At 43.9% G+C, this 113948-nt stretch overlaps 8 protein-coding genes across 8 annotated transcripts; 6 read left to right on the top strand and 2 right to left on the bottom strand.

Moving 5' to 3' along the window:
• Nucleotides 1-7090: 7090 nt before the first annotated feature.
• Nucleotides 7091-13421, top strand: tbx22 (T-box transcription factor 22; the record flags this gene model as incomplete). The annotated part of the gene is made up of 8 exons (XM_084550534.1): nt 7091-7466; nt 7875-8121; nt 9484-9585; nt 9670-9844; nt 11389-11553; nt 12399-12463; nt 12713-12798; nt 12880-13421. Exons 1-8 carry the CDS (start codon nt 7328-7330, stop codon nt 13419-13421), a joined length of 1521 nt encoding a protein of 506 aa, XP_084406660.1. The 5' UTR covers nt 7091-7327.
• A 9371-nt stretch (nt 13422-22792) lies between these two features.
• On the bottom strand, nt 22793-28166 carry LOC311492340 (charged multivesicular body protein 1B2-like). Its single transcript, XM_084550596.1, has 8 exons — nt 28080-28166; nt 27762-27859; nt 27515-27661; nt 25611-25679; nt 25418-25525; nt 25251-25294; nt 24882-24954; nt 22793-23528 (listed from the first exon to the last, which is right to left on the bottom strand). Exons 1-8 carry the CDS (start codon nt 28093-28095, stop codon nt 23481-23483), a joined length of 603 nt encoding a protein of 200 aa, XP_084406722.1. The 5' UTR covers nt 28096-28166; the 3' UTR covers nt 22793-23480.
• A 1930-nt stretch (nt 28167-30096) lies between these two features.
• Nucleotides 30097-37817, top strand: LOC311491842 (uncharacterized protein; the record flags this gene model as incomplete). Its single annotated transcript, XM_084549881.1, has 3 exons — nt 30097-30111; nt 32415-32732; nt 33057-37817. 3 exons carry the CDS (start codon nt 30097-30099, stop codon nt 36468-36470), a joined length of 3747 nt encoding a protein of 1248 aa, XP_084406007.1. The 3' UTR covers nt 36471-37817.
• Nucleotides 37818-45477: 7660 nt separating this feature from the next.
• On the bottom strand, nt 45478-49169 carry hmgn7 (high mobility group nucleosomal binding domain 7). The gene is made up of 6 exons (XM_084549561.1): nt 48593-49169; nt 47613-47645; nt 47392-47421; nt 46709-46756; nt 46508-46627; nt 45478-46395 (listed from the first exon to the last, which is right to left on the bottom strand). Exons 1-6 carry the CDS (start codon nt 48605-48607, stop codon nt 46348-46350), a joined length of 294 nt encoding a protein of 97 aa, XP_084405687.1. The 5' UTR covers nt 48608-49169; the 3' UTR covers nt 45478-46347.
• A 45-nt stretch (nt 49170-49214) lies between these two features.
• LOC311491590 (uncharacterized protein) lies at nt 49215-60748 on the top strand. The gene is made up of 4 exons (XM_084549560.1): nt 49215-50007; nt 56771-56956; nt 59263-59343; nt 59743-60748. Exons 1-4 carry the CDS (start codon nt 49432-49434, stop codon nt 59776-59778), a joined length of 879 nt encoding a protein of 292 aa, XP_084405686.1. The 5' UTR covers nt 49215-49431; the 3' UTR covers nt 59779-60748.
• Nucleotides 60749-63217: 2469 nt separating this feature from the next.
• Nucleotides 63218-65208, top strand: LOC311492339 (uncharacterized protein). The gene is made up of 2 exons (XM_084550595.1): nt 63218-63547; nt 64185-65208. The coding sequence occupies exons 1-2, from the start codon at nt 63382-63384 to the stop codon at nt 64868-64870; spliced, it is 852 nt and encodes a 283-aa protein (XP_084406721.1). The 5' UTR covers nt 63218-63381; the 3' UTR covers nt 64871-65208.
• Nucleotides 65209-70015: 4807 nt separating this feature from the next.
• On the top strand, nt 70016-76923 carry LOC311492175 (sodium/hydrogen exchanger 2-like; the record flags this gene model as incomplete). Its single annotated transcript, XM_084550373.1, has 13 exons — nt 70016-70265; nt 72155-72377; nt 72476-72716; nt 72799-73049; nt 73140-73357; nt 73440-73636; nt 73723-73812; nt 74426-74496; nt 74690-74824; nt 75007-75103; nt 75258-75386; nt 75641-75698; nt 76371-76923. 13 exons carry the CDS (start codon nt 70016-70018, stop codon nt 76553-76555), a joined length of 2145 nt encoding a protein of 714 aa, XP_084406499.1. The 3' UTR covers nt 76556-76923.
• Nucleotides 76924-77285: 362 nt separating this feature from the next.
• LOC311491767 (transmembrane protein 182-like) lies at nt 77286-80774 on the top strand (the record flags this gene model as incomplete). Its single annotated transcript, XM_084549789.1, has 5 exons — nt 77286-77450; nt 78540-78663; nt 78980-79078; nt 80093-80230; nt 80529-80774. The coding sequence occupies 5 exons, from the start codon at nt 77286-77288 to the stop codon at nt 80747-80749; spliced, it is 747 nt and encodes a 248-aa protein (XP_084405915.1). The 3' UTR covers nt 80750-80774.
• Between the last annotated feature and the right edge of the window lie 33174 nt (nt 80775-113948).

Below are 113948 nucleotides of genomic sequence, written 5' to 3'. Positions count from 1 at the left end.
CTGTTATTTGTTTCCACTAGTGCACCTATTGAAATGGCATTGGCGCAGTATGGTCGAGTGCTGCATTTCGAAATTGCGGCCGACTTCACCGTCAGAGAGTCACTGTTGAAGTCTTGCTCAAGCACCCATTGACGTTGTTGGTGACTCATCCGTTTCGAAACTGGTGAAAACAAATGCATATGATAGGTTGATGCATTTCAGGAAATAAAGAAAATGAAGCCAGCTCAACTTTGATACGTAGCGTGTCACATCTGTCTGCTTTCCACCTCTGGCTCTTATGCCGCTAGTGTGAACGCAGCCTAATTTTAATGACAGATAATCTCTACCTATGTGTGATTACGCAACTTCAAACGCACGCTGTAAAGGTGAGCAGTTCAGTAAGAATATGAAGAGCATGACCTGGAGGAGGTCGCAGAGTTTCTTTGGAGAAAAAACAAACAAAACACTGGAATAATAAAAACATTACACAAACATCCTCTTCCTTTTTGAATCACACTGCATACATAAACTATTCATGTACAGTAAGACCCACTGTTCTCCAGCCTAAACAGGCATATTCATCTTTGTGACTTTTGGCTTAAAAAAGGTAGAATTCTTGCTGGATTAACAGTATTTCCTCTGTTCTCATTCTTTGTTCAATCTATCCTGTCTAACTCGAGCCAGGCCAGACCGGCCAAACTCTGACAGTATAACCTTCCTCAGAGGTCACTACAGCTCAGGCCAGCCCTGTAGAACCAATCATAGCCCTATCCAGGCTAATTCTGCTGAGATGTGGGAATGAAAGGTCCGATTAGGGCCTGCTGGAAGTATTCAGCGTACAATCTCCACCCCAGACGGCCCATCACCCCAGTCGGTGGCCCCTTCTAACCAACCCCTCTCCCCTCGGCCCTGCGCTGCTAAGGACTGTGATTGGCATGTGAATTACAGTGTGTGGTGATGATAATAAGAGTGCTAACCGGGGCCAGGCCTGCGTCTTCCAGCCAGCAGCCAATCCCAGCTGGCACGGCCTGAAAGACAACCGCTGCCACCATCTGAAGAGGCAAATAAAAATGACAAGCTAACTGTTAAAGAACTGCTGATTTTTCACATGTTGTTTTAAAAGCTTTTGTGGCTCTGCCAGGATATTTTTTTTCAGCTCTCCCTTCTCTCTTCTCTCCTAACTTTTCACTCTTCTCTTCCCCCCAACCGCATCCAGATATATGAAACCCGCCATTTATCAGGGAGATCTAAAAATAATCCCGCTCCACGGCGGGGCGGCTTTGATAAAAAATATTTGTGTTCAGAGCGATTGTGCTCAATGGGACAAAAACAGATAAGACGTGTGAGGTTGCGGTGTTCCTTGACAACCTTCCACCACAGACACACAAAACAAAGGTTTTCCCCAAGAAAATTACCACTGCCCCTCACCGTACATGTTAACAACACCGAGCGGAGCACTCAACACATTTCAAACTCCTGCTTAAGTCGGCTAACAATCTGAAAACGTGTTTAAGTTGGAGCATTGTTCACTTTTGCACATTATGTTATCCAAATAGTCCAAAATCATGTACTGGTTTCACATTATTGTATTAGGAAATTACATCCTAACACCCCGTGGATTAGTTTTCCACCCCATTTACATCCATCTGGGAAGACGAATTCTCATTCCCAGAGATCTGTTCCCAAATCCCAGCTCCCCAAAGCCCCGTGGATCCATGTGCCCCGTTCAATCAGAGTCCTGCTTGGCAGAGCTGCCCGTCTGGGCCGTCAGAGACGAAGAAAAGACGCTCCTCACATGCACAGTCTGACTCTCATTATCAATTACGGCTGTTTTTGTTTCTTTTTACCGCAACCATTAACCACACGGTTACTGGCAGTCTGAGAGAGAGTGAGAGAGAGAGAGGGACAGAGATGAAGAGAAAGACAGAGAGCGAGGGAGAAAAGACAATTTTCATCAAAAAGAATTAGCTATCCAAACAAGTGAGATGAACGCGCCGTGGAGTCAGATTCACCGTCGGCCACGCAAAAGCGTTGTAGACAGATGAAGATCTATATGTATTTAATGGGAAGAGGGTGAGTAGCAAGGGATAACTAAAGGCTTAGGAAGAGAAAAGAGGGAGGGAGAGGCTGAAGATAATTCACAACACACTTGTGGTGAGAGGAGGAGGCAGCATCTTGGCAGAGATGTTACTCTCCTCTCCCGTTTTTCTCTTGTCCTCATTCCTTATTACCCGTCCGAGCAGGCGGTGGAGGCACACGGAGCCAATAAAGGCTGGATGCCGTGGCACATGAGCCATTAAATCTTCCTACACTGTGGGCAGGGGGAAGGCGGTAGCACCAGGCCTCGTGCCCAGGGAGCAGCCCAGAGAGCAGAGTGCAGAAAAGGCGCAGAGGGAGGAAGAAAAGAGGCATATCTCAACTATGACCATTATAAGAGTCTCTTACCTGAATCACAAGACCATATATGATTCAGAAAATGTGCTGCCTAAGTGTTAAGCAGGAGCAGAAAATGAGCAGATTTCATCCAATTTCATTTCATTTCTTCTACTAATTTGCACTGACAACTGTATTTTAGTACGGATATAATGCTTTTTAAGCAAAATCATGTAATGTTGATAACAGGGGTTGAAAGAATTTGGTCGTGTGTAAATTTTGAAAAGGTCAACCCACCTTACATCATATTTGTAGTGCGTCAATACATAATTTGTAGACATTTGAGACATTTGTTATCCAATAAAATGTCTCATGTAGTAACTTCTGGAGCAAAAAATTTAAGCTAACACTTTAGTTCTAACAGCTGCAGTTCCGCTAATGACCACTTGAGGGTGGTGCCAGAAGTCAATCTCCAAAGACCTCCATGTTAAGCTGGCCAACTTTACAACAGATAAAAACATATTTACAGCCTGGGGAAGAAAAAAAAAAGTTTTGTTTTTTACCCTTTTATATGATATCATAAGGCTTAAAGGGGGCACAGTGTTGTGGTGGTTAGCACTGATGCCTCACAGCAAGAAGGTTCCGGGTTCGAATCCATGGGCCGACTGGGCCTTTCTGTGTGGAGTTTGCATGTTCTCCCTGCGTCTGCGTGGGTTCTCTCCGGGTACTCCGGCTTCCTCCCACCGTCCAAAGACATGCTCATTAGGTTAATTGGTGATTCTAAATTGGCCGTAGGTGTGAATGTGAGTATGAATGGTTGTCTGTCTCTCTGTGTTAACCCTGTGATAGACTGGCAACCTGTCCAGGGTGTACCCCGATGACAGCTGGGATAGGCTCCAGCCCCAACCCCGCGACCCTTCACAGGACAAGCGGTTACGGAAGATGAATGAATGAATGAACAAGGCTTAAAGCTATCAATAATTAAGGCCGTGGCCGCTTTGAACGACAATTGGTTGCACTTACAGGTAACTAGCTGTCTGCCGAGGCATCACTCGCCTCAGCTCGTATCACGCTCCAACTCTTTGATAATTTTTAAATTAGCTTGGATTTAGGCGGAGTTAGGTTCGGCCATAATGGCGACGGCCGGAGCCACCACACTGAGCTTCAAAAAACCCGCTTGAAAATCCTGGAGAGTTCGTCCATTTTTATAAACAGTCTGAAAAGGTTGGCTGCTCCACTAACCACAGTGCAAACATGTCCACTCTTGAAAAATGCACGTCTTTCTTCTTTCATTTTTGAGGAACTCTTCAAATCGAATTTCATTGCACTGAAAAGCTTCTGAGACCAAGGGTGGCAATGTTTTGTATTTTTCATGCTGTCAAAAACAACTCACAACTCTTCATCACAGCTTTTGGCGTTTGTCCTAAAATATCACATAAACTGGCCAACGATGCCATGCGAAAATGTGTTTACTATCATTGTTAACATGTGTTTTGAAACAAACTTTTGCTTCGTGGTTGCTGGCAATCTGTAAAGCACTTTGATTTACACTAACCTGATGAAAGACGTCGGACAAATTACCAAATCAGGACTTTTGCCAGTTCACGCTCTTCCTTTTTCTCAATCAGAAATCAAGGCGGCAGCAAAATTAGACTAAGCACAACATTCCTCTCACCGATAGCCGACTGGAGGAGAGCAACTGGATAACTTTCAAATTAAGGGGCAAGATGCAACAGTGTTGGCGGACACAGTCAATTAAAACTCCTGCAGGCAGAGAAGGAGGCGATCGGCGTCTCACACATCCCCGCGGTACTGCTGCGAAAGAAAGAGCAGTGAGGAGATTTCATCCCTGTTGCAGGGACTCAAGGTGTCCGACAGCCGTGCCCCCTGAGAGAGAGCGACGGGATGGAGGTTATGAGTAGCAGATGTTGCACATACACACATCACGGAGCTGATGACATGTCAGGGTCAAAGGAATTTGTCACTCTATAATCAGTCATGTTGGGAAAAGATTTGACTGGTTCCCTTGGTTCTGCTCCTGCTCCCTCTCCTTCTTATTCCTCTTCTTCATCATCATCTTTCTTCACTTACTCCAGAAGGACAAATGAAGCCCAAAATCCTTCACATCCAAACCAAATGAAACCTGCATTGGAAACAATGAGGCTAGCACATCAGACTCTCAGCAAGAGAGTGTGTACTCCAGGTGGGCCTTTATTTAAATCCAATACATGCAACTCACTTCCCATTAGTGCCATGGTACACTAAGTGTGCACAGCGTTCTACACTCAAACACTCTACAAATGTCACAGCAGACGGGAGGTGGAAGTTTGACGTTTGGCAGCGAGCGGGCATCCGCTCCAGCAGCCCATGCTCAGAATAAACCTCTCACACACACACACACTAACTGCTCAGCATCAGGATCCAACTTAAAACAAACCATCAGGGGGCCCCGTCACATCCATTCAGCGCTGAGCTACAGACAGACAGGCCTGTTTATAAACACACACATGCATTTCAAGTTGCGAGCGTGTGCATTTGTACAGTACAGACAGGCTCCTGCCATGAGTGTGCGGCTGGTCGTGATTACTCTCTGGGCACCGGCCTGCAGCTCCAAACACTTCAGCCTCACCAAGTCACAGGGAAAAACAAATGGCTCAGAATAAACAAAGAATTTGTACCGAAATAGAGAAAAACAGCAGTTTAATCCGGATTCTATAAACAGCTGCAGTTAACTTCCGCCTTTGCTAGCGCCTTGGGTTTGTGGTGGTGCATTTAAGGCTTCAATAGCAAACCAATTATTTGCAAATGATTATTAATCAGGCCGTGGGTTCAAATCAACAGCATGCCAGCGAGCCTGAAGGCGTAAAATGATGGGGAAGCCTAATTGCAGCTGGCCATCAAACTTCCGCATTAATGGAAACCTGAGGCCCCGGCTAAATTGGATTTGAGTCTCTTGTTTCCGCCCAGCGTGTGTATTGTGCCTAATAAGAGGAAACATGTGTGCCAAATATCCCCGAATGGGACGAACTCGGATTTTCACTGGATCGCGAATCAGAAAGCAACGAGAGCTGCTTCCTGTTGTGCTTAGCAAACCCAGGCGAGGCGATCGCTTGCCTGCACGCCCGTCATCACTCCGCTGACATCCCATAATCCCATGAGGAAGATTTATGAGCTGACTGCCGAAGACAGCATGGAAAAGCAATCCCTCAAACCCGTGTGGAAGGAAACTACACAGGCTATTTCTATCAGTTTTGCGCGTCTTGTTTCACTGTGAGAGGCGGCGGCGGGCCCGTGCGCGCACAGCCAGCTTTTTTTTTCTTCCGCGGCTTAAACATTGGCGGGTGTTTGAGAGCTCTAAAAGAAAACGACAAGTTGGGAAAGAATAAACACGGGTCCGGGCCGTGGTTTAAAAACAGGTTATGATGACAGAGAACATGTGATTCCGGTTGGTCATAGTTCTCCATTTCCCGGCTGTTGTCAGAGATTTCCATCACCAACCAAACCGAGCGTGCCGTAAACACAGCGCTCATTTGTTTTCTCCTCACAGCAATTACACCATGTGATTAAAAAACATTTTAAATAGAGCCTTCGCTGACTTTTATTTGTGTAAAGCGGATCTATTTCATGTCGGGCAGTAATGTAATAATCCCGAGCTGTCATTACAGCCCAGTCTTCCCCCCTGTGCGCCAAACTCCATCTGATCTCCGCATTTATGAGAACCAGACTGGCGCACACCCTCACCGGGTACCACAACAGAAAAAAAAAAAAGAAAGAAAAAACCCACTTCTGTACCGGAGAAACGGGAGACAGGAGAGCGCTTTAAGCAAAGCTTTCAAATTAATATAGGAAATGTTAGCTTCAACAGAAATGCAGCGAGTTTCACGGAGATATTTTACCTTCCAGATGGTCTGAATTAACAGACTTAAATATTTGTGCCTCGACTCCGCTTCCAATACCTTCTCTGAAAATGCAATATTTATCCGTTTCTACAAGAAGGGAAGCAACAATTGAAAGGTTTGTTTCAGCTCAAGAATATTGCTTCAAGAAAAGGTTCCCTTAACATAATTCACATTAAACACTTTCTAGACATGACTCCAGGCCACCAAATTACTTTTTCGTTACAATGTGGGGCCTAATTCCCCTATATTATATTTTAGTAATTGATTGGACTTGCAAAAGATTAGCCAATAAATGGTAGAAACCTATAAATTAACCTAATACTCTTGAAGTTGTGGAGTTCAACCACCAAAGTCATGCGTAAAGACGCTCCTGCCTGCTGGTTCTCCTGGAAAGACCACTGAGAACAAGGAATATCAAGAAAATGTTTTAATTTTATTTAACTTAAGTCAATTGTGTATTAAATCAGGAATCCCCTGTTGATACAACTGATTGTGATTCATTTTTTTTGAGAAAGTTGCGTATTTAAAATAAATAAATAAATTAAAAAAAATCTAGGCAAAAATTATTATTTTACTTTAACAGTGTTTCTCGTTCATGTCAATAAATTTGATTTTAATGTGGGGATTAAAGCTTTGATTAATCTTTTTTCTTTTTTTTTTTCCTGTCTACGCAGGCCCATGTGAAGGAATGCACGCTTCACTCTCCCCTCCCTCTCTGTGACGCGCAGAGGAGAACCAGAGGAACAAGCCCTCTCTGGGACAGAAAGGGAATGGGAGAAGCCGAAACGGATAAAGTGGGAGACAGGGAAATATTGTAGTGACGAGAAGAGGCGTGCCAATAATCAAGGATTTTGGATGAGGGCGCGCGTCTCGGAGAACACATGGGAAGGCACCGGATTAATCACGCAGCGTCACGGAGCCGCTGTTAGAGAAGAGGGGCTCCCTGAGGTGCTGCCGCTGGTGTTTCTTCTGCCCCCGTTCCGTTCTGACAGAGCTGGGACGCTGAAACTTGTGCGGGACGAATTCGAAAGTTCAGACGGATTTAGGAGTCGTGCAGTCGGGTGTCGTTCGCCAGGATGCAGGGCCTGAGCTCCCGTGCTCATGCGTTTTCGGTGGAGGCGCTGGTGGGGAAACCCTGCAAAAGGATGAAGGTGTCGGAGGGACACGAGTCAAGTTCAGCTGGAGACACCGGCAGCGATAGGGGCATGTTTACCGGTGAGAGAGAAGGACACTTGTTCAAGTTTCAAGAATATCTTCCTGCTTTTTAGTTACAGCCATTTTACGCACAATTTGGAACACTGAAACAAAAGCTCCTAAATGCACGTATTTACTGTTTCTCATCACTGGGACATATACTTTTTTTCCCACTTTTCACAATTTAGTAAATAATTAATCACCTAAAACCCAGATGATGATCATATAAAAGCATTTTAGAGGTTTGCACACATTTCTACATGCACACGTGAGTAACGTTATACCGTCCATAATAAACAGGACATATTCACGTCTTTATGCAACAAAATAAATTGCAAAAGTTGTTACAATCCGCTTGTGGAGACTTTTAAACAGCACGAACTTCCAGGCTCATTTTCTCAACACACTTTATTTCTTTCCACTTTTCAGGTCCGCACGAACATAACGCCACTCAGTTAAAGAAAGCAGCGAGGAGGCCCGAGGACACCCCGTGTGACCCGCAGAGAGAGGCTGTCAGATCGGGGGCTGAAGACTCCGCGCCGGGCAGCGAGGAGAACAAGCCGAAGGAGAGCGACTGCCGGCCGGACCGAGAGGTCCGAGTGGAGCTGCAGGGCTCCGAGCTGTGGAAGAGATTCTACGAAATTGGGACCGAGATGATCATCACTAAGGCTGGCAGGTATAACATTTGGATAAGAAATTAATCTGTAGCAATTACTGTCACCCTGCAGGCCTTGTGTAGTGCCATTCACCGACTTTGTGCATTGCTTCTGCCTGGCAAAAAAAAAAAACGCAAAATAACTTGGACTATATTAAAGAAAGATAAGAGTAGCTAATAACCATCTGCAGGCATATATAGGGATATTATTACTCTGCATGTGTTTGAATAGATTTCAGTGTTAGTTTATCTACAGTTATTATACAACACAATCTGATGAGACTGGAGTTATGGGCAGCGGTTAGAGCAATAAAAAGAATAATAAAAAGGTATATTGGCATGATTTAAAAGAAAGACAAAACTCAGCTTAAACACATAGTCATAAACGAAAGCTTCATACTCTGCAGCCCGGGGCTTATCGTTAAACGGATATTACGTCTGCTATAACTTTTTAGCCTCCAATACACTGTTAGATTCTGCGATTAAGGAAAAAGGCGGTTATAAATAAAAACCCAAAGTGGAATACCCATAATCACTGACATGATAGGCGATATGATATTTACATTAACTGCTCTGCGGTCACAGGTGTGCGTCTGTCAGGTGTAAAAAGGCTCTGAGCGCGCTGCAGCCAATCAGAGGGAAGAAAGAAGAACTGTCAGTTTCCCCAACAACACTTTAAACAAATGAGATAATCGGGGGGGGGGGGGGGGGGGGGGTTATGTGTTGTTTGTTAAATTACAGGCCTCACCGCAGAGACGGAACGAGTTTGTCGTGAGGGTTTACCATGTAAATAAATGATTCCATGGCCCCTGGGTTCTTGTATGCTTGGCTCGTACTTTGGAGCAGAAAAAGAAAAAAGCCACGATCCTTGAAAAATGTTTCCAATTCCCAAATATTTTAAAGGAGTCCTATTTTATATGACCCACGGGCTACCAACCGCAAAAACGAAACCTTGTGACACTGAGGTATTCTCGGGTATGGGTGGATTAAATTAAATTTATCTTTCCGTTTCAAGAATTAATTTGGTTGTCTGATAAGTAGCCACGTGCGTCCCCTTCTGTTTCGTCCAGAAGTGAGTTATTGAGACGAAACTACTTGCTGAAATCTAAGTTCCGTTTATTCAATTACCGAGAACACACGCTATAAATCTCGGCAGTGAAGATGCCCTCGTCGTGGCCCCTCGAGGTCCCTGAACCTTCCTCTGAACTTGGCCGACGCAGACAGAAAAGTCTTCGCCTGAACTTTTCCGCCTGATCTATTTTTGTGTTATTTTATAATGTGATATCCACGGTGACCAAATGCACCATTATCAGTTTAAAATTGGATTTATTCAGATTTAATTACGGAGATAAAACGGTACTCTTCCTTTCTCGCTTTTCTTAGGAGGATGTTTCCTTCTGTGCGCGTAAAAGTGCGTAATTTGGACCCTTGCCAGCAGTACTACATAGCAATGGACGTTATGCCCGTGGACTCCAAACGCTACAGGTGTGTGTAGACTCAGTTATTCTAGCTCGGTATATACCCGTTTGTCAATTTTCTTATCGACTTAACGCACGTACGCTCCGCCAGGTACGTGTACCACAGCTCGCAGTGGATGGTGGCTGGAAACACGGACCACTCCTGCATCTCTCCCCGGCTCTACGTGCACCCGGACTCGCCGTGCGCAGGAGAGACGTGGATGCGTCAGGTCATCAGCTTTGACCGGGTCAAACTCACCAACAACGAAATGGACGATAAGGGACATGTAGGTAACCCACCAGCCGCTTTCCTCTTTCTTTGTGCATTGGATAATGGATCGAGGCTAAATACAGTTCATGCAGTGGGGTCTCTTTAGTGAAACCGACGTGACATTGATGAATAGTTTATTACCGTTCTCTCCTGTTGGTGTATTTTAATGTCTTGATTTAGAACAACATTTTAAGAGTATATGTATATTTAAATATTTCTAAGTGTTGTATCAATTGGCAGTATAATGTCTAATTGCTTTGACAGCTTTAGTCCCCCTTAACTCTCTGTTAATGTTAAACTGTTCTAATACTGAGGAAGGGCCTCCAGATAGAGAGAGAGAGAGAGAGAGCAAATTTGAAAGGTTTCAGTGATGAAAGTAAGAGGTGGTTTTTGACCTGATCCACCTGGAATTTGTGTGAATGAGAGATTCATTAATCTGGGCTGACTTTTCTAAACCAGCCTCATCCCTGATATTCTTGTGGCCAGTTGATATGGCCTCTGTGGAGCCAAGTTATATATTTAACTCGTTTTGGTTTCAAACTAAAGCGTTTTATTTATTTTTAAGCAGGCTGCTTTTTGAGAACAAATTCAGCAGGGTAGCTTCTTTGTGTGTTTTAGAAAATAATCTCTTACCTCTACGGTGAAACCTCTACATTTTGATCTTTATTTGGCTTCTCTTAATTCTCAACCCTACACTTGTGGACTGAAGAATCCCAAATTAGCTGAACGGTGCATTTATATATTCTATTTTACGCCGTGAATTTAATATCCAGTTGTATAAATTGTAACATTTTACTATTTAAAATTGTACTATTTATTTTCCCAAATAAATTTATCAAATACACAAATTAGGAATAATAGTAAGGTGGCAAATAAACTGCGCAACAAACTGCAAATCAGTTCAGCCGATTACGTTTTTTTCAGTTAGATTATTTTTTTTTTTGGCGGTGATGGCAAATTTAAATAATTTCTACGTGTATCAAAATTGTTCAATATTTACTAGTAAAACTGTACATTACCTGAGTGACATTAGCGTCTCCAACAGTCTGTGTAATATTGTGCTATATATGCCATGATGCAATATATTATTATATGCAATATAGAGAGAAAATTTTGTTCCATTATGATCTGACTTTCATTTATTACCTACTAGAGTTAATCTGTTTAATAGTAAATGTGAAGACTTACACCTAGAATAACACAAAGCCAATTTTCCTTTGTATAAGTAATGTGTTTAGAAAGACACAAACTAATGGATTACTGCTGCAAAGTTAGGGCAATTAATCAACATGTCAAATGCTTCAGTGACAAAAAAAAAAAAAAATATTGGCAGTTGTGTGGATAATTACAGTTCTAAAGTTAAAATTTAAAATCTTAGTTTAGACTGCCTTTATGATAAAACAAGCAATTTGTCGACTCTTTCAAATGTTATTTCTACGACCAAAAACTAACTGGAAAAAAAAAAAAAATCTATTATTCATTCATCAGGTGCAGCCCGATGTATCGTGTGTACGCCAAAAATGAAAAATGTTTGACGATCATCTTCATGTCTTGATCCAGATTATTCTTCAGTCGATGCATAAATACAAGCCACGTGTGCACATCATCCGCCACAATCCTCGGATGGACTTGTCTCAGATCCAGTCGCTGCCTGCTGAAGGAGTGCACAGCTTCTCCTTCCCAGAAACTGAGTTCACCACGGTGACGGCCTACCAGAATCAACAGGTAACGCTCGCTGAAACCAAACTGGATCATCCTATAGAATGGTAAAATGCTTTGTGTACTATTGATCAAGTAATATAACCACAAATGAGTTTAGAAACTATTTGCACTAAAGATACTATATATTCAAAATGTTCCTTATTTTCTTTATTAAACAACAAAAATAATCACGTTTGACCAAAACTTAAATATTTAATAGAAATCAGCCGCAGACTTGATATTATTAATTTACTCTGTGTGCAAGAAACAGGCCTATTCAAAAAGCAGATGTTTAGTCAGATGTGGTCATGAGGATCCAGTCAACAGCTCAGGCTGTTTGACCTCACATAAAAAAAAAAAGTCTGAATCTCCTCATTGTGAAGCTGATGAGACTCACTTCCATATGGTCTCCGCAAAAATCATAAATTTGCTGCGTCTTGATTTTTTGGGCCAGTTGCTCAGACAGGGTGTGTGTGTGTGTTCCAGTGCAGGGGACCTGACCCCGCTGCTGGCTCCCATTCCTCCAGTAACGGAGCCGTCCGCAGGGACTGCCAGCTCTTTTCATCAGAGCTCATTTTACTATCAGCAAACGTATTATTACAGAAACTCAGTAACGAGCTGTGACCGTGCCGACTGCTGGAGTCCACAGCCTATTAAAGCACTGAATAAAACTGTTCGACCCCGAACCTCTTCTCCAAGAACCCTGTTTGACATGGCTGTTTGCCCTGGGTGCTGCTGGGAGATGCAGTCCCAGAGGGGGACCTCTGCCACTCTCCGTGCTGCTGTAAAGCTGAGCTCATTGTTAGCTTAACACGTCAGCGTCTGACACGTCCGCTCTAACCTATATCTGTTCCTCTCTCCTGGGCAAGATCACAAAACTGAAGATCGACAGGAACCCCTTCGCCAAGGGCTTCAGAGATCCAGGAAGGAATAGGTAAAAACCTCGCTGAACACAGAACAACAACACCTTTTTTTTTTTTAGCCCAGAAAGTACTCCACTGAAGGACCCAAGAGGCATTTTAAGTTCAACCACTGAAATCTGAATCCACATAAAACCTTCAAATAAAGCTGAACTGTGTAGTGCAGAATTTCACACCTATCAGAAGCAATATTTAAATACCTGGAATAACGTTTTTCACTGTTTTTACAGTATGCCTATATGTGTGTGTGTGTTTGTGTGTAGGGGAGTGTTAGATGGCTTATTGGAGTCATATCCCTGGAGAGGTCCTCTCAGCTTGGACTTCAAGCCTTTCACCATACAGTTCCAAGGTATAGTGCTGCAGCTCTTTCCTCAAGCTCATATTCTAGTTTTATAACGTTGTGATCTGAGTGTCTGACATCTGTCAACAGGGAGCTCAGGGTCGCCGACCAGCAGCATGAAGAGTCTCCTCCCTCTCTCCTCATCTTCATCCCTTCACCCCTTCTCCGTCTCCTCACTCAGCTGTCAGGACGCCGCTCTACACACCCTCACTCTCCCCCTCTTTGCCAAGACGTCCACCACCTCCACCTTTTCCCCGATGCCCAGCAGAGCCTTCTCCTCCCTGGGGGTAGACAGACTGAGAGGACTTCCCCCGCTGCCTCCACTGACAGACCTCCCGCTCCTCTCTGCGCTGCACGGGAAGAAACCTCCCCACTCTAGGGACCCGTGTCCTCACGGGTCTCCGGGGAGCTCCCCCTGCCTGCTCCCCCTCCACAGCCCCCTCGGCCCCCAGGGGTCTCCCCTGCTCCCTCATCTCTCCGACACCGCCGGCCCTTACTGTCTTTACCGCTACAGCTTCCCTCTGAGCCCCCAACTCACAGCTATTTCCCGGCACGTCAAACTAGCCGAAGACTCCACAGACTGTCTGCTGCGCCAGTCTCCGTGGCACCCGACCACCAACCACTGCCTCTGACAGCTGGACCGCACTTGCGGGCTCCGGCCCATTGAGAGTAACAAGCCAAAGCTTATTGCAACAAAACAGAGAGGGCATATTCTCTTTTCGAGTGAGGAAAAATGTGACTGCGGGGGACATTTTTGTATTTTAAAACTACATTGTGTTGGAATTACCAGCACAAAAACTGATCCCAAAGGAGCTCTTCTACAGTATATGCACATTCATCAAGACCCCCCCAAAAAAACACAGAAAACATATACATTTCTGTTCAAGCAGGATGTAGATTTTAGTTTGGGACAGAAAGCACAGTTTTATTTGCCTTCTCAGAATCTCTCTTGGACAATTCATCCCCCAGTTTATGTTCTTCGAGGACTTTAACAGTGTTACCAAAGAGATCAGCTATAGGACCTGAGGTATGTAACGTAACTATTACTGAACATGACAGTGACTGTTAAATGGACCATAAGTGCCTATTAAAGTATTTTTCATGTGTTTTGTAAAGATCAAACTAGTTCAAGATGTTGTTTTTCCATCCCAAGGAGGAATTACCCTACAGTTTCCCTATAATTTCCAGTTCTATTAATATGAATATACATGCATTTCAAAGTAAAAACACAAACAAACGATGTGCCATTCTGCAACATGAAGTGACTCTGAATTAGAAGTAATGGATTGGACGGACAATATGTTAGCAAATATTGACTGGTATTCCATGAGACAGAACAAGAGTGTGTTTTGTTTTAAAGTCTGAATCTCAGTGGCAGGCTTGACCCCTGACTAATAACATGAGCTCATCAGGTCTCTGTGATTTTAGGGGAAGAGCAACAGCTGCCAGAATTCAGGCAGCCAGTTTCCATTCCCCACTTTATTACCAATAATCAGACTAATCAGAGACGCATGGAAGTGAAAAGGTTATTCTGTGGAGATCTGTATCAGCCAGAGTCTGAAACGGGACTACAACAAGGCTCCTGTATAAGGTCTGTGAAGGTCCTCAGTCATGCAGGTCATGGTGTAAAAAAAAGCTAAAACGAAGTTGAACTTGTTGGGTTTACCTGAAGTCGTTTCGGCCCTCATCCAAGTAGCTTCTTCAGTTCTAAATGACTGGTGGGGAGTTTTTATTTGGAAAATCTTTGGGTGCTGTTTACATGAAGCTCACATGACTAGGGTGTGATACAGGTGAGTATCTGGTAGTTAACAGACCCTGGTTATAACGTTTTTCGGACACTCCTCTAAAACACTCTAAAGCAGCCGTGCCATTATTGTTGTCTCATAACATTATCTCGGGATCAGCAGCGAATCAATACTGCTTTGTGAAGGATTGACTTTTTGACTCATGTGGAAGCTTTCAGAAAAATGAATTCATGAAGAAAGTCAAATGAAAACATTTCACTGCTGTGGGCCAACATGTTGCTGTGTTTTTTTGTCCGTACCAAAGGAGGCACGCCCGTTCAGCCGCTGATGTGATAATTCCTGCCTTCAGCTCAGACTCAAAACCCAGCAGCCATCCTTCCCTCCCTTCCCTCCCTCGGCACAGCCAGGATCAGCGGTTTAGGCAAAGCGGGGGGAAATGGCCTGTTTCCCGACAAACGGTCATAACCAAACAGCAATTTACTTGTCACAGCCGAGCACGGCTCTGAGCTAATGTGCGCTGGATGTGGAAATAGCAGGAAAGAGTTAATTGAGGAACTCAGTTCAGGGGATGGCCCAAGCTTCGTCGAGTAGTCAGGTGCACCGCTATCAAACAGCCCAGCCTTTGTCTGCAGACAGACATAATCTGTGCCTGTTATTTGATACTGTCTGTCATTTCCATGTTTGCCAACATGGGACAATCATTTTAAACTCCCCGCTAATTCCTGATCTTTAAATTAGACAAATTGCTTTCATACCAGGAGAGCTGAACTCTGCACCTGTCACTCTCCAGACACACAGAAATGCTACAAGGAAAATAAAATTACGCACCTGTCATTATGTCTACTACGCTACACTGGAAGCAGTAACAATGGGTTTGGAAGACAGAGTGTGTGTGTACATGCATGCAATTTGCAACTGAATATGAATGGTGCTTGATGAAACAATAGGTACATTTACAGAAAGTCTACTCAAACTGTTCCCCCTGAAACCGACTGAAACTTTAACCAGTGGTTTAAACCTTTTTATACACAGATTAACAGAAAAACTCCACAATTTAACCTGATTACTGCTATGTTGTGTTGTTAGTGTTGCTTCTGCGCTCGTCCTCTATACTGACATAGACGGTTTCCAAGCTAAAGCAGTCATCTGTGGAGAGATTGCTTTGAATTCATGCTCTTGAAGAACTGAAAATTATTGGACACCAGAGAGTAGGGAAATAGACGTGCCAAAGAAAAAAAAAATACAACTTTTGAAGATGAATGGACTGCTATTTATCACTTTAGCGTATGTCACTCTGCCATTGTAAAAGCGCTGCCACATGTAAAGAGTAGGGTTTTTTTATTTAAGTTGACTATGACGCCGACTAGTCGCCGATGGCGTCACTAACAGACACACGGTAGAAAGTAATGCTTTGCAGCAATTCAATCCATATTCTTGACCTGCACGAATAATGTAACAGAAGCTACTCAGTCTTTTCTTCAAGTTTACTGACACTACTGGTGTATATATGTCTATGCTACTGGCTACACGGGCTACTGTCGGTCGGAGCAAACTCAACTTCCGTGTATCGGATCATGGTGCATTCACTGACATCAATGACAAAAAAAGCACGCTCTACTACAACAGCAACAGTGTCAACTAATACAACACAACAGAACTGAAGAAAAGCTTATAAATACCGATATATTATGCAGATATATTTCTCCGTGTACTGCAGCTAAAAGTCTAATAACTGCAGACAAATTCTCCAGCAAATTGTTAATTGGCTGCCACCGTGAAGTCTTAAAGTGACTACTATGGAGAAGATTTGGACCGTTCCTCTGCTAGCGTTAGCCAAAACTTTTTCAAGATGAGTGTGTATTGCAGTGTTTCAGGACTGACTTACACATTTTGGAGGTCACTGTAGTATGGGCTTCATCCTTGGAGAAGTATTTCCACACACTCGATGAACCGCTGCTAGTTTGCTGCAACCACCCACGATAAGCTCCTCACCTGTCTTCTCGGTGTCGTCCATGTTGTTATCGTCACGTGATCAATGACATAGTGGGCAAGATACTTCAAGTGTCATGGCAGAGCAGTGAAGTTGAATAATCCACTGGTCTGTACAACCCCTAGTAGACACCACAGAAAACACAATCATGTCAGCTAGCGTGTAAGCAAGAATTAAACATTGTTCTCACACCAACCTTTTTAGTAAAATAAATAGTTAGAGATTTAAGGAAATATGCACTTTCTTTCCAAGAGTTAGGTGGGACGTTTGTCTCATGTCTAGATATTATGCTAGTTGCTTGCTAATTTAGGAGCCAAAGCAGTTGGAGCGCCCCCTGGTGGCTGGCTGGAGTATAGGTGATAAGCTCCACTCGTACGTGTTAGTGGATGAGTTTTGTGCCAAAATAAAACACAAAAGTACACATCAAATAATTTTCTTTAAATATTAACCTCACCACTAACCACTAATGTTAACCTAATGCCAAATAGAAGGAAGTGGAGATGTAATATCCATTTTGTACAGTTATGGGGCGGGGCATTTCCTTTGCTAGGGGTACCAACTCTTGTAATTTTTACATGTCAAATTTTCTATGAATTAAACTAACAAGATACAATATGATACTTTAATGACATAATACCATTACAAGATTTTATTTGTAAAGTTTTTAGTATTTTGTTGTTTGTTTAGTAGAGATCATTCTAATTTGTATGCTAGGCTTGTTAGCTAACGCAAACTCTGTTGAGTTAACTTTTTAACAGCCTGTTGATGAACATCCATGTCTGCTCATTCATCTACATTGTGAGTTTGCTTTACAACGTGTCAACGCGGCCCTCTTGTAGGTGGTGGCTGAAATAACATGGAAACTGTGCCGATTCAAGTTTGCAACAACACGAGGAGGGAAACTTTTGGGACCGCTCCGCAGTGATTGACAGGTAGTAAAGGGAGAGAAATCTGACCCCGAAGTCATTTGTTTCCAATCATGTGAAATGGCATCCCGAAACGGGGGAAGAAGTTCCACAGAGAGTCTGGACGTGCAAATATACTCTGCCTTCATTAGATTAACATACATGACACACACACACACACAGGTCGCACAAACACACGCACGTCAGTTATCTCCTAATAATAGTTACCATACACTCGCTGACAGGCACTCAGTTGTACACACACGCACAGAATCCTTTGCCCATTCAGCTTCATGCCCTGCAGCCTCACTCGTACTTGGCTTTGTAAGTATCTTGTGAAGGTTTATACTGGATGCTATTTTCTCTGCAAACTCAATAAAAGCCGGTTATTTATCAGGTAGGATTATGGGACATGACTGAGCTCAGCTGTAAAGTTGAAAGTGAAACCAGCTGTGGCTGAAATTGAATTACAGTTAGTGAGTAATGTGAAAAGCAAGAGCAGTTTAACAGTTATTAAGCGCTCCTCTACTGCCTTACCAAGCAGCCATACGCTGCATAGTTACAGTCAAGGAGTTCCATTCAAGATTATTGCAGTTCTACGTAGAACACAGCTCCTGTTGTAAATATAGACCTTGAGATCCCAATCTCTTGAGATCACAAGTCTCTCATCATTAGCTGGAACGATAAAATCAGGAGTATCCATGGGTTTGCTGTGTTAAATGTCCTTGCAGTATGGCCACACGTGTGCACAGGCAAGGGTCACTGGGGCATTGTATAGGCATGTGCTCCCTGACAAGCCCCTGTCTTTGAGGAGCAGAGGTTAGATGAGCAGAGGACAAACAGTTTTAACATGTGGCCTGGCAGCTGGCCTGCATGCTTGTGCTTGTTTTGAGGTTTTCCTCTGAGCGTTTCATCTGGGCCTCAAACTCACGCCATTCATCAGAGAACGTGTTAATCACCCAAACAGCTCTTGCACTCTCCATCACGCCTCACCTCCTTATTTTTCACCTAGTCTCCTTTATGTTAGTGACTCGAACACCTTTACTCGATCGGTGTACATACGGTGCTGTGCTGCCACATTTCAGTGGGACATATTGCACCTCAATCCGTTACATTTATATCAATACAACACAGAGGGCATTGAACATAATGAGTATACTTGTGACAGTGCATTAAGAGATTTTTAAATGGTGCTTTTAGCTTCACAATAAGTGAATTTTTTTTAACGTTCTGCAGCGAATGCCTACTTATACACTTTTATATTGTCACTATCATGTTAAATTAGCATGAAAGATCCTGTTTTACCGTGGTAAATTCACTTTACTCCTTCTGTACACTCTTTTCTGTTGTAAGTGGAGTTGTGTGTTGTAGTGCAGGGTGGCTGGAAGAGGGCTGTCAGCACTTAGCTTATGACCAACAAACACAACGCACACTCTGACCTGGGCTGTCCATCATGAGGAGACGTCCCTCCCCCTCAGAGGAAGTGTGTGCGCTAATTCCTCCCGATGTCTGATGGGCCAAAGGGGGAATCTACAGGCTTGTGTGTGTATGTGTGTGTGTGAGATATAGAGAGGAAGAGACTCGGGCATTAGTTTTATTTAATACAAACCTATAAATCAACCCTTCTGGAACAAGAGATGTGAGATACTCTTTTTCTCTTTGCCCCTATCTCTGACAGAGGGATATATCGCTCGTACCTCTTTTTGCTTCCTGTGTATGACAGGTTATCACTCCTGGGACAGATACAGAGAGAGGGGAGAAAAAGAAAAGAGTTTGGGGAGTGATGGAGTGAGAATGATGCTCTGTGGCTGATGTATCAGATGGCAGACGTGGGGCTGGGGTTGAGGGTACGGGCTGGAGAGAACAGAGTGATTTAACGCCGGCCTGCACTCTCCTCTTCTCTTATGCCTGCCTCGCTTCTTTCATGTCTCAACCCAGGGTCGACCTGCCTGCTGCCCCAGATGGTGCTGTCTGTCTGGGCTGCCCTCTACAGGATGTGCACCTCTCACCCCCACAACTACAGACCTATACTCGCTTAATTGATTTCAGGGGGAAGGCCCTCTTTCTCTTGGGTTTCACACACACACAGAGACAGCTTGCCAACAGCTAGTGCCCCCAGTGCACACACACATACACGCGGCTGGCGCTGTGTGCTGTCAGCGCTAATTCAATTTGAGACGCGGGAGTGTGACTAACAGCAGACCTGCAGAGTGTTTTACCATATGCACCACACACTCTAACAGATCACTCCTCACCCACACTGCCCTGTCATATGCATTGGTATAATAATAGTGTAATTCCAGAAGTATAAATCCTATTAGTGGATCTCCTCGATTCCCATTTCCCTCGTTGTCATTAGATGGCCATCTTTTCCGCAACTACAGGGTAAAACCTTAATAAGCCCTTCATCTTCACTGCCTCAGCGAGGATTAATTTACCAGCGAACTGAGCCGCGCTTTAGTCACAGCATGTTAACTCTACGATAACTTTGTGGAAGTTTGTAGATTACAATAATGAGAGACGTGATTATTTTCCATTTGAATAGCGTTTTAGAGTACTGAATACTGTTGTTTTCAGGAAAAATATCACATAGTTAATATATATTAATTAAGGCACTTCGCCTTTACTCGGTCACTGTAAGTACAATGCTATGCTACTTCCTGTTCCTGCTCTGCCACACTTCATAAGGAAACATAGCATGTTAGCCTGCTAACATTTGCTAAAGAGCTAAGCACAAACTGCAGATGGTGCTGATGGGAATGATGACTTTAGCAGCTATCCGCAAAAGTGTTGGAAAATTAAACATTTTGACTGATTATCTTCTCAGACTAAAAGTCAGTGGAACACAAATATATCTGAGATAGTCCTGTGTCAAATTTCAAGACAATCTATTGTTGAGATGTTGAGATTTTAGCTGCTAGCTTGGCTAAATTTGTCACAGTGCAGCAGCAACGTGGGCTCAGTGCGTTTGAGGCGACTGCTCCCTTTATGAGCTGGTAATTATAAGGTGAAATACAGATAAAGGAAACGTGCTACACAACCCACACTGCATTCACATGTGTAGACACAAAGCCCTGCAGACAGCTTCAATAAAGAGTAAAAGACGAGGCTTCATGTTCCACGTTCACAGGTTGTTTCGCTGTAAGGGATATCAGGGAGGGTGAGGTGAGGGTTAAGTTGAGGGGGGTTAACAGGGTGAGGAGAGGGGTGGTAGGATCAGGTGTGTGTGACAGAGGTTGTGAGGGTGTGAGCAGGAGATTGGTTAAATCTTAATGAAGCGTGCTCTGGAGAGCAGGGATGGACGGGGCCAGCTGTATGTGTGTGTGTGCATGAGACAGTAAAACTGATTAAAAGCAGCGTTAACACATCTGACAGGATACAATGGTCAAGAGGTGAGTGGAAACTGGGGGAAGCCTTGATCTGGAACGATTAGACACACACACAACAGCAGCAGATGGAGACTGTGGGGAAAGCCCTGGGCAGCAGCGATTGGTCACACATGCCCATCGATATCCGAGTAGAACCAATCAGCTCAGCTTCCTGTGTTTGACCTGACCCTTCACGGCTAGTAATTGAATATTTCAAATGGGAAGCTGAAGGGTGGATGGAAGACAAGAAGGGGAGAGGAGGAAAAAGGGGCTGGTGCTGCCTCGCTGCATGAAACTTTGCAAAACCTTCTGCATTGTAAAAAAGTCACACCAGAAAAACAGTATATACAGCAGTATGAAACAGAACATACTATATATAAAACTCATTTAATTGTCTTTTTCAGAAGACCTATATCACTTTGATCTACTGTTGTGTGTAGTATACACAGATTTTAATTAACTTTTAATTCACCCTAGGATGTTAGGTGACAGTATTTTGTAGACCGGTGACTTAATTCTTTCAAAGAAGCATTTAATTTGAGACTAATTATGTAGAAAATCTGCTCAACACAACAACTACAAAATCAGGGCTGCACCACAGAGTTATTTTTTCTTACTGACTGAATTTCCAATTATTCTTTTGATTCGTAACATCATAGTGAGAAACGAAACAAGATATTCAGTGTGCAGTCAGCTCTGATCTTTCGTCTTTAAATGGAAATAAATACACATCAGTCATGTATTTTTCATGAATACTGCTAGGCAACTATGGTCCCTTTTCCACTCTGTCTCATTTTCTCTACAACAGGTTCCGTATTTACCAGAAACCTATTGGAAATTTTTATTTAATTTCTTTTAAAAGATATAGACCCATGTACAGTATGTTTTCCTGCTGAATCCAAGCTCATGACTGACTGTCTGAACATAGCGCTTCATTTCCTGTGTATGAATCACCCAGACATCCAGCCAATCCCCCTTGCTGCAATTAGGGCCTTTATGGCGAGCCAGCGTGTGCGGCTCTGAGCAGCTCGCTCCCGGTCGGCCACGGGGATGGGACCACCAGCCCTCCGGATCCCCGCCTGTCAGCAAGTACAACTCCTCCAGGAACCAGGTCGAGAAGGTGTTGACGGCGCTGGCGGAGTTGGGGGGGTTAGGGGGTCACTTGGTATCAACACCTGACACATATACAAACACAGGTTCCCCCCCCTCAGCATTGCTCATACAGGAGCCGAACTCCTCCACATCTGGTGGACGCATCTCCTCACATATGTTGGGATGCGCACGGCGGAGAGACAAATAGACCCTGGCAGACTCTCCAAGCTTTAATCATGTCGAAAGAGGAGAGACGGCCGCTGAGAGGGTTATAAATAGAAGAAAATGTATCAGATAGATTTTTGCGGCCCTCGCTGCAAAGGAGACGTGGAATTTTAATTTCAGATGATTTAACCCAACGCAGAAATGACTGACAGCTGTTGGATCACCGGGGTCAGCGGCAAATGGGAACAACTGAGGGGCGCGTGCGTGCTCAAGCGCACCGCAGCCACCGAACTCATCAAAGTGTCTGGTAATACGCAAGAATAGAGAGCCGTGTCAGTCTGGGGCCACTGATGATGATTGTGGATGTAGTTAAGTGTGTGCTGATGATGATTAGGAAGGACACAAAAAGGGTCAGAGGTGGCTGAGTGTCACTCTGGAGAGCTCCCATCAGCTACAGGGCTCATGTATGGATATGTGTTCATGCACAGATATGTGTGTGTGTGTGCTCGGACAGCACCTGTAATGGCTCCCAGCTGAGACATGCCCCCCTCCCCATGCTCCCACCCGGGATACGGTGAGCGGAGTGTGTGCGTGTGTGTAATGAGGCGCTGGCATGCGAGCGGCAGAAGACCGCTTCCTCTACAGGTGACACCTTTGACCTCTCATCTGTTCCCTGTTGGAGGAGAGAGAGAGTGGAGGGCGGGTGCATATTACAATCAAAACACAAATACAAAATTACACAAAAAAAAAAAAGATATGACAACCACAACGGGTTGAGAACTATTTTAATGACTTTCCGTTTAAGCGTGTTAAACTAGATGAGGACAATCAATAATATCATAGCCACAAGCCCAGTAAAAAAAAATATAGAAAACAAATTTAGTATAGTTTACAACAGTGCAGCCAAAACTGGATGCAAAACAGAGCCGGGCAAGGGAACAATATCAGAAGTCTCCACATCCTCAGTCATGCAGGAGAAACAATACATTTACAGTAAAAGCCTGCTCTTGTCTGTCAGTCAGTGAACAAATAAAATATTACACAAATACATACATAAATAAATAGCTCTTTGCATTTCATACACACTGCATAACCAGTTCTGAATGAGGTATTATCTGTCCGCAATACAAGTACAATTTGCAAAACAAACTGTGAACATTTAAAAAGAAACGTATTAGCTGCGTCCTATTGCTGAGCTACTAAATAATAATAGAGTGCAAACGTTACGGAGCGATGCAGTCAGTAGCAGGACTGTAAAAAATCCTTTCTCACAACAGGCCGCTTCGAGGCATCCCTCGTATTTCTCTCAAGAGAAAGAAAGAAAAAAAAAACTTGGAACGCAGAAGCGTAAAGCTCGCAGACACATCGCATCCATTTCTCTTTTAACTCCCTGTGTCTGCTTCCTTCTCCGCTCTTCTCTGCGTCATTATGAGACCTGGTCTCGCAGCCTGGACAGCCTCTGGGAGAGTTCATCCTGGTGACAACACAAGAAACAAACGAAAAAAAAGAAGGGGCCAAATCAGGAAACGGAAGATCTAGCTAAAAATAAAACTCAGATGCGTGGACAGTCCAAACAGTGTGCTTTTACGTATTTTTTTTTTTATCTTATGAAAACAAAAATAATGAAAACTATGATAGGAGGAGAAGGATACGTGAGGTTTTGTGTGATTACGGAATTACCGGGTTTAAAGCTTCACAGACGTTTGACTTTCATTATAGGATTAACTGACTATTAACTGTGGAAAATCACAGGAAATCCTTCTAGTAGTTTTAGTAAATGTGTCAAGTCTGGTCAAGAAAAACCTGCACTTGTTGGTTAAGGACGCAAAAACCTATATAGTGGTTAGGGCGACACTAATCAATAACAATTTAAGCAATTACCTACATATGAACATGTAAAGTCTCTTGGCAAAATTTTTGTTCTATTTTTTTTTCGTTTCCTACACCAAGTAGTATTAAACACCACTTTTGAGCGTGCGCTTTAGATGCATGCAGGTGAACAGTCCATGCGGAGAGCAGCAGAGGCAGAACGATCTGTCATGACCTGTCAGCCACCAAGCAAGCATGTCACATTTGTCAATCAAATACTTTTAACGACCTTGTAGTGGTTTTAAACTGATGACTGTATGTAAACTGTGTCGTAGACGTTGTCTCTCAGCTCCAACTTCATTCACGGCAGACTGTGAAGAATGGCTATGTTTATATATGGACACTAGTAGTCCACAAATGATCACAATGACAGCCAAATAAGAAAATGCCTCATGTAACCACCTTATCTAGAACAGATTGGCTCCATTTGTTCCGATGTGAAGGAATATTCAACTGGATTGGGAGAGCTGATGATAATCTCTTCAATAGGAAAATACAAGCTCATAATAACTATGTAAAAATGCTTGATTTGTTCATTTTCTTCTGCGCATGTTTGCCCCACAGGTGGGTAAGCATCAGGTGATGTGACGAGTTTCCAGGAGGGACAGAAACACGGAAGTAGCTCTTATTCAAACAAGTGTAAAAATTGGTCCATATCAAGACCAAAGTCTGAATCTCAGCTTGAAGAAATATTGTCCATATAAAGGTAGCTAATAACCACCTCATTGAACAGAAAGTTTCGGCTGAACTCTACACTGGCTTCACCGGAAACCTCGAAATATTGGCTGTCAAGTCATCAGACAATACCTGAGGTCTTAAAAATCCCAGATTAGGGCGACAGTAGCTCATGTGTACCAATGAGACTACCTAAGATGCTAAAAATAACGTGCCAATTTTATTCAGAGACGTAAAATCACACAAAACAATGACGGCAGAAAGATCAGAGTGTATGTGTTACCTGCTCTGTTGATGCCACAGATGAAGCCAGTGCGGAAGTCTGGCCTGCAGGAAGCTCTAGGTTTAGATCCAACCTAAAAAAAATAAAATGAACAAACACGGGAGCATGTTCACGGCTTCATTTCTTAAAGTACATCAACTAAATAGAGGAAATAAACGATGTTCAACCTCACGACACAGCTCCTTTAAAATTACAGTGTTAATCTTAATGGGCGTTGATTATTACATGGAAGCTTTGTGAACAGTTCCGGGATTTTAAATGGTAATTTTGATCCAATTTTACGTGCAATTTATTTTCAGTGCCTGATTTCTTATTTGCTTTCCTGTCTACTAATGCTATTAATGCTCTCTGACGCTTTGAACTTCTTACCCCGCTTCATCCGCCATCTCATGCAGCAGCATGTCCACTTCATTCTAGGGACACAACAAAGCAAATCAGGGAAATCAAGAGGAAAAAAAAAATGGAGCAAAAGTTTGCATTTACAAACAGCAACAAGGAGGAGAACAGCGGTTGTGTCTGCTCGCAGTGGCCGTTACCTGAGGTGTTGTCAGAGTAGTGGTGCTGCTCATTGTGTCTTCCATCTGAGCCGTCTGCACGTCAAGAGTCTCAAACTGGTTTTCAAACTTGTCCATCAGTGCAGAGATCTGCGCAGAAAGAAGGAGACAGGAGTGTGTTTAAGTGTGTTTTTGTTTGTACGTGCCAGGTGACGTATGTGGATTTGCTTTTTACCTTCTCCAAGTTCATGCTTTTCAGTGTAGCATCCATGGACTTCACCACTCCAGACATCGATTTAGATACCTTGGAGAAAATGGATTAAATTAATTGCTAGTAATTGCTTTTACTATCTAATTAGTTATGATTAAAGATATTTGTGATCAGAAAATGAGAAGGCAAAGCTTAAAGTGCTATATCCTGATATTGCCACTAGGTGTCGCCTTAAGCTTTTTAACGAGATACTTTGTCACGACTGCCTCTCATCCTAGAAGCATCCTAATAGTTTCAAGGATGACACTGCTTAAGGACTAATCTTCTCAAAACCAACCTACCATTAGTTGAACAAGCTACGCCCTCCTGGTTTATTAGTAATGGCGAGGTGCTAATATTTTACAGACAGGGAGACAGAGCCAGACATATAAAAGTACTAAGAGGTGTTTTTCAGCTCTGCGAACTCACACTCTCCTCTCATTTACCCAGATATCATTAAGTTCTGTTCCATGAAATGATGTCTCTCCTATAGCGAACCTGAATTAAAGCAATTTAAAAGAAGCCGTCACTCTCATAAGAGCGGGAAGCTAATAGCTAAAGGTCTGAAGTACATCTAATGACATTATGTAATTGGGGTCTTTTTGTATGCCTGTCTCCTGGCACTTTTTGTTGACTCTGAAGTGACTGCTCTCGGCAGCGTTTCGGCTTTTGAAATAAGATGTCGTTTTCGGAGTAAATTGTGGGGTAAATAAGCATGCAAGCCTGTCCTTAACATATGATAAGATAAGATAAGATAAGATAAGATAACTTGTTGGGTTTCTTGAAGACGTTTTGGGGAGTTTAGGATTTTATTAGGAACATGTGTGACAACTGTCTGTAACAAACCTTTACGTTTGTATTTTGTGATATACCACGGCCTAAATGACTGAAGACCCTCTCAGACATGGCCACTGTAAGTGCCACAACGTTTTTTTGTTTGGGTCACCTCAAGTAATGTAATTGGCTAGCTTACTGGGCCTGTTGCTTTCCCTAAATTACAGTGTTGGACAGTGGACATGAAGGACAGTAACCCCACAAAGGACACCTCCTGTCTTCTCTTACCCTAATTTCCTTTCATCATTTTGCTATTGCAGTCTAATAGAGGAAGAATGCGCCCACACAAAATGATCATCAGCGAAACCACCTCCTTATCAACGCGGAGAAAACCAAGGAGATGGTGGTGAATTTTCGTAGACGCCGTTCTGCCCTCCCCTCACCAGTGAACATCCAGGGAATGGACATTGAGCAAGTGGACTCTTATAAGTACCTGGGTGTTCACCTCAGCACCAAATTGGACTGGTCTCACCACACTGATTTACTCTATAGGAAGGGACAGAGCAGGCTCTACCTTCTGAGGAAACTGAGGTCTTTTGGAGTGAAAGGGGCACTCCTGAAGACCTTCTATGACTCTGTAGTGGCATCAGCCATCCTGTACGGAGTGGTCTGCTGGAGCAGTGGCATCACAGAGAGGGAGAGGAAGAAGCTGGATAAGATTATCAGGAAGTCCAGCTCTGTCCTGGGCTGCCCCTTGGACTCAGTGAGGGAGGTGGGTGACAGGAGAGTTCTGGCTAAACTGTCCACCCCCTGCACGGTGACCTGACGGGACTGAGGAGCAGCTTCAGTAACAGACTGCTTCACCCTCGATGTGTGAAGGAAAGATACAGAAGGTCTTTCCTTCCTGCTGCTGTTAGGCTCCACAACGAGCACTCCTAATATGTGCAATATATCTATTATTTATTATATCTGTGTCATTTCTGCATGCTGTTGCAAACTGCACTTTCCCCATCGTGGGACGAATAAAGGTTTTTCTTATCTTATCTTATCTTACCCGCCTCATACAACGTAAAGCAAAACAATTCGAGTACAAACCATTGACCTGCCACCCTGACCTGGTTCATAGTGACAGCAGTCTGGACCCTAGAAGCCACAGCATCCACGCGGGCACTCATCCTCAAGAAGTTAATGGACTGGTGCTTCTGACGGATGGCATTCTCTGAATGGATCCTGGCTGCCTCCATATTACCCTTCTGGATTGCCTGAGAAACAGAGATGCACATGCACACATAGTACAGGCAGCAGAAGCACTGTCGTCAAGCTCAGCTGGCCTTTAACAAATCCACAATTCAAGCAGCCAACCTGCTTCACTTTATTCTTTTCAGCCTTTTCCTCTTTGTCACATTTCTTAGAGTTGCGCTGTAGCTCCTTGGCAGCAAACTTGAGGTTGAACAAGTGTTCTGTAAAAGCTAGTCAAGGGATGGTTCGTGTTAGTGATGGTAATACATTCATATTAAGATATAATGAATGAATGAATGAATGCACTGACGCACCTAAAAGAGAGTTAGCTATTTCAACCCGAGTGCATGCATAAATTGCAGGGTTAGCTAGTTACCACAGACAGCTTATGGCTGTTAGCTACGGATGCAGCTAGGCAACGGACTACACACGAAAGGATACTCTCCATTTTCGACATGATGATGGTCTCTTTCTGAGACAAATATTCAGTTTGTTCAAGCAAGTAGCATCCAGACACTCGCTTATTTCCCAGAGTTGTTTGTTTAGATTTTTTTTGAGGAGGCTGTATTCCTCAATGCAACGAGACAAGAGGCTTCACTTGTGCGCACTTCCGCATTTGCTTGTCTCCAGTTGGAGACGCAGCTTCGCATTTGTCTTTTCTAAAAACGTGTCTTCATTTTTAGCATTTTTTATTTTTTTTTAAATCTTTTTAAAAAAAATATTCAGGTAGGGAAAAAAGTAAAGCACCCATAAGGTATTGAATATTAGGCGTTTTTACAGTACGCATGCGCAAAATAATGACGTTGAGGTTGTGCTATTCCCGAATTTTCCTGCGTATTTTAGATGATTTGGGATTATAGACTATTCCCTGTTATGTGTAATAACAAAACATTATACGGAATGGTTCATGTAAAATAATATATTTTGTTCTTACTGGTTTATCTTTATTAAAACGCAAAAAAACGTGACTGCACATTGAAACTGCGTCTGTAAAACGACGGGAGGACTATCTTAATTCATCCTTAACTTTGAATACAATCTCGCTTGATACTTGTGGCCACCTCGCACCGTCGTCACACACGATCACGATCTGGCACGGCGTGCTCGCGCCTTCTACGTCACGACCGTTCGAGAAGTGGACGGGCGCGCGTGTCCTAAGCAGACAAGTTCCATCCAGGCTAAAAATAGTTTGTACCCGGTATCGGTAGGTTTGTGGTACACGTCAAGTGACGTCATGTGTGCTTTTTTTTTTTTATGAGGGGGGTAAACTGACCTTTTCTACGAAGCGACTCGTTATTTGCCTCAATGCTTTTCCTCGTGTGTTTTCACTTTATTTCTGGTGAGTTAACGAGTTAATATGAAACATCTGTGTCCGTTTTTTTATGGTTTTTCTTTTTGTACAGAGTGAGTCTGGAGCTGACACACACATAAAGAGATTTTAGCAAGGTGGTGTTGAAGAGATGAACAGGAAATTGCAGCATGAGGGTGGAGGGGATCATCGGCTGTCCAGATAGAAAAACCTCTGTGTGCGTAAAGCAGCCAGCCGAAGAGGGAAGGGGTTGAAGGGGGGGATTAACGGCTGGGTCAGGGGGAGGGTGGGGGGGAGGGTGGGAGCAGCATGGATGACTCATACTGTATCTGCTGACACTTTGTATGGACTCGCCGTTAGATATAATGGTGTTTGTGTGAGGGGCAGTGATCCCTCAAACTAGTTTACTAGTATAACTTACCAAGTTTGCCTCTAACCGAGAAGTCCTGGCCCCAACTCATGCACAGGTCATGGGGTTAACATTTAAAGGTGACATGGTTGTGGATACACTCAAGTTGTACCCCAGACAGTCCAGACTATAGGCACACAATGTACAATAACCCTGAGACTCATCGTGCCAGTCACTGACCTGCCACCCAGCGCTGTGGACAGGTTCTGAATTTAGCTCGCGTTTCAAACTTTTATTCCTGGAGCTGGCACACATGCTCAAATTATCCCTGACACTTGTTAACGCCCTCTCTTCCACCGCCACAAACTCACAACCACATATCATTGTTGTGAGCAAAGGTTCCTGCACACAAACACACACACACCCTCGTTTACACACATACGCGCACGCACGAGCGCACACACTCCCCAGTCATAACTGAATGACGGCAGGTCGCTATGGAAACTGCGTTACGCTCCGGGCGGCCGAAGGAGAAAACAAGAGCGCGAGGACTCGTTTCACTCTTCATTTCAGCACCACGCGCCTCCTGGACAGCGCCCGAATGAACTCGCGCGCAAGATTCCAGCATCGCATTCCTCGCAAGGGACAGAGCCGCATCAGCACCGAGCCCAGCCGGAGTGGGTAGGGACCTCAGAGCAAACCCCACGCACACGACACGCCACTGACTGAACCGTCCGGACCTGTAGCTCGGTGGATACACACACGATTCAGTTCAAGCCAGGAGCCAGTCGCTCCCTCGAATGCCACAGCAACAGGTAAGAACCGTCACCTCTCTGAAGTTTCTAATCCTGCTATTCAGGAACACTCCTGCCCTTTAGCCTGCCAGGCACTTAATTGCGGTAAATTGCTTCCACCTGGCATCTCAGGTGTAACTAAGTACGTTATTAGGTGATTAGAGTGAAAAGCAGCGGGGCACATCGAAACCTGGAAGGGCTCCGGGTCATTCTCCAATAAATTCTAGTGTAATTCTAAACTGTACCAGAGGTAAAGTATAACACCCAGCTTATTCATTAAACAATGGAACTATTTCTGTAATATTTTAAAATAAAATGTACTAATAAACTTTAAGAGTAGCATTTGAAAGACTCTATATTTCATACACATTGCTGCTCAGCGGATATTGCTGCTGTATATTTTGTGTGAACAACGATTCATAGATGGGATAAGGACAGATTGCATAATTTAAACAAAGTCAGGGACACAAAGTGCTAATCTGGTCATAGATTTTTTTTTTTTTCCATACACGGGGCAGATTTGTTTGTTTTCCTGTGTGCTTTATGACCAATACGGCAGCCTAAGTTTACAGAGCATCACTGTTTGTTTTACACCATGAGAGATTTGCTGGGTTTTCAGTGGCCATAGATTATGTGCGTGCTGAGCCGATACGCCTGGATGAGTCACTCAGGCTGCAAGTTTGCAGAAGAGTGCGAAAGGGGAGGAGGGGGGGGAGAGAAGAAACAGGGGGCCAGCTGGAAAACAGTCGTCCCGCAATGCCTCGCAGCCTCCACAACACATTGTTTCACTTCTTTGTGTATATGACCAGTGTCAACACTCTGAGCTTTATTTATTGCCTGTGGATGTGTGATTTACTTTGCAACTTGGAGTTAACCTTGTTAAAGTTAGACACAGGCAGGTGTCTCGTCTGTGGCAGTGCCTTCTTCTTTGTTTCCTGGTAAGCACACTCAGTTCTTTTTTTTTTTTTAAAGAATAAGTAAGGCTGCCTTTTGTAGCTTCACATGCAGCATATGCTATGAAGTAAAGAGCTGCTTTATCGTTTGTTGAAATGCATGCAGCATAGATTGGAAGATAAACACTCCTTGTAGCAGATTCTTTGTGGCTGATACAGACTGCAGCCCTCTGAGATCTGACTAACTGATACCAGAAAGCTTCCCATTACTGCTCATTAGTATCCCATTGTTTAGCCAGCTAGTATTGACAAATCATAGCATTCAGCAGCATTCAGCTGTACCACTGAGTGACAACTATTGATTAAAGCGAACAACGGATCATAATGGGCTGCTATGAACCACAGTTGCACACTCAAACACAAGCACTCATTCCCTAAAACACTTTGACAGACGCGCCACAATCACGCACTCAGTCACATAACAGAGACTCTTTGGACTCACTTGGTTAGGTACATATTGTGTGGCTTAGTGGAAAGAAAAAATAAAAAGTGTCTAGTTTGGAGCGATTGATTGATTGAGTCTGGATGCAGAGCGTGCCAGGAGGATTACACGTGTGCGAGGCAAACAATAAATAATTGGCTGATATTAAATTCCACTTTGTTCCAATTTGTGTAAGAATCTTCAGGGGTGTTACATAAAAGCTTGTGTGCGCTCCCATGATTGTGCGAAAGAGTCCGTGTTTGTAATGTACACACATCATGTGCTGCACTCACGGACACAAAAACAGATGTGTGTCTTTAATTAGTGACGTTGGTGTGATTAATGCAGTCTGCCGGTGATGACTCATTCAGCTTAACCCTTGCCTCTCTTTTGGAAACAATCAATAAACAAAGATTTAGCCTGCTTTTTTACATTCATTACGGTGACTATTGTTATTATCTTACACATTTGTTTAGTAGAAGATTTTTTTTGTTGTTCTGTGCAACGTTTTAAAAAGGAACTGAGGTGCATCCTGATCCAGCCATTGTATCCGACTGAGACTGAATGTAATTAAAGTGATTCATTACTGTGTTATAAGTCATGGCTAGTAAACACTCTAATGTGTTTGAGACCTCTCTTGTAACCCCGACACTCACACCTTATAATTTGTTGCGAACTGTGGAAGAATGTTTATGCTGAGCATATCTACATGGTTTGCTCCATGTGTCAGTTTGTCAACACAGCAGTTACATTAGCATTGTGGGAAAGCTGTCAGCCAAGCTGTGACTTGCAGACAGCAGACTGGCAGGGAGAGTGCATATGAGTGTGACTGAGTGCTAAGTGTGTGAGAGAGAAAACGGGGAGAGCACGGGAGTTAAATGCATAGCACATTAGATCGGGTTGAATTGAGTTGTAATAAACAAATTTTCATCCTCGTTCCCTCCCTTCAGGGCAGCAGCAGCATGTCTGAAAGAAAATCCAGTCAGCGGTTTCACAGCCTGAACACAGAGCAGGTGGAGGTTCTCCACCAGGTTCTTTCGGAGGTGGTTCCAATCCACGGCCGCGGGAACTTTCCCACGCTGGAGCTGCGTCCTCGCGACATCATCATAGCTGTGCGGGCTAGGCTGCAGAAGCAGGGAATCACAGTCAGAGATGTTCGTCTGAACGGCTCCACAGCCAGCCACGTCCTTGTGCGAGACAACGGGACGAGCTACAAGGACCTGGACATCATCTTTGGAGTGGAGTTGCCCACTCAGGAGGAGTTCCAGGTACGATTCCTGTTCTGTTTAATTAGAAAAAGGGTGATTATTATAAAAGATAGCATTCATTCTGGTATATTTAGTCTGTCTCTGGGGTATTGGAGTATTGGTTTTTCTGATGCTATATTGATAATTATATTTTTTGTAATCCTAACCTTAATTTAATTATAGAATATTAAACCATACTGGTGGTTTTAATATTTTTAACTGCATTATGGAGAAAATGAAACCACAATAATGTCACAATACTCAATTCAATAATGCGAGCAGAATTGCGCTCAAATTGCAGTCATTAGTTATAGCTGTCATGTTGTTGACTTCTTGTTCTCCCAGGTGATCAAAGAGTCAGTGCTGGGCTGCTTGCTGGACTGCCTGCCTGCTGGGGTCAACAGGGAGCGGATCAGCAGCGCCACAATGAAGGAGGCGTATGTCCAGAAAATGGTCAAGGTCTTCAATGAGCACGACCGCTGGAGCCTCATCTCCCTCTCAAACAACAGTGGCAAAAACCTGGAGCTCAAATTTGTGAGTGCCCTGAGGCGGCAGTTTGAGTTCAGCGTAGACTCCTTCCAGATCATTCTGGACCGCCTCTTAGAGTCCTACATGCAGCAGGATTCACAGCACAAGATGAATACAGTTGATCTTATGGACCAGCCTGCAGAGAGTAACTCTCTGCACAGTCAGACCAGTGCTGCAGAAACAGAGAAGTCCACAGGTAGAGACTTATTGAGTAAGGAAGAGGCTCAGATCAGCCGGACACAGAGAGATGAGGTGTGTGAAAAGGAGTCTCAGACAGAATTCTCACAACAAACTAAACATTTAAGCCCGATAAAAGACTCCACACAAGAAAAAAACAACAAAGAGAAAACACCTCCCGATCTAAAAGAGGTGTCAGAACACATAGCGAACTTAAACGAGACAGACCAGGCATCTTTAAACCTCTTGTCAGAAGAGAAACAAACCTCTGAGAGCGCAGAACCACCAGCTCAGACTGAACTCAAACATGAGCCAGAGCTCTTGGACAAAACTAAAAGCTCAACGGAGGTGGAACAGTCAGAGCAGTCAAAGCCCTGTGATGGCCAACAAGCAGAACACTTAAATCACAGGGAACTCTCTGTCCAGGAAGAGCTGGCTATTCACACAAAACCTCCTGATGAACAGAAAGAACTCACAGAGCAGATGGGACAGTCTGAGACGCCAAAAACTTCAGACAAAACCCAAGGAGAGTGTCTAATCCACGCAGAAGAACCTCACAGCGTAGAGCAAGCTGATAAGACAGATTTATCTGAGTGTTTCACAGATGATCAGAAGAGCAATGAGGAAGATAAATCTCAACACGTGTCTGCTCCAGACTCTAGCACATCTTCAAATGAGACACAGTTAGTAGATGAAAGGGACGACGGAGCCAAGACCAGTGAGGAGATACAAGAACAGAGTAAAAATGAGACAGATAAAAGTGAAACCACGGAAGAGATTCTGGCATTAGAGGCAGAACATGTAGAAGACACACAGGGTACCGATTGTTCCTGCTCCACCTCTTCCATTCATACACTTTGCAACACACATCCTGCTACACAGGACACATTAGAGATTCACAGCACACAACAGACAGGCAACTCAGAAAAAACACCTGACACACTTGACGAAGTCAGCGCTTCAGATACTCAGGATATTTTACCTGCATCACCCAGCCTTGTTTCTGACAAAAAGACCTCCTCCTCTCCCTCCTGTAAGGCCTCAGAGAGGCTATCTCACATGGTGGTGCTCAAACACTCCTCTCCCAAACCCCCTCGGAGGATGTGTAGAAAAGTTACCCCTAATCTGAACCCCGGCCCAGTCTCTGACAGTGAACTTGCCGTTGCGTCCTGTCTTGATCCACACCCTTGCCCCGCCCTTGAATATGGGAAAGACTTTAACCTAAAGCCACACCCTACAGCTGACCCAGCAACCAGTGTCTCAGATAAAACTGATTCTGGGTCTGAATCCAATCCTTTAAGCGACCTATCTTCAAACCTTGATCTTGACCTTACCTCAGACCCTGATCCAGCCCCTTCTATAATCTCCACTGTAGCTGCGGATACCACGTCTTCTTTTCCTCAAGAGTCATCCACTCTTCCTTTACCATCCTCTCAGCTAAACGCAGATGATTCATATAAAACAAGTGGTCAGAGCCTAAAAGAGACGCCAACTACACATGATTTTGATGAGCAAAATCTGTCCTCCCCTAGAGAAATTGTCTCTGCTCTCAAACAATTGGAGCCCCTTGACTCAGTGGACACATTAGTTTCACAAACTGATACATCCAACTCCGACCCCCAAGAACCCATGTATACCTCAGAGGCTGAGCTCAGTGATGAAGCTGAAAACACAACCCAACAACAGACCAAAAAGGTAGACGTGGACCAGCCAGAGACCACACTTAGCTCACCGTCCTCTTCCCATTGTGTCACCCGTCCTGTTTCCTGTGTCACTCCTCCTGTTTCCTGCCTCACCCCTCCCATACTTAGTCTCTCCCCCCCTTGCTTCACTCCCTCGCCCCCCAGCCTCAGCCCTCCCCCATGTCTGACCCCTCCATCTCACTGCCTCTCATCTCCGATGCTGAACACGGTCAGCCCCGCTACCAGTTTTAGCTCTCCACCCCTAAGTTTCAGTCCTACGTCATCCTGCCTCAGCTCGCCTCCTTACCTCACCCCTCCTATGCTCAGCCTGAGCCCTCCTCCACTCTGTCTCACCCCCCCATCCCCCTGTCTCAGCCCACCTCTCCTCTGCCTCACTCCACCTGTGGATTCAGAGGACCTTGTACCTCAGGTATCTCCAGACATGGAGCCTTTGATACTGAACACAGACACAGATGAACAGATTAAAGGGTCCTCTCCTCAGGCAGTAGTTCCTCTCTTACAGGTGGAGGATAAAAAGGAACAGGATTATATCTCATCATTGCCTGAGGTTGCTGAACCTGTCTCTTTTCCAATCACAATCCCAAACTCCACCTCACATGTGCTGCCTAACTCTCAATCTGGAGGCCCAGGGGACTCTGTCCCTTTAGAAACCGTCGAGGCATCCATCTCTGCATCTGTGATCAAAGAGGCCCCTAAGGTAACCACAGACAAGTCTGAACAGTGTGACGCCCCTCAGGCATCAGGCTCAGTCCCCGCTGTCGAAGTCCTGGCAGAAAGCATGTATGGTGACTTTGAGGCAGCCATGGACCACCTGCGCTACCGCCTGATCGCCACCAGGAACCCAGAGGAGATTCGAGGTGGTGGCTTGTTGAAATACAGCAACCTGTTGGTCAGAGACTACCGACCAGCCAGCGAGACTCAGATAAAGACACTGGAGCGCTACATGTGCTCCCGCTTTTTCATTGACTTCCCTGACGTGCAGGAGCAGCAGAGGAAGATCCTGTCCTACTTGAAGAACCACTTCATCGGTGAGGAGAGAAGCAAGTACCAATACCTGATGACGCTGCGCCGTGTGGTGGATGACAGCACGGTGTGTCTGATGGGACACGAGAGGCGCCAAACGCTGAACATGATCACAGTGCTGGCGCTGAAGGTTCTAGGAGAGCAGAACATTATACCTAACACAGACCATGTGACATGCTTCTACCAGCCTGCCCCGTACCTTGCTGAGCACAGTGCCCCCTATCTAGCAGAACCCAGCTACTGCAGCTACTACATACCCCAAGGGGGATCAACTCTTCTGTACCAACCTTACCCCTTGCATCTGCACCCGCAGACTGGACTAGTCTAAAACACACATACATTTACTTACACAAAACACACAGTTGATCAAGGGGATGGTGCTTGCCATTAAGAAAGAAACGGAGAATGGAAATGAAATCCAGGGATAAACTGTTTGGTCTATAATAGACCTATGGGGGCAGGACTGAGTGTGTTTTTACAGTAAACTCCCTGAGTACTCTGTAAGGTTCTAACATGATTATATGTAATTATCTGGGCTTTGTGGGAAAATAATAATTCTTCCGATATTGTTAAAAAATTCCAGAAAATGCTGTATGCACTGCATGAGTCATAGGCCTTTGGTCTCCCTGGGAAACCAACTGTGCTGTTGACACACACACAAAAACACACACATGCACACACACACACATATACATGCAAACACACTTCCAGGTTATTACATTCTTGTACACTCTTTTCATGTTCTTACTGTGTTGTTCTCAATGGGTTCGTTCAGAATGTGGACTTTGCCTGTGGTTGATATTGTGCATGGATACATTAGGACTGTTCTCTCACTGCCAAATACTGTGTGACTACTATGCTTCTTAAACAGTTTAATGTAACGTTGTTATTCGTTTACCGACGGGGGGTGTATTCTGAAAAATTATAGAGGGACAAGTGTACCAATGTGGAGAGTACTTTCATCAAAACACATGAAACGCATGCACTACACGTACACACACACACATACACACACACACACACACATAAACGTGTAATACTGTATGCACACAAAGTCAGACAATGCATGACTAGCTAAATTAATTACATCCTAAAGTCAAAGCAAAGGCTTTTAATTTATTAAAGATTGATCTATTTTTGCAAGACTTTCCAAGATAATACTTAGTGGTAAACATAATACTGGTTTGTTCTTACAGAAAAAAAAAATGCCAACATCAATGCCTTTGGAATAGACTGTACAGCATATTGATTACAGATCATTGTGTGCAAATACAGAGCATTGTTTTCAGGTAAATTGTGTTAAGATGTACCGCTTGATTCCTTTCCCTTGTGCAGTCCTTTCTGTAATCATGTGAAGTATTGTATCAATTAGTGTTAATAATTTATTTAATGCAAACGTTTACTCTATGGCGATGGTCAGGTTATAACCATCTTTGGGTCATCTCTAAACGTGCCAGATCCAGATCTGCCTAGATGGAAAATTACACCTGAGCTCACGATTCCTCTCTGTGTGAAACAGCGTCTTCTGATTCACACCAGAACCGACGTGAAACAATTTCAGATCCACCTCAAACATGTTTGAATCTACGTTTGACGCCGTGCAACAGTGACTATGACCAAAGATGGTTCGGTAGGGAAAATCAAGTGCCTAAATGTGAGACATCATTGGCATGTCTTTATCTCACTGCACTGGGGGTGTTAATGGGGTGGGCCTGGGGCTGGGTTGGGTGTGTGTTCAGTTGTTGACCCCTGTTACTGCTGCCCATTTTGATGTCTTCTTTAATGTAGTCCTTTGTTGTAGTTTATTCATGTACATTTTGATAAAATAAAGGGGAAACTCAAAAAAAAAACTTCAGTTCTTTGTCCCAAAATCCAAAGTAGCTGCATTATGCCTTGACTTTAAAAAATCCGATATCACTTTTTTCCTATGTATTTGCGCCAAATGCATTCTCATCCCCCCGCAGCACTTTTTTCCCCAAAATGACACGCTGTACAGCTTACGTACCCTCCCTATGATTGCGTTCTGCGATGATCCACTTAAGCGTGACCGTCAAATCACGATGGTGCCCAGGAGAGCGACCCAAAGCTGTGAAATTCAGTCTGTGTGATGCCTCTTATCGCAAATCACCTGTCCTTCAGATGTGTTTGGGCCCAGATGACGCACGGGCTACGCAACACAGCGGGCTCAACAATGTGCAAATGTGAGGAGAATATGGTTTCTGAGGAGTGAGAATGAAAGAGGAGGAAGGAGGGGGACAGAGAGTGTGTTTGTGTGTGTGTGTGTGCTTCAGATGGGAATATACGTGCAGAGGCGGCATCAGGTGGTGCCTTTCTCCACCTTGTAATTGAGGAGACCTACAGTATAATGAAACAATCGCGCTCCCTCCTTACGCCCTCATTGCCTCCATCCTTTCCTCCTACTTCACACCACTGATAGGTCATGGGCACAAGAGGAGAAGTGGGGGCGAGGGGGTCCCTTTCGAGGGAGGGGGGGTTGCATTGATGGTCACGCACCATCTATGGGCTTGCACTGATGTATGCTCGGTTTAATGCACGCTGCTCCGGGAGAGGAAGGCATGTGATCTATAGGGTCTGTATCAGTGTCTCGCAGACCTCCGAGCCACTCTTGTCCTCTCAGGGTTTCCATAGAGACACGGGCAGGGAGCACTGTGGGCGCAGAGAGAGCACGATGGAAAACAGGGAAGACCCACACACCGAATGAGGGGGAGAGAGATGAAAACAAGCAAAAGGGAAGTGGGTGAAATGAAAAGATAGTGGATAGAGTGATGGATGAATAAGAAAACAGAGTTGAGCAGGAGACAGAAAGCAGAGGATGGAGTGGGTATGTGTGTGTGGGGGGTGTGTGTGTGTGTGTGTGGAGGGGCTTATAGATAAAGCCAGGGGAGAGGAGCTGGGGAGTTGATGAGGAGAGCGTGGGAGGTTGTCAGGCCTTCAGTCACAAGGGAGTCACTGTGAGGTGGCTGCAGTGACGGCAGCAGTGATGTCAGAGCAGGAGCACACACACACACACACACATGCGCGCGCACACACACACACAGCTGCATGCGCATCAATTTTCCTAATGGCCTGCCCACCCGTCCACCCTCAACAAACACTTTCAAACTCCCCGAGACAAAAAGAGAACATCACCCACACATCTGCCTCCCTCTCTCTTTCTGTCTCTGGAACGCTCCGGCCGATACATTTGATTTGTCTTATAGCTTTTGCTTCTTCACATTCTCCCACTTTGTCCACACCTCACGGTCAGAGGAGGAACAGCATCAAGTCGGTGGCTGTGGCAGAGGCAGGAGGGGATGAAACGTGTTGCTCTGTGAAGTGTGAACTGAGATAATCGAGGCTGCCAGCCACGACTACTCCCTTGATCACGTTCCCCAAATTAATTTCTGCGTAATTTCTGTTGATTATCATCCCCGTTTAAGTCTCCTGTGAGATCCACGTTTATTGCATGTCATTAAAATTTTGACGGTACACATTAAGCATTATTATAAAACACTTAGCGGAGCACAAGCACAAGCAGCAACAGAAACCATTTGTTTTATGTTCCCTTTTCAGACCAAATTCCTGTTTCAGTGAGTGGGGAGCACCTGGCAATAAAATGGATGCATAGTATTCACCATTCATGTTTTATTTTCATTCACTACAGCCTCCCTCTCATCCCCCCGTAGCCCTCACTACCCACACCCTCCACCCTTCTCCTACACGCCCCCCCCCAGCCCTCCACACACCCACTGTGTGCCTCCCACCCACCTGCTTCCCTGACTGCTATGACTCAGTCCTCTTCCAGCTGAGGATACATGAGGATAAAAACCTTGATGAGAAACAGCCAAGAAAACCATTTTACTCAAAGAAAGAGAGCAATTGGCAAGACAAGTGGCTGCTGCCTCCTTAGTGCTAATGCTACCCACCGCACCCACACACCAAACCCCCCTATGAGAAATACATGCACAAGCCGTACCCCCCCCCCCCCCCCCCCCCATATTGAAAATGATGCGCTCTTATTTTACCCACTAATTCATCCTTAAAAGCAAAATTGGGAAGGCGGCGCAGGGTGTTTCAAAAATAGTTTTTCATTTCTCTAGATAGAAGTCTGTGTCATGGATGGATGATTTCTTAAAGGCGAACTTGCCAAATATGTGCCGTACATGGGGCCTGAATCAGAAAGCCTCGAGGAATCAAAGCTGTCGATCACAGTACTTTGTTATTCTACTTACAGCGTCAACCCATCTGTGCTCAAATTGCACCACCGCCGCCACTTTTACTCATCTTACATCAAACCAAATTGTGCACTGAAGCAGAACATAGTGGGAGACAATTATGCTTCCTGAATGGTGTCTGCTCCTGCTGCCTGTCTGATGGTCTCTTAGGTATCAAATCTATTCAGGAAACCTGTGGGTCACTGAGACCTTACTTTGTTAATTATACAAACCGAATGCAGCATAATGGATCATAATGTTAGCCATGTGACAAAGACGGGAGCTTACATAACAGCTGATCAATCGAGCGGACAGAAAGGCAAATTTATGGCAGAGCGAGGGGTAGAATTCACTGAGAAAGGCAGCACAGCTGTACACGCAGCTGTGCTGGTAAGTTTACCAATTATTTAACTTCACACAGCGGCGCCCATGCGCCACCGTGTAAGTGGTAATGCGGGTTTTCTGCTTCATTTGGCCTTAAAATAAGTGAAAGACATTGCTTTAAAGGGGAAGTCGGACAGATTTGCACATAAAGGTCAGTTTGTACGTCACAGAAAATACTACGAAAAGCATTAGTTTAATTTATTCTTAGGATATTTCAAAGAAAACAGGTTATGTCACAGTGGCGTCATCAGGGTTATCTAAGTGGAGGTGAAAAGTTTTATATCGTGAACACATGTGGGTGATGTTTTAGTAAGGATCCAGTAAGGTGGATCCCGGGCGGTGTCAGGTAGTGTAATACTGATGCCGACTGGGGCCATTCTGTGTCTGCGTGGGTCATGTCCAAAGACATGCTCGTTAGGTTAATTGATGATCCTAAATTGGCCATAGGTGTCCAGGGTGTCCAGGGTGTACCCCGCCTCTCACCCATTGACAGCTGGGATAGGCTCCAGGCCCCCTGTGACCCTCCAGAGGACAAGAGGTTACAGAAAATGAATGAATGAATGGTTTTGTAACTGAATCTTTTGCATGTACCCTTGATTTACCCATGTCTTATCCTTGTTCCCTTACATCCTTGTCAGTGATCTTGCGTGTTTATGCTTTTATGTGCATTTCAAGCCATTCTCCGCTATGTTGGAAAGTAAGTAAATACTATTTTTGGAGTGCTTGAACTGAAGTGTTTCTACTTTTTGCCATTTCTTTTAGCTACTGGCTCCAATGTTGATTTTACATAGAAAATAATAGTTTCAGAGGTCTTTCAGTTTTTTAGCAGTTCTAACTTTTCTCATTATTTCATTTAAATGATCACAAACTAATGTCCTATATGAACTTTAGCCTACAAGAAAGTACACTGGAATGGGATATGGGCAATTGAATGTATATTAAGTACATTACAATATCCAATAAGAATTAGTTAACCCTGTAAAATTTAACGCGCTGTTTCAAGTTAAAATATGAGTGAAAGGGCTGCCATTAAAAAATTGTAAAGCACAAAAATAGAGTTCATTCTTCCAGCACGACCCAGTGCCATCCCAATTAAAGATTACAGGTGGTGTGAACTCGTCATTTAACAGCGGAACCCAGCTGCTCTAGTCTCAGAGACATTTTATGTAAAAAGATGAACTCCGTCCCAATCTTTATCACTGTCTTTACTGTCTTGAAGCGAAACCAGCGTGTTTTGCCATCTAACTAAAGAAATGACAAGAAATAAGAGTCCCTGCAAGGTTTTCATTCTTTTACAATAATCAACGGGGGAGAGATTAGTCGATTTCTCTAAATTTGTGTTTGATGTTCATGCACTAGGTAAGGTCCCAGCACTTCACTGTCTACGGTATAAAAATATCCTTTCTCTGTGTATGAATGACAGAGATGAGAGGCTGACATCATGAGCGGGGTCAGAGATGAAGCCCAGATCTGCATGTCTGAGTGTGTCTGTGTTTGTGGTCGGTGGAGGGCTGTTTGTGTGTGCTGATGTTTGTGCCCGTGATCCGTGGCACTGCTGCTGTTTGCACTCAGGCATGTATTAGCATGGGACTGGAAGAGGAGGGGAGTCTCTCTCTCTCCCTTTCTCTGTGTGTGTGAGTGTGTGTGTCTGTCTGTGTGCACTGATTGACGTCACAGACGCCCACTCATTTCCATCTTGTCTGCGCGCACGGAGAGAATAGATCCCCATCTGCATCCAGCCCTTCTCCCCCTGTACACTTCCTCTCCTCTCCTTGCACCCCACCTCCTCCCTCACCTCCTGGTACTTTCTCCTCCTTTCTGTCTCATCCTGCCTCTTCCCATTCACTCTTGCACATCCCACCCCCGTAAGTGCAGCCAGTCAGTCTAGTAGATAAACAAGACAGTCGAACAAAAACAGTTTAAGACGCCCAGACGGCAAACATCCTCTCAGAGAACCCTGGCACTAGACATCTGCTCACTTCAAGCATCACTAAGGTCCAGGGGTCTGGAGGACTCAGACTCTTTATTCACACAAAACGCAAACGTGTACCTGTTGGCAACGTGTGTGTGCGTGTGAATATTGTATAAAAGTGTGACGTCCTTCCTTTCCCCAACAATTGCTCATCCACATTCACACACTGATATCCCTGCTGACGACAGGACATAATTTAAATCACTTCCTCGTAAAAGGTCATCCTCATTCTTTACTCACAGAATACCCCCATCCCCCCTCCTACTGCACACACAAACACACACACAGCACACACACACACTGAAGGATAGTCGGTGTGCGCAAATACGCGCAGTCCTTGACCAGAATGATGCGGACAGTGGCTGTGAATGGATGTGAGGGGTGGGGAGACGACAGGGGCTGCAAATGCGTGGGATGACAGAATCGGATGTGCACATGTTTAAAAAGGGAAATTAAAAAAAAAAAAAAAAAAAAGGGGGCTATTTTAGTCGACATACCATCGGAGAGTCAGAAGGGACAGAATGAGAGCGAACACCGGGGGTTCATGCACGGCTGGGGCGCAGCTCCCTTGCGATTACTCAGACTAGACAGTGAAAAGACAAAGCTGAGGATGTGCAGCAGGCGGACTGGCAGATGGTCAGACAGACAGATAAGCGCACAGGCAAACATTCAGTTCAGTTCAGGCGGCGAGCACATATACAGAGGGGAGATAAAAATCATATTGGAGTAGTGTAATTAGCCCTCGTGTGCCTCAGGGGTGGACTGCGCGTCTGCGTCTGCATCACAGTATCAAAGCCGTTAACGAGTCAGAGGGCTGATCACAGGAGACGGGGTGAATGCACGGATCAATGAAGGTGTAGGAGCTGAGGATTAACACAAAGACCGCACAGATGAAAGAAGATGTAGCAGAAAAGACCCGAGATCTGAAACTTTCTGTCTGATCAATAATGTATTTCCTTTGGTTTCCCTTCACATCACTGCACTTTATCGGTAGATCTAACACAAAGACCGCTGGATTCACACCAGCCCTGATCACCTGTTCTGAATTAAAAGGTAAATGTTAAATTTAAAAGTAAAAAAAAAAAAAAAAAAAAAAAGGTGCATGGCTGACATAGAGTGAAGGGAAGTCTGAATCTTCTTAAAAAGCCCTTGAGGTGTTCTCTCTCTTATATACTGCTATCAGCAACATGTCTCAGGAAAGAATATTAATTACACATTTAAAGTAAGAGTTAGTAAACTGATAGGTTAATCGAAGCTCCACTGGAGGCCACTGGCAGAGCGCCTATGTAGTGGCAGGAACAAATATAGAACAATGCTGCCATCTAGTGTCAGAGCGGCGCAACAACGCTCTGCACAGAAACAAAATATCGACAAAATGGAGCCCGGTTCTCGGCCATGACAATGCAGGTCAGAGGGGCCGAAACTGCTGCACACGGCAGCGGAAGAAAAGTCAAAAACAAACAGCGAGTCGCATTCTGCGGAAGCTGCAGAAAGCGATTCATAGCTAAATGCATAACTGCAGCTGCTGTGGGGTGGAAAGCAGAGGGCCTGCTGCTGCAGTCAGGTCAACCTTATGAAATCCTTTAAAATATTTTTACAACGGGCAGATCACAAATCATTACCAGCACACAATCACACCAGAGTCTCCTTGTGCTGTTTAACTCACAGCAAAAGTGGGGTTTGGCCGTGGAAGAATACAGCACACATGCACATTCGCCGTCGGTGCTGGGGGCAAATGGACACATTCAAAGGAGATTGAGTTAAGTCGTCTATTCATGCTGCCTTTGCATTATTGACTCCATGCATTTTCTCTTTCCCCTCTCCTTCCAGGCTTTTGCCACGAAGTAATGCGTCCAGGTTTGTGTGTATAAACTGAACGCTGAGCGGAAGTAGCTGAGTGAACCGTCTGAGGGGTTGAGGTGAATGTGGGCCGAAGGACTCAACGCGTGAGTTCACGTGGAGTTTAATAGGAGTATCGGAAGCCTGAAGGGAAAGGAGGAAGAAGAGGTATTGAAAGTGTCAGCAGCTTGAGTGGATATAGGCCTCGATGGGAGTTAATACACAGGCTGTTTTACCTTCTGTCTTGTGATGGGGGCAGGAGGATGAAAGGCCTGGGACTTACTGAAGGCCTTCTTTTTGTTGTTGTCGAGCACAACCATCTCAGCTTTTTAGTGACTCACAACAAGAACCAGAGGGACGGAAAATGAAGACGCAAACATCCTCCCGGTGTGATTCACTCCTTGTCAGGGAGATTAGCGCCCAAGCGGTGGCTGACCTTTATCTGCCTGACCCTCCTTTTGCAACAGATACGTGCAATAAATTACTTTGGTTTGCATAATCATTTGACAAACACAGCTCCACGGTAAGTTTACAGGACCAGCAAACTTTTACTGTGTAATAAAACAAAGCTGGTGGCCTGAATTATCCCCATCCTGCACTACTGCAGTGAAACTGCAAGGATATTTTGTTCTAGTCAAAGCAGCAGTTCCAGTCCCATTCCTACAAAAACTATCAATCATGTTTGAATGCACTGGAAATCTCTGACATGTGGCTAATGACGGAGGCGGCACAGGAGCTAGGTTAAACCCAGGTTTGCAGGATATGATGGAGCTACCAATTTGAATTTTAAGGTAGTCACATTCACTTGCAAAATAATTCCTGGAAACAAAGCCTATGCACTATAAGTGACTCCTGAAGTTGAGTTTCATACACTACTATGTGAGTGGCTTGTTTGCAACTCAAAAGAAATAAACTAGAGACGCCGATTCGAGGAAAATTCCCAGGACTTCTTTTTATTAAGAGAATTTCAGAACATAAGAGAGGGACCAGACACCTGCATTTGTCAGAGAAGGTTTCCAAATTCAATCATTTTAAAAAAACCAGAGTGTTTAGAAAAGCTGACACGACAGCGTGGATGGAGCAGGAGCTGTTGTACACGCAGGGTCGTCTAGGAGACAGGTCGGAGGCAATCGCTGTTCCCGGAATGTTTCACATGTTCGTCTTCCTCTTTCTTATGGACAACACGCTTTTTTTTTTTTAAAACACAATTTCAATGAAAAAAAAAAAAAAAACAGACCATGAGACAGAAGCAAAGGGGGGAGGGGGGGACTCACTGCACATTTAGAGGTCTAAAAGAATCACCCACATTAACATGGTTGAACCGTTAATAAAACATGGATAAAGGCTGAGCTGTCGAGGGGGAGGAAGGTCTAATCTGTGGAAGAAGAAGAAGAGGGGAGGAGAGGGGGAGAGCAGGGAAGGGAGGAAAAACACAGTAATACACAACTCACGACATAGTCAATCCGGCGGGGACACGCTTTCTACACCAAACAAGCCTTCAACAATCATAAAATGCCATTTAAAAAAGATTTTAGTGTGTTCATCTTGCTTGCAGACACTTGATATGACCACTGCAAATCTGCAAGGCGCTCCATAATCAGCTTTGCTTTTTGTGCTAAAAATCTGTACGGATACTTATAAAATCATTGATAAAAATATTCCTCTGTTAACAATACGCCTTGGAGGGAAACCATGTGAGAGACTTGAGGGGGAGCTGGCTGGCTGGCTGGGGGGGGGAGGGGGGATTGGAGGGGAAGGGGGTTGTAGAGGAGGAGGAGGAAGTTTGGGCAGTGGTGCTACTCGGACTTGGCCTCCTCCTTGGCCTCCTCGGGGGTTGCCTCCACCTGCGGGATGAAGAAGAAACGTCAAGGTCAAAACTTTTTCTTCACAAGTCGACACTGCAACTTCCAAACCTACATGCCCCACCCGAGGGCGAGGACTTCCCCGCGCGCTCACCTCGTTGGTCTTGGCCTCTCCGTTCTCAGAGTGGTTTTCTTCGTTCGCCTCTGCCTCTGCGTTCTCCTTCGCCTTCTTGGTCTTCTTGTCCTCCTTCTTATCGTTCACAGCCTTTTCTTTCTGCAACCCGAACAAGCAGTTTAGACTGCTGAACATTCAACCTTTACCGCGAAAGTTCATCCGGAGTCAACTTTCTCTCACCTTTGCCGCCTTCTTGACCTTTGGTTCCGGCTTGGGTGGTGCCGGTTTCTGGGGAAAGAAAAGGGAAACGGATCAAAAAACCGCTACACATGAATATAATAACAGTTTCTAATCTCTGAGGACAGGAAATGAGTTTGGTGGATAGAAGACAAGTTTAAATCTGTGGTTAAAAATGACTAAAAAAGGAACCTCTTAGAATAAAGATTTAAGGCGGTATATCATTAATGACTAGCCCTAAATGAACTAATCAAGGAGAATTTTGAGGTACCTTAAAGTTATATATCTGAGAGTCTGTATGATGCCAGCTATTTGCATTTAGTTAGTAATACAGGTAGATGAAAATAAACTGTTTTCTTTGGCTGTAACAGCTCTAAATACATCTGTAATTGTGTTATAAGACATTTTAACGTCTCTAACACACTTCTATCAACATTACCAACACCTACAGCACTTTATAGTTTTTCTTAACCAATTCCTAAGCTTTGTTATCTAAAAATAACATGTTAAGAAGTCTTTGTATTGTTGGGATTTCAAATTAAATGCTGAGGAATGTAGTTATACACTCCCTTTTGATTTTAAAAGCAATAAAAAGCTGTAAGTGACTTTTAAAACATTCCAGATGTTTATTAAGAGCATATGTAAACGTTAATGAGGCCAGTGAACGTGCACGTGTGTTTTCTTACCGCCGATAACCGAGCTGATCTCCTCTGGGGCTGAAACAGAGCAAAGATAGTTACCACGGGGGCTTTTATTTTGACAGGGCCTGTGTGCAGGAAGCAGGTCTTCAAAGTTAAACAACGAAAAAGCGTTCTTGCACACAAAACACTCGCTTATCCCACATGCTGATTAAAATTTAATCTTTAGTCGTATGTGCGGGGTGTCGGTGAACGCAGCCCTCTCTTACCTCCTCCTTTTCTCCTCCTTCTGTTCCCTGTGCCTGAAAAACACAAACACAACAGGTTGAGATGTGAAAACACCTTTACGCAGAGTTTAACTGGCGTTTATGTGCGCAGCAAACGGCTGCTCAATGCTCCCGGCACATATTATGACTGATTTCAGACCTGCTGAAAAAACTTTTCAGTTTCAGGTGAAAAGAAAAATTTATGTCAAATACAGGTAGATTTAATGGATTAGAGGACAGGGATGTTTTGTTAGTGGGAGAATTCAGAATTAGGCTGCGAGGGCTCGGCCATGCGGGCCCCTGGAGCCAGATTTTGGGGGGCCAGGCCCGGCTTTTCCCTTCCTCTCCCCCATCTCTTTCTCTCATTCAGTGCATGAAGCTCAGATTTGAAAGCTGGCGCGGGAGTCTCGGGGAAGGGGGAGGGACCTGCTCGGGCTCGCGGGCGCCACCTGGCGGCAGAGCCACGCCATCGCAGCCATTTGGGACCGCGAACAAAGAGAGAAAATATATAATTTTATCGAAACGCGGCGGCCAAGGTTTGTTTTTGCGGTCAAAATGCAAAGTAGGGGCACTAAGGCATTTTCTGGCGCCACTTTCGGCCGGTTTGGCGGCGGAATGGCGATAAGTGAGGCGTTTGTTCTCGGTAGGTCGGCGACGAAGGTGGACAAGAGCTGCAAAGCATGGCTGCTGCTTGTGCTTTAACTGCATGGAGACCGAAAGAGACTTCTGACTCCCCAAAGGACAGCGGCTCGCACAAGAAAACGCGTTTTATAGGCCGTGTCCGAGCAGGAAAATATTCATTCCAACACACAAAAAATGTAGATTATATCTAGAAAATAGGCAAAAATTACCAGCGAGAAATAACCGTTATACGTTGCGTTATAATTAAGTAACGTCTCAGAGGGATGGCTTCACAATCGTTTGCAATGCATTAACGACTGATTTCCCCCTCAAACTATTTTTATTATTTTGAGAATACGTACCTTTCTCTTGGGCATGTTGATCTCGTGGAGGTTTTCTTACAAATACAACTAAAAACTGCTTTTCTTAGTGGGTTCAGTGCATGTGAAGACGAGTGTCTCCCTTATGCTCGGCAGTGTAGTAAACACACTGGAACAGAGAGGAGAGTGGTTGAATGGGGGGAGGGGTGCGGCTAAAGGCATGATTGATAGGCCCTCGGCCAATCAGGCGCCGCCATTCGGGGCTGCAGAACACTTGGAATTTTGGAGCCGGTGATGTTCTGGGGTCTGCGCGAATGGCTTCTTGCAGGGAGAGATGGGGAGGAAGCCTGCAAGAAAAGAAAGGCTCGCAAGTCGAGGGCATGTTGCCTTCACGCCAGAGCGCCGGTGCCAGTGCGCGAGAGAGAGGCCGCGCGGCCGGGCCCGTACGCCCCGCTGCACAGCCGGGCCCCGGACGGCGAGGCAACATGCCCCCCCGTGTAAAGCCATGCATCCTCGCTGGCTTGTGTTTAAACCGGCGCTCGCATCTGCAGCGGTCAGCGGGCACGAATGTCACCATAATTTCACTCCGCGTTGGAGTCCAATATGGCGCCCACTCCTCTACCGACACAATTTTTTTTTTTTTTTTTTTGCATGTGTGTGTGTGTGTGTGTGTGTGTTGTTTGTCAGTCGGCTTTCCTAAATTCGTTTCAGGGGGAAAAGCCTTTGCGTCGTCTGCTCCAGACGCCTGCAGGGGGCCCACAAAGCCCGTCTAATGGAGAGGAAGGCTGCTCGAAGACGGCGCTTCCTTCCAGAGGCTGTGCTGTTACACAAAAGCGTCCAGAAAGTGTTCAAAAAAATAAATAATAATAATAATAAAAAAAATGACAGCAGAAGACTATATTGTTGATCCCCCCCTATATACTCCTATCAGTGCAGGCGTTTACCAGGACACCTGCAGCCGTGCACATTTAGTTCAGTGTTGCAGAACAATAGCCGGCGTCTGGCTTGCAGACAAAGGGGGTCGATGCCTAAATATTCAGACAATATCACCCCGTTGCGTTGCCATCTTGACAAGCCGCTTGCCACTCTGTGTGCGCGTACGTGTCTGGGAGTGTGTGCTTTTAGCTACTCTCTACAGCGAGAGAGAGAGAGGGAGAGAAAGAGAGAGAGAGACTAGAAGGGGCGGGGAGGCAGAGTGGAGGCGGAGGAGGAATGCAAAGCTCCATCCAGTGCTGAGAACAGGAGCATTTGCGCAGATAGTCTGCGCTGCCTACAACAGACATCCAGACATTTCAGCATTGGAAGTTAGTCGCTGTTGCTCTTTGTCTCATTGCTCAGCCTCCAGCTTGCAAAGTGTCTGCCAGGAGCAGTGCAACCTACCGCTGCTTACCGGACTGCATCAGGGATATAACATGGTGATCAAAGTCTACATAGCAACGTCCTCTGGATCCACTTCGGTAAGAGATAAAACAATGGCACGGTCTGTATGCATGCTTTTTTTTTTTTTTTTTGTCTGGTTTATCTGCAGCATATTTGTTAAGGCAGCTGAACTTTTACTGAACTCGCTAGCTGATGTCCATAAGGCTGTCATCCTTCCCAGTCTGGAGTGGTCTGACTCATCAGCAAGCACGCAGCTCAGCCCCCCTCTACATCTGAGACACAGCTGAACTTTCTCAGTGTCCACTCCTCTGTTATTTCTTTAACTTTGTGACAGAGAAAGACAGAGACAGGAAGTCTTAGTACAAAACTACACTTCTGTCTCAGCTGCGGTTTGTCACACTGCTTCCTGATGTGACAGTTTTGGCAGTTGAAACCACACTGAGAACGAGAATGCAGAAAAAAAAATATATCAATAAATAACTCGAACTTCTCTGCCTTGCCACCTAATGCCAAGTGCAGGAAGTCTGTGCGTGTGATAAGGCAGGCTTTCTGGGGTCTGCACCAGAAAGTAGATCCTTAAATGTTCCCTTCATTGTGCTGCAGCCTGGAGAACCTTCAGCTCCAAGTTTGCCAGTTTCTTCCAGAGTAGAGAGGAATGACGGTGATGCAATTCTCCAGGGCCCCCTTTTTAGAAATACAGCTGCAGCCGGGGAACACTCACACAAACTTTAGGGCTTCAGTCTAGACTCATATTTGGCTGTAGTAGAAGCACTCAATGCAATAATTTTGTAGTTCTTGTAACCAAATTTGTTTTGCATACAACTCATGTCTCTGATGCAAAGTATGACTATCACTCATGCAGCTTCTCTTACTGTCATACACAAATATGGAAGTACTGTAATATAAATCACTTGTAAAGGATAATCTACCCTCACTGAGCAGTTTGTTTTCACAGCTCGCAGACACACAGGAAACAATCAAGCCTCTTTCCAGTCGGCCAGCACTGAGAGACTTTATTGCCCTTACAGTAAATGTCATTTGAAGCAGCCTCGCAGGACGGGAGCTTCTAGTCAGAGTGGTAGGAGTTTAGAGCCAGCCGTGCCATCACAGTGCTGGAGTCTGTCCGGGAAAATGCATCACCTTTCATTGATCTGTTCTTAGTAAAGTCTGCTTGATCGAGTGGGCGAGCTCATGCACTCTTGCGCTGCACAGACGCACTTCCTTATACTCATGTTATCATCTCTTTTGTGTAGCGTTTTTAGTATCGGCAAATCAGCGGCTAAATTGTCTTGAACGCATCTTGATACGCTTTGCTGTGTTGACCAATTTCTTTACACTGATTTACAGGATTTGCTGACTCAGCCCCACGTCTGATATGCACAGTAGTTTAAAGTGTCTCTCTATGCATTGGCAAGCTGCTGAGTGGCAAAGCGCGGTCGAAACGCTGCCATCACTGCGCTTGCCGTTTGATTGCATCAGTGTCTGCAAAACAATGTGATTGCATTCCCCCCATCCAGCAGTGTCTGCTGCTACGTTCACCACTCCGGCCCAATTCAGCATGTGGACGGAGGAACAGCCAGAAACAAGTAGACACGCAGGAGTGTTTCCAAAACAACTCGTAGCTTTTGTTCTATCACGGAAGACGATTGCAGGCCAGAGAGACAGACGGTGTAAAGTTAGCCAGAGGGATGTATCAGACTCAGTGCTTGACAAGCTACTGTACATGCAGATGGGAGTGTTCGAGCCATTTAATAGCTTTTGGTGCTCATTGATTTGATGCAGCATTCGAGCCATGCAACAGCAGAAAATAATCTTCTATACAGTATATGTTTCATTGGTTTAACCGCAGCCGATTGTCAAGGCGAGTTATGTCAACACGATTGTTCTTCAACAGTTCCCATCTGCATGTATAGTGAGTACATTAGGTTGGGCGTGTGCATGCCAGCTGGCCTTTGCTTTCAAGTATAATAGTCCTGGAGTAATTGTTGTCTTTGTGAAGCTTCAATGCTGCAGTTTAGAGAAGAGACTAAATAACATAAATATATGATGAAATATGTATTAAAGCATATATATTATTGTTTAGAATGAAATCTTTTCTGGTGAGCACATCAAGAAACAAAGAATATTTAGATTTCGGATCAGCTCCCTGGCACAGTTTGGGTGGTCTAGAGTTCCCGAGGAAAGGACTGACCACCAGCTTATCCCCCCGCCTTGACCAATGATCTATGCTCGTCCTATATAGTACGGAAGATGGGTATCCCTGCAAACTGCCTGAGAGCTGACTTCATTATAGTCCACCCGGTAATTAGAAGCAGAGTGCTTGACTCACCTGAAGAAATGTATTCTGTGTGAGTACTCTAGAGGGACTTCCAGTGCCACGGCTCATGGCTTTTTAATTGGTCACACAACGTGGCCACATCCTCAGATAAATCTTAGCAATAGCCTTAGTTAAAGTTTTCTGTGTAAAACCTACAGACGGTCTCTATGAGGGATTGTGACCGTTTCACTTGGTCCTGAGGTTACACTGGAGACAAATTTGACTAACAAACTAGGATTTTTTTCCTAAATACACACATGTAAATGCACACAGACACACCTGTGGCAGCGTACAGTACCGGCCCTTGACAAAAAGGCCAAGGTCAAAACTGTGGAAACTGCCAAAAACATCAGCCAGCACTACAGCACATTTCCTCCCTCATTTCCATTTATGCACAGCAGCCACTATTGAACAACGTCCTCATTGACACAATGAATTCTCTAAGAACCTGTAATAACCTGGAACACTGTGCATGGTGTAATGGATCTTTGTATGTCCATGTTTTTTACTTTTAGAATGCATTACTTCACTTTGCTCCACTGTGGGTTTGACATTGAGGTCTATAGGTCAAGTGCTATTTGGACGGTTGATGCAGTGAGTCAGTAAATTTGTATGTAAGAGGTAATTCATTTGACCTTTTTGCTTTTGTTTCACCTTTAAGCAGCAGTGAGGGAATCAAGACAAAGTGGCAGTGTTAGACTCTTTTGTAACAATGCTGTAATGCTGACTGAGCTCAGGATTGGGTGGAGGCTACTGCTTCTGGTGAAATGTCGGTAACTGACTGTTTTCAGCAGAAATCAGACTTGATCTAATCAAGGCAAAACTTTCTCCTTACAAAACACACAGGGCTGGGCTTGATTCACGTTTCCTTTGGTCCAGACAGTGCATTTGCCTGCATTCATGTTTGGCTTCAGAATAGTGAGGAACATAATTTAGTCTTATCTGTAGACAAATTTAGTTTCAGTGTGGTTTTTTTGCCTGATTGAACTGAACAAGAATTGAGGTCAGCATAATTGATTGAGTCAGCCCCCCATTGCATGCACTGATCTAAGCCTGTGTTGCAGATACGGTCCATCCAATTTTCACCTGCCATTGTGTGTTAATGTCAGAGAGTGGAGCTTTTTCTGGGATTGATCAGGCCTGGATCTGATCTCATCGGCCCGCCACGGCTCACACGTGATAACGTGTAATGGTAGCCGGAGTGCATATGGCGCAGATTCCCTCTCCTACAGCTGTGGTTGACTCAAGTTCCAGTTAGTCAAAAATAATGATTGGTGCAACAATATATGCGCCGCTGCAACATGAGAGGCCTCTGATCTGTCCCATTATTGCCTCTTGCGAGCAGCAGTAAACACACTGAACTAACCCCTGGGTTGTGGTTATTGAATGAATTGGAAACCTTGTGTTTACAGATCAATACTCGTGTTGTTGCACAAAGAACCAAGTGTTGTTCTAGAGGTACTCTACATAAGTAGGACACAGAGTCAGTGCTGAAAGAATTGGTGTCAGTGCATATAAAAAAACTGATCTGTGTCAAATAGTGTCTGCAAGGAATTTTGTGTTTATGTCAGGCTCCTATATCTAAAGCGAGAGGATACGTATGAAACCTAAACACAAAACTGAAGAACTGCTAACTCCTTTCTCACTAAACATGAAGTTTGTTCATGTTTACTGAGACGGCAGTTAGTAATTCTTAGTGACTGACAGTATGCTTTGCATTAATTTTCATGATCCTAGTTTGTCACGTAAGACTGAGCATCGAAAGCCACGCTAGCAACTCCGTGCAGGCAAAACTCTGTTACGCTTCGAGCTAAATGTTATGTGACTGTGCTAGCATGCTAACAGTGACATTGCTATCGTGCTGACGTTCAGCTGGTCCTTCGTCAGCCATGTTTACCATCTCAGTTTAACATTTTACCATTCTAGCATTTACTAATTAGCCCAAAACACAAAGGTTGGTTCACACCAAGCAGCCGTTGGCACTAGTGACCAGTCAGGGACATTTCACCCGATGAAAGACTGATACAAAGTCTTATTTTAGATTATATTAAATTAGATTCATCTTTATTGTCATTACACATGTACAGGTACAGAGCAACGAAATGCAGATTAGCATCTAACCAGAAGTGCAATAGGCAGTAAGTGCACGTGGCTATTCTATATATTTTTCTATAGATATGCTACTTAGCTGTTAGCAGCAGCCTTTGCAGTCTGCTATTTTATTTGACACAGACATTGTGAGGTGACGTCAAAGTTGGCCTTGGTCATGCTGCCTGATGAAATGCCAGGTTTTTATTATTCATCCTGTGGAGAAAATGAAAGTGTTTACCAAATTTCACAATGTTTGGGGATCGCCAAGTCATTACGGTTCATCCTCTTGAGAACCATGAATATCCATGCAAAGATTTCATGACAGTGCAACTGAAAGCTGTTGAGTATGAGTGAACCGTTTACCTGTACAAACCAAAACCCAAAATCATTAGGGTTTATCCCCTTGGGGACAGGGGGCAGTCGGTCTAATATCGCAGCAGCATTTGTTGGTGATACCGTAGTTTGGTTCAAAGTGGTATGACACCACGAGAACCAGCTTGTTCCATGTGAAGACTAAATAAATAAAACAGGGATAGGTTTATATTTTGGTAAGCATGCCGTATTTGCATGTGTACGCATACTGTTTTGTTGTGAGCGGTACGCAAGTATGAATCATGGAAATCAAACTTGACACATGCAAATCCTTCCTGAAGTCTGGCTGTGTGTGGCTGATACTGGCCCGACGCTCTCTGTCTCTCTCTCTCTCTAGAAGAAGACTGAGGAGTAACGTTGTGGCATTCCAGAGAGACAGATAAGGAATGAATTATACCAGGCAAGAGGAGAGTCCTTGTTTATTGCCACACCCAAAGCCAGGGACAGTCTGTTTTCTTCCATGTTAAAATCACAGGGGGCTCAATTCAAGACTCGGGACCCAAGAGAGCACTGGACAGGGGCGACGCTGGGAGCTCTCACTGTGCAATTAGAGTGAGGGGCAGATGGCATGTGGCCAGTTTGCCCTACAAATTAATTTTGCTTGGCGACAGTACAATGCAGGCTTGTTTGAGCCATGACCAGAGAGTGCCAAAGAGAAGGAGAATTAAAAACTGTAAAAAAAAATCTACTAACTTAAATTTAGCATTTGAGAACCTAGTTGGTCTATCGTGCCCAAATGTAAGTCTTGGTAGGGGCAGTAAGAGTGACGTGGAGGCTGTGCAGATTCTTCCATCAGAGAGAGGATTGTGTCTGTGTGTGTTAAGAGAAACAGAGTGTGTTAAAGTGTGTTTGAGCTCATAGCGTTCCGCTCGGTTGCTTCATCCCGCGCTGGTTTCTAGAGCAGGTGGGGAGGGAGCTGGATTCAGGACTTTGCCCTTTGGAGTGCAACTGCCATTAAGTGATTCAAATATTACAACGTCTAATCTGACAGCGCTGTCAGCTGCCTCATTTGCGTGCCGTCAGTGTTGTTTCTACAGAGGGCTACTTTATAATCCACCTGTCTCATCTGTACGACGTGAATCTGGGAGGAGCCCTCGCGTCGAGGTGATGGGACTGACGGGAAGATGATAAATTGACCCTTATTAGGTTTATGATTTACTTTGGTGTGTGTGTGTGTGTGTGCAGCTGAGAGTGGATGTGTGTGTCTCCTTGCAGCAGGCCTTATTTGGCTCGTGTTTGACCAGTTACCTCCTCTCGAGTCCCAGAGGAGCTCTTGTTTCCGTCTAGCCTTGTAGGGCCATCCTCCCTCTTACACACACCCACTAGGAGCTCATTGGGCCGCACTTTCACACACTGACTCACACACACAGACGCACATCCAGAGATACCGATGTAGAAGACATATAGAGTTGAAACGCTTCAACTCCTTAGCTCGTTCTTTGTCTTTCTGTGTGACTGTTTAGGGTTTTTAGTGACACAACAAAAGCTTGCATCTGATATTACACCCCAAAGAGGTGAGATCCCAGAGGATGTCACAGTGTCATCCCTGACACACTTAAATTTCCTTTTAGCTCTTAGTTGTTTTTTTTTAGATCCTCGTACATGAAAAGCTGTCTGTTTTGCATCGAGCAGGAGAAGTTGGTTTTTAAAGTGTCATAACATGACAAGTGTTAATGTTTGTGTTTTGCCGGTGCAGGGAAATATCTTGTTGCGGGGATAGAAACACCTGCCTAAAACAATTCATTTTGACATTTTAACAGGGACATTTCCTCTATAATGTAAAGAGTGATGTCCAGTCCTGGGACATCAACCTCTTCAGCATCCATGTATCACTATATTCACTTGTCATCAAGTGGTTGCTAACTTAGTAACAGAGCAGGCAGAGATCTGTGTCGTGCCATTTCTCACACCAGAGTAGAAGTGCCCCTGTTTCTGTAGCAGACTGATGGCAGTATGGTGAACTGAGGCCCTTATGTTTCCTCACTCGGCTGGCGTTAACCCATCGCTAACCGTCAACTTCCCCTCTCTGTCGTCCTTTCTCTCGTCTCCCTCGCACGCAGATTAAGAAGCAGCAGCAGGATGTGATGGGCTTCCTGGCGGCCAACAAGATCGAATTCGAGGAGTGCGACATCGCGGCCAACGAGGCCAACAGGAAGTGGATGAGAGAGAATATTCCGGAGGAGTCCAGGCCCGCCACGGGGAACCCTCTCCCCCCACAGATATTCAATGAAACTAAATATTGCGGGGTGAGACACACGTGTACACTGGATGTCTGGCATGTGATTGTGTGTGCACTTACTATTCAGATAGCTCTCATTGTCAGGTACCAACTGTTGACAACTACCTCAGTAAGTCATGCATTAGTGACATTTCTAAAAGTAAATACATTTAAAACTACACTTTTATAGTAACAATTTATGATGTGACCCTTTGTAATGAGAACAAAGCTTGCTTGTAGTGAGAGTAATCATCTGACTTAACACTGCACCCCAGCACCCACCTGAGCTGCCACTTCACTGCTCTGGTTCATTGTAGCTACTCTAAATGCTTTCAGTAGCAGCAGGCCACTGGTTTCAATGAAAACGATGTATTAAATGCACTGAGGACAGATAAAGTTAAGGACCAGCTGGGGAATATAATGGTGAGTTCAACAACTTAAAAGGCAGGTATCTTCTGCATGAGATGGCTGAGATTTGAAAGGAAGAGAATATTGAAAGTTCATTCATAAAGTGACCAGAAATACAACTCTAAATGATTTATAATGCTAAGGTTGGTCTGCCTCTGCGTAGCTAATACGTTGAAGGTCGAAATGCATAAATTTTTCATCATTGCCTCCAACTTTCTTTGCATTATTATATTAATTTAATGATATTATGTGAAAATAAAATACGTATTCTACCATGGATGTATCCCGATGTTATGCAGAAGTCCTCAAAGTTACACGTTAGAGAGTAGTTTGGAGTTGAATGTTGAGAGTTGGATGAAAATATTGACTTCATTAGTAGCTGTCAGTTAAGTGTGAAAATGGAGCTAGAAGCTAGTTAGCTTAGCATAACTTAGCTTACCACAAAGGTGGTGTGGGTCTCTCCTCAAGTAACACAGTTTCTTAGCCAGTTTTCTTCTACTAACTCTTATTGGCCAAAGTTAACCAATAGATACAGTATATGATTGGTTTCGATCGTAGACTGTATAAAGATGGACAGCTGCTCCCCCTGGTGTTTGGCTACAGTATAAGTCATAAGCTCCGCCTCCTCCATGTTAGTGGATGTGACTTGGGCCGAACTAAAACACTAAAATATATGTCAAATGATTTTTTTTTTCCAAGCATGGTTTCTGTCATTTCAGGTAGTTCATATAATGTTGATGCATGTTCAAGTGTCAATTCTTTGGATAAGTTTCGTTTTAGTTAGTCATTTGACACTATGGAAACAGGATGCGACTACCAGTTGTCATGAAAAAAAAATAAAAAATAAGTACAGTGTTTAATCCAATATTCCCTTGTAACTGGTGGATGTAGAGCAGAGCGCAGCATTAAGTAAACAAAAAACTTGAGTGAGTCTGGCGGAAGTGTGGTCGGTTCATCGATATGGCGGCTCCACGTGGCTCTGCTCTCGGACCGTACTGCGCAGACTCTGGCTCCAAAGTTGCAAGATGGTGCCGCCCGTATCCCCGGGAATATAGCATCAGTTTGGCCAGTGCAAGGAAGTGGGGACATGTTGTCCATATTTATACAGTCTATGGTATTGATCCTATAGATCTAACTCTCAGCACAAAGTGAATTAGCACATGTCTCAAACTCCACACTGCTCCTTGTTTGCTGAGGAAATCCATAGAATCTGACCATACAATGAGAAAACAAAATAAGAATAATCAGAAACATCTTATGGGTGAGGAGTCACAGTGGTAGAATTAAGGAATCTGGACTTGGTATTGCTAATACCTCAGCTTCGGTCCTGCTTAGATTATACTCTACTCTGCCAAACCCTATACAAACCTTATGCCCCGTGTTAGCAGATGCTAGTTTACTCCCTCTGTAAACACATTGGAGCTTTAGCCTGAGTGCACAGTGGCATCATTCTATGCAGCTAATGGATGGCTGGAAGTGAAGTTGCACACGCGGGATGGGCTGTATTGAATGTCACAGACAAAGAGGACAGCATTTCCCAGGACACTTGCAGCTGTAGGGCGCTTGTGAAAAATCTGTTTGTGTGTGTGTGTGGGAAAAAAAGCAGGGAATACAAAAGAATGAGAAGGAGTGAGGGATCAAGAATGTGAGAGGCTGTGCGCAGCTCAACGGTAATGTTTTAGCTTGTTTACTCGGAAGACAATGCCGTCCTATCAGACTGACGACCGTGGCCTGTCCTTGGACAAATAACGCGACCTCGGCGGCTCGTCATGACTGCTCAGTCCGTCGCCCCCGAGGCACAGCTCCAGAGTCTGTTTCGCATTATCATTCCTCTGGATGGAGTTGAGATTTAGGGGAGCTCATCCTCCGCTGCATCCTCTGCGCTAAACATCTCTCTCTCTCTCTGGGTGTCTTGTTCTTTCACAGAATTATGAGGCCTTCTTTGATGCCAGAGAGGACAATGCTGTGTATGCATTTCTGGGCCTGACTGCTCCACCAGGCTCTAAGGTAACACATGTCTGTCCCTTCTTTGAACTGCATTCCTACAGCTTAATCATATTTGCTGTAAAAACAGGCTCATGTGCCAAAATGTATTTGTGTCCTCGCAGCGAGATTTCCATACAGAAAATACACGTATTACATAATACATCTGTTCATGATATCCTCCCACCCCAGCAGGCCCCTTCTCCTTTATCGCTCACTCCTGCGCACTGGCACCTCCTCTCTGCCACGACAGGAACTGCAGGGAGGTGTGCCAGTAACCATAGAAACTGAGGGGTTTTCCTTGGAGCTGTGGCAGGGGATACATAAACCAATATCCTCCATTTTAATTTAACACACTGTCCCTCTTCCTCTCCTTTCTCCCCCTTTGTCTCTCTCTCTATCTCTATCTCTGCTTCTCCGCAGGAGGCCGAGGCTCTAGCAAAGAAAGCACAGCAGTAGCAGCTTGACACTGTTCCTACCTGAGACCTCAGGCCCTCCCTAGACCCAGACCTGGACGCAGCCTGACCTGGATTAGACCCAGGAATTAAAAAAATAAATAAAATTAAATAAATGAGTAAAAAATAAAAGAAGCAACGCAACACTCAGCTTTTAAATATGTGGACCGTTTTAATTTACTTTTTTCAGTATGTTTATTCTTTTTTTTATTAATCTGTGTTCAGCTGTGCCTTGCCAGCTGTAGTGAAAGGAGGTACCAGAGCAGAGGATTATGGGTAAATCTAAAAACAGCTCTGCTTCCTCCCGTTAACCTCAGCCTGCTAAGCCTATTGGCCTAAATGACATGTCAATCAACCATTAGCGATGAATGTGTAGCTTCCCGTTTTGAGAACACGTCACCAGACACAATATTTTGTAAAACAGATCCACATCCGCGTTAACATCAGACCATAAAACATGATCGTCATTTATTTAACTTGACAGGTTTAATCAACAGAAGTCTTAAATCCTGGAAACACTGTGTGTCCCTGCCAGTTATGTCATCGCCAATACTGCAGCACCTTCTGTAAAACGCATCTATTACAATCCCATTCTCTCTGTTTTATTTACTTATATTGTCTTAATGCTGTTTTAATAGCAAATGTTTTCTACAAGATGATGTATGTTTAAAAAAAAAATGATAATTCATGCCAAAATGTAAAAGTCTGAAAACACAGAGGGATGTGAAATGGAATTTGTATTTGCTCTTTTTTGTTTATTAAGGGAAGTTAGATAGCCGTTTCTTTTAAATCCTGTTTGACGTCGTGCTGGTATTCCCTGTCTTACGCAAACTGGTACAGTGTCTTCTCAGAAATGAATCGGAAATAAGATGGAAAAAAAGATGACTCTCGATACAGTCAGACAAATTTGAAAGAAATGCAGCCTCCTCGTAACATACTGTTATTTTTTATGTACAATAAATAATTTTAAGTTGACAGAATGTGATTGTTCTTTGACTGAATCACTTTTAGAGCCCTTTATTCTGTTTACTATGTTATAAACTTAAAGTCTTTTCACTATGACAAAGGAAAAATGCATTTTGAGAAGATTCTTCAAAAAGAATAATCTCTCACTTTTGCTGTGTCACTCAGACAGTCTCAATAATCATTTAAATGTGTGCTGAACCTGAATGGACTGGACGTAGCTTAGAAATGTTCAAATAACTGGAGACCCAGACAATAAAACTGGTGAGGCATATATCTGGGGGAGGATATAAAATAATGCCGAACGCTTTGAGTGTTCCCGTGAGCACAGAGGCCTCGATGAATGTGAAACTGAAGAACATTGAAACCACCCTGATGAGAGCCCTAAACTTGGAAATCTGAGTCTCAGAGCACATAAATCAAGTCTAACAGAGGTTCAGAAGTCTCCTGCAGAGATGTGGAAACGTTTCCAAAGGAAAACCGTATCTGCAGCGCCTCACCAGTCCGGGCCTTTATGGTCGAGCAGCAGGACACCCAGCAGCCTGCTTTGAGTTTGTAGAGTCTGTGAAGATGAGGAAAAATATTCTTGGGTCAAGATCCAGATCAGGTAATGATATATCCAAAATCTGGAAGGACTCATTCAAGAAGACTCAAACTGTTACTTAGCTTCTAAGCACCGAATTGACGCTGTAAAGTATTTTGGATGAGCAATTTCAAGTTTTGACAAATTTGCCAAAACTCCTAAAAACATTCTCTGTGTCTTTATGGATAGCTGAGAGAAAATTAAAGAGGAAATGATGCCAGTTTTATACGTTTAGAAGGAAATTTGTAACACTATAAAGTGAGAAAAAAGTGAAGGGGTCTGCATGCTTTCAGTATTCCTCTTGTATATTAAAACATATTGTGCTTTTTATTCATAAAAAGAGACAGGCATGTTTTAGAGTGACTGCTCTGCCCTTTGCAGAATGTTATCAACTTACTTTTTATATAGAAATATTTCAATCATGTGCTGTTTTACATTTTTTTCTCAACTATAGTTAAAGGACCATTTTCTAGAATGTAGTGACATCTAGTGGTGAGGTTTCAGATCGAAACCTTCTGCAAATTCTCATTTTCCATTTTCCAGAACATACTGTACAGTGCCAGTAGCTACATCCAGTTTTTGGCTAAAGTCCCACCAAGTTCAAGCCACCATTTCAGCTTCAAAACAACAAAGTCTCTAGGTTGTGTTCAGTATCTCTGTTCTGACCTATAGTAGAAACATGGCGTACCCCCCAGAACTCTAAGGACCCGTTCTAGGCAAACAAAAATAAAATGATTTGTGGTTACAGGTGTTCTTAAAGTGTATTTTTACATTAAAAAAGCATTAAATAAAAACAAACGATAAGCTTGAGAATAGTTCTAAGAATAAGACTGAGATACAATGAGCACCACTTACTGTAACCATGGCTCCCTTTGGGCTTATTTGCATTTTAAACCACATTTTGCATTTGGTGGATGTGCACACAACTACCACTACCGCCTCATCCAACAGAACTGCGATGTGATGAGCCTGAACGCGTCATTTTTGATCAGCATGCTCATGCAGCAGGGAACAAAGCGGTGAAAACAAACCAAAACATGGCCACCTCCAGCTTTGCTTTGAACACTGGTGAACATGTGGTTTGTTTTACTGAAGGAATAGAAGAATGAAAGAAGAAAAGGTACATTGTCTAATGCTTTATTAGATCAAGAACAAAACAAGAAAGATTTAACTGATTTTGCAGCAATGTGCTAGAAAATTAATAATCTGTGGCAGCGTTGTCTTTGATTTTCCCAAAGTTGGTGGATCCCAATTTCTCAGGTGCAATTGAATACCTCATAGCTTCCCTGATCAGTGTAATCAAGGTGTTTATTCCTGTATGATACCGAAAGACAGAGAGCTACATTTGGTCAAAACATCAGCAATAAAAGCCACATGTTTCCAGTTTGTGTACTGCAATAATGTTTGATGTGTTTATTCAGAGCCTATAACTTTGAGGATTACTGGACGTGCACATGACTGCTCGGACTGATTAAACATTAAACCGAAGGAAAGAGAGATTATAAACTTCACCTGATCGCCTTTAAATGAGTGACTTGTGAAAAGTTTCACAAAAACAACTGAGAAAAGTCCATAAACGTTTGTACAAATGCAGAACAACTTTCAGATCAGATTAATGTTTTTACCCTGTGGGTAGGATGTGACCTCAAGGTGGGATGCCACAGAACTACACAACTGTAAATAAAGTCCTAAAACTGTCTCCAACTTCACCTGCTTCTATGTAGATTTCTACTTTGAAACCAGTGCCTCATAAAACCTCTACATTTTGATTCCATGACTTAAACTTAACATCACCTTGTAACTGTTCTCAACCTGTATTGTTTGTATAAAAGCGTATAAAAGTTTTTTTTTGTTTTTTGTTTTTTTTTTTACAAAATTGATGTTATAGATTAATAAAGGAAGTGTGTGGTGGGGCGTGGAAGAGGCCAGTCCTTATAGTTGCAGAAGTGAAACGGCACAAACTTCATGATCAGAGCACCACTGTGACACTGGCGTATAACATTTTAAGAAGCTAAACAGAACAAGAGCAGGCACACAGCAAGAGGACGGTCGCTCTGAGCCATGTTGGCCGAAGGTTTTCTCCGAATGCTTTGCTACACGGAGGAGAGAAAGTTTGCCTCCACATCCATGCGAAAGAAATTGCAGACAAACACTAATTGTGCTGAGTCGTTCAACTGTACGCTGTCCGACTCGAGCTCTGCAGACCCACAGAGGCATTCAGCTGAAGGTAAGAAGGCTCATCACTGTTACCTAATGAAAACGTTGAAACTCGAGCGTGATGTGAAATATGTGTACCCCTGCTTGCTTCACGTCGTAGTTTTATGTTGGTGCGGTCCTGCTCCCTCAGTTCCTGTGAAATAGTTCCTCTTTTGCATGCAGTAAATTAAGTGTATGAGTAAAAAAGCAACAAGGACAATGGATCACCTGATTTAGAGCTGCTCTAATCTACTCCTGTTTAAAACTCTGACATGACAAAGTAATTAAGTTGATTTTAACTGTAATATCAAACACTAAGGCATTGTTGAAACAGCCCTCTGAATGGAGGTCAGTGTCAAAATGTAAATTTCACACAGGAAGCTCAAGCAAAACTGAAAACACCTAAATAACTTTATTTTCTAACCTTCATTTCCTGCAATCAGGACCAGACTCGAGACAGCTAGCACATATGGGCGCAGAAGAGTATGTCTGTATATACAGTATATTCTTTGTGGGGTTTTTTTGTTTTTTTTGACAAAACAAGAACATGCAACGGTTCTGGGCTGCCAGAATCTACTGAATTTTGAATAAATTTGATTTTTAAAGTTGAAAACTTTGGAACATTTCCAAGAAAAAATAATAATAACCAGTTTATTTCATGCAATCAGGGCCAAACCAGGAAGACTCCAACCAAGCCCGTGGACTGAAAGTGGTGCATCATGATCATGTAGGCCTCTTGATCCCTGGGTGTTCACCTACCCGTGCCCTGCATCCTGTCTGTATAGAAGACTGCAGCCTCCTGGAGCAGTATCCAGATCTGCAGGTGGCCGACTCAGGCCGCATCTCATACAACGCACCTCGAAACACCGTCGGCCAGCCTGAATTTTACATTCAGCATCCTGTCCCCGAAGCTTACCTTCACCCAAACTATGCAGGCCAGCGGGAGCCACAGGGTGATCCACTTTCATCCGTACCAGACCAGGGCTATCTGGTGATGGGGGGCAGTGTGGACATCAGCCTGGATCTGCCTGGATCGGGACTGGAGCCCATGTCTAACTCGGTGCTGAACGGGCTGCTGGAGAAACAGCTGGAGGAGGTGTACATGCAGCATCTGACTGACAACTTAGCTCGATGCAACTCCCACCTGGAGAACAGCCTCCTGCACGGGCTGGTGCCACCGCCGCAGCCCGGCTGTCTGTCGCAGGGGCCAGACTCTTTGGAGGCAGGTCTGGTGGAAAGCTCAGGAGACAACAGCAACAAAATCAGCTATATGAACACCCACAACGTAGTGCCCTGCTCGTCCAACTTCAGCTCCCCAGTGCTGAGGATTTCAGAGAATCCTCATCTGCAATGAAACAGTGTGTGTAAAAGTATGACATGTAGAGCTTAACTGTCTCCTTTTGCTTCTGTACTCCCTTCCCAAGTTTACACAAACCCACACAGATAAGACTGTGAAATAAAAAAAAAGTGCAATCCACTATATCAGTACTATATTTAAACAATGCCTTGTTTGCCTGCTTAATGAAATGATGCTTCAACTTGTGCTGCTTCACACATGCCATCTGCTGTTAGACTGTAGTACTACACCAACACGGTGAGTTTACCTCTTCATAATAATACAGTATGTCATTTATATATATTTTACTGACATTATAGGTGTAGCTGTGCAAATTATTTAATGTATTAAATCAAGATATAATCTCAAAGAGTCTTATGGGTCTTTTTTTTTTATGCTGTTCAGTTATGCCGCTTATCTCAGGCAGGGAGGGGTACACCCCTGGACAGGTTGCCAGTCTAGCAGGGCTAACACGGAGAGACAGACAACCCTTCACACTTTAACCCTTCCACCTAATTTAGAATCACCAATTAACCACAGGCATGTCTTTGCACGGTGGGAGGAACTCCTCGCAGAAAGTCCCCAGTCAGGCCATGCCGTCCATGATGCAGATTTGTCACAGACACAATGACAGACAGCCGTCTAACCACTCAGACCACAACCGAATGATCATTTTAACACCTTGGTTTCAACATTTAGGCCAGAGCCGTATAGATGTCACTCCCAAAAACATGCAATTCAGGGCAACTCCATACGTTACTGTTAGCTAATATATAAATGAAAGGAAAAACTGCTTATAGCTCTCTCTCAGACTCTCTCATGATCACGGTTTGCTGGATGAGAAGTGGTGAACCACGGCCTAGCAGACTGCAGCTCAGCTACTTCCTCCATGCTGACTCTTAAGGTTTGTATGGAGCCGGCAGTTCTGTTGGAGACACGAGGATTTTCAGAATCGAAAGTGGTTTGCAACAAGGAGACGTGCAGAAATCAGTGGAAGACACCTGACTAGTCATTTGTTCACTCAGGGTCCTGTCTTGTCAACTTTCACACAATGAGAAAAGAGAAGCTGTACATCGCAGCCTATCAGACTCCTGCTCACCTACGTTCTAAGGTTTGTACGGGGTCAGCAGTTTTGTCAAAGGCACCTGCTGCAGATCACAGCGAGCTCCGGCATCAACAGACAGAGCAACGACCTTAAGATTTATGACGGATCTGCCCTCTTTGAGGTTGATTTGTAACCTGTGAATCACAAATCCTCCGCTTCCTACAGCGAGGATAATGGCGCCCATTAACATGCACTAGCGTACTCTTTGGGAAGCCCGAGGCGGTTCATTCATATGTGCAAAAAAGATGGAAAACAGAGATTCAGCAAGGTTTTCCAGTAATTAATAGATTAGATGTGGCTGTCTAATCAGGCTTTGTTACATACGGCTGCTGTCTAGAGATTATGGCAGGTAATTCCCAGGTAATTTAGTACGGCTAATCTAAAAATTAAATATAAAGACAAAGCAGGAAAAATTGATTTTGCCTTTGGGAGAGGTATAAATCAAGTCAAACCCCATATGAGCTACTGGAAAACTTGTCTCTTGAGAACTACTTTGTAATTTGTATTGAGAGCATAGAAAACAGTGAACAAAATACTTACCCCACATCATACTCACTAGATCCTAATTTAAAGGGGACTTAAACCTGCATACCACGGAAAGGAACCACTATGTAAAAACTAATAGTATAGGAGCAAGGATATGTACAACCAGGCAATAATTCCTTCACAGCAGACATTTTGAAAAAGCACAGGTGTATTGCCACCTTCAAATGGACTTGTGTTTACTGCGTTGATGAGAAGAGTATATACAGATAGCCCTCTCCTGTGGTTTTAACGACCTTGCAAGTGGAGATGTTTGATAAGATCTGAGTTCATGAGTTGTGACATGTTTGCTGTCTGTGGTTACATCATGGGGGGACGTTGTGCACACTAGTATCTGCTCGTGCATAATATAAAACTACAAGGAAACATCTCTACTGACTAAACTGCGTTGTATTTAGGCATCATTCCCTTTCGTCATAACTCGAGAACTCCAACCCTGGCAAAAATGTCCAGTTACGAGGCCCTGAATACAAGAGATGAGCATTTACAGTAAACATGACCCGATGTGAAGGCAGCATCACGGTCGATGTTACCACTTGACTTCGTAACCCTCAAGTTCACGAGTTCCTTTTGAAGGCAGCCTACAGCCTCTGCTCAGGCTAATAAAGCAGTGGACCAGCAGCAAGTCAAACCGTTTGCCTGGAAAAGGCCGGTAGCATGAGGCGGCTACTCAGGATCCTCAATAGTGCTTCTTAGGTGAACTCACCTAAGCCTAGTAGTCGCCCATCGCTACTGTTTAATCCACTGGCTACCTGTCCGTCAACAGGACTGATGAGATGTTAGAGTTGTGTATAAAGTGACGTTGGCTCACTGTCACATCCAGTGCTACTGTTGACAGTTTTTGTGCATTTTGGAAAGTTTTGAACTAATTTTTTTAGCAAAATTGCTCACACAGGTGTTCTTAGCTGGCTTAAAAAAATGAGAAAAGCAAAATTGGAAGTTGCCCCACTAACAGGTACTTAATCACTTGTAGGTCTGGAGTTGTTGTCATTAATATGCTGTTATCCTACTGGTCTGGAAGTCACTTTGGACTTGTAATAGCAGGAAAAGCACATGTATATACATGAAGTGTCTACACATAGGCCAAGATAGTGAATCAGCAGGCATGATTCAACAAGTGGAAGGCATCCATCAATAACACATCTGTGCTTTTCCTGTTAGCTCAGAAAATTTGCCAAAAAAGAGGTTTCCTATCAATGGAAGCCAACATTTTCTGTTTGACTTTGCAAAGAGATAATAAAAGTTCCAAAAAAGTGAAAACAAATTGTGTCACATGAAGACACCATTTTCTGAGAAGACATACTTTATAAAGCATTTCTACAACGGTATAACAAGCTCTGCAGCATTTTTCAATAAGACGAGTAATTAAACAACATAAGTTCCAAACACAAATCATCCAATTTGAATTTCAAACCACAAACCATTTCCTGGTTATCTGAAAACACAGTGGAGCTCTGATGCGCTGTTCAGTTTGCAATTTATTATAGTTATATGTTGGCTGGCCAAAAAAAAAAAAAAAGTCACCACCTGGATTTAACTAAGCAAATAGGTATGAGCCTCCTATTGGATAATTACTGCATGGACGATTATCTTTCAGCTGACAACAAGTTATTTAACCTAATGAGTAGCTTCTCATTTCTTAAACAACCATGTCTCATGACACATCCCGTGGTCATGGAAAAGATGTTAGTCTGTTTGAGAAGGGTCAAATCATTGGCATGCATCAACCAGAGAAAACATCTAGGGAGATTGTAGAAACTACTAAAACTGGGTTAAGAACTGTCCAACACATTATTAAAAACTGGAAGGATAGTGGGGAACTATTGTCTTCAAAGAAGAAATGTGGTCTGCGATCACTTAAACGTTTAGTGAAATCAGATCGAAGAAAAACAACAGTAGAACTCAGGGCTATGTTTAATAGTGAAAGTAAGAACATTTTCACACGTACAGTGTGAAGGGAACTCAAGGGATTTTGACTGAACAGCTGTGTAGCCTTAAGAAAACCACTAATCAGTGAGGATAACCGGGAAAAAAGGCTTCAATTTACTAGGGAGCATAAAGATTGGACTCTGGAGCAATGGAAGAAGGTCATGTGGTCTGATGAGTCCAGATTTACCCTGTTCCAGATTGATGGGTGCATCAGAGTAAGAAGAGAGGCAGATGAAGTGATGCACCCATCATGCCTAGTGCCTACTGTACAAGCCTGTGGGGGCAGTGCTATGATCTGGGGTTGCTGCAGTTGCTCAGGTCTAGGTTCAGCAACATTATGTGCCCAAAGAATGAGGTCAGCTGACTACCTGAATATACTGAACGACCAGGTTATTCCATCAATGGATTTTTTCTTCCTTGATGTTCACAGGCATATTCAGATTGTGAAAGAGTGGTTCAGGGAGCATGAGACATCATTTTCACACATGGATTGGCCACCACAGAGTCCAGACCTTAACCCCATTGAGAATCTTTGGGATGTGCTGGAGAAGGCTTTGCGCAGTGATCAGACTCTCCCATCATCAATACAAGATGGTGAAAAATGAATGCAACACTGGATGGAAATAAATCTTGTGACATTGCAGAAGCTTATTGAAACAATGCCACAGTGAAGGCATGTAGAGTGTGTGACCTTTTTTTGGTGGCGACTGTCTTTGTTTTCTGGCCAGGCAGTGTAGTTTGATTTACAATTATTAAAAAGTGCTCTTGGAGTGCAGAAGGATGTGTAACAACTTTCCAAAAGCAGCAACATCTTCACATGCCATCTGCTCAGAAGGGAAAATAAAAAACAGTCTCTCTAGCAAACATATTTTAGAGCTTATTGTGTAAATGACCTGCTTAATAACATTCTCTAAACATATTATTTTTGCTAATTATAAATTGGAAGGTTTGTTCTGAAAGCCATCCTTATGTTGGCTGTGAAACAGATCACACTGCCAGCATTTTGAAATTAAACGAGGAGCATGTAGAAAGATGATAAAGCCTGAATTTAATAATACGACTCTGAGAGGCGAAGATATTGTCTTGGCCGCTAATTAAAGTCATCTGGTTTCCACAGCGGAAGATATCTGTAACTCCACGTTATTAAGTATTGTAAAAAATGTCAATAATCACAGTGTGCCACGTCTGTAATAACTTGTTTGTTTGAAATAGGATATTACAAATCATATAAACCCCAACAGAGAACACATTTCAAGAAAATTAAGCACTGGCATCACATCATGTGCAAATTAGCTATATATCCCAGAAGGCCTTTCACTGCTCATGCTATTAGATGAACAAAATACAGTATGTTACTGCTTATTTTCAATCTATTGGAGGTGTTAAATGTCATAGAATGGGATGAATGGAAACACAACGTGTCTGTGTGTGTGTTGCACTGCCAGCTCAGGGATTCCTGTGCACATTAGTGGCTGCGTGAGATTTGTTCAGGCTGTTTTGTGTGCATGCTGGTCGCCCTCCCCCTGTCTCTACACCCTGTGTCCTGCTCTCTTTCTCTCTCCTGTTGTCCCAAGCATGGCTGCAGGATGGCTGCCCTGTGGACTCTCCCTCTGCTGCTGCTCTCTGCCTCAGTGCTGGGATGTCGGGCCCTGACCCCTCCTGACGAGCGCCCTCAGCCCCACAACCTACCCCCCTCGCTGGGCTTCAACAGCAGCGATGGCAGCCTGTCCGTGGACCTGCCCATGGCTCTGAGGGTGTTCAGCGTGGACTACCACCACGTGCAGGCTCCCTTTGAGATCGTGCTGTGGATCATGCTGGCCTCGCTGGCCAAGCTGGGTGAGCCTCGGCTGTGCTTCTGCTGATGCTGCTGTATGTGTAATTAGGTAATGCAGGTGGTTATAGGTATTAGCATTACTAAAATCTCTGAGAAATATGTCACTTAAGGTGACTTCATGGCTTGAAGTGTTTAATCAACTACTGCATCAGTAATATGACCCAAGTTGCTAACTAAACTCAGTTCCTTACAGATCACATTTTTTTTTTTTTTTTTTTTTTGTGGTAGTATAAAGATAATACTCTCTCTTTGACATGTACAGTACATGTTGTCCTGGATTTTTGAAGAACTGAAAGCTGTACCACATTAGCGTCCTTCTGAGTTTCTAACTTTCACTTTCCCTTGCATGAACAATAAATGGTAATATTTTGACATATTATTTTGGCTTGGACATACTATACTATATTATATAATATATGATTGGCTCGGGTGTCTTTATATGTAGACTTCCAGCTTTAATTTTTTGGTATTAATGTCCTTATCTAAGGAAAGGTGTAAGAATTAAACTATTTTTTTAAACACATTTCCATATTTGCAGAGGTTCTCATGTAACAAATAAACATAATCATAATCATAATCTTGTCCTCTGGAGGGTCGCGGGGGGGGGGGGGGGTCTATCACGGCTGTCATTGGGCGAGAGGGTTAACCCTAACCCTAACCCTGGACAGAGACAGAGACAGACAACCATTCACACTCACACTCACACTCACACTTGCGGCCAATTTAGAGCCACCAATTAACCTAATAAGCATGTCTTTGGACAGTGGGAGGAAGAGAACCCATGCAGACACAGGGAGGACATGGAAACTCCACACAGAAAGGCCCCATGGATTCAAACCCAGAACCTTCTTGCTGTGAGGCATCAGTGCTAACCACCACACCACTGTGCCGGCCGTTTAATTTAAAATCTACTAAATGACTTTTTTTGTTGGTGTTGGTTCAGCTATGGACGCCCCATAATCGTAATAAAAATGTTAATTTTCCATACTTCATCAAGAATGAAGACTGGAACCCAAAAAGGAAAAAACTGTTTTATGCTTTATTTATTTTGTCTTTAGCTGTGTCTTCAGCAAGTGTAATGCATGCTCAGGGAGCTTGGCTTCATTTGGCTGACCATGAGCAGACTGTATATCCCCATACACCTCAGAATACAACCGAATGCTTCTCTTTTCTGTCACATCATCAGTTCAATATTAGCCCCTCCATGCATGCCAGTGCATCACACAACCTCATGATGTTGTGGAGTAAAGATTTCATCATGAGTAGTTCCAAGCCTTCTCCATCGCGGTATAGGCTGATCTGAGTATTATCTGGTTGGGCCTTTTTAGATATTTTTTGTCAAAATCTACTCTGGTCTTTCTTCTCTTGAAGTTTATGAATGGTTTGCACCTTGTGATGAACCCTCTGTATTTACTCTTGTGAAGTCTCTCCTAGAGAGTGTTCTTAACTTGTCTAGATGTTGTAAAGGGGTCCTGCGCTCCACCACTCTTGTATTTGATTGATGTCCAGGAATTTTTATGTTGCAGTACTCACCAGTGCATTATTTTTTCTCAGAATGAGAAAGAACCAAATGACATGCTTGGAAACAACTCTAGACCTTTTACCTGCTTCTCTTTCTAATAAATAATGACGTTATATCCCACATCTGTCTATGAAACAGCTTCAGGGTCATGTGCCTGATCACTCTGAGTCTAATAGGATACTGTTTATAAAACAGTTGTATCTCCTACACCTTCCTTCAATTTGAGTGTGAATCTCCGCAAAATACTAAATTATATTTCAGTATTTCAGTATCCAACAGACATACTACGGACATATTAAAGAGTTTGTGTGAGTGTGATGTGTATGACACTAAGCCAAACATTATATTTCTTGTGTCTCGTCCCCTCAGGTTTCCACTGGTCGGGTCGTGTTCCAGCAGTCGTCCCAGAGAGCTGTGTCCTCATCATGGTGGGCCTTCTGGTTGGAGGGGTGATCTACGGGGTCCGTCACTCTGCTCCCCCGACTCTCAGCGCAGATGCTTTCTTCCTCTTCCTGCTGCCGCCTATCGTCTTGGACGCAGGATACTTCCTGCCGGGGAGGCTGTTCTTTGAAAACCTTGGTACCATTCTCTGGTCGGTTGGCTTATTTTGTAACCCAGTTGGAACTACAGTAAGTTTTTAAATGCATGAATATGACGCAACCTAAAGTGTATTTTGCATGCCCCATCCAGGTATGCAGTGCTGGGTACCTTATGGAACGTGCTGGGCATCGGCCTGTCTCTGTATGGCGTTTGCCTGCTGGCCCAGAGCTCTCTAGGTGACGTCTCTCTGCTCCACTGCCTGCTCTTTGGCTCGCTGATCGCTGCCGTCGATCCAGTGGCTGTGCTCTCTGTCTTCCAGGAGATGCATGTCAACGAACAGCTGCATATCTTGGTGTTTGGCGAGTCACTGCTCAACGACGCCGTTACCGTGGTAAGGGCAGAAGTGGGATTTGCCTCCAGGCACTTTGTCCTAAACCAGTTATTTGATATTAATACGGCATTTTTCCTTTTAGGTGCTTTACAAGCTGTTTGAGTCCTTCCTCCGCCTGCCCTCAGTGTCAGGCCTGGATGTGTTGCTGGGCGGGTGCAGGGTGGTGGTGGTGGGTCTGGGGGGCCTGTTTGTAGGCCTCTTCTTTGGCCTGCTGGCAGCCCTCACCTCACGGTTCACCTCCAAAGCCCAGGTCATCGCCCCACTCTTTGTCTTCCTCTACTCCTACTTATCTTACCTGACCTCAGAGATGCTTCACCTCTCTGGTATCATGGCGTGAGTGCTGCTACATCCCAAACCTAAACTCCCATCACCTGTAAATGCTTAACATTGTGTAAAAACTGATTGGTTTTGGTTTCCCTGCAGCATTGTGACGTGCGCCGTGACCATGAAGCAGTACGTGGAAGCTAACGTGTCAGAGCGCAGCAACACCAGCATCCAGTACTTCCTGAAGATGTGGAGCAGCGTGAGTGAAACTTTAATCTTCATCTTCCTGGGGGTGTCCACTATACAGGACGTCCACATGTGGAGCTGGCCTTTCGTCTGCTCCACGCTGCTGCTCTGTCTCGTTTGGAGGGCCACAGGTACAAGAATCAAAAATCTTCTTCCTTTAACCAAGCTCGCTGCTTAACATATACAACATCACCAATGCACACTGTCCGTAAGGCGTTCTCCTGCTCACTGCTGTGGTGAACAAGGTCCGGAGGAACACGGTGACCTTCAGAGACCAGTTCATCATTGCCTACGGCGGCCTAAGAGGAGCAATCTGTTTCTCCCTGGTCTTCCTGATTGACGACTTCCCAAAGAAAAGGCTCTTCATCACAACCACCATTGTGGTGATTCTCTTCACCGTCTTTGTACAGGTCGGGAAGTAATGCCACTTGAATTGTGATGAAAACAATTTTTCTTGGGGTTCTGTTGTGGTTTAATCTGTTGAGCTTGCTTTCAGGGGATGACCATAAAGCCTCTAGTGGAGCTGCTGGATGTGAAGAGGAAGAAGAGAGCTCTGCCTACCGTCAGCGAGGAGATCCACAGCAGGGTGAGAAATTACAGCAATCACAGCGAAGTGCACGGCCTGTAATTTAATAAGCCAATATTACTGTGCTCCACATTACAGGTGAAATTAGCTCGTGCTTGTTGAGCGATGGGGATGTGGGGGCCAATATTAGTTTTTGTGATTTAATAAATTACCGGTGAAATGAACTTACTGCTCAGGGAACTAGACAATTTATTTTAGAGTTTATTATTTCCTTGCACAGAGTAATAAAACATCACCTCAGTATAGAGAGTTTAGATTTGTAACTTCCCAAAAGGAGCTTAAGCTATTCAGTTTTCTTGCCACAATTCAATACAATACACACATTGCATGGAAAGCTAAGCTAAGCTAAGCAAGATAAGATGTACTGTCATGTTTAATTTCTGTGGAATTTGTAAATGCATAATAAAATAAGTGCAATATTTTATGAGTGCAAATATGGCATGTGCAGTATATCGTGCAGTGCATTATAGTCAGTTATAGTCCGTTTGACCCAGAGGACGAAAATAAGACATGGAACATGCAGGGAGGACACTGGGCATTTAGAAAAACAAATCAGCGAAGTGCGAATGTGCAGCACATAAAACAGAAATGATATCTTGATGTGTGTTCTTAGCTCATAGATCACCTGCTAGCTGGAATAGAGGATGTGGTTGGCTACTGGGGTCAGCACTACTGGAAAGACAAGTTAGTGTTATTTGTTTCACTTTTACTGTAACTTCTGCTTGTGTTTTTCCCTAAAAGTTTTTGTTGTACATTCCTATTAAAAGATAATGCCCCTCATCACCAGTAGGTGGTAGCAAATGGCAAGTGTATTGTCTGGTGACAAGGTGGTAATGTTGTCATGTGTATTTCCTGAGTGTCCCTCTGTGTTTGTGAGGTTTGAACAGTTCAACAAGAAGTACCTTCGACGTTTCCTGATTCGCGAGGAACACCAGGCTCGCTCCAGCATCCTCCGAGTTTACCAGGAGCTGGAGAGAAGGGACCAAAGAGGGCATGAGGAAGCGCAGACAGTGTAGGAAAAGTGTTTTCTGTTTTATCTTAGTTCATTTTGTTATAGGACTCAAGAGGATTAAAAGTTAATGCATCATGTTCTCAAGCATATCTCACAGCAGTGCTTGTGTGCACAAAAGATATAAAATCGAGTGAATCATACTCACTTGCTCTTGTATTCACATGCGATAACGTTGCCTTTAGGGTGGATCCTCGCTCCCACAGCCGCCCCCTCCTGCCAGAGGAGATGGACAGCATCCGGCGCATCCTCTCCAGAAACCTTCAAAGCTTCAACAGCAAGGTAAATTAAAAACGTTGGTCTGTATATATCTCTTTTAGCATTCCTGTTTTCACCCAACCGCCAACTTTAACTCCAAGATAGTGGAAGTGCCGTAGCAAGAACAGTAACATTCACTTGGATGTTTCTGGGTATGTCGCACGTGTTCTCACTCCAGCAGACACCAGCCTACAGCAGACACACCCTGCACCAGGACGCCGCCATGGAGAGAACGAGGAAGCCCCTTCACAGACACCAGAGTCTGGGAGAGAGAGCCACATATAATACAATCACACACTGGCCACAGGTATTGCAGCTGCATTATTCTTGGATTGTCTTCTTTCTCTAACTAATAAAACATTTCAGTGGTTTTATTTGAAAATGCTGAATAATGTATACATTCTGGGGGGATACATGAAATTCATCAGGCTGAAAATTGTTTAATCTCAATGAACAGTAGCTTGTAGCATAAGATAATATACCACTTGAAACTAAATATTAAGACTTTTAGTGTGATTTTAACCCATTTCATTTGCGTTATCTTCATTTCCATTGTGACAGGATGGAGAGTTCAGAGAAGCGTACAGAATGAGAGCAGGGCTCAGCAGATCTCATACAGGTAAAGATCATATGTTGAACACGTGGAAATGATGCCCTTTCCCCTTCAAGTTTTCAACTTTCACCCCAGTTTGAATCTTAGTTACTGCTGTGACAAAGGACAGCACATTACCCTAACCCTAACTTTTTCTCAAACCTTCTGCTCTCACTATAACAAACAAAACCCAACAACAAACCTTGACAAGTCATAGGCGGTTTAGTCAACTTGACGCAGAAGCTACGGCGACAGAGCAGACACTAGCGCCTCCCCAGAAATGTAACTATGCGCCGAGGCGACGCAGGCCACAAGAGCTGTGATTGGTCCGTTTGGTAGCGGCGTGTTTCCGCTTTAGTATTTCCGGCTGCTTCTCCATCTCCGCAATTTTTGAATTGACTGTTTTGGATCAATAAAACACACGGAGGAAAGGTCAACTGAGGAGGTTCGGAGATACAAACATTTGTATGACTCACAATTTCACAAGCGCACAAGTATAAATTGCAATGGCGTAGGCTACGTGTGTAAGTTACGGCGTCTATGTCCCGCCATACTCTAAATGAGCCATTAGGAATATAGAGACAAATCGTCAGATTGTCCCTTGTGTGTCTCTCTATCTTGACCTTTGACCTGGACAGCTATGGTGTCACTTCCTGGCTCTAGGGTTTACTGTACTGTACTGTTCTTCTCCCTTGGCAGTGTGCTCCATAAGCCCGAGACCTGTGCTCCAAGACTCTTCAGTGCCGGCCCCCTCAGCCCAGACTGGACAAGAGAATCCAAAAGCTGCTAGAGAGAGCCAGACTTATCCAGAACAGCAAGCACCCGAGGAGAGAGGCCCCAAGAAACAACTCAGCTTTGTTTTGGAGAATGAAAAGAAGCAATGAAGATGGACTAAGAGGAAGAAACAAAAGAAAAAACAATACATGCAAAAGCAATGAATGCAATGTGTGTTCAGCCATTTGGAATGGCTCCATGAAGTGACGAGTCCCTCATATTCCTTTAGTCAGAGATGGGATGTGCAAGACTGGATTGATAAAAGGCTTCAGCAGTTTTATGGACATCTCCCAGTTAAAGCTGCTAAAATGGATCAAATGATTTTATGATTGTGTGAGTGTTTGCCAGCTGCAATAAAACCTTCCTCTGCTCAGCGTTTCACCTCTAGAACAACTCTGGTGGAGGTCCGAGGGTCATTTGCATCTCCAGTCTAATTCATTTTCAAAGTGGCGCTTCAAGAGTAACACTTGGGTCAGAAATACCTTGCAGCCATAAATGCCGATACCCACCGTCCACATTATTAACCACACTCACACTCACACACCAACGTCACCTCTCCTTGTTTCCTTTATAAAGGCTCAACACACCCAGCGGTAATTTGACGAGGACAGGCTTCCTAAAAATAAGTCCCGTCCCCCCGTCTGACCCCCTCAGTTACTGAAGCCTCTTTTCCTCGCAGCTCGCAGCATACCAGGGAGTGGCTGGGACTGAGTGATTGTTTTCTTTAGGGGACTGGGGTTGGGTAGAGGGCTGCACAGTGGACACCAGTGAGGAGACACTGACCTGGGGACTAAAAGCTGAGGAGACGAACGCAACAAAGGAGGTTTAAGGGCTGGAGTCATGAGAGTGGGAGCTGCAGCCTTGGCTGGGGGGATTTTTGGGGTGGTAGGGACTCTGTGTTTCCTCCTGGCTTTTGGTACAGACTACTGGCTGGTAGCTAGTGACGACTGTGGACCATATACATGGCCAACGCCAACAACACTTGCAGGGGAGAATGAGACGGAGGTAGGACAGACACAAGTGTGCACACAGCTGAATGCTAATCTCACTGATCCCTGCTAGATTTGGTCGCTAACCTCCGTCGGAGCAAAACATATAAAAGTCGCTGCAGAGTATTATTTTTGTAGCGTAAGATCACAACCACAAAAACACCCGCGTGGAACACGATCAGATGCTCTGTACACGGTGGTGTGCAAGCTATGCCACTATAGGATATTTAAAGATGCGCTGAAGTAATTTAGTATTGCACTTCCATAACCGTGAAGGCTGAGGCACCCTCACTCCCAGTCTGACTCCTAGTGATCTTCAAGTTGGCTCGAGCTCCTAAAATAGGGCAACAAAATTCTTTTATTTAACCCTCCCTGCTCGATGAATATGCATATCTTCCTGTAACACTGTCTCTCTGTTGATAAGACTCTGTAAAGCTGTATGTGCGCACACTGGTGCTCCGATCCTTCAGCTGTTGAGATATTTCAGACCATCCAATCATATTTCCATCACTACAGTCCTACAGAGGATCTCATATAGCCATAATGTTCCTGGTCCACTTTAAACTTTAAACCATGAGGATATCATCAGGGTCCAACTTGACAAAATTCCTCCACAACCCTTAAACAACCGTTTTCACATGTTGAGCAGGACTCCCCACGACGAGTCATCTGATCTTGTGGAGTGCCCCCTTTCATTTTCCAGCCTATTCTCCCATGCGGCATTTGTGAGAAAGTCCGAAGTAAGGGATATATTTAGAAAAGCTAATCCCCCGGCGAACTCCTCCGCGACATCACGGCCCAGCGGAGTCTTTCATTTTAAATAAAAGAGGATGATTAAAGTTGTTGTGTTATTCAGCATCATCAATCATATTTTTGACAGGGCGAGTAAGTTCCCCAAGAAAACCTCACACAGACCAGCAGGCCGTAATCAGAACCACGTTTGATGCCGTGGCACCGCTGAAGCGCAGACACACACACACACACACAAACACAGAGAGCAGCTAGCACGCAGACATGTGTTGACAACGCTGACAGAAAACATGGTTCGTCCATCTTTAGACATTTGAGCGTCTGTCTCTGTGATGTCGGTCTGTGTCTTCCTCAGATCCAGTCAGTGGGGGAGGTCACCGTTTCTCCTTTGTCTCTCACTCTGCACCATGAGGGCTTTTTCTGGCGCTGTGCGTTTCAGGTGGAGAACACAACGCATGCAGTCCTGGCCACTCTCTTCAGTATGTAGACAAAGCTTTCTGCCACTAAAGTTGTGCAAAGTTTTTGTTGGGGGTGGTCCAGGGTGGTTGCATGCCTGATGCTCAGCAGTTTGGTCAGCTACACATGCAAGTTACAAGTATATGAAAAGATGTCCACTATGTGAATATGTGACAGAAAATATAAAGGACAGCTAGAATAATCGGTTACCTTCTATTTCAGTTTGGGGATTTTTTAAATTTGTTTAGTTTTCCCCTGTAATTAATCATATGTTGTAAAGTGCCTTTAAATTGTCTTTATTTTTTAGATTATGATCTTTCCCATTTCTTTTATATGCAGCAAACCAGCCAGAGTCCAAGGTGTGTTTCCATGGTTACCTCTTCCCGCTACCTGTTGCATTTGGACAAGTTCCGGATCCAAAGTATGATGCTACAGCAGGTAATTCACAGCCCCAAATACACATTTGTTGGCCAGAAGTGCTCAAATTTAATGTTCAATTTTGACAAAAGTCGTAGCTTGCACCTTATTATTGGGTTAATTTTACACTTTCTGCTATATGCACTTCTGGTTAGATGCCAAACTGCATTTCGACGTGTACATCTAATCTTCACACTTTAAATACTGTGAGCGGCAGTCACCAAGAAGTTTTTGGTGATGTGACTGCGATTATTCTCAGTCAGTCAGGTCCTAGCCTACATCTAAAACACAGCCAAAACAAAGGCAAGTGGGCATGTTTGAGCGTGCTTCCTACACGTCAGTACTGAAGTTGCTCCTTAGTCCTTGTGTTGGAACGCCATCAAGAAAAACTCACACAAGTCCTGTCACTTTTGCTTTAGATTTGCTTTAGATTTTGTCATGTGAGTTTTGGGGGTGGAACCACCCATAAGTGGAGCTAAATAAAAACCTGGACGCTCGCTGGAGGAAGCCCTTTGCACATTAGATGAACCTCCATCAAGAAATCCAGTTGCATTCTAGTCCAGCATTTGGAATTAACCTGATAACATAGTTGAGTATAGGTACAGACACATTGTTTTTAGTTTTTGTGCAGCGTAACTATTTATTATTTAATAATGCATTATTTAGTAAGATTCAGAGGAGATGGGAAGTGATAAGATAAGATAATCCTTTAATTTATCCCACAGTGGGGAAATTTGCAGTGTTGCAGCAGCACATAGTTTAAGGACAGTGCACACGAGAAATTAAATCAATACAAAAACAGCAAATTAAATTCAACGGTAGTTCTACATATGTGGTCTACTGGGAGCAGGCTTGGTTGTATAGTAGTCTAAGCAAAGCAAAGTAACCAAATAAATAATCATCCCATCCAGTTCTTGGCAAAAATCTGAGGACCATATTCCCTCAAAAACACTGAGCATCTACCTCAGTGGCCTCAACTCTGTCCTGTGCAAAAACTTGCTGACAGGTGCGCTGCTCTGCTCGTGTCTCCCGCAGTGTTTCGGGGTTTCTGGACCGTGCTGATAATCATCGGGCTGGTCTTGGCTCTATCCGGAGGCTTCCTCTTGGTCTGTGGCGTCCCCTTCATCAGCCACAAGCTGTACAAGCTGGGCGGGGCCTTCCTCATCGCTGCTGGTAAAATATAGACCACTGTGTGTTTGTGTGTGTGAATGTGGAGTTCACGTGTGTCTGGGGAGAAGGTGAATGCACAGACACAAGCAGCTGCCGTCAGCTGCTCATGCCTGACATGACGCATGACAAACACGCTCGACACACAGAACGGCAGATGCCACTCTGCTGTACCGTCACTATAACAACAGGTGTAAACACTGCCGCCGTGGTAACAGCAGAGATGAGGAGGAGCTGCATTCCTCTGCAGTTATTCACAGTAGTGATAGCATCTATCTCTAATGCTCCCTATATCCCTCCACAGCCTGCTTGTTCCTGGCCGTGCTTCTGCTCTACGTGCTGTGGATGGAGGTGGTGGACGTGAAGCAGTACATCCTGCAGGAGTGGGGAGATATGTGTCCAGAGGCGCAGGTGTCGGTGCTCTATGGCCTGTCGTTCATGGTGGCGGCGGCCGGCGTGCCCCTGGAGCTCGTCTCTGGCCTGGTCTTCATGCTGGTGGGCCGTGCGCTGCATGCCAGCAAGTGAGCGGCGGGCCATCTGGCTAGTAGGAGAGGACTGACCTTTTTATGTCCTGCACTGGGACTCAGCAGCACCCTTGTGGGGTGTAAATACTGCCTGGAAACATACGACCAATATTACAGCACCACGCTTTGGATGTTAAATTAAGTTTTCTCGCACTTCTTTGCTCAATTTCTAATTTTTTAAAACAAATAACTACAAATATATTCTCATCGCATGAAGCCATTGCTGTTTTTATTGATGCTGCAGATGATGAGTCCATAGAGTAGAAGGTGAGATATGCACGGGTGAACCAGCTGTGTCTCCTGTCCTGATTTTGGCACAGGATCAAAGTGCGCTAGCTGCAGCGGAGTGGGGTTAGAGGCAGGAATGGCTGAACGGACTGGAGAGAGAGAGAGAGGGTGGGGGTGGAGCGGGAGATATACGGATAAGAGGGGAGGGGGCACAGAGAGAATTGATGTGTGTAGGGGGGCACAAGGGGGCTTTGAGAAATGAACAGCTGTTTGTGGGGTTTGGTTGGTATACAGCAGGCCAGCCACCTGCCTCCTTCACCCCAATCACATTTCACTCCCTCCTTCAGTCTCTCGTGCTTCATTGTTTGTGTCTTATTTCTCTGTATTACATCTATTTAAATAAAGTTTATATTCCGAAATCTTTAAAACTTTACGTAAACACATAAAGGAACTCAGTGGGAATCCTCTTTATTCGTCTGCGTTTGTGTGAATGGAGAATCACACACTTGTGATTGTATCATAACTGCCACGATATTAGATCATCCTTCCTTTGTGTGTGAGAGTGTGTGTGTGTTTGCTTCAAAGAACTCAACGATCGTTCCCGCACAAATCGTACACACACGTGCTGTGATCACACTGAGCGGGACGCAACGGTGTTGATTTTATAATACGCTGTGCTTCTATACTGCACATACACTGCTCATACTAGTACTGATTGATGTAAGATTGACTGTAGCACTGCAATGTAACACCAGGTGAGCTGGGGAGTTTATACTGAATGTGAGGATAACCTCTAATTTTTGTAGGTTGTGGTTGAATTGTTTGACATGGCTGTCACTGGTACACGTTTGTGTTTATTCATTGATACTGTACATTTCAGTGGTAATTGCTGGCTGTGTTAGCATGTCTGTGAAGCCTTGACTGTAATTGATGCTTAAATTAAACCTTCAAACCATCAAGAGCTTAATTTCTAGAAGTCGGAAAAATAATATCTCACCTCTGGATTGCAAGGCCTGAGACAAATTTGCGATATTTTGTTATATACATAAAACTGTCTCGACTTTGTGACATAAAGCAGGAAATCTTAACAGCTGGGTCCAGTTTGATTCATAAAGCGTCCCCCCACCATGAGAAAACACCCCACTTCTGATCCAAGGAAGCACGGTGGAAGAATAACAGATAAAAAGAAGCAGAAGTCAAAACCCAGAGCAGGCAGTTAGTGATATGCCAGAAGTGGTAAATATGGAGGAAGCGGTGCAGCCGTCACTAGTATTCCTGGTAACTCAAGATCAGTATTAGTACAGAAGCAAAGCTTAGGGAAGCAGCCGACAGTGGGAAGCTCAACAAATGCTCAGTTGCCCTAATACACCGATCAGCCACAGCATTAAAACCTCTGACAGGAGAAGTAAATAACATTGACCATCTTGTGACAAGTCATTGTTCTGCTGGGAAACTTTTGGACCCGACACTCGTGTGGATGTTATTTAGACATGTACCCGGGACACTAGTTCAGTCACAAACCAGGAGCTAGTGGTTGTGGTGATTTAACCGGTTTATTGTCAAGACAGAGGAAGCAGGTTGGAGCAGATTTGCAGGTCGCCGGAGATGGACCAGAACCAGGTTTGCGGGGAAATCCAGGAAAAAGCAGGGAGGAAGGCTGGCAGACTGATAGAGCTGTGTAAGGATTCCAGGGAGAATTCGACAGAACAGGTGAGTAGATGAACCAAGAGCAGAAGACAACAGTCAGCAATTGCAAAGGAAAACTCAGATCTATATACGAGAGCCATGGCACTATACCGCTAAAGGTTAGCAGACAATCTGGCGACGACTGGAGCAATGAACCAGGATTTATAGACAAGGAGAGTCGATGGCTGATGAGGCTCCATTGATTCCAGGTGTGCAGGTAAGTGGGTCCAGCTCCACCCGGCTCCAGACCAACCTCCAGTCAGGAGACACACACAGAGAGACAGACACACCCAACAAGGAACACACACACAGTACCACCCACCTAGACCAGACCAGGCACCCCCATCCCATAGTAATGACACTCCTTGATGGCAGCATCCTGACACAGGCACACACACAAGCGGTTTATTAACAACTCAAAAAACATGAAAAACAGCACATGGTGTTGACCTGGCCTCCAAATTCACTCCAAACTGATCAAGTATCTGTGGGGTGCACTGGAACAAGCCTGATCCACAGAGGCCCCTCACTTCAACCCATAGGACCCAAAGGCCCCCCACTAACAACATCCTGTTACCAGACACCACAGGACACCCTCAGAAGGCCTGTGTCCATTCTCTGATGAGTCACAACTGTTTTGGAGTGACAGAGTCAGACATGGAGTCAGCACGATGAATGAATGAAGTGCCAGGGTTGACAGAAAAGGCCAAAGATCTCTACTGATACAGCTATGGACTGGCTGTATGGACGTCTTGAGGTGTCAAAAAAAAAAAATGTTTAAAGCTAAGGCCCATCAGTCCCAGAATCCCTTTGCAGCATTACAACAACCCAGAACATAGTTTTCAGTTAGGAGAAGAACAAGCAGGCCTGCAACAGATGGTGTTGGCCCCCACAGAGTCAGCCTGGGATTACATGAACACACAGAAAACACTGAAACAGCCTAAATCCCCCGAGAAACTATGGCACGTTCTCCAAGATGGTTCCTACCTGCCAACTACCCTGAAAAACTGAATGTCCTTTGAACTGTTGCTGGTTTAAAGGGAAGCCAAATGTTGTTATTCTTTTTTTTTTCATTTACTACAGTTTGAATGGAGTAAATTTATTAAAGAAATGCATCATTTACATACACATTCACTCTATAATTGTGTCTCAGTTGTTTCCAGTTATGCCTTAACCTGAAGCTTAAATCTGCATGCTATGCAAAGTGATTAAAGGTCTATTTCTGTCATTCGTTCTCTCGTCCAACCAACTTCTTCACCAGTAACCTCTTCGCCACAGACCTGCGTGAACAGCAGACATCAAGTTCACTGACCTCATGGAGCTGTGTGGAGTTCCACTATGAGCCAGCAGAGGGCTCTCCAGCTCTCCTCTTGGAAAGCTGAACTTCCCATGCATGGATGAACGTGAGGAAGAAAAATGAGGAAAGGAAGAAGAAAGTGAAGGCAAAGGAAAGGAAGCAATTACTGAGCAGTATTGAGCTAGAACCCTGGCTTGTTCACTGACTGTAGGTCTTCCTAATCATAGTTAATTAACTCTTATGTCTCCTCCCCTGTCATCCACAACAATGGAAACACACTGTCACTTCATTTAAGGGAGAAATGATCGTGCACTTCAAGTGGCAGCGATTACGCTGTTGTTATATAGTTAGAGCTAACATTATGCATATGCATATCACAGGAATAAAGACATGACATGATAATAAAGCAATAAATGCTTTGACTATTATGACAATTAACCCCCATGGACCGAAGGTACGCGTGCATTTTGTTGATTAGAGGTAATGAATATGAGTGTGTGTGTGTGTGTGGAGATATTTTCAGGCGTGTCTCTAATATTCCCAGTATTTGCTGCACACATGTGACCCGTGAGATGAGCAAACAGCAGGACGTGGTCTCACGCCGTAGGGAAAATTGACCCTACGCGGACCCCTTACCCTTCCGTACCTCGGGAGCACCTGGACTGAATACTGGTGGGCTCTAATCCAGTCAAAGAGGGGGACACACTTGGTGAGAGCTCTTTCCTGCCTTTCTCTAACCCCCTAACTCTACTAGTGAGCCGATTACCTGCTCTGTGTATGTGCGTGTGTTTGAGCCCCAGTCCTGAACATACCTCTTTGTGTGTGTGTGTGTGTGTGGGGGTGTGCTCGTGAGTGTGTGCTCACACACAGGGCCAGACGGACACAGCTTCTTCCAGATAAAGGCTTTTTCTCCTGTCAAAAATGACTGCCCTGATAAGAGCTGATATGAGAGAAAAGCGAGCCTTATGGCATCACTCTTTCTTTTTTTTTGTTTCTTTTGTAAACCCCAAATCCCCAGGAACAGACCAAACCCACCCCCTCTCCTCACCCAACACATACAGCGCTAATCTGTATTGGGGGGGGGGGTTATAGTTGAGGTAGAGAGGGAGCAGGTGGAGGGATAAAGAAGAGTTGCTGTGCGTGTTACTTTTTCTGTTTCTGTATTTTCATGAAAAAAGTACTGTGGTCATATTAAAGAAAAGACACCCCCCCCCCCCCAAACACACACACACACACGTGCGCGTATGTGCAGTGTTCACGCAGACAGATTATGTCTCAGGCAGTCAGAGCTCCTGCCTTCAATTAACCTCACAAAGACAGGATCACTTACACACGATGACGATAGCAGGAGGGAGACAGGGAAGACTGTGGATGTGTGTGTGTAAATTGCTTCAACGTATATGCAGAGAGGCCTGTCGTCTTATTAGTCAAGGACATAACATCATATTCTCTGTTCTCTGAGATTCCTGTGTATCTCACACCATGTTCTGCATGTACAGAACCATCATGTTTCCTCAAACGTTGCTGCTGAGAAGAGAAAAAAACAGCAAAAATTAAACGTGGAAGGCAGTGTTGACTGTTAAATAAATACAAAATGTGATGTAAAGGGTCTTTACATTTGGAGGATGAAGATGAAACTGATACAAGGTGCTGCTCTCTTTCTGAATGTGTTGTCAGTCACCGTGATAAGAGGATTTGCTTCCATCTGAATACTTGTTTATCTGTACTTTATAGTTTTGGTTCTAACTTCGGTTGTACATGTGCACTTAATGCTCGTCTATTTTCGGCTACACCAGCTAAAGTGGATGATTGCAGATGCTTTGTGGAAAACCAACAAAGCCGGCATCCGTGTTAAGGTTTTTTTTTGCAGAGCCAAAGTAGTGTGGTGAAGTTGAAGACTGTGTGCGGCGAAACAAAGTAATCGGGACAATTTTTGTAACTTCACGCTGAGATTGGTGGGAAAATTTTTGTCCCGGGCTTGCCTCTTTCATTCTTCGGTCCCTTTTCATATGAAGAGCCAAATGCCACACGGTGAACAAACAAAGTTAGCATTTGACCGGCCTTCAAATATCTACAAAACTTTTCAACGTACAGATTAAAACTAGATTTCTGCTTCGACAGACAAGAATTGTGATTTAAAAGCATTTCCTCGTGCACGTCTCTCAGTGTCTAGACTGTAAAAAAAGCAGATGCCATGACAGCTCCTCAAAAGCCCCGCCCCCCTCCATATTAGTAGTAGTACACGTCAAATACATTTTGTTCCAGGATGGTCATGTTAGGTGGTGAATACTGTATAACGCTGATGTTCAAGCGTCAATTTTTTTAGAGAAGTTTTGTTTTAGTTAGCTATGTGATGCTATAAAAACAGGATGTGACATCAGGATGATTGACAGTTGCCATTAACAACCGCTCTGTGAAGTGTATTATCCAACAATACAAGAATTCTAGGGTCAGTTTAACCAATGGGAGGAAGTGGAGATGTCTCCTCCATTTTTTTACAGGGCCTATAGGCCCAAAGGCTACGGCGTACTCTCCGTGTGGATCTGTTGCAGTGGCATTAACCAAGTATAAGGCTTGTCCAATATTCAAGTTCAGAAGCTTTCCAACTCCTCCCTCTATCCCATCATTTCACACAACATATTTACCAATTATCAAGCAACAGAGCACAGTCGGGAACACCCTCGACAATTGGGTGTCTTAGACAGACAGTGGGCTCATATGGCGTTAGACCAGTGTGATACAGTAGATTTGATGCGTAGCTTTAATCATCTCTGTTGCCTTCCTCCCTCACCTGCTGCTGATCGGCAGGGAAGGTAAAGCTGTTCTGGCTCGCCCTGTTCGTTTGTGTTTTTGGCACCGGTGGCGCTACCTGGGAAGGACACGCGCATTCACAAATCTCTGTGTGCACCCATGGTGCACTCTTGCAGCTGTTTAGCAAACAAGTATAAAATCCATTGCAGATACAGTACAATCCATAGATACATAAACAAACACGGTAAAATAGAAACAAGGAGCTTAGCATGAAGAGCTCTGTGTGGACAGACAATACAAAGCAGATACTGCTTTTGGCTCAACCATCCGTTTTCTTTTTCTTTACTCTATGTCTCTATTTTTCTTTAACACTCTCTCTACACACACAAACACACACCAAAAACACCACTCTCTCTCTAACTCCTTCATTTCTGCTGAAGGAGAGGAGATGGAGAAAAGAGGAGGAGGAGGAGGAGAAGGAGGGGGCTGCGATTAGTTTCAGGGTCCTAGCCCACTTGATTGGCAGCTGGCAGCATATGGAGCCGTGAGGAAGGTTTGCCCACGCTCACTTCTGAGGAAACAAATATTTGCCTGAAGGGGGGAGAGAGAGAGCGAGAGAGAGTGAGAGAGAAAAAAATATTAATTAGTTTGCAGACGCACCGAGAGATAAAAGTCGGCAAGACGCACCCTTCAAAAGGCTGCAGAGTTAGCTGCAAAATGGAAATTTTCCCCCCAAGATGACAGATCCAGTAGGCTGCTAGCACAGCTGAGGGTAAGAACACATGTGAGCTGGGAAAACACTGAGGTGCACAAACACAAGAGCCCAACGTGGAGACTACATTAACATCTGTGCATACGTTAACATATCCTGAGCGGAATTAACATCCAGGCATGCATCTTTCACACTTCTCTAGCCCCTCCAATTATTTACTAATTATCGTCTCCTCACAGTTGTTTGGAGGCAGAATCGACACATCAAATGCACTCAAGGTAAACGCAGAGATACAAGAAACCCAGCGATCCACAGAGGAAATGGTGATTATTTTACATTACACATTTATGTTTGGAGCCAATTCAAAACAGCTTCTCAGTACAGTTGTATGCACAGTTTTCTGCAAACCATGTACGCAGTTTAGTTTAAGATAAAAAAAAATTGAAGCGTGGCTAATCTGCTACATATAGTAAGTGTAGCTGACAATTTAATTAACAATTTGTTTAGATCATGCACAAAAAGTAGAAATTACAGAGGGAGTTTGTGAATTTCACTGCATCACTGTGAATTAAACAAATGAGATATAACACATTAAGCTTTAAAGGGGCCATGTCAAAGATTTTAATTTCCATAAAAGTTGTTATCTGTCACCAAATGAGGTAAAAGAAAATAAGGACCAACCCTAAGAACCGATGATTAAATAACACGAAAGTCCTTCAATCTACAGTATTTGGAAATGGGTGTCTGTGGAGACACTGCCGCTCCAAATCATAAGCTGCGCACAGTTTGCAATCCATAACCTGACTGATAATTTTCTGACAGAGACAGTAGACAGAAGTAATCCTCAACATCAGGGACATGGTTTGGATTATTCATTCATTCATTCATCTTCTGTAACCGCTTGTTCCTGTGAAGGGTTGCGGGGGGGCTGGAGCCTATCCCAGCTGTCATCGGGCGAGAGATGGGCTACACCCTGGACAGGTCTCCAGTCTATCGCAGGGCTAACACAGAGAGATAGACAACCATTCACACTCACATGCACACCTACGATCAATTTAGAATCACTAATTAACCTAACAAGCATCTTTGGACAGTGGGAGGAAGGAGGAGTACCCGGAGAGAACCCATGTAGACACAGGGAGAACATCCAAACTCCACACAGAAAGGCCCCAGTTGGCCTGGATTCAAACCCAGAACCTTCTACCTGTGAGGGATCAGTGCTAATAGTTTGGATTAACGAGGTTTAAAAACAGACCTGCATTTACCACTTATAGTCACAGGTGGCGCCGAAAAGAACAATACTGAGGTCTGCTGCGTTCATTTGAAAGAACCACAAGGAACCCTTTCACCAAGCTTAACGTCTATACGCTAAGCTAGGCCGACTACCTCCTGCATATAACACACTTTAGACCTGAGAGTTGTGCGGTGAAGTTTTCACCTCACTCTATAAAATAAAAGCAAATAAGCATATTTCCGACCTCTTTAGCATTATATCTACAAAACCAGGCGTGCTTTGTTTTCATTATTCACATGACAAATAGTAATTCTCCGGGGCAACAATTAGAATTAGCATCAGAGCGCTACTACACTAAGTAAACAGAATAAAACAAACACACCTATTTCTATTTTCTCCTCGAGACATTAATCATTAGCAAAAATAACCAACTTCATCTGCAATCTCACAAACCACTGAATCCACTAATCAGGGCCGGGGAAGAAAAAAAAAAAAAAAGCACATGAAAGAGACTTGCTTTGCTTTGATTCGTGGCGTTCAGACGCTGACCATGGGATTATGCCGCACTGATAAGGTAATTAACAGACTATGATAGTGTAATTAAGCAACATCTGAGAAGAAAGGCTGCTGGAGTGGCGTGTTGGTGTGGGCGCACATCAAAGCCCGTGGCGCCGCTTTAAAGGCAGGCGGGCTGTGCAGAACATTTGGTTTAGCACGGTTCCTCTGCGAAGGTATCATCAAGAGCCGCTGAGAGAAAGCTTGTTATGCCATTGAGAATTAGCTGACAACACCAAATAACTTTATTGTGATGGAAATAGAGTGTTTTTTTTTTTTTTTTCGGAGCAATTCGGTGCCGTAAAATGGACGGAGATCATATCGAGGGACACAGAGGCAGTAACTGATAGCTCCATTGTTCGAGAGCCAAATGGTGTCTCTCTCTATCAGCGCGCAGTCTCAACAGATTCCACTGAATAAATGGAACTTGCATGAATTCACTTAGGTATTTACCTTGCTTTGCTTTATTGAGAACGCATCTTTGTGGGGTTTGTCGTCGGGCCTTGCCGAGTGCACTCCCTCCGTTCCTCCCCCGTCTCCCCACCCCCCTCTCCCTCTGTGTGCACTGAACCAGCACAAATTCGGTTTTATTGTATTTATTTGTTTATTTACTCTTATCTCTTTTCCATTTCAGAGGCTTCCTATCAGAGACCTGCAAACCTCAGAAGCCGAGTGGCAGGGGAGCCGTGGGTTTGCATTTGTGGCGCGCACGAGTGTGTGTTTCAGGATAAAATTAAAATACAAATAGAAAGGAAACATTGGAATCATCACTTTTGTTATCGCCAGCTCTACGGTTTACAGCTCCCACTGTTAACAAACTCCTCCAGGGTGATGAAACAGAAAGCGCTGAAATGTACTCACTTCATGACTCACGGAATATCTTTTAAGTATTATTATAAACACTTGGCAAGAGTTACCGCGACGGGTGTGAAACTCATTTTAGGCATTACATGAGAATAACATTAGTGCATCAAACAATAAAGCACTCCGCCTCTGATGAGTACATTCCTAGAGTTGTTTAGCATGTTATATCTGAGCCAAGTCTGTAGGAATGTTCATGGAGAGAGTTTACAGACCACAACGTATACCTTACATAAAACTGATCTGCTCATGTATCCACAGGGATTACGTCCATGCTGAATGATTCCACACTTTAGGATTAACGTCCAGTGTCAACATTTCAGGCCAGTGCAGGAAGTCCTGCACCTTTTTATGCAGCGCATTATAAAAGAGTACAGGTCGGTTCAGTGGATGGCTGTGCAGCAGGCCTGCATATCAAGTGATTAAAGTGTGCACAGTGACATAAAAATGACAAATGATGCAACGAACCGGGAGAGTAGTGGATAGAGACCTTACAGCTCTGGGAGTGTGAGGTCACAGGTTCGCATCCCAAACTGCTCCCCATGTTCAGGTGGCAGCCCACTAATCCGAATGCACACACTGCTGTGTGAAGGAATGGATGGGTTAGATACAGACAAAGAATTTTGCCACGAGGGGATCAAGGAAGGAAAAATGATTAGAATCTGAAGGTCGTTTTATTTTGTTAGCCGCCAAGCTAACGATGTTGTTTCCTGTGGCTACTTCAGAAAAAAAGCTGCTCCGACAAGCTAGAGTTAGCCACTGAGAACATTGTTTGTGGAGCATCTCTACGAAAGAGGAAGATGCTGCAGTTCACAATGAACATTTAGATAATATGTTTTTAATATAAAGTGAACAACTGAACGTCTGTCACCTCTGTGAACAGACCTGTATTTGAAAGGTTTTAAATGTTCTGCTTTTCTTTCAAATACTCTGTGACACCTTTTGCATGCTGGCTTTTGGCTTGTGCATGACCATCTGACTCTTATAGGTGGTTTATGCTTCTATGTCAGTTTGACGCCGTAGCTCAGACCCTAACGCCGTAGCCTGATGTGCACCTCCCCAGAAATGTAACTATGATTGGTCCACTTGGTAGCAGCGTGTTTCTGCTCCAGTACTTCCGGCTGCTTCTCCATCTCCGCAAATTTCAAAATAATTGTTTTGGATCAATAAAGATGGAACACATCGAGGAAAGGTGTAACTGAGGAGGTTCGGAGATACAAACATTTGTAGGACTCATCTTTGTCGAAATTTTGGAAAGTTGAAAGTTTCACTCATCATTGTTGAAAGTGAAGCAGGAAGTAGAAACAAAAATTAATCCAACTGGCTAAAAAGACACAGCGCCGACTAGCGTTTTTACAGAGCGAGCCAGACTGACGAGTGCACAGGCCTCTGTTACATACAAATCTTACGCCGCCTAGTCCTGCAGTACCTTAAATTATCCTTTAGGCCTCAATAAGAATCCTTAGTGAGAATAATTACATAGTGCTTCATACATTTTCTTAAGCCAGTGTTATAGTTTCCACATCTGTGACTATGCGAGGGTTGGACTCGAGTGACGCACCGTACATTTTGTCATCAGAGGGCAACACATTATGCTGACATCCCTCCAATGACCTACACGGACAGCTGTGGACAAAACACACCCACGCTTGTTATTATATTGACTCATTCATTTCTAGTCCAGTTGGAGGAGGCGTGTGCACATTTTCAGAATTTTGGAATCTACTTGGTATAAAAGTATGGCTTCTCGTGACATCTTTTAAAAGCAGTAATTTGACACAGATCTGAGGATTTGTAAAGTTGGGGATCCTTCAGTGGTAAGTAAATCTGAATCCAAAAAAAAACCCCTTGTATTTGGAGATATATTTAGTCAGTGTACTTGAATAGCTATTTAATTAAACAATATATAGATATATTACCTCTTGCTTGGTATCTAAATCTGTAACTTTTGAGAGAAAAGTGCTAAATCACTCCATTGCAGTCAAGCAGTTTTATGCCACTTGGTTATTTATGGAAGACATTTTGTCTTGTTTTGACAGCACACATGAAATAGAATAAACAATATAAAATGTAGTAAAGAGCAAGGATGAGAGGAAAAAGAGAGCACAGCACACAAAAGCGACCCCCTGCTGAAATGCTCAAATCACTGATGTTGTTATTACGCGCTCCGTGTCGCAGACTACCGTGGATGCTGTCACTCGGGTTTTTAAAGAACGGAGCGCACCAGAAGGCCGGGGGTTTCTTACTGGACCACATGACAGCAAGACATCTCCACTTTCAACCCTTCTCAACGTGAAATTAGACTTCTCAGATGTCTTCATTTTAAGGTTTTTCTTTTTTTTTAATCATCTGTGTCTGGTGGATGAGTTAGGTTTTTAAATTTGGGTAGATGGCCAAAGCATTCAATTGTACCCACATTAGTGTCATGCTCATGGCCTCGAGCCAGCAGTATACTCCAAACAAAATTGCGTTCGGTTTGTTCTCAGACTGCAGACACCGCTGCCCCGACCGCAACTCCAGGTGCGTTTGTTTTATTGTGCCCACGCCAGACGAAGAAGCTCGTGAGTCACAGCGGGATCACAGCGAGAGTCGAAAGTTTCCCAAAGCACAAACTTCTTCTTGTGTAACTCCACGGACGTGAGGAGAAAACTCAACACAAATAGAAATTTTATGATTTTGTCGGTCGACGCCAATTGCGGGTCTTCTTTTCTGCCGTCTCCCTTCCGCGCACAGATTTGATTTTGCTTGGAGTGCGCTCATATACTGGTGGTTTGAGACAGTGCAGTAAAGAAGCATAAAGTTCCCATCAATCACTGCCTCATTACCACCACCAATGTCCTCACCACTCAACCCAAGTACTTCTGTGCATGTGTGTGTGTGTTTTTATGTGTGTGTGTGTGTTTCTGGTCCACTCAGGAGGAGAGAGCGAGCGATCTCGCCCAGAATCTGAACTGCCTCTTTGATCTCCCAAAGCCAAACAGGGAGAGAGACGCTCGCCCCTCACAGAGAGGATTAAATATCCCTGAGTCGGGACATCACAACTCCCTCTCACCACCCTCCTTCCCCTCCTTCCATCCCTCTTTCCTCCGCTCCCTTCCTCCTCACGTCTACCCTGGTTATCACTGAGTCTCCAGAGGGGCTGGAGGGAAAGGGAGAGCGAACAACGAAGAGGAGACGAGAAAAGAAAGTAAAGGGGAGACTGTGCAGTTTTATAAGCCAAGAGGACATGTGGGTCCATCAGGACTGACTGTTTCACCCACACACAGGTCAAAATCTGGATAGGTCACAGCTCTGCCTCTGGGTTCTGTGTGTACGTACTTGGAGGGGTATTGTCTGGGTCAGAAGGGAACGGCCGGGCTCTCACATCAGGCAGGATTTATTTAAGAGTTAGTAGGTTGTCAAAAAGAAGAGGATTTGTTTTAGAGAGTGGAGTGGAAGGGGAACAGAGGGATGTTGAAATAGCCAGATGAAAGAGTGCAGGAGGTCTGAGCTGTTGTGCTAACCCCGATACACTCGGAGGTGCCTCTTTTGACTTCCGCCTGTTTTTATTGAAGACTTTCCTCTCTGGCCAAAAAGACAAGGGAGTTCGTTTCAGGCAAAAAGTATACATGTGATTTCTTACAGAATATTTTCATGGGACTTTTCAACGTTAAGTGACAACAGAGGGTATCAGGGTTAGTATGGGTCATAGTCTGTCAAGTTATCACACGAGCAGGGAGACATTGATCAGAACTGAGGAAGCCACTTGGATAAGTGGTGAAACATCTTTTGTTTGCTTTTGTTTTAGCTTTGTCTTTATGGACATGAGACGCTGAAACCTGTCAATGAATCTTTTGAGAAGGTGAACAGTGGTCTCTTTCATTATTTTCTTTACCATTGGTGCTGATTCTGGCCCAAATAACCACATGGGCCACGTGTCTACTACTTTCAGAAGAGGAAAGGAAAATAACACCTGAAGTGGGAAGTGTGATTTTGTAAAATGACACTACTGTTGTAAAATTACAGACAAATATAACGAGACGTAGAGACGTGGACAGGGGATTACTGAATGGCTCTGTGGCGCAATGGATAGCGCATTGGACTTCTAGCTGAACACACAAGAAGTGATTCAAAGGTTGTGGGTTCGAGTCCCACCAGAGTCGCTCTTTAGATGGGATGTTTCTTTCCTGGAAATGCACTAGGTATTTTATCAGAGCTGATTCTTCAGTCTAAGCTACAATATATTGCCAAAAGTATTCACTCACCCATCCAAATAATTCAATTCAGGTGTCCCAATCACTTCCATGATCACAGGTGTATGAAATCCAGCACCTAGGCATGCAGTCTGCTTCTACAAACATTTGTGAAATAATGGGTCGCTCTCAGGAGCTCAGTGAGTTCCAGCGAAGTCCAGTTGTGTAATTTCCTCGCTACTAAATACTCCACAGTCAACTGTCAGTGGTATTACAACAAAGTGGAAGAGATTAGGATCGACAGCAACTCAGCCAATGACGCCAAACTCGCTCATCCATGTAAAATGACAGAGCGGGGTCAGCAGATGCTTAGGTGCATAGTGGTCGACAGAGGTCGACAACTTTCTGCAGAGTCAATCACTACAGACCTCCAAACATCATGTGTCCTTCAGATTAACTCAAGAACAGTGCATAGAGAGCTTCATGGAATGGGTTTCCATGGCCGAGCAGCTGCATCCAAGTCATACATCACCAAGTGCAATGCAAAGCGCTGGATGCAGTGGAGTAAAGCACGCTGCCACTGGACTCTAGAGCAGTGGAGACGCCTTCTCTGGAGTGAAGAATCACGCTTCTCCATCTGGCAATCTGATGAATGAATCTGGGTTTGGTGGTTGCCAGGAGAACGGTACTTATCTGACTGCATTGCTCCAGGTGTGAAGTTTGCTGGGGGGGGGGGGGGGTTGTTTTTCAGGAGCTGGGCTTGGCCCCTTAGTTCCAGTGAAAGGAACTCTGAATGCTTCAGCATACGAAGAGATTTTGGACAATTCCATGCTCCCAACTTTGTAGGAACAGTTTGGGGAAGGTGTCTCCCTGCTCCAACATGACTGTGCACCAGTACACAAAGCAAGGTCCATAAAGACATGGATGAGCCAGTTTGGTGTGGATGAACTTGACTGGCCTGCACAGAGTCTTGACCTCGACCTGATAGAACACCTTTGGGATGAATTAGAGCGAAGACTGTGAGCCAGGCCTTCTTGTCCAACATCAGTGGTCAAAATTTCCCATAAACACACTCCTAAACCTTGTGGAAAGCCTTCCCCAGAAGAGCTGAAGCTGTTATAGCTGCGAAGGGTGGGCCGACGTCATATTAAACCCCATGGATTAAGAATGGGATGCCATTTAAGTCCATATGCATGTAAAGGCAGATGAGCGAATACTTTTGGTAATATAGTGTACGTATGTCACCTGTTTATGTTCAGTTCAGTGCACAAAATTATCTCTTATCTCTGTCACCCCTGTTGGAATTCAGCAAATCAGATAATATTTCTTATGAAATCCCATTTAGACGACGACCTCTTTCATTGTCTCATTCACGGATAACAATTAAATGTTCAGTATCAAACATGTATCAGTACATGACTTTCTCACCACCGCTATCTGTCTCATAGAGAAATAAGGTACACAGACCCGTGGTGTTTCTTATCTAGCTAATTATTAAAGCTAATTACGCATTATGCAGCTTAAACAGGTAGCGGGCAACAAGAGAATCTTCTTCTGGATCTGCTGAAACACTAGCTATACTACTCTGCTGCCTTTAGCCCCCTCTGTTAGATCTATTGTAATGCTAGAATCAAATTCCTCCAAAAATGTCCGACATTTGCTGAATCCTTTAGTGTGACTGTGTAAACATTCAACGTCTGAGTGTGTGTTCCTCTACTTTTCCCCGCAGCTGAACAGAAGCAAAGGTCAGCGCTTTCTACCAGGGGTTAATACAATCACCATTACTGCTTCCTGCCCCGGTGCCGGGGCAGAGGAGGCAACGGGGGTGGAGGAGAAGTGGGGGTAGCCGGGAGGATGGGAGAGGCAGACAGAGAAAGGGGTAACTCTGACGTGACAGTGACAAATTGCCTTGTATTTATTCAAATTGTGTAAGGCGATCTTTTGGCCGCGTTGTAATGTGTGTTTTCGGAGAGTTTGACCCCTCTGATGAGCTAACGCTAACAAGCTCGTTAGAGGAGGAGAAGGCGAGACAATGAACTCAGTGGATGCTCGACTGACAGGAGCAATATTCAAATGGACTCAAACATAAAGACAAATCCGAGAAACAGATGTCTGCCAAGTAAGTTAATCACTGCATAGAACTGCATTTTTAAATAAAGCTATTACCAATACTTGCAGATTAAGCTGTTCATATTTCGCCCTTTGACTACATAAGGCAAACTTTTATTAGAGCTTTCATCTTCAGCAGTAAAAATGGAACATCTTGCAATATATGGGGCATAAAGTAGTACACTCATTAATGCAAATGCATTATAGTATGCACTTACTACAGTATTTTACCTGCGTCAGTACTGTGCTAGTATATGCAGGTAGGTGGCAGCAGTAAGATCTCCAAGCTCGTTTGCCAGCCAGTAAACATATAAGCAGAAGAAGGTAGGCGATGGAAGATGCAAGGTGTTTAGCTCAGAGAAGTGTTGTGCAGTGCAACTGTCCTATGAGCCTACCCCCAGCAGCATGTGCAGATAGGGTTGCCAACCGTCCCTTGAAAAATGGAATCGTCCCATATTTAGAAACAAAAGTATGCGTCCTGTATTGAGCTGAAACAGGACGCACTTTGTCCCATATTACCATCAGACTCAAAAATAGTGTGTAAAATGTCAATGGAATTAATGAATAACAGGGCGCTTTATATGAAAACTTACGGTAAACTTATTCCCAGGCCGTCTCCTGCTCTGTGACCAATGAGCTGACAGCGGGAATCCCGCTCATCTCATTGGTCGAGGTACTGTTGCTTGCGAAGAAGATACCGGAAAACAGCAAAGCAACAACTTCTCCTCACACTTTATGTTTGCTCTTTTCTTATTGCACAATTACAAGAGGAATGTTCTGCTTTCTATTGTTTTTATATTAATTTATACAGTTTTAAGTTAAGCAGGACAGGTTTCTGTTTAATTTATTCTGTTCATTTCGTTATTTTGTATTAAAAATAAATTGTTGAATAATCATTTTTTTTGCCATGTGTTCATACCACTCACAAATATGCATCTAATTAAATTCAGGTTTGAGCCAAATAGTTAAAAAAATCATTTCACACACACGAATAAGCGCTAAAAAATTCACCACCCAGGGAAGAATGAAAGCAATCGGGTCTGCTTGCTCTGCAAATGAGGTGTCCCTTATTTATTTTTCAGGGAGTTGGCAACCCTATGCGCAGACATGCTGGATCAGCATGTACTACATGCTAATAGTATGCTACTAGTACATCCAGGTAAAGCCCATGTGCAGATGCTTTCGATATGCTGTAGATGCATATAGTAGCACTACATTGTACAACAAGCAGGAAATGTAACGAACTACAACTAAGACTGCAGTAACTGTGATTAGTGTTTGGTAATAGCCTTTAAATGGCTTGCACAGAAAATTGATTCTGTTTCCACTTCGGTTCAGTGGCCTTAGACACAAGCTGCCTTCGACTTCTTCTCTCCTTTCTGAGTCGCAGAAAAAACTACTGTTGCTGACTATTAACTCCAGCTCCAGCATTATTTTTCATAAGTATAGTTTGAAGTGCATGAAGAAACACATCTGACACAGAGAATGAGTTAGAGAGGGACATTTTTTTACATAGACACCAGAAGAAGAGATAACACAAAAGCTGTCTTTAACGTGTTTCAAATAACCACTATACACCTTAACTTGTTCAGAGTTGTACAAATCAAAGTGAGTAGTGGTTATTTTTGGTCAGCTGACCTGCTAGGAGGAAAATGGGCCTAAGATTCTGAAAAACGCTATTGATTAAGCCAGGCAGATACAGTTATAGTGATCACAAATATTAATAATAAATTACTACCATAATTATTAGAGCAAGTAATAAAAGACTTCAAGTCAAAAGAATGCAAAAGGCAGGAAAACAAAGTCTGTAACTGCAGTTCAGACTTTGTGAACTTTGACCAATGACTGAATATGGACAACAGTAATGAATGCAGCAGGAACATGTGGCCAATATTCATTTTCCTTCTTTAATGAGTTTATACAATAAAGACTGAGGGGGACACACCACGACATTGAGACTGACCTTGCCACGGCGAAGGGATTAAACAGCCGACGTAACCTCTGCTGGTTCTCTTCGCGCTGCCCTCTGGATTATTGATACAGACACCTGCAGGGATCCGGGAAGTTAACACGCAGATGAACACAGCCAACGCACACATGCACCGACACGCTACAGGATGAGTCATGGAGAGCTGAGGTCAGTGCACAGATCTGGAGGCATTAGTGAGGAGAAAGGGGAAGCACCTGCCTGAACAGACCCAAAAGGAGAGAAGAATGAGACTGATGTTTTTTTTCTGAATCGAAACGACTGAGTAGTTTGGAACAATCACCTTTTTTGGTTTTGATTTGTAGTTTCAGAGTGATCCAAACACTCCACAACGAAGATAATTACAACACTTGTTTGTAGCATTACTGCCTAGCATATTTGTAGGTAATAGAGAATAAGGGCTGGGCTATGTTGCTGGTAGTCCTCCACAAAGCAGAAACAGTAAATTCCCAGTAATATATTGCAAGGTACTAACTATTAGACCGTGAAACCTTCAAGAAGTTGATAATAACTTCTAGCAATCCCCCTGAAGTTGACCAGTGAATCATAAAGATGGCAGTGGTGGGATTTGAACCCACGCCTCCATAGAGACTGGAGCCTAAATCCAGCGCCTTAGACCACTCGGCCACACTACCTCACATTACAGCACTTAAACACTTTTTTTTTTTGGACATTTAAAGAGAGAAAAGGAAGACAGGCCGAGGCTGCAGCTGCATCAGCCTTACAAGAAGCTAAGGCTTGCGGGGACCGTCCAGAAACTGAGCTACGGAGCGGAAACAAGCAACTGGTGGAGGGTTGCCTCAAATTGCTCCCTGATGGCAACAGATGCCGGCTGCGGGGGCTCCTGTCCGTATGTGCCGTACATTGACAGAGATGTGCAAGAAATAAGTTTGAAATAAGAACCAAGAACAGCAGAACCATGAGGTAAGATAACCGTTGTATGAGTAACGGGGTGGTGGTTTTCTCAAAACATTTGCACTACTTGCATGGCTACTTGCTACCAAGGTGTCGTGCAAAAGAGTTTAGCCAAACAGTGAAATTATGTGTGAGCATTAGTTCGGACGCTTTTTGGTTTTTGCACACACACTGGGATTAAAATGCCCATCTCCCTGAGCTGGACAGGTTTGCCTGTAGTGCAGCGCTGCTTGGACGCGGCTGATGGAGTGAGAGTCAGAAAACTCAGCTTTCTCTGTCAGTGTAGCACACATGAAGGAATTCATTGCTTCAGTTGACTGCAATCACCGTCAACACAGACCGGAGGCCAAAAGTGGTACATTTTCTCAATAACACTTTTGCTTTTGGGCAGCACATCATCATACAACCCAATTTGGTTGATACATGCCGAGGCCTTTATCCAGGAACAACTTGTTAGCTGCTTGTTAATACTTAGTAATTTGTTCCTTACTGGTCCCCGGGAAAAGTCTGAAGAATTTCTGCACATCTTGTAAAGTGTTTTGTCCCTCTCACTTTAACAAAATGTTTCCTCCCCCCCCCCCCCCTCCTCTCTCCGAAGCCTTATCAGTGCTCCAGGGACCGACTGACATTCACACAGACGCTAATGACACCACAGGATTCGCTCTCCGCTCTCCCCTCTTGCCTCTCTCCCCCTATCTGTTTCTCTGTTTCTCATTTGTGCTTCTTTTTCTCTTGTTCTCTCTTCCTGGGCAATTAGACAGAGGGAGAAGTCCCAGTTGGCCCACGGTGGTAATCAAACATCTTTTTCTTGTCCATTTAACACTGGGATTAATTTCCTACAAGGTTAATTAAAGAGGCCCATCAGACAGAACTGATTATTGCTAAGGTTGCTGTAGCAGTGCTGCTCGTCGTTTCCGTGCCTGCGACTGTACATAAGTGTGTTCACACAAGCACTCAAATGCACATACATTCTTGTACATGCAGAAGCACTCAGAAGGCCCAAATGGGAATGGGTTATATGGCTGCTCGTAAATAATCTGCAAACTTTGAAATTTATCTTTGGTGTTTTTGTGGCCTGACAAGCACACGGGAATGTGGGCTATCTAAAAGGCTGAAACACGGATTGTCTTCCTAGCCAAGCCAAAATACGCTGCTGAAATGAAGATGAATTCATTTTTTTTTTGGAGTTGATGAAATGTGCGGTTGCTACCTTTTACATTTGGGATGCTGGGATATGAAATTATGGTTTTGGTTCAGAACCAGCAGCAAAAGCAATACAAAGTTTCATCGTGGCTGCCTCTATCCTGCACAAGTCCTCGTGTTTCAAATCACTTTTCTACATGTCGAGCATAACACATTCAGCATTTGTTTCCATTCTCACTTTAGTGATGAGGATGAACGTGTCCACAGTAATTTCCCTAAAGACCTTTCACGTATTATACCAAATGTTTTTTTTTTGAAAAACCTAAAAAAATGACTCAATATAACTTTTAATGTAAATGTCTCAAAATGAATGTACTAACAATTAACTTACGTTAAACCCTTAAACCTCACTGTTTGTGTGTCACTCATTACAAACTCCTACTGAACAACATACATACGAATAGAATCAATTTGGGGGAAACATGGAGAACCACTGGGCTCAGACTAATTAAAGGACAGGCAAACTGTGGCCACACCTTCTGAGGCCAGCAAACAATAAGATGGCCTGCAACGTGTGATGTTGCATATTGTTTCGTATTTTTGAAGCTTTAAGGATCAATTTGCGTGTTCGTCAGTGCTGGTTTATTAATACGTTCCCACAAATTCTCAACTTTCATTCCAGCAAATGTTTCCAGGATCTCATTGCGAGGTTGACAAGCAGCTGGCAGAAAACTGACAGCGACTGCAGTTACTTAAAGGGTAACTACTGTTTTTTACAATCTGGACCTTATTTCATAACTGTGGAGGTGTCGCTGTTTGGATTTCTAAAAAGCTTCAGTTTAATGGGAGGTTTGATGCTGACCTGTCTTTAAAGGGGAACTATTGTTTTTTACAACCTGGACCTTATTTATGGTATAAAATATGCTCGTTTAATCACCCATATAACTTTGGTGTCATTTGGAGTCGTTCGGACGATATTTAGATCCGCGTATATCCATATAGTGGGAGTGACTGGGGCACCGAAACGCAACCTCTAAATAAAGCATTATCTGCCGCGAAACTCGTTCATTTCACCAATATTTGATGATAACAGGTAACTACGTACTAAACGGGGAATAGCACTAGCGTATCATAACAAAATATTGGTGAAATTAATGAGTTTTGTGGCAGATAAATGCGTTATTTAGAGGCTGTGTTTCGGTGCCCCAGTCACTCCCACTATATGGATATACACAGATGTAAATATCGTCCAAATGACAAAAAAAATGACACCAAAGTCATATAGGTGAGTAAACGAGAGGATTTTATACCAGAAATAAGGTCCAGGTTGTAAAAAACAGTACAGGTCAGCATCAAACCTCCCATTAAACTGTAGCTTTTTAGAAATCCAAACAGCGACACCTCTACAGTCTGTACAACATAGTATAAGAAGAAAGGAAATCTTGGGAATAGAAAAAGAATTGATATTGCTTTTGAGTGTGGACTGAGAAGATTCTTCAACCTTAATGCCACTCAAGAGAAAATTGAAAAGGGCAATGGCAATATGTAGAAAACCTGGAATAAATCATTAGACGTGCTAAAAAAAAAAATAAATAAAAAAAATAAAATCAGATATTTGATCAGAATCAGAATCAGAATCAGAATCAGCTTTATTGGCCAAGTATGACACATACAAGGAATTTGACTCCGGCACCTTCCTCTCTAGTACTCAAGCATCATAAATAAGGTAAAAATAAAAAAATAAAATAAAAAAAATAAGATAAATAAGATAAAAATAAAATAAATCTTCAAATGATACAGTGAGTTGTGCTTCTGTGCTCTGAGTGTTTACAGCGTCATAATACCTGCATATGCGTCGTGTTTCATGGCCGACCTGTAAATCATGTTACCCATGGAGAAGCAGCTGTGACTGCTCATGTCCACCTCTGAGCAATCACTGAGAACAAAGGTCACCATGACAGGTATAACTAGACAGAGAAAACATTCCTATTCAACCGGTTACCATAACAGCAGTGAGTACGACCAGGGTCACAGTCCATAACACACACACACACACACCCACACACACACACAGTCTCAATTAACAGAGCAGCAGCCATTCTGCTGAATGCCAGCCTGTTTCTGTTTATACTGCACAGTGAGAAAGAGCCCTCAGGTGACACACACACACACACACATATCTGCACACATGTGCGGGTTCATTAACATGCTAATTGGAGGTGAGGACAGTGTGGTGTGGAGGTGGTACAGAGCAGCCCCAGTGTATTAATCAAAGGCTCACCCAGACCAGCTGACTCCCCAGCCTGGTCTCTCGTGGGCGACACAGACACCCCCTATCCGACGCTGGGAAAAGGAAAGGTGTGGGGGTAGGGGGGTTTGTCTGACGCTATCAGACCATCCGACATGCAGTTAAGACAGATCATAAATCCCCCTTCAGTCCCATTCACACCCCCCACTCCCAACACCCCAACCCCTTCCTTCACCCCTGCACCTCCTTCCACCCACTCTGCCCACCTCCCACTCTCTCAGCTGAAGCCAGTCTCTGTGACTTCTCTGCCAGCTGGTAAAGAGAGCTTCAGTGCACAAGGAACGCTGTGTTCACACAGGTTCATTGAGACTAAACAGGGATTTAGTTTCTTTCTAGAAAATCTTTGCTTTGGGTGCAAGCACAACAACATACTATAGATTGTGATTCTTTTTATTTAGGTTAATAGTCTACCATGAATCTATTAAGTTTGTTAGATTATTATTTATTTATTCATTTATTTTTGATTCTCTTCATAATTCATCTCATTTTGTGTTTTTTGACCTCAGCGTTTAACTTTACACTTTGTGTCTTAGATTTCTATGTGACAATTGTCTGCTAGTAAATAAAAAAAAAAAAAAATACAAACTCAGTGCACTTGACATTATAAAAGGCAGCAGGTAGAAAAATATCCCTTTTTGGTTACTTGGAGGCAAATTATGAAGTTGCTACAATAGGCGTGTTAGCAAACTGCTGCCTTTTTACACATCCAGCAGACACGGAGCGACATTAGCGTTCATCTGAAGTTGTGTAATGTGCTTTTCTATTATAGGATTAGGAGCAGTAAGGCAAAGGTGGTAGGTTTTTTTGTTTTTGTTATATTGTAGGATGTAGGATGACGACAAAGTTGATTGTTCAAACATAGACGGCAACCACACAAGCACCCAACCATCCTTAGGAGTAACTTGACTTGGTGCCACCTCCTAAGCAGTGTCAAAATTTAATCCTTGGTACTCTGTTGTAAGGCTGGCATTTGGTTCCTTGCATGTAAGGTGGGTTTATAAGAACCCTTTGGCTGGAAACCACAGCATCTTCTGTAAATAAAACAATATAAGACTAAACCAAAAGCTGTGGGCCATAAAAACCAAAAACAGAGAAAGACACTAAAACCCTCCATAGATCAGAGAGAAACCACACCTTTGCTAAGAATTTTCGTACACGTGAAACCTATCCTCTTATTAAACGTGCTAATTTTTCCATAGCTAATATAAAATGTTGACTAGAGCGCAGCTTTAAATATATTATAACATGAGTCTGAGTCAATAAACCGAATGTTTGTATCAACACACGCGCAGCTTCAACAGGTACGAGGCTCACTCTATTTCAGATTTTCATGACGCTGTAACCGTGCCAGTTATTTACCAGATAAGGAGCTGATTTGCGAATATGTTTGAAGAAAAAAAAAAAATGAAAAGAAGATCTGTGGTTAGGCAGACAGAGAGGCAGAGGGAGAAAGGAGCTAATGTAGCAGCCAAAAGTAACCTGCTGTTACTGTAACAAGGGACCCTGATAACACGGTAATAACAGGCTAATCGTATTTGGGTTCAGAAACCACAACATGCTAATTCAATTAGCTTAATAAGCCCCTGTAGATAAAGGGCTTGTTTCGGCTGTCGTGATTGGCTCAAGGTCCCGGGGAGGTGGTCCTCTGAGGCAGTATGTCTCAGCATCCGCCGCCACCGGTAGAGGGAGAACTTCCAGTGAGATGTGTGAGTGTGTATGGAACATTATTCTGATGCTTTCACTGTTTATTTCTATATGATGTGTAACTGAGCTGTTGCAATGGAAACGAGAAGATGACAGGCTTTGTGTTGCAGAAGAGAACAGGCCTCGCCAACAACAGATCAGGCCTTGGTGGGGTTTCACGCTGGAAAACAACTCTGACCTCGAGCGGAGTCACTTACACACAAGTGTCACACACTAGTTCAGGGGAAAAGATTCTGCAAAGAAACAAATTCCCACTTCTGTAAACTGCACATCCTCTTAAAGTTTCAACAATGAGGAAAAAAAGTCGCTCGTCCCTTGGAACTTTCTTTATTGTTTGTCTTCACAAGCGCACAACACAAAGCCGAACAAAACCATTCTTAGTCTATTGTCCCGGTGCTGTGTCTCAGTTCACTCCGAGCGTCTGTCTCGGGCGCTGGGCTCTTTGTGTGGAGATGCACAGAAAGGCATGGCCGTATTGTTTCACCGGCTGAGGAGGAGAATGGAACTGTTACAGTGGAGAGAATTGGCAGCTGAGCCCGGCGAGGAGATTCTCCACACAGTATTAGGGAGAGGGATCACGACGCTCCACCGCCGCGCTGGCCCCCGCTCACCCCTTCATACACAACACTGACACAAACACACGCACCGAAACTGGGTGCACGGCTCCGACTCCCTCCCCTTTCCCTGTGAAATCTGCATTCTCTCTTAACCCTTTGTTTCTCGGCAGACGAGCTAATCTGTTTACGGGTGTTTTGTGAGGGTGCCTTTGTTTGTGCTGCGCGCATATGCATGTACACACACACACACACATTAATCTGCAGGCCACGAGCCAGCTGACACCAGCAGAATATAACACCAATCCCCGCAGACTCTCTCCTACTCTCTCATTCTTCCTTGAGTTCTTGTTTCTCCCTTTCTCTCATGTTCCCATATGTACGTGCATGTGTACGTGCATGTGTACGTGTCCGTGCATGCAACATGCGACTATGCATATTCCACCCAGGCTATGGAAAGCAGGGAGGGGGAGGATGGTGCATCTGATGAGCAGTACGTAAAGCAGATAAGAGCGGAGGCAGTGTCAAATGAGCACAGGCAGTGTAGGCAAGAGAGCCGACGGTGTCTGGAGACAGAGAACTGCTGTAAACAACGCAGCTTGTATTTAAAGAAGGATTTGCTCGGAAGCGGAGCGGCGCAGCTGCATCTCTACTGTACACATCAGCAAAAAATACATAAATAAATAAATAAATAAATAAAACTCTCACACTCCCTCTCTGACTGGGCCCGTTCCTCTCCTCACACCAGCTCGGGCCTCCTTCATCAAACGTCACAGCAATTTGAGAGATTAGACAGCACGGATTAGACACCACAAGGCTGCCTCTTTTTGAAGCGTCGCATGCCTTTGTGCTCCATTCTTTCCAGCCCTTTCATTTCATAAGACGATATTATATCAAGTGGTGGTAAGGCTCTCACGTTCACAATAACAGCGTCTCAGTTGATTCACCGACTGTTGGATATGAGTGAGTAATTATGTAAGAAGGGAACACATCTCACTGGCTGCTTATCCCACCTTGCACCGGCATGCTTGTTTATTGGCTGGCCTTACTAGATTTCCCTGCCTCTTCTTCTTCTTCTTCTTCCACCCTGATTAATGAGATACGTGCGCACACAAACTCATACACACACTCAAAGGCACGTGCTCTCAGCGTCGGCTCCCCTCTCACCAACTTAGCGGCGCTATTAGTAATGATTGAACCCTATCCAGTGGATGTAATATATTAGCAGGGAGATTATTCTGACGTTAAAACATGTTCCCTGTGCTGACAGCATCATCAATCACCCTCACACTGCCTGTAGAAGACTCACACACTGGACATAATTGCTTCAGCATGGGGTTAGGGGGAGGGGAGGAGGGAGGGAGGAAGGGGAGGGGACGGGAGGAAGGGTAAGGAGAAGGAGAACGTGTGAGATTTAGTGTGAGTGTTTGTATTTGCATGAGGCACACGGGCGAGCGCAGAACTAGGAGGAGTAGGACGGTGCATTTGACGATCCAGATTGGTCTGGTTGTAGTTTGAGTGATTGCTCAAGAAAAATGAGTCCAACGGTAATTTCCAATAACTTTAGTTAATGAAACTAAATGTCTCTGTTACTAGTTTCCTCTTGAGTCCTGTTCAGGCGAATAGAGCTTTGAGCCTCTTTGGTTTTTCATCCGATGTCTACGGAGAAAGCACCAACGCCACTCCACAAGTCCTGAAAGATAGATAGATAGATAGATAGATAGATAGATAGATAGATCGTCTACAGCTAGAGCACTGTTAATACTTATTGGGTTTTTGTTACAGGTTGATTTGAAATGATTGATTATTTTCGTGTTGTCACTTTAACCCCTTGATGCCTGAATTTATTTACAATTATATAAAAAAAACTAATTATTTGTGTTTTTGCTTTCAAGCTGATGCTAAATTATGAATTATGAAAAAAATTAACTTCCTATTCATTAGCTTCCATTAGCCGGATGTAGTTCCCACTCCAACTGGCCCTATGAGAAACTAGTGCTTGCAAAAGGTTCCTAGGTATGTATTGAATGTGCACAAACCGACATTGCAGGATTACATGCGTTATTTCGGCTGCAGTCTGAGCGGAAACAGTGCGTCGCGAATTCGCGACACTCTGCGTCAAGGAGTTAAAGTCAAAGCAATCTTCAGGAAGCTGAACTGCCTGATTGCCTCTTGTGTGTATGTAAAAGAGTTAAACTAATTTAATCTGTTTACGTACATTTTAATCTGTGCATCGTATTAGATTTTCTAAAATGACATTAAGCAGAAATCTACGAAAAATAAACACAAGCATCCGAGTCAAAAGGACAACGCCTGCCCGTAAAGTCAAAGAAGTACGAGGAAAAACATTAAAGTATAGTACAAGTACCTCAGATTTATACTGAAATAATACAACAGAGCATTACAGGCTGCCCTTTGTGTAACATCACTAAAATGTTAATGATTCCCTCTTGCGTCTTCTTGGATCTTACAATAACTGTGTTCTTTTTAAGATGGATCTAATGTAATATTAAAAACAAACACCGTTAAGATAGACTACATTAAAAATACAAGCCCCAAAAGTACAGCCTCCAGTGCACCTGTAACCACGACAACAAAAGTGATTACACATGTAATCACTAATTGAGGCTAATTGCACAAAGTTCTAAAAGAACGTGGTTCGGAAATGCAGTGAAAATGTAAGAAACTTTTACATTTTAATGACACTGCACAGGGGATCACTTTGCTCGCTTGTATTTATTTAATTCCTTATTTATTTCTTTTCCTGCTACCAACTCCAACTTATTTTTTTATTTATTTTTTTTGCGGGGCGACTTTTATTCAGTCGGAAAGAACTTCTCTCTTCTCCTCTCTCTGATCTCATCTCTGTTTCCAACCCTGCTGTTTAGCTTTGCTCTCACCTGCCCGTGACATTACTTTTTCATCACCGGCCCGCAGTACTTGCATGGTGCTCACAGTAAGAGTGTAGATGTAGAATTACACCGAGGCCCGCAAAGCCCACCTTTATATTTCTGTTATCTGATATAATCCTTGCCACGCCGCTTCTCCTCTTTCCATGGCAAAGAACGTCTCTCTCTCTCTCTCTCTCTGTTTCTCCTTTCTCTCTCCCCCCTCTCTCTCCTTCTTTCTCTCCTTTTTCTCTGTAATGTGATCCAGTGATTAGTATTCTGCTCAGGCGTTAGGATGGAAAGCAGAGTGGCTGCCGAGAGGTGTGCTGAATCACATCACTCATATTCCACTCTGTGTGTGTGTGTGTGTGTGTGTGTGTGTGTGTGTGTGTGTGTGTGTGTGTGTGTGTGTGTGTGTGTGAGAGAGAGAGAGAGAGACAGAGCGAGAGAACCAAATCAATCTTATATCATTGACCGGCCACAAAGTGTTGTGCGTGCAACCGTCACTCTGCATTGTTTAAACACACATTTACCATCTAACTGAGCTGCTCTACAGCCATTTGTCAGTTTCACCCTACGTGGCGTGTGTGTGTGCATGTTCTCACACACACACACGCCAAGGTCAACTGCACCTGATCGCTGGTGGCTGCTAAATGCGCACGGCCCTTTTTAGTTGTTAAATATGAGGCAGGTATTGATGGAATCTATCCTTTGTGATTGGTTTAGCTCACCAAAATAAAAAAGAAGAAGAAGCTTATATGTGCATGATGGATGTTTCTGTTATAAGCAATACTAGTCACATTTACAGCTGCACTAATTGGTCATGTGGACAGGCCGCATTTATTGCAGATAAACATAAATAATATGGTATTTAGTGGAGTAACAGCTTAATAGTGTTGTTTTATTGTGAGCATTAATACCCTATAAAATACAAAAATTAAAAATTAAAAGTTTTATGGCCGGGAAAACAACAGTGTGAAATACAAATGGGCTGCAGTTGGCAGACCTCCTGACTGGCCAACAAGGGCATAAATTCAGCATTCGGTCCAGCTGCTGAGACTGAGAGCGTGGTTTTTTTTCGAGGGAAAACTCAGCAGGGCTGAGAATAACACTCTTGTAGGAAACACCACAGAAACCTTTCCAAGGCCGCACCCTGTTGTAGGTATGCATTAGAGTCAGTTCGATGCCACAGCGCGCACTACTGGGAAAATACATATTCCTTTAAAATTTTAGACACAAGTCTCATGGTTTGGCGCCTGTTTTGCCATTATACTATAAAACATTATTATAACATTGAAATGTGTAATTTCCATGAAAACGGCACAGAAACTTTTTCCACACGGTCCAAAACCCCAGACCATGGTACGTGGGAAACCACTGTCCTACACAGAGACGGCCAAAGAGGCAGCTAACACAAGAGAGTTGTTCAGGTGATGTTAATTTATAGCCGGCTGGTGAGGAAGGCATGTCTATCCTTAGACAGAACTAAAAGTGAACTTATTTTCCGATTTATTCCGAACAGGAAAACATCCATCCTTTGTTCCGGCCTGTTATTCCACAAGGATCAAAAAATCTGAATAAATCCATGCTTAAGTTTTTTTGTTAAATTTGGTGATGATGCAGAATCATAAAATAGGAAAATTCCTACTACTTTAGCAGAGTTGATGTAGCTTAACTACAGGCATTTAGCTGAGTGATCTGATCACAGGTGGCCAGATTTAAGTGTGTTTCTCCACATGCGTCTCGAGTGATCCAACCTCAGTTTTGTTGTGGGTCGCAGTGAGAGGAAAGGTGTGTCTCTCTCTTCTCTCTCTTACTGAAAACATACATGGGAAGTGATTATTACTATTGGAGTCTTATTTTATATACTATCCCTGGAAGCGTCCATACACACACAATTATGTCACTGGGGTGTAGTGAAAGAAAAAGCTCCAATTATTAAGATAAGCAAAAAGATGAAATTTTAACAAAATTACAATTAGCCTACTCACATTCAATAATTTTATTTGCTTATCTTGCTCAGATTTACTTATAATTTAGGTAGTAATCAGCTATTTAAAGGGGAACTACTGTTTTTTACAGCCTGGACCTTATTTCTAGCATAAAATACTATTGTTTACTCACCAATATCACTTTTGTTTCATTTGCACTCGTTCAGGAGATAATTAGATCTGCGTATATCCGTTTAGCGAGAGTGATCAGGGCACCGAAACGCAGCCTCTAAATAACGCATTATCTGCCGCGGAACCCGTTCATTTTGCCAATATTTTGTTATGATGCGCTACTGCTATTCCCCGTTGAGTCCAGAGTTAGCTGTTATCATCATCCGGGGTCTGTAGATTGACCTACAGACCCCGGATGATGCCTTCTGACCCGGACGATGTCATCTCTGAGCGGCGCGCGCACCCACGACGGTTGGCTTGTTTACCTGTAATTTGCTACTGCTATGGTTCGTCCACAACGTCAGAATCTGAAAAACATTCAGCCATGTTGCAAAAAACTAGCAGGAGGTTGTAAAAAATGGTAGTTCCCCTTTAAGGCCAAATATATTATATCAAAATGCTCTCTCTTCCAATCTCTTACGGTGACCTTTGTCCTTTTCTGGCAGCCATTCAAAAATAGCGCTTATGCATTTTTTATTTTTTTCCTGAATGAATGAGGCAAAACTGCTTATGCAAGAGGACATCAGTTGAGCAGGTGGTCCTTCATTGTGGCCAGGATACTAAAGAAACGTGCTCCCAAGTGGCCCAGACAACCTCCATAGGCGGTGGGAGCGACCCGATCTCAATGCGTCATCAATGCATCTTATGTGTGTTCACGTGTGTACTTAAAACTGGACACTTGTTAATACCAGATCTGACCAGGGTTATAGTTACATTAGCATATATCTTACATCACAAATAAAATCATAGACACCTTTAGGAAAACAGTCATTTAATTCCTATTAACTTGTGATCTCATCAATATGACTTGGGAAGTTAACACTGAGCGACAGTTTCTGACTCCAACAGTGCTGTGTCTAAACAATTAAATGTAACGACATAGATTTATTAGTAATAAATCTAAAGTTCACTTTCTCCTACTGTATATTCTTACTTTGGGGGTAGGTCCCTTCTGCGATGTTATTTGAAATTCGAGCTCAGAAATGATTTGGTGCTCGCTACTGTGTCACATCGGAAAGTCAAATCTAGTACACTGGGAAGCTTTAGCATAAGCCCACCCGTGCTAAGTGCCCAAACGAGTGCATACATAATTTATAGTCACAGAGTGCACTGCAGTCATTTAGTCAAGAGCAAAACAGGACGTTGCTTTTGCTAGTTGTTTAGCACCTATACAGTGAAAATTTTCTTTTTAGTTTTTACTGTTTTTTAGTTTTTTTTTTAGCTAGTATCACTCTTATTGCTCAAGTCTCAACTATGCAACAGAGGTTTCTCTTCACTTGGGGTTCATAGACCATCTACTATCCTACTGTGGTGTTACTGGCTGCAGGTGTCCAGCTACTTCACAAGTTTAAAATAAACTCTGCAGACTTTATCTCCTCCTGTATTTTGTCACATAATGTCAATAATCACAAAACAATCCACATAAAAACCCCCGAAAATGAACCCATCCTGACCTTTATCACTGCTGCATGTTCGTTAGCTTTTAAACTTTACTTGCGATTTATCTTCTTGTGTTTCACTTACCGCTCCATGTCAGCGCATGGTGCAGTTATTTAACATAGAAGCACAAAACATGGTATTTTTACTCTAAAATCCATTCCGTAGTTTCAAAATGTATTCATGTCCGACCATTGTGATCCCACCGCAGTTGCTTTGTCTTAGTAAGAACACGCATTTCCCTAAATGGCCGATGTCTGATTATGTTTTCTTTCAGTAAATGGACCGCAGCAGATTTCGGTTAACGTTTCCTGACAGCCTCAAATGACAGCGGGCCTCCGCACTCTACCTCGTGCTAAGAAAAGAAGAAATTGCATTAAAGCATAAATTTCCAGAAACGCCGCCACACTGTGACAATATTACCACAACAAACAACACAAATGGTAAATGTGTATACGAGGCATGCTTTGCTAAAAGCTAAAGAGACTGGGGAGATGCTGTGCACAGGTACACACAGAGAGGGATAAAACAGAAAGTGTGTGTGTGTGTGTGTGTGCGTAGAAATGGTGGGGGTGTGTGGCCGGGGGCTGAAAGAGGAAGACGGAGTGTGTGTGCATGCATTAAAATAGGGGATTTTCTTGTCAGAGTAGCAGGGTTGGGGATTAGTTTAGGATCTGACTGAGACATAGGAGAGGAGGGCTGATGACTTTAGCCACATAAAGAGATGACTGGGCAAATACGGGCGCATACATCAATATCAGCGGCGATCACATTATAGCAGCGCCCAGCAGGGTGAAAAAAAAAAACGCATACAGCCGACAGCCGTGGAGATTTCATTTGTTTATGCACGACTGGAGAGAAGGAAATTAATATCAGTGTGTTGAGACCGTTCCTATGGAAGATCTTTATGCTTCCCCAAAACCATAGATTCACACGCCAGAATAGATGCAAGTGACACACACGCACACACATGCACACATCCTGCTGAAAGACAGGCACTAAAATAACCTCTGTTCCAGCTGGTGGACTGCTGAGGCTCCTGCTGGGCTGTTTTAATGGGGAAAATTAGCCAAGCAGAAAGGTGGATCCTGTTTGTTATGCTCCACTGTCCCCCTTCCACGCAGTCGGCCAAGGAGGCATCCTCTGTTGTCCTCTCTCTCTGTCTCTCTGAGCTCTCTTGACACTGTGTATCTCCACCAGCTGCTGCTGCCTTCATACATCCCTCTCCTCCTGCCTCCACACTCTGCCAGGCACAGATATCCGAGCACAGGAACACACACACACACACATATATATATACACAGCATACACTCACACACCAAGCCGATCACAAAGATGCTGCATCTGAGTCTAAGATCGCAAAACCTGCCAGAGGATTTATTCTCTGATATTCCCACTCCATCTTTCCATTGACGCAAACCTGCGCCCGCAAGTGAGTTCACCAGCAACTGTCCCGTGCACACAGGAATGCCAAAAACAAGAACGTGACGAGGAAAACGGGGGGGGGGGGGGGGGAGAATAAAAGATGCAAACAAATGAGAGGTTTGCATGACACGAGAGGCAGAATGAACGGGGTGGGGGACTGGGAGAACAGCAAGTGAGAGGTGCGGGAGTGAAGGATGAGAGGAGGATATGCAGAGGGGTGAAAAGCTCCTTTGTTCTGGATGCCCTTGAGACAGCTGACATCGCCACAATAAGACCTTCTTTCAGAGGGAAGGAGACGGAGTCAGAGCAAGAGAGAAGGAAAGAAAGAAAGAGGGTGGAATTTAGTACTTTTGGCACACTGATGTGGTTGTAGTGAGAGATAGCAGCAGTAGATATGAAAAATGTCCTCAAGTTAGTGTGTTTGAGCAGCGGGGTGTGTTCAGAGGAAATATCTTTTATCTCTTTTTGTTCCTCTGCCATCACTTCTAGTCCTTACGACAATGCTGTTAAAACTCCAGAGCCTTTGTCAGACCTGAAACACAAGACATTGCCTTTAGAGTCATTTAACGTAATGCGCAGGTTCCACGATGGCCTTAACTTCTTCCACAAAATATTCAAATTCGCTGAAAAGCTAATTCCCCAAAGATGTGAAATCACAGAGAAACCGACAGGACGGTGCATCCGCGCGAGTTTTAAGTTGTTAAGTATGTTGCACCTGAGCCCGAGACAAGAGTAAAAAAGGAGGGTAACGACACAGAGAATAAGAGCTTGCGGTGATTTCGGATGTCAGTCAGCGATTCATCTGCCACACAAACACACACAGCTGGTGTATCTGTTGCTTTCTAGCTTACATCTCTGAACTTCTGTATCATTTTCTCTCTGAACGCACAGTCAGAGTGCTAAATAAAGAGAGTGACAAGCTGAGTCGCCGCAGCATTCACCCGACAATCGAACCACAACAAGGCCACACAGGCAGAGAGGAAGTGTTGTTGATACTTAACACAGTTTAGACCGAATTCCCTTCTGAACTTTGGCTTTCTCTTTGTGCACATGTGCAGGCTATTTTCTTTTG

The sequence above is a fragment of the Chelon labrosus genome (genome assembly GCF_963514085.1).
Source record: "Chelon labrosus genome assembly, chromosome: 8".
Lineage (NCBI taxonomy): Eukaryota > Metazoa > Chordata > Actinopteri > Mugiliformes > Mugilidae > Chelon > Chelon labrosus.
Note: the sequence above shows the minus strand (reverse complement) of the source record. Positions and strands in the feature narration are given on the sequence as shown.

Bases quoted from the DNA above. Each gene is read 5' to 3' on its own strand.
- LOC311492340 (XM_084550596.1), bottom strand. The intron at 25,295-25,417 runs GTAACGGCCACT...TTGTGTCCCTAG, and splicing joins CTACTCTGACAACACCTCAG to AATGAAGTGGACATGCTGCT. The intron at 23,529-24,881 runs GTAACACATACA...TGTTGTCACCAG, and splicing joins CTGTGGCATCAACAGAGCAG to GATGAACTCTCCCAGAGGCT.
- hmgn7 (XM_084549561.1), bottom strand. The intron at 47,422-47,612 runs GTAAGAGAGGGC...GCTCTGTTTCAG, and splicing joins AAGGAGGAGAAAAGGAGGAG to CCCCAGAGGAGATCAGCTCG. The intron at 46,757-47,391 runs GTAAGAAAACAC...TTCTTTCCCCAG, and splicing joins GATCAGCTCGGTTATCGGCG to AAACCGGCACCACCCAAGCC.
- LOC311491590 (XM_084549560.1), top strand. From the start codon at position 49,432: ATGACAGCAGAAGACTATATTGTTGATCCCCCCCTATATACTCCTATC. The intron at 56,957-59,262 runs GTGAGACACACG...GTTCTTTCACAG, and splicing joins ATGAAACTAAATATTGCGGG to AATTATGAGGCCTTCTTTGA. The intron at 59,344-59,742 runs GTAACACATGTC...GCTTCTCCGCAG, and splicing joins CTGCTCCACCAGGCTCTAAG to GAGGCCGAGGCTCTAGCAAA.
- LOC311492339 (XM_084550595.1), top strand. From the start codon at position 63,382: ATGTTGGCCGAAGGTTTTCTCCGAATGCTTTGCTACACGGAGGAGAGA. The intron at 63,548-64,184 runs GTAAGAAGGCTC...TCATGCAATCAG, and splicing joins ACAGAGGCATTCAGCTGAAG to GGCCAAACCAGGAAGACTCC.